At 41.9% G+C, this 114,654-nt stretch overlaps 3 protein-coding genes, 1 long non-coding RNA gene and 1 other non-coding gene across 10 annotated transcripts; 4 read left to right on the top strand and 1 right to left on the bottom strand.

Annotated features, from left to right (window-relative positions):
• Positions 1-660: 660 nt before the first annotated feature.
• LOC125173125 (uncharacterized) lies at positions 661-6,310 on the bottom strand. The gene is made up of 3 exons (XR_007154934.1): positions 5,811-6,310; positions 2,901-3,758; positions 661-1,155 (listed from the first exon to the last, which is right to left on the bottom strand). It is a non-coding gene; the product is annotated as an uncharacterized LOC125173125 (long non-coding RNA).
• A 656-nt stretch (positions 6,311-6,966) lies between these two features.
• On the top strand, positions 6,967-32,440 carry FAM76A (family with sequence similarity 76 member A). Of its 2 annotated transcripts, XM_047871992.1 has the most exons (10): positions 6,967-7,418; positions 8,704-8,768; positions 11,830-11,884; positions 12,629-12,781; positions 15,488-15,645; positions 19,858-19,944; positions 25,486-25,621; positions 28,999-29,100; positions 30,094-30,224; positions 31,583-32,440. In XM_047871992.1, the coding sequence occupies exons 1-9, from the start codon at positions 7,338-7,340 to the stop codon at positions 30,178-30,180; spliced, it is 924 nt and encodes a 307-aa protein (XP_047727948.1). In that variant the 5' UTR covers positions 6,967-7,337; the 3' UTR covers positions 30,181-30,224; positions 31,583-32,440. The 2 variants fall into 2 exon arrangements, with proteins under 2 accessions (XP_047727948.1, XP_047727947.1); XM_047871991.1 differs by having other exon boundaries at positions 30,094-32,440.
• An 8,117-nt stretch (positions 32,441-40,557) lies between these two features.
• Positions 40,558-83,530, top strand: STX12 (syntaxin 12). 3 transcript variants are annotated; one of them, XR_007154959.1, is made up of 9 exons: positions 40,558-40,789; positions 55,530-55,599; positions 57,112-57,211; positions 67,232-67,369; positions 73,112-73,155; positions 74,468-74,573; positions 79,357-79,548; positions 80,108-80,728; positions 82,015-82,080. XR_007154959.1 is itself a non-coding variant. In XM_047872107.1 (9 exons), exons 1-9 carry the CDS (start codon positions 40,672-40,674, stop codon positions 82,105-82,107), a joined length of 825 nt encoding a protein of 274 aa, XP_047728063.1. In that variant the 5' UTR covers positions 40,559-40,671; the 3' UTR covers positions 82,108-83,530. The 3 variants fall into 3 exon arrangements, 1 of the variants encoding a protein (XP_047728063.1); XM_047872107.1 differs by having other exon boundaries at positions 40,559-40,789; positions 79,357-79,429; positions 80,646-80,728; positions 82,015-83,530; XR_007154958.1 differs by lacking the exon at positions 82,015-82,080 and having other exon boundaries at positions 80,108-80,781.
• A 5,930-nt stretch (positions 83,531-89,460) lies between these two features.
• Positions 89,461-111,550, top strand: PPP1R8 (protein phosphatase 1 regulatory subunit 8). 3 transcript variants are annotated; one of them, XM_047872712.1, is made up of 7 exons: positions 89,461-89,530; positions 93,508-93,568; positions 99,151-99,304; positions 100,621-100,841; positions 102,371-102,515; positions 107,791-107,855; positions 110,070-111,550. In XM_047872712.1, exons 4-7 carry the CDS (start codon positions 100,776-100,778, stop codon positions 110,421-110,423), a joined length of 630 nt encoding a protein of 209 aa, XP_047728668.1. In that variant the 5' UTR covers positions 89,461-89,530; positions 93,508-93,568; positions 99,151-99,304; positions 100,621-100,775; the 3' UTR covers positions 110,424-111,550. The 3 variants fall into 3 exon arrangements, with proteins under 3 accessions (XP_047728668.1, XP_047728666.1, XP_047728667.1); XM_047872710.1 differs by lacking the exon at positions 89,461-89,530 and adding an exon at positions 91,451-91,604; XM_047872711.1 differs by lacking the exons at positions 89,461-89,530; positions 99,151-99,304; positions 100,621-100,841 and adding an exon at positions 91,451-91,604.
• On the top strand, positions 95,094-95,259 carry LOC125174290 (small Cajal body-specific RNA 1). Its single transcript, XR_007155402.1, has one exon. It is a non-coding gene; the product is annotated as a small Cajal body-specific RNA 1 (non-coding RNA).
• Positions 111,551-114,654: the final 3,104 nt, after the last annotated feature.

Below are 114,654 nucleotides of genomic sequence, written 5' to 3'. Positions count from 1 at the left end.
CTCCTGGATGTCCCACAGGCATCTAGAACTTAATACAGGAATACCTTGGAGATATTGCCAGTTTGATTCCAGACCTCCACAGTAAAGTGACTATCACAATAAACTGAGTCAAATGAATTTTTTGGTTTCCTAGTTCATGTAAAAGTTATATTTGCACTATGCTGTAGTCTATTAAGTGTGCAATAGCATTGTATCTAAAAATACAATGTACATATCTTAATACAAATATTTTATTGAGGGGCGCCTGGGTGGCTTAGTCAGGTAAGTGTCAGACTTCGACTCAGGTCACGATCTTGCTGTTCATGAGTTTGAGCCCCGCAATGGGCTCTGTGCTGACAGCTCGGAGCCTGGAGCCTGCTTCAGATTCTGTGTCTCCCTCTCTCTCTCTGCCGCTCCCCTGCTCACACTCTGTCTCTCTCTCAGAAATAAACATTAAAAAATATTTTATTGATAAAACATGCTAACCATTGTCTGAGGTTGCAGTGAGTTGTAATCTTTTTGCTGGTGGAAGGTCTTGACTTTTGTTTTAGTTTCTTACAATTTATTAAATTTCTTCTGTTTCAATAGTTACTTACCCCTTCTCACTTCTTTTTTTTAATTGAAGTATACGTGACAATGTTATATTAGTTTCAGGTGTACAACATGATTTGACAATTCTATACATTATGCTCTGCTCACTACAATAAATGTAGTTACCATCTGTCAACATATAATGTTATTACAATATTATTGACTATACTCCTTATGCTGTATCTTTCACCCCTTGACTTATTTATAACTGGAAGTTTGTACCTCTTAATTCCCTTCACCTATTTTGCCCATTCCCTCAAACCCCTCCCCTCTGGCAACCACGAATTTGTTCTCTGCGTTTATGATTTTGTTGTTGCTTTTTTGTTTGTTCATTTGTTTTGTTTTCTTTTTAGATTCCACATATAGGTGAAATCACATGACATTTGTCTTTCTCTTAACTTATTTTTCTTAGCTCAATACCCCTGGTCCATCCATAGAGTCACAAATGGTCTCACCTTGATGTTAACAGTTGCTGACTGATCAGGATGGCGGGTACTGAAGGTCAGGGTGGCTGTGGCAATTTCTAAGACAATGAAGTCTGCTGCATTGATTGCCTCTTCCTTTCACAAATGATTTCTCTGGAACCTGCAATGATATTTGCTAGCATGTTACCCCCAGTAGAACTTCTTTCAAATTGGAGTCGAGCGTCTCAAACCTTGCTGCTGCTTTATCAGCTCAGTTTATATAATGTTCTAAAGCCTTTGTGTCATTTCGACAGTCTTCACGTGAGGAGGAGATTCCATCTCAAGAAACCACTCTCCTTGCTCATCCATAAGAAGCAATTCCTCATCTGTTCAAGTTGTATCAATGGGATCACAGCCATTCGGTCCCCTCTTCAGGCTCCACTTCTCATTCTGGTTCTCCTGCTGTTTCCACCCCATCTGCAGGTACTTCTTCCATTGAAGTCTTGACCCCCTCACAGTCATCCATGAGGGTGGGAACCAACTTTTTCTAAACTATCAACGTTGGTATTTTGACTTCTTCCCGTGAATCATTAATGTTGTGAATGGCATGTAGAACGGTGAATGGATACTTTCCCGAAGATTTTCAATGTACTTTTCCCAGATCCACCAGAGGAATCACTCTCTAGGGGAGCTATAGCCTTAAGAAATGTATTTCTTGAAGCGCCTGGGTGACACAGTCAGTTGAGCATCCGACCTCAGCTCATGTCATGATCTCATGGTCTGTATGTTCAAGCCCAGCATTGGGCTCTCTGCTGTCAGTACAGAGCCTGCTTTAGATCCCCTGTCTTCCCTCTCTCCCCCCGTTCTGCACTCATGCTCTCTTTCAAAATAAATAAACTTAAAAAAAGTTTTTTATGTATTTATTTGTCTATTTATTTATTTTTGAGAGAGAGAGAGGTCGAGACAGAGAGGCTGAGAGAGAGGGAGAGAGAGGATCCCAAGCAAGGCTCTACAGCACAGAGCCCAAAGCAGGGCTCAAACCCACCAACCGTGAGATCGTGACATGAGCCAAAACCAAGGGTCAGAGGCTTAACCGACTGAGCCACCCAAGTTCCCCAAGAAATGTACGTCTTTTAAATTTTTATTTATTTGTTTGTTTATTTGTTTATTTATTTTTACTTATTTATGTATTTATAAATTAAATAAATAAAATTTATTTACTCATTTAATTTTAATTTAATAAAAAAATGTTTTTAAGTTTATTTTTGAGAGAGAGACAGAGCACGAGTGGGGGAGGGGCAGAGAGAGAGAGGGAGACACAGAATCCAAAACAAGCTCCAGGCTCTGAGCTGTCAGCACAGAGCCCGACACAGGGCTCAAACTCACAAACTGTGAGATCATCACCTGAGCTGAAGTCGGACGCCTAACCAACTGAGCCACCCAGGCGCCCCTCGAGAAATGTATTTCTTAAATAATAACACTTCAGAGTTGAAATTACTCCTTGATCCATGGGCTTCAGCACGGATGGTGTATTAGCAAAACAACGTGAATCTCATTGTATATCTGCATCAGAGCTCTTGGGTGACCAGGTACATTGTTAATGAACAGTAATATTTTGAAAGGAATCTTTTTTCTGAGTAGTAGGTCTCAACAGTGGGCTTAACATATTCAGTAAACAGGGGTGGCTGGGTGGCTCAGTCAGTTAAGTGTCCAAACTTGGCTTAGGTCCTGATCTCCTAGTTTGTGGGTTCTTATGGACTCAAGCCCTACATCGGGCTCGCTGCTGTCACCACAGAGCCCACTTCGGATCCCCTGTCTCCCTCTCTTTCTGCCCCTCCCCCACTTGTGGTCACTCTCTCGCTCTCTCTCTCTCTAAAAAATAAGCATTAAAAAATCTATATTCAGTAAACCACATTGTAAACTTACGTGCTTTCATCCAGGCTTTGTTTTTCCATTTATAGAGCACAGGCAGAGTAGATTTGGCATAGTTTTTAAGGATTTTTGGAACAAAAATGAGCATTGGCTTCAACTTCAAGTCACCAGCTGCATTAGCCCCTAACAAGAGAGTCAGCCTGTCCTTTGAAGCTTCAAAGCTGATCATTGACTTGTCCTCTCTAGCTATGAAAGTCCTAGATGCCATCTTCTTCCAATAGGAGGCTGTTTCATCTACGTTGAAAATCCGTTGTTCAGCGGAGCCACCTTCATCAGTTACCATAGCTAGATCTTCTGGAAGGCTTGCTGCAGCTTCTACATCAGCACTTGCTGCCTCACCTTGCACTTCAATGCTATGGAGATGGCGTCTTTCCCTAAACCTCATAAACCAACCTTTACCAGCTTCAGACTTTCCTTCTGCAGCTTCCTCCCCTCTCTCAGCCTTCATAGAAATGAAGAGAGCCAGGGCCTTGCTCTGGATTAGGCTCTGGCTTAAGGGAATGTCGCGGTGGGTTTGATCTCCTCTCCAGACCACTCAAACTTTCTCCATATCCGCAATAAGGCTATTTTGCCTTCTTATTACTCATGTGCTCACTGGAGTAGCACTTTTCAATTTCCTTCAACAACTTTTCCTTTGCATTCACGACTTGGCTAACTGGCACAACAGGCCTAGCTTTCGGCCCATCTCAGCTGTTGGCAAGCCTTCCTCACTGAGCTCAATCATTTCTAGCTTTTGATTTAAAGCGAGAGACATTTGGCTCTTCCTTTCACTTGGACACTTAGAGGCCATTGTAGGGTTATAAATTGGCCTCGTTCCAATATTGTTTCCTGTGTCTCAGGGAATAGCAGAGCCTGAGGAGAAAGAGAGGAAGCAGCTGGTTCATAGAGCAGTCAGAACACACACATTTTTCAATCAAGTTTGCTGTCTTATATGAGCGTGGTTCGTGACACCTCAAAACAATTACAATAACAACATCAAAGATCATCGATCACACATCACCATAACAAATATAATAATAGTGAAAAGACTCGAGCTCTTGCAAGAATTACCAAAATGGGACACAGAGACCAGAAGTAAACAAATGTTGGAAAAATGGTGCGGACAGGCTTGCTTGACGCGGTGCTGCCCCAACTTTTCAACCTGTAAAAATTCAATCTCTGCAAAGTGCAATAGAGCCAAGTTCAATAAAATGATGCGTGCCTGTATGTCAAAAATAAAACTCTTGGTTTTCTGAAATCTGTCTTTCTAATCTTCCTTTTTGCTGGAAATGATACCACTATCCACATAGCTGGGTACATTTCTTCCTTTCCCTTTCCACCTTCTAAATCCAATCCATCCCTAAATCCTGTTGACTCTCTCTCTAAAACATGTCCTGAATCTATCTGTCCACTTCTCTCACTGCAACATTTTGATTTATTTTTTAAAGCTTATTTATTTGGAGAGAGAGAGAGTATGTGTGTGAGCAGGGGAGGGGGCCGGGGAGGGGCAGGGAGAGGGAGAGAATCACAGATTCCACGCTGTCAGTGCAGAGCCCAATGTGGAGACTCGAACCCACAAACCGTGAGACCATGACCTGAGCCAAAACCAGGCGCTTAACCAACTGAGCCACCCAGGCACCCCTCCCTCACTGTAACATTTTAATGGTCACCTCTTACCTGGAGGACTGAAATAGCCTTCTCACCGCTCTATGCATTTATGCTGCCCCCCTACGGTCTATTGTCCTCATAGCACCCAGACAAATCTTAAAAATACAAACCTGACACTCGTCTGCTTAAAAACTGCCAATGGCCTCTTCCCCATTATACTACATACATTGTCCTTTGGAAAAAGAAACCCATGTCCATACCAGGGTCTATACATCTGGCCCCAGCCACCTCCGGCTGACCTCTCTCCTTGCCTCCATCTTGCTAAGCTCCAACTATAGTAGCTTCTTCTTCATTCTTAAACATGCCAAGCTCTATTCTACTTCAGGCTGTTCAGCTTTCCCTCTGCCCAGAACATTCTTGGCTAAGTCATATGGCTAAGTTCTTCTTGACCTTGACATCTTGGCACCTCCTCAGAAAATTGTCCCTCGGCCTTCTCTACCCAGGTGACTCCCCTTACCTTCTCCTGTACCCCAACATTGTTCTCTATCCCTGCAGTATGTCTCATCATTCATAGTCCTTGCTATTTGACTATCTTTGTTACTAGACTTTTGGCTTCACGAGCTCAGGATTCACATCAGTTTTACGCACCTAGTGCCTAAGCCAGAACCTGGTACATAGTGAATACCCAGTAAGGATCTGTTGAAAGAATGGATCAATTCACCCTGAACTGGGTAACGAGGATACAGAGACAACCAAGATATGGTCCTTCTATTCCATAATGCTATATAGTCTCATGGATGAAAAATGTGTAAATAGGCAATTACAAAACTGGTAAGTAATACATTGGAGATCAGAACCGGAACACAGAGAGGCCCAAAGCCCAGGGTGGGGTTATGTATGTGAGTAGAAAGGATGCTGTGTTTACATGAAGCTGTGTTTACAAATCCACCAGCATTTCCCTAATAAGAAACACAGTTTTTCTTTCTAATAATGAACATTTACCTAGTGTACCAACCTCCATGTACTGTTCCTGGTCTGTTTATTTTGTTGTTAATGTGACCAAAGTAGTACAGCTTCTAAGCGATAGAGCTGGGATTCAAAACCATGTGGTCTAGCTCCTGAGCCTACAAAGGCTACATTTTTTAAAAATGATTTAAGGTGAAATTCACATCATATAAAATTAAACATTTTAAAGTGAACAATTCAGTGGCAATTAGTACATTCACAATGTTATACAATCACTCCCTCTATCTAGTTCCAAAACATTTCCATCACTCCAAACTAAAACACCAAACTTATTAAGTAGCTTCCCGTTACCTTCCAGGTACTGTTTTTGATCCTCACAATGATCTGGTCGTACAATTGAGGAAAGTGAGGCCCTGAGAAGTTCAGTGGTAAGTCCAACGTTATATAACTAGTAAATGTGGGACAGGGATTTTGAACCATACTTAGTTTTCTGACCCCAGAGCCTAAACCTTTGATTAACACGCATCTTTGGGCAGCCCGCCCCCCCCCCCCCAAGAAAGGGGCTGGATTTGGGTTTCAGAGACAGTAAATTTTGTTGGGCCAGGGATTTAGAAACTATAAGTGCGTCCTCAATTGTTAAAAAATGCACGTTGAAGGGAAATTGCAATTAGTACTGTATAGGTGGTTGGCAGAACCAAAAATAATCTAAGCCCAGGAGCATCTACGGGGCAGGCACTTGGAAAGGTCAGTATTGCAGGAAGTTTTGCCAAAGTCTCAAGAACAAGAAGTTCATAATTCCTTGGGCAGCCCCTATGTGTGCCAAGCTGAAAGCTGAAGAGAGGCAGAGTAGCCAGGAGGGTGTGGCTTGCCTTGGGGGGTGGGGTGGGGGTGGGGAGGGGGCAGGGGCAGCCGGGAAAGCCCAGCTGGTTGTCTGCAAGAGAAGCTGGGGTTGCAACTGGGAACACAAAGTAGGAAGCAGGCCTTGGGCCAATTGCATCGCACTCTGAGGGAGGCCACCAGAGCGGAGAGACTGTAAGGGGTGGAGAGCCTCGCCTTAGTATTCTTCTACTTCGTCCCGGAGCGGCTGTCATCACTCTAGCATCCCTCTTTCTCAACACAGGGATCCTGTTTCTGGGGCTTCCCCCTTTCTCTCTGGAGGTCAACGATCCTACAGTCCCCCTTTTTAGGGATCTCAGACAGAGGGCACCCCTTTTACGTTGTTTCTCATGGTTTCCTCTTCTCCCTCCCTAGTGCGGGCCCCTCCTGTCCAGATGATGGTGGAGTTCTCTCACAAGCCCCCCACCTTTCTCAGGCTCGGGATCTTGCTCGAGTTCTAGTTCAACAATGCGCAGCTCTTGGCGCAACCGCACCCCTCCTACTCCCAGACGGCAGCTCCATGGAAACCAAAACATCACAACTCCGCTAAGGTATCGCGAGAGGTGCAGTTGCGATCGCATCAGGGGAGAGGCGGAGCGAGGGCGGGAACAAAGAGCGAAGTGGGAGGAGCCTGGGAGCTTCCGAGGTCCCGGGCGGGGAAGGTACCTCCTAGTGGCGCCCCCGCGTGACTGCGCTTTACATAATCGAGGCCGCGCGCGTCATAAGTGGCGTACTCCAGTTCAGGCCGAATCAGAATTGTCCCAAGCTCCGTGTTCTGCCTCTTTGTGCTTGATGGACGTCGAAATGAACCAGTGAAGGGGCGACCAGCGCCGTCGCGCCCGCCTAGATCCGCCCGCACTCGCCGGCCCGCCCGCCTGCCGCAGCCCGCAGCCTGCTGCTGCCGCCGCCGCTGCCGCCGCCGCCGCCGCCAGCTTGTCCCTTAGACTGTCAGATAAAGCGGTGGGCCGGTCGGCTGGGCGGTGAGCGCGGCCCGGGCCGGACATGGCGGCGCTCTACGCCTGCACCAAGTGCCACCAGCGCTTCCCCTTCGAGGCGCTGTCTCAGGGGCAGCAGCTGTGCAAGGTGCGCGGGCTGGGGCGGCGGCCGGGAGCTGGGACGCTAGAGGCTCGGCCCGGAGTCCCCTGTTCTGCGGGGCCGCCCGGCGGGGTCCCCCGGGCAGGGCGTGGCAGGCCCGCCTAGCTGAGGCGCCGCACCCGCTCCGCTGGGGGCCAGCGGGGCACGTGGGGGAGTCCCGGGCGCCGTCCAGGCCCCCGCGGCAGGCGTGTCCGGGTGCTTAGCAACCGCGAGGGATTGTTCTCGGACCCCGTAAGGTCTGGGGAGGGGACAGCGGGTCCCCGGCCTGACCCGGACCAGCCGTACCGAGCTCCCTCTTGGGCTGACTTCCCCGCCGCTGGTTGCACACTGAGGGACCGCCTGCCTTGCCTGGGGACTGAACTCCAGAGTTGGGTGCTGCCTAGGACGAGAGTCTCCAACTCGGGCGCCTCACGGGCACTTTCCGGCCAGTCTGAGAGACGGAGGTAGCGAGGCTTTATAGAAAAGCCCCCAAATTAAGCGCACGAAGCAAAAGGATTTTTCAGCATCCAGTTGGTGACCTTCGATCCTGGCCCTAATCAGCTACTATTCAGTTTTTACCCTTGAAGGCCCAAGTTCTTTTTTTTTTTTTTTTTTTCGTTTGAGTTGTTTGCATCCTGCTTTGCCTTTTTAAATTAATAGAAGTGCTGTGAGGTGACAGTTAAAAGTCACGAAGCCGTCCTGCGAGTGATTTGAGATATTCTCAGATAATCCAGAGTTTGTCTCTGGTATGGGTAACTCGTAATTGTATGTCACCGTTGCCTCAAATGGCTATGACTTTGTCACTCTGTTTACTGGGTAGGAGAGAACGCAAGTGTTTGGGTGCCTTTATTTTTTTGGTCTTTATATAAATAAAAAAATATATATACATATGAGATATATATATACTGACTTTAAGGAAGTTTCATATAGGTCAGCAATAATGATTTTAACTTAGCATTTCATTTCACAAGTGAACCTGGTCAAAAATCAAACAGTGGAAGTGGCAGAACCGGAACTAGAATCCAGGACTTCTGATTCCCAGTCTGAGACTTATTCATACATACTTTGGTTTTACAATTTATGACTAGTTCCATATAAATTCTTTCTTAACTTCCACATCAGTGCAGGGCAGTGATGCCAGTATTACAGAAGAGAAAAATAAGGCACAGAAAGTTCAAGTGACTCACTCAAGCACAGTGGCTATGCTGGGAATAGTACCCAGGTCTTCTGCCTCCTACTGAAGGCTGTTTCCATTTCTGACTGCCTTTTAAATTATATCCTCATTTCATTTCAGGAATGTCGGATTGCACACCCTGTTGTGAAGTGCACCTACTGTAGGACTGAGTACCAGCAGGAGAGGTACAGTTTTTATTGACCACGAAAGATGTTTGCAGGCTTTTTCCTCTTAATTAGTTGCTGTTCAATGTACAGATCTGTAATTGATTGCATTATACCCGGATTCTGCAGGGTTTTTATTTTATTATAACACATTGATGAATATAAAACACACATATTGTTCCCTAGTTATTCATGGATTGCTTAAAATTTTTTTCATGACTTTTTAAAGTAATCTCTGCACCCAACAGGGGCTCGAACTCACAACCCCAAGACTGAGTCGAACGCTCCACTGACTGAGCCAGCCAGGTGCCCCTTGCTTAAGTTTTTAAAGTTACTTTTCCGATCCTTGATCATTTTATATTGTGGTTATGATCTTTATGACACTAAGAAGCCACAATTGTAAAACATGAGCCTTAGGTTTCAGTATGCTTATACTCAAAGCTTGAAGAATTTATAAGCCAAAAGAAGACACTTTTGGAAATGTGCCTATTCTGATAAAGGGTTTGTTAGCCTTAGCCACATTTGAAATTTACTTGCCTTATGTAAATCTCATTTTTAAAAATGTGAAAAACATTTAGTTGTAAGTGAACACATATCTTTGGGAGACTTTTTTAACAGCAGCAGAGTGGTTTATTGGTTTTCAATAGCAGCAAAGTTGTTTATGGGTATAGTTTAAGTTCTGTGGGCCTGCAACTGTAGGTCATAGTTCCTTAAAGCAGGGTGGGGTCTATTTGTTAGCTCACACATAGACCTAGAAACCTAATTTTAACCAGCCTTATTTCAATTCTGGGAACATTTTCCCCAACATTTTATTATGGATATTTTCAAACCAGAAAAAGTTGAAAGAATTAAACAGTAAACACTCATATACCTACCACTTCGATTCTACAGTTTACATTTACTTTATGTGCATCATCTATCATCAATGTATTTTTTTTAATTTGAGAGAGAGAGAGAGCGGGGGAGAGGGGCAGAGGGAGAGAGAGAATTCCAAGCGGGCTCTATGTGCAGTGCGGATCCCTATGCAGGGCTTGATCTCAAGACCCTGGGACTGTGATCTGAGCTGAAATCAAGATTTGGGTGCTCAACCAATTGAACCACCCAGGTGCCCCTTCAGTGTATTAATCCATCTTATTTATGATTCATTTTAAAGTTGTGGACATCAGTATACTTGATCCTAAATACTTAAGCATGCATTTCGTTAACAAAGTTTGATATTTGTTTACGGTCCTTTATTTTTTTAGAGGTAAAATTTGTGCACAGTGAAATGCTCAAATCTTAAGTACATCATTCGATGAGTTTCACAAACAGTATATGGATCTGTAACCCTCAACCCTTTAAAATATAGAACATTACCGTCAGCGCAGAGTCCTCTCATGCTTCATCCCACTCAATCTCCACTCTTCATGCTTTCCCCGTGCAACTACTGTTCTGATTTTCCTTCCCACCGTAGATCAGTTTTACCTGTTTTAGCCCTTCATAGATACGGAAACATATAAAACATAATCTAGAAGCTTTATGTTTCAGCTTTTATATTTGGGTCCATGATCCACCTTGAATTAATTTTGGGTGTAGGGTGAGATATGAATTTACACCATACATAAAAATTGATTCAAGATGGAGGCACCTGGCTGGTTCGGTTATTGGAGCACGCAACTCTTGATCTTGGGGTTGTAAATTCAAGCTGCAGGTTGGGTGTAGACGTGACTTAAAAAAATAAAATCTTAAAAAAAAATGATTCAAGATGGATCATAGGAGTGGTTTTCCTTTTTTTCTTTTTTTCTAAAGTTTATTTATTTATCTTGAGAGAGAGAGCACAAGTCGAAGAGGGGCAGAGAGAGGGAGAGAGAGAATCCGAAGCAGGCTGTGGCGCAGTCGGTGTGCAGAGTCCGACGTGGGGCTTGAATCCAGGAAACCGCGCGATTATGACGTGAGCTGAAATCAAGAGCCAGACACGTGACTGAGCCACCTGCGTGCTCCGAAATGACTTTTCTTTGTTTTCCAAGACGTCAGGAGCATTTGTATATATTGATACATATAAATCCCACTTCTTCAGTAATAAATATAAGTATAAACTAAAAGTTCAACATTCCAGAATCACCGACGTGAATCCTTTTTCTAGAGGTTTCTTTCGATACGCCTCACATCTTGTCCTGTCTCTTTAAAATGGCAGAAAATGGAAAATATTTTACTTGAATATCTCACTTTAATTTAAATGTTTTGTACTCTGAGGTCTTTCTTTGTTTTAACTTTATGGTCACTTTTATAGGACTTTATGGGAAAATAATCACAAAATAGCTAATAAGACTGCATTTTTATGTGATTTTATGTTCAGCCCCAGAATATTGTTTCAACTATTCTTGCACATCAAGCATTTATTGTACCTGTCTTTGTGAAGAATTAGACTTTATTTGAAGATGATTTTTTTCCCCTAAGGCAGTTTATCAGCTCAGATATTTAGATAATACAGGTCTCTGGACCTTCACAAGACCGAAGACGTTTTTATTTTCATCAGTGCTTAGTTCTTAGAGAAATTGGAAATATTGACAAAATATTTAGTCCTAGCATCCATTTCCCCACATCTGGGATTTTCATATGCTTTTACTTACAGAGGAGGGTGTAGACAGAGTAAAGTCAACATGAATAGAATCTCTGAGTTAGTATTCCAAACGCATATACTTCATTCCTCACCTCAAGTTTCTCAGCTGTTCATCTAAATTGAGAATTAACTGCTAGTCCATTTCTGTCTAACATAATATTCTTTTGAGGGTCCTGTCCATATTTGCTAGTTTTGTTTAGTGATACTTAGAGATGTGATACTCCGAAATAACTCACTGTCCACTTTAACCAAAACCTCATTTTATCTGAGCTAATAAAATTAATAACCATAAAATAATTAATAAATAAAAGAGTTAGTGGCCAAATACTTAACTTTCTGTTAACCAGGTGTCCAGGCCAAATATCACCTTGGCACTTAGCAATAAGCAAATTCTGTGGGCTTAAGGAGGAATCAGTTTTCAGATATTGTAAGTGAAGCAACTTTTTTCTCATAAAAGCATTGTGTCTCTTTTTTCCTTAACAGTAAAACCAATACAATATGCAAGAAGTGTGCACAGAATGTGCAGTTATATGGAACAGTAAGTAGAGTTTCTCTGTACCTAACAGTGAGTACTTGGGTCTCTTGGAACCTTAACATTCTGTGGATTATTTATATAACTACCATATTTTTATTAGAATATCTTATGTGTAAATACTTTCTCAGAAAAGTTTATCTAGCCCTTGAGCTTTTGAACCTAGCTAATACTTACGGAGAAGTTCTGTGTTTATGTTCATGATGGCGGGATTGTCGTTATAATTTTCCTTGAGAGCTTCGGAAACCAGTATGGAAAGCGGATGGGAAAGATGGATCCTACAATGTGACGTCTTTGTTTGGTAGCAGTTGACTTTCGTTTTGATGACTTTTTTAGGGGGGAGGGGGTCTCTCTGTGCTAGGGTTCTATATTATGTCCTTGCAGGCATTCTCCCAGCCTGTTTATGCGGTGATAATGGCAAAGAGGCCTTTCCAGAAATTTGGAAGCACTTACCGGTTTCTCCAAAGAACTGGTTCTGTTGAATTTCTTACAAAAGTCCCAGCATATACTCTAGTGGGGTTTTGGTATTTGTTAATTTATTTGTTTTAAAATCAATAGTCCTGTGCAGAAAATCACTTGACATAGTATTAGGAATTGGGCTTCATTTGCTCAGTGTAGAAGGAAATTTATGAAGTTGGGAATACATTTTTACAATGACTGATGAACTGTATAATAGGAATTATTGCTTTAAAAAATGCAGTGGTATTTTATAATATACTTAGTTGACCCTTTTTTTCCCCTCTCTTTCAGCCCAAACCTTGTCAGTATTGCAACATAATTGCAGCATTTATCGGCAACAAATGCCAGCGCTGCACAAATTCAGAGAAGAAGTATGGACCACCCTATTCATGTGAACAGTGTAAGCAGCAATGTGCATTTGACAGGAAGGATGATCGAAAGAAGGTAAATCTCTGTGTTTTGTTTTGTTGATTTTTTTTTTTTTTTTTTCCTTTCTGAGAAATTAAGTTTGGTCAATTGTGTCAAAAAGAAATCACAACAGGGCCACTGGCTGGCTCAGTCAGTAGAGCATGCGACTCTGGATCTCACGGTTGTGGGTTTCGGCCCCATGTTGGGTGTAGAAATCACTTAAAATCTTTAAAAAAAAAAAAAAAAAAGGACGTATAACAAAGAAATCTCCGTTCCTGTCCTAGTTGTTCTTGAACTTGAAGATTTTCAGCCTTTGTTTTCATTTAGCAAATGTGGACCATTATATTCTTTAAAAAAAAAAAAAAAAATATATATATATATATATACATGTATGTGTATATATATAATAAATATATATAAATATATATAAATAAAATATAATAATATAATAAAATATAAATAAAAATATATATAAATTTAAAATATATATATATATATATATATTTTTTTTAAGTAATGTCTACACCCAACGTGGGGCTTAAACTTCTGACCCTGAGCTCAAGAGTCACATGTTCTGACTGAGCCAGCCAGGCATCCCTGGACTATTATATTCTAATATTACATGAGCTGGTATTTCATGAGAATCTTAATTAACAGTGATCTGTACCCTGTATAAGTAAAGCGATGATTGGCAAAATTCTATAGAACTCTGTAAAGGAGAGACTGTGACTTAGGATACACTTGTATTACCAGTTTCACTATCTGACTGTTTCAAGTGTTTCTATCTGTTGAAGTTAAAAATTCCAAGATGACATAGAGGAGAGCTCTGGGTGGAGTGATGGTACCTTAGTAAACTAAAAATGGTTTAGATTTGTTCTGTTTAAAACCCTCCAGTGGCTTCCAGCTGCACTTAGAACAAATCCCAACCCCCTTCTCTGATGTACATTGCCCATACCTGCCTCTCAGTCTCTCCTGACGTTAACGCCTCCCGCCTGTCACCTTGTTTCAGCCACACTGACCACCTTTTAGCCCTTCAAATGTGCCAGTTTCATTCCTACCTTTGCACTGGCTATCATTTTGCCTGATAACACCCACCAGTCTTAATTGGTTCCTCATGCTCAGATGCTACTTCCTCACAGAGCCCCTTTACTAACTCACTCACCCCCTATCATATTACCCTGTTTTGTTGTCTTCACAGCATAACATTGTGAGAAATTATCTTGTTTATTTTCTTATGTTTGTCCACCTTCACTAGAACGTGAGCTCCTTGTCCATCTTGTTCTCTGCCGCATTTCCAGTGGCCTGGCACATAGTAAGTGCCCAAAACAAACAAACATACATATATTCATACACATATACACACACACAGGTGCACACAACACACACACACATACATATATATGTATATATATATATATTTACTTGTTTTGATAAGAGTCATACTTTATCGAGAACTATTTCTTCCCCCTCTTTTAGTCGTCTTACCTGACACTGTCAAAATATTAATCTGAAATATATCTCCAGCTTACTGTTTTTTACTGAGAAAAATTGTGCTTCTCATTTTCTACTTTTTAAAAAGTAAGTGAAGTGGGGCACCTAGGTTACTCAGTCGGTTAAACATCCGACTTCGGCTCAGGTCATGATCTCATGATCTCATTGTTCATGAGTTCAAGTCCTATGTCGGGTGAGCTCGAGCCCCGCTTTGGGCTCTGCACTGACAGTGTGGAGCCTGCGTGGAATTCTCTCTCTCTTGCTCTCTCTCTCTCTGCCCCTTGTAGGATACTCTTTCTTCCTCTCTGCGTCTCGCTCACTCATACTCTCTCTCTTTCTAAAATAAATAAATAATTAATTTTAAAAAGTGAAGTGATTATGTATTTTTTAAATTGAGGTATAATCAACATATATCAGTTTCAAATGTACAGCATAATGATTTGATATTTGTATATATTGGAAAGTGATCACCACAATAAGTCCAGTAAATATCTGTCACCATACACAGTTATGGGATTTTTTTTCTTGTGATGAGAACTTTTAAGATCTACTCTCTTAGCAACTTTCAAATATGCAATATAGTATTACTAACTATAGTCACCATACTGTACATTACATCCCCATGACTTATTTATCCTTTAACTAGAAGTTTATACCTTTTGACTACTTTCACCCATTTCACCTACCCACCCCTCCCCACCTCTGGCAACTAGCAATCTCTTCAGTAAATATTTTTTTTAATGAAGGAATGCAGTACAGAAACTTTTTCAGTGTCCAGAGGTACTTTTCAGAGATGCTTACGCTCATGAGAACTGACTCCTGTGAACCAAATTCATTAATTTATCATGGGAGGATATTAACTCTCCAGTGACCAGAATACTCCTGTCTGCCAACCAGAGCACCTTTTCCCTGAATTAAGATACTGGAGAAGCTGAATTAGGAATCACGAGGTAGCATATGATGATGGTCGGAGTATAAGCTCTGCAGTCCTACTGACCTGGGCTAGCTGAATGGTCCTGGACGAGTTACTTACTCTTATTAGGCATCAATGTCATCACCTTTCCAGTGGGAATCACAGTAGCTGCTGAATTCACAAGGACATAGGAGGATTTAATTGAGGTTGAGGACTTGCCTAAGTTCACACACCTCCTAAGTGGCAGAATCGGGACTTAACCCAGAGGTCCGGAGCTCCCAGTAGCTCCATTCTGTACTACATTCTCTCTTCTTCATGTTTGTCTCCTTGTCTTTCAGGTAGATGGGAAATTGCTGTGCTGGCTGTGCACACTGTCCTACAAACGGGTCCTTCAGAAGACCAAAGAGCAGAGGAAACACCTGAGCAGCTCTTCCCGTGCCAGCCACCAAGAGAAGGAACAGTATAGTCGACTGAGTGGTGGCAGCCATTATAACAGGTATCCCCAAGGTGCATGAGATAGGACTAGAGGTACCTATTGGTCAGACGGAATACACAATTAGCCATGGAAGAAACCATTTGGTATCAATTTTCCTCTTCTTTTCTCTCTAGTTACTAGCCTTAGGAGGAATCTCCTTTGTCACATTGGACAGTTCATGTATCTTCCAAGTGCCAGAGAGATTTCCATAAGGTATTAGGATTTACTGACTTGGTTTGTCTTGTGTCTGGAAAGTTTGTGAAATTGTTCTGCTTTGACTATAATGCTCCCCTCACCCTTGGAGTGGATTATCTCCTTAGAAGACTGGGCATGTCACTTTCTGAGGGATGCAGCTTTTTTTAATGCATAGTTGGCCAGGAGGTTGGTAGCTGTTCTAGGTTTGTCCTGGTGGGAATCCAGTCAAAAAGATGTCCTTTCATTGTTGTCTTAAGCTTCCTTTCAGAGTATCTGTAATGTTGTTAAGAGTTCTGGCTTTCGATTGAATCCTGACTCTGCCAGGTTCTCTGTGTGGGATCTTGGGCAAGCTTGTTCATCTTTAAAATAGGGAAATAATAATATTACCTCATAGAATTGTGGAGATAAATTATATAGTGCATGAATAGTGGTTTGCTTTATAACTGGCATATAGGAAGCATTCAATATATTTTAATTACTGTTTGTTATTGTTACCATTATGATTTTGTTTGTTCATTATTATTAAGTACTCTCATGGGCCAGTGACTCTGCTAGGAAGGCAGAGATGAATAAAAGAATCATGCTGCTCACCAAGAGTATGCAGTCTGGTAGGGAAGACAGACCTGTAATCAAATCATTGCATTATAATTCGATGAGCACCACAGTGGAAACATCAAGATGCAGGCATGAGAGGCAGTAGTAATTAACTGCCTTGGGGAGTCAGGCAAGAGAGGCTCAGAGAAGAGCTGGGTTGGGGCTGGATTTTAGGATGAGTTGGAATCATCAGATCACGGATGGGCAGAAGCATCCTAGGCTGAGGGAATAGTGTGTGCAGAGAAATGGAGGACGTAAGACCACACGGCCCTGAGGAGTTGCAGGTCCTTTTATGTTTCTGGAGCTTATGTTTGGGAGCCAGGGAGTGGGAGAGAAAGGGATTCTGAAAACGTTAAGGAGCATGAACCTGACCCGATGATTGTGGAGAAAACATTGGAAGAAAAAGAGACCGGAGGCTAGTTAAGAACCTGTTTTGTAAGAGTCCACAGTAAGAGGTATTAATATTAGACTCTCAACTGAGGCCATGGCACCAGAGATCAAAGAGGCAGATTCATGGGGTGCCTGGGTGGCTTAGTTGGTTAAGCATCCGATTTCGGCTCAAGTCATGATCTCCCGGTCCATGAGTTTGAGCCCCACGTCGGGCTCTGTGCTGACAGCTCAGAAGCCTGGAGCCTGCTTCAGATTCTGTGTCTTCCTCTCTCCCTGCCCCCTTCCCTGCTCGTACTCTCTCAAAAATAAAAATAAAAAAAGAGGCAGATTCAGGAAGATACTTTAGAGGGAGAATTATGAGAAACTTAGATAATTTAATGAACAGGTAGATGGGCAGGAGTTGGGTGAGTAAAGAATCATTCTCAGGTTTCTTACTTGGATGAATAGGTATATTCTTTAACTGAAAGAGAATACAGGAAGAAAAGAGAAGTTCAGTTTGTTTTTTTTTTTAAAGTTGAGGTTGGAGCATCAAGAACAATTTTGTGGGAGCTTTAGCCGAAAACTCAGAAGAAAGGTTTGGAGCACATAAGAGTCAGTAGGAATAGAAGTTATTATAAAGTACAGATTCCTGCAACTTCATCCCAGAGTTTAATTCAGTAGGACCTAGGATAGAGTCCATGAATCTACATTGTTTTACAAACATCCTGGATGATTATGGTACAGGTGATCTGGGGAACACCATCTCCAGTCCATATGATAAGTAGTTGTTTAAACCATGCTCTTTGATGATAGAATTCAAGTTGGAGGCTGAGAACAGAATTCTAGAAGCACTCAAGAAGGATGGAGTGAATATTTGCAAACCATATACCTAATAAGCGGTTAATATCAAAAATATATGAAGAATTCATACAACGGAATAACAAAAAAAGCGCAAATAATCCAATTAAAAAAATGGGCAAAGGACCCGAATAGACATTTTTCCAAAGAATATATACAATAGATACATACAGAGTTGCTAAACATTGCTAATCATCAGGGAGATGCAAACCAAAACCACAATGAAATATTACCCCACATCTGTTAAGATGGCTGTTATCAAAAAGTCAGGAGGGGTGCCCAGCTGGCTCAGTTGGTGGAGCATGAGATTCTTGATCTCAGGGTTGTGAATTGGAGCCCCACTTTGGGTGCAGAGATTGTGAAAGGAAGGAAGGCAGACAGACAGACAAAAGATAACAAATGTTGGCAAGGTTGTGGAGAAAGGGAACCCTATACACCATTAGTGGGAAGGTAAATTGGTGCAACCATTGTGGAAAACAGGATGGTGGTTCCTCAAAAAATTGAAAACAGCTACTATATATTTGATCTAGCAATCATTTATGAGTATATATATCCCAAGGAAATGAAATCAGTATCTTGAAGAGCTATCTGCACCCCCAGGTTCATTGCAGCTTTATTCATAATAGCCAAGATATGGAAACAATATAAATGCCCTACAATGAATGAACGGATAAAGAAAATGTGATACACACACACACACACACACACACATACACACACACACATATACACATACAGTTTGTGGTATCACTTTTACAAGGAATCTTTTTAAAAAGCCAATTTCATAGAAACAGAGACTAGAATGATGGTCGCCAGGGGCTGGGGAAGGAGGAAATGGGGAGATTTAGGTCAAGGGGTATAAACTTTAAGTTATAAGAAGAGTAAGTTCTAAGGATCTGATATACAGCAGAGTGGCTATTCTTAATATGATACTATATACTTGAAAATTGCTGGGGCGCCTGGGTGACTCAGTCGGTTAAGCATCCGACTTCAGCTCAGGTCATGATCTCACGGTTCGTGAGTTCGAGCCCCGTGTCGGGCTCTGTGCTGACGGCTCGGAGCCTGGAGCCTGCTTCAGATTCTGTGTCTCCCTCTCTCTCTGTTCCCCCCCCCCCCCCCCCGCTCATGCTCTGTCTCTGTCTCAAAAATAAATAAAAACATTAAAAAAAAATTGCTGAGAGTAGATTGTAAGCATTCTTGCCATTAAAAAAAAAAGTTATGTGAGGTGATGGATGTGGTAATTATCTTAATCTTGGTGATTATTCCATAACATACACGTTTATCAAAATGTTATGTTGTACACTTTACATGTATACAATTTGTCAGTTATTTCTCAGTAAAGTTGGAAGGGGGGTTAAGGATGGCATGATCAGTGGTATCAAATATTGAAAAGAGATCAAGAAAGAAAGGGTCTTACTCGAGGGTGAACTCATTGAGTCTATAACTGATTTTTAGTGGTTTGTGGGACTCAGATATCAGTAGATTCACAGAACTATCCTGAAGAAGAACTGGATTAGGGGTTCAACCTGGTATCTAGTCCTCGCTTCACTATCGACTAGCTATATATCCTTGGGAAGGTCACTTAAACTTGATGAGCCTCAGTTTCTGCAGAGTAGAAATAGTGCCTTGTATATACCTCACAGACTTGGAAGATGTACATGAAACATTAAATGTGAAAGTACTTTCTTAAACTGTAAGGTAGGTTTTACTTCTTATTAAAAATTTAAAGAACATTTTTTTTTAACGTTTATTTATTTTCAAGAGACAGAGCATGAGCAGAGGAGGGGGAGAGAGAGAGGGAGACACAGAATCTGAAGCAGGCTCCAGGCTCTGAGCCGTCAGCACAGAGCCCGATGCGGGGCTCGAAATCACAAACCATGAGATCATGACCTGAGCTGAAGTCTGACTCTTAACCGACTGAGCCACCCAGGCACCCCACGTCTTATTAAAATTTTATTGACTCTGTTCCCATAGTTGTTAATAAAGCAGATAATATTTAATTAAAGGTAAGAATTTTGGAGGTCTCTGGAAGTGAGCTACCCATGCATCCAGGACCTATGAAATCAACACCTCAGTGGATTTTAATAGTCAAGAATAATTAGCTCTTTCATGGAGGAGCTGTGATATTACATTGGTCCTGTTTGAACAAACTTTTGTTGTGATGTTTTATAAATCTTTGATTTCTAATTTGTGTTTCTCTGTTTTTGCCATTAAAAGCCAGAAAACACTTTCTACATCTTCAATTCAAAATGAAATCCCAAAGAAAAAATCCAAGTTTGAATCAATCACAACCAACGGAGACAGGTAAGCCAATTGGTATGTGTGCATGCTTCCATTTGAGTTACTGCATATACAGTTCCTGAAACAGGAATACATTCCAGGGTGTGCCTTGGACCTAGTCTAGGGTTGTTATTGAGCCTCCGAGGGTCACTCCATTAGCCACTTGATATCTTATGAATAAGCAAGCAGTGCTGCTATTTGTTTATAACTCTAATCTTGTCATTAAAAGACAAGCACATATAACGATTTAATAGCAACTGAATTCTGCGATCAACATATAACTCTCCCACACTAATTCTAAGAAGTCAGGAGCTATATGCTTTTCATTGTGTTCTGTGCCTGTGGCCTCCTCCATGCAGGGCCAGAGTTGGTATTGAGAGGTGGAGCAGAGACAAGTTGGGAGTTAAGGCAGTGTTCTTAGTCTAATTCATGCTTCCTTAGCATGCAGAAAGCCCAGGGCAGCTACTGAATCAGCAGAGAATGAGATGCATTTGAATATTTTTACTGCATTTTAAGCCTGTCTTAAAAGCATATATTTACTCCTTGCCTTCCTCTCTCCATCTGAATGATGCTTCCTCTTGCAAGCTGCTCTGTCCTAATATCCAGAGTGTCCCGTCTGTGTTGGTACAGTGGGCTACTTCCCAGCTGAGTCTTGGGGCCAACCATTTTCCTGTTTCTCCAGGCCCAGGCATCCTGCAGTGAGACACTGGCACACTCTTCCTCCAAAGCCTTGAAATCCTCTCCATTCTGAAAACTCCCAGTGTCAGTTCTCCCTCCCAGCAGGTGGTGGGAATGGGAGTAGACTTAGCACATAGGCTTGCCAGGACCAAATTTCATCTCGGGGTACACAAAGCATCTATGAAGTTTATTCTTTACCGTTACCTTTTTTATTAAGTTGATTTCAGATTCTACAGTGGATTTTTATCCACTAGTATCATTGATTTTATACTTGTTAAATGGAACCTTCTGGAAATGTTTAACTTGGATGTTCAAATTATATGGAGAAAGGAACCATAAAGACCATCAGCTTCACTGTTACTTGAGCAGATATCCTGACCATCATGAAGATTGTCCCATCACCCCTGCCAGCATGCCTGATCCTACAAAAACCATGTCAAGGAGTGAACCTTTCTGAATTCCCTGCCTTTATAAAGGTCTAAGCCAAGAGGTGCCTGGGTGGCTCAGTCAGTTGGGCTTCCGACTTCAGCTTAGGTCATGATCTCATGGTCCGTGAGTTCGAGCCCCGCATTGGCCTCTGTGCTGACAGCTCAGAACCTGGAGCCTGCTTCAGATTCTGTGTCTCCCTCTCTCTGCCCCTCCCCCACTCATGTTCTGTCTCTCTCTGTCAAAACTAAATAAACTTTAAATAAATAAATAAATAAATAAATAAATAAATAAATAAAATAAAGGTCTAAACCAAGACCCACAGCCTTTAGATTCATCATTTCTGTTTTGTGCTCACTTATGACCCAGGCTGTATTTGAATGACCTGGAAAAAGTGCATTCTTGACTTTAGTTTAACCAGCCAGTCCTTAAAGCTTACCTTCTTTTAGATTATTTGTTCTTAAGATACTGCCATTATTCTTGCTGTCCATTGCTATGGATATACAAAGCTAAAAACTTAAGTTTTCTGTTCAGAGTGATATTTTAAAAATGTTTATTTTGGGAGAGAGAGAGAGGATGAGTGGGGGAGGAGCAAAGAGAGAGGGAGAGAGAGAATCCCAAGCAGGCTCCTTACTGTCGGTGCAGAGCCTGACGTAAGGCTCAGTCCCATGACTGGGAGATCATGACCTGGGCCAGAATCAAGAGCCAAATGCTTACCCAATTGAACCACCCAGGTGCCCCTGTTGAGAGTGTTTTATCACTTCTAATCACCAGCAATGATTGTTTTCCTCAAGTAGGAAATACTGATCCTTACCATGGTCTTTAACAATCTCATCTGGAAAAGATCTAAAAGATCATTTTTTTTCTTGAAATGTAGATGCTAGTTTGTTAAAATAACTTGCCCTGATAACTTGAAAATTTGGAAAACTTTTCTGTTTCTACAAAAGTTTTTTTCATATACATACAAGTTCCATTTGAATGTTCCTGCATTAGCAGTCTTAACTTACCAATTCCACTTGTTTGCATTTCTTTTAAAAGTTCATAGCAAAAGTTAAGTGACATTTTTCCTTTATTTTTACTTCTGTGTAGTTTTTTCTTTCTTTTCCCTCACTTTGAAAACATTCTGACAAGCTGTTTTTTGATGGTCCTTTTGTAATGTTATGCAAACCCCCTTTTTTTTTTTTTTTTTTTTTTTTTTTTTTTTTTACTGAATATCTATCTTGAATTCAGTTCTGTACCAAAGGTTACCGGTCTTGTTTCTGAACTATCTATTGTAGCCGCCCCTTAGCTTTCAGTTGATCGTAGTCCACTTTCCTGACCCCACTTTGAAAATAGCCATATAGGCTCTTGTCCTTTCATTGTTATCCCCTTTTCTGCAAGCTGCTCTCTAACAGCTTTCCATTCTCCTTTCTATTCTACCATTCTCCACTCTTATTATTATTTTTTAATGTTTATTTATTTGAGAGAGAGAGAGAGACAGAGCATGAGCAGGGAACGGGCAGAGAGAGAGGGAGACACAGAATCTGAAGCAGACTCCAGACTCTGAGCTGTCAGCATAGAGCCCAACGCGGGGTTCAAACCTACAAAACTGCAAGATCATGACCTGAGCCGAAGTCGGAGACTTAACCAACTGAGCCACCCAGGCGCCCCTCCACTCCTATTTTTTAAATATTGAGACATATTTGATTTTTTTTTTCCTCTCTTTCTTTCTCCATTAGTCTTCCATATTGTACTGAGAGAATGCATCACTTTAGGTTTTTTATAAAACCTTTTCTCGAATAGTTTTATACTTCTACAATGCCTCTGGGGGCGCCTGGGTGGCTCAGTTGGTTAAGTGGCCAACTTTGGCTCAGATCATGATCTCACAGTTCATGGGTTTGAGGCCCACATCAGGCTCTGTGCTGACAGGATGGAGTCTGCTTGGGATTCTCTCTCTCTGCCTGCCTGTCTGCCCCTCCCCAGCTTGTGTGCACACATGCACGTGCGGGTGCATGCTTTCTCTCTCTCTCTCTCTCTCTCTCTCTCTCTCTCTCAAAATAAATACATAAACTGAAAAAAAAATTTTAAATGCCTTGGTCATTTTTTTTTTTTTTTAGTATCCCGCAAAATTCATAGCCTCCCTCTCATATTTTCTAGTTTGCTGAAATCGTAGCAAAAACTTTTTTTTAAGTTTATGTATTTTGAGAGAGAGAAAGAGTGCACACGTGCAAGAGAGGCAGAGAGAGGAGAGAGAGAGAGAGAGAGAGAGAGAGAGAGAGAGAGAGACACAATCCCAAGCAGGCTCCATGCTGTCAGTGCAGAGCCTGACATAGGGCTCTCTCTCACGAAGTGTAAGATTTTTTTTTTTAATGTTTATTTTTGAGAGACAGAGGCAGAGAACGAGCAGGGGAAGGGCAGAGAGAGAGGGAGACACAGATGAAGCGGACTCCAGGCTCTGAGTTGTAGACACAGAGCCCGACGTGGGGCTCGAACCCAAGAACCATGAGATCGTGACCTGAGTCGAAGTCATATGCTTAACCGACCGAGACACCCAGGTGCCCCTCGAACTGTAAGATCTTGACCTGAGCCGGGTTCGAGAGTTGGATGCTTAACTGGCTGAGTCACCCGGGTGCTCCATAGCAAGAACTTTTCACTTTGAGAAAGATCTGAGTTCATTTCTAGCTTTCCGTCCCTGAGAAAACGTACCAGCTACTTTTTGATCTATTTGTTTGTTGTTCCATTGGCGATAAGGCATACCTGTTGATTGTTTCTAAAGGATATTCCTTTCCTTTCTTTGTAGTTGTTTTTTTTTTAAGAGTTTTTAAGTAATCTCTACACCCAATGTGGGGCTCAAGCCTACCACCCCGAGAACAAGGGTCACATGCTCCGTGAACTGAGCTAGCCAAGTGCCCCTCCTCATAAAACCCTAGTTTTATTTTATTCTCCATTTGAAATATGCCTGAAAAATTAGACGTACTTTGTGTGGCCTCACCCTTTTGTTGGAGATGCTTGGAAAGAGACTGGATCTGATTTTCTGCCTTGCTAACCGAGCCATCTGTTTTCATTTGATTTCCAACAGTTCTTATTAGTCAGAAGTTAGAGAGTTAGAAAGGTCAGGCCCTGACAGGACAGACATGACTGGTTTTGTCAACAATAGTGGTATGGGAAAAATCCTCTCTTGAGAAGCAGGTGGGCAGAGCATTAGAAGCTTTCGGGAGCACAAGATTTATACTAGCCCATTACACTGTTTCATTTGTCACTCTAGTTATGGGTTTAAAGAAAATCTTTTGGATTGAGGGAAGACAGTCCCTTGGCAGGTATTGAAACTGGTAGAGGAGACTTTGATGGGTCCTTTCAGCATTTTCTCCTGCTTACCTTGTTTTATTATATTGCTTTTACTTTTCGTCACCCAGAAATTCTGCATATTCATCAGTTAAGAAAGCACCGGTTCATTCTTCTTCTGATGTTCTTCTTACATGCCTCATGTAGATGAAGAGAGAATATTCTTAGCAGTCAACCATGTCTTCTAGCCATAGAAATGTTTGACTTGGTAACTGAGGATGTTCAGTGATTCCACTTGCTATTTGGAGTTTCTACCCATGTAGAGAAGTGCTGGTTATTAGCTGTAATTCAAGATGAACTAGAGTCATTGCTGTATTGATCTAGGGAGTAGTGAATCAATATTCCACTGACTGCTTAGGAAAAACAGGTTTGTGTTTTACTTTAAAGGTTGCCCTGGGAAGGGTAAGGAGGTTTCTTTGGGCAGTCTCTAGAGAAGGGCAGGACTTGACTCTTATGGCAGTGATTCCTTAACTTGTTTTGGGCCTAAGACATCTCTGACCAACCAGGGAACGCTGTGGATCCTCACCCTAGAAACCATCCATTGTATGTATACACCGAATTCTATATGCAACTTCAGGCGTTCACAGATTCCCTGGAACTAGGCCTGGTTACAAAACTCTCCGAAAAAGACAGAGTTCACCTGGCACTTTAACAAAATGAAGTGCTCAGGTACTGTTACTGAGAAGAATCTGTTGAAACCGCAGGTTATGGTGTGACTCTGGATTTTATCACCTGTTTCTTTCCTGATTATCACTGGATTCTTGATATTGGAAGTGGTAGTCAACAGGCCAGTTGCAGTGTAGGGGAAGTTGGCTTCCTTCCTATTAATTTCATCTTTTTCTAATTTTTAAAAGGGACTGACTGCTCCTGGAATGGGATGCAGCAGCTTCTTAACAGCTGCACCATACATGGTGCTTTGGAGCAGAACATAAAGAACCAAGATCTGATGATCGCCTCGCCTGTGCAGTTTAGCAAATGCTATTGAGTGTGGCGTGTGTGGAGCACTGTACTTCCTGCTGGGAATTCAAATGGTTGCTCCTACTCTGGAGCTTGTAGTCAAGTGGTCCATGGTGTGTCCTCAAGTGAAAAAAGGTTTATCCCTCCAAGTTATGATTTTTCCTTCTCCATTTTTCTACTCAGCTTTTCCCCAGACCTGGCCCTGGACTCACCAGGCACTGACCACTTTGTCATCATCGCCCAACTGAAGGAAGAAGTGGCCACTCTGAAGAAGATGCTGCATCAAAAGGATCAAATGATTTTAGAGAAAGAGAAGAAGGTACAGTTTTGTTAATGCCTCTCAGGCCAGAATGGTGCAAGGGTAAGCATGTGGTACCATAGGGCATGGTGCTAACTCTGTTTAACTGATACTTATTTGGTACTGACCACTGAAGCTTTGAGGGATCCAGTGTCAAGGTTGGGGTATTGTGGGAGAGGCTTACTGTCTGCCAAGGTGACTCGTGATCTGCTGTTACCGTGAGAGAGAACCCTCACTCTGCCTTGGTCAGGTGCATTTAGAAAGTTGACTTTTCTCAACATTTGGAGGAAGTTTCACTCATGTTTGCCAGGCTTACAGAGGTGATGTGTAAAACTACAGTGCCCCCCTTGATTCACAGGGGGCATAACTGACTGCTACATTTCTCAGCATGAACTGCCTTGGAAAGTTGTAATCAGAAGGTGCTGAATGAACATGGAGTTGGGACAAGAGGAGGTGGTTATGTAATTGGAATTTTTAATGCTCTCAGGCTGAGAACCTGATACCTCCGTCTCTGGTATTGGGATGGCCATGCCCGTGAGACAGTAATGCTTAAAATATGTGGGCCAGGTCTCCCTCCTTCCTGGACAATGGTCAGGTAGGCCTTCCTCCATGACTCTTACATCACTTTGCTTCCATTACTGACAACTCCCTGAGTGACCCATTCTTTAAACACATTAACATCTTCAGTTAAGTCTTACCCTGGTGTAACAGTCATCCTCCTTCTTTAAGGGAACTTTTTACATCCTTCTTGAGATTCAGGTCTATTTCTCTTATTTTTAGGTTATATTTTTCTTTTCTTTTTTATTTTAGAGAGACAGAGAGTGGGGGAGAGTGGCAGAGGGGGAGAGAGAGAGAGAGGGAGAGGCAGAGGGAGAGAGAATCCCAAGCAGGCTCCATGCTCAATGTGGAGCCCAACATGGGGCTCGATCCCAAGACCCTGGGATCATTGCCTGAGCCCAAATTAAGAGTTGGACGCCCAGCTGAGCCACCCAGGTGCCCCTCTTACTTTTAGGTTCCCAAAGAGTATCTTCTTTTTTTTTTTTTTAAATTTTTTTTTTTTTTCAACGTTTATTTATTTTTGGGACAGAGAGAGACAGAGCACGAACTGGGGAGGGGCAGAGAGAGAGGGAGACACAGAATCGGAAACAGGCTCCAGGCTCTGAGCCATCAGCCCAGAGCCTGACGCGGGGCTCGAACTCACGGACCGCGAGATCGTGACCTGGCTGAAGTCGGACGCTCAACCGACTGCGCCACCCAGGCGCCCCTCCAAAGAGTATCTTCTTTTTGTCTTAATATATTAGTAACAATAATAGCTAAACTTTTACTGGATACTTAAGTATGTGCCTGACTCTGTTCTAAGTGCCTTCTATGTATTAATCCATTTATCCTCATAACAGACCTTTGAGATAGGAATTACTATTGTCATCATTTTGTAGATGAAAAGTATCCTCCCATATTTTTTCTCTTAGAGTTCCAATCCTTCTCTTGGTTTTCTTTTTTTTCTCTGAGGCTGTATGTTTTCTTGTGCCAAGTTTGGAGTGCTAGGATTCATTCTGAGTGGCTAACAAAGGCATTTATATTGTTAAAATGTTTGCATGCATTCCGTCCATCTAATTTCGACCTCATTTTATAGATGAGGAAACGGACCCAAAGATATTAAATGACACATCACATCACACAATTAGTAAATGGCAAGTCTTCCTGACTCTACCATTCTTTCTACTAGGCTATGCTTTCTTCTGCCAGTAAGATAGAGATTCATGGGAAGTTCGAGACCAGTATACTTTCCACTTTACAACATGACTGTCAGATGAAGGCAGACCCAAGTATGTTTTCTTCATAGACAAGATCAGAATAGCACATAATAAAAGGGTTTTTGCAAAAGAGACAAAATGAACAACTTGTTTCTACTGATTTGCAAAGTGAGGGATTTAAAAGGAGCAAAAACAAATAGATTGTTTCTCAGCACTTTCAGGATCAAGGTCACACTCCTTGGCTTGGAACACAGGCCCTTCTACAACATACCTGCCTATCTACAGCATCAAGGTCACTCTCCATGCTCATCAGTCATTTGAACAAGCTGTCAGTTACCTCACACTCTCTGGCTGTGCCTGTACAGTTTCCTGTGCTTGGATGTCGTTCTCCTTCCCTTGTGTGCCAGCTGTACCTCATGTACCTCGAAACTCAGCTCACACATCACTTCCCTGACTTAGATATCTCCTCCCTGCTCCTTGAATAGCATAGTCAATAGAAGAAGGCCTGGGGTTTGAATTCTAGCTCGTCTCTTGCTAACATGTATGAGCATGGCCATGTTACTTAAGCCATTCTTTTTTTTTTTTTTTAATGTTTTTTATTTATTTTTGAGAGACGGCGACAGTGTGTGAGCGGGGGCAGGAGCAGAGAGAGGGAGACACAGAATCTGAAGAAGTCTCCAGGCTCCGAGCTGTCAGCACAGAGCCCAACACGGGGCTCAAACTCACGAACTGTGAGATCATGACCTGAGCCGAAGTCAGACGCTTAACCGACTGAGCCACCCAGGCACCCCAACTTAAAGCCATTCTAAGCCATTGTTTTCCCATCTGTAAAATGGGAAAAATAATATTGCCCGCCACAGACAGGTTTATCATAGGATTGAATGAAATAATATAATCAAACAGTTTGGGGTACCTGGCTAGCTCAGAAGAGCATGCAACTCTTGATCTTGGGGTCGTGAGTTCAAGCCCCATCTTAGGTGTAGAGATTACTCAAAAAAAAAAAAATTGTGAGGGGCGCCTGGGTGGCGCAGTTGGTTAAGCGTCCGACTTCAGCCAGGTCACGATCTCGCGGTCTGTGAGTTCGAGACCCGCAACAGGCTCTGGGCTGATGGCTCAGAGCCTGAAGCCTGTTTCAGATTCTGTGTCTCCCTCTCTCTCTGCCCCTCCCCCATTCATGCTCTGTCTCTCTCTGTCCCAAAAATAAATAAATGTTGAAAAAAAAAAAATTTAAAAAAAAAATTGTGTGTGTGTGTATAAATATCAAACAGTTTACCTAGAACAGGGTTAAAAAATTAGTAAATGGCGATAGCTATTATTCTGGCTTCTCACAGTCAGTCATATTGTGTTGTATTGTAATCACTGATTTATTTGGAGGATTATTGGCAGGTATTAAATACATAAAATCTTTAAAACCTGTCAGTGATGAGGTATCAGAAATGGCTATGTCAGGATTTTGTGTAATTTTTAAGAACTCTTTAGGATAAATAGGATACAGAATTCCCTGGCTTTGGCTTAGTTAGGGATCTTCCAAAGAGCCCTGGATTTCATTAATTTGAGGAACCATTTAGCTCTCTGCTGCCAGAACATTCATCATTGTACTGCACAGAGATTTCTTCAGTCAGTCTGCCTTTTCCCCCCTCTCAGATCACAGAGTTGAAGGCTGATTTTCAATACCAAGAATCTCAGATGAGAGCCAAAATGAACCAGATGGAGAAGACCCACAAAGAAGTCACAGAGCAGTTACAGGTGAGTCTGCCTGTTTGTTTGTTTTAATGTTTATTTATTTTTGAGAGAGAGAGAGAAACAGAACATGAGCAGGGGAGGGGCAGAGGGAGAGAGAGACATAGAATCTGAAGCAGGCTCCAGGGTCCAAGCTGTCAGCACAGAGCCTGACATGGGGCTCGAACTCATGAACTACGAGATCATGACTTGAGCCAAAGTCGGACACTTAACCAACTGAGCCAGCTGGGTGCCCCGAGTCTGCTTGTTTTATGTGATAACCCTGGTGTATTTAGCTGATTGTATTTTAAGTGATTTATCTCTTAGATTTTTTTTTTGTTTTCAAAATATTGACAAAATCATATTTAATCTACCTTATTAGCTGTCTTTTACTATTTCTTTTTTAAAAAAAAATTTTTTTTTTTCAACGTTTATTTATTTTTGGGACAGAGAGAGACAGAGCATGAACGGGGGAGGGGCAGAGAGAGAGGGAGACACAGAATCGGAAACAGGCTCCAGGCTCCGAGCCATCAGCCCAGAGCCCGATGCGGGGCTCGAACTCCCGGACCGCGAGATCGTGACCTGGCTGAAGTCGGACGCCTAACCGACTGCGCCACCCAGGCGCCCCATGTCTTTTACTATTTCATTGTTAGGTGTGTTCTGATCTCTTTCCCTCAAAAACTGGAATTAATAAATGTGCGTTTTGAGTTTTGGATAAGCCAGATGTGATTCCAGATGTCTGGATTATAAATTCTGCTTATCCAACACGTTAAGGCACTCCACGGTTTGTTTGTGTTGCACAAAGCACCCTTTTGTAACAGTGGATCCCAGGAGATTGAAGTGTGCTGATTAACCTCTAGCAAATACTTCCTTCCCCTGAACCAAGCCCTAGAGCTTTCTGTTGATTTCTGCCTCTAGAATTTGTTCTCTTGCTGACCCTTTACGTTGTCTGCCTTAGCATCTGCATGAAAAACATGTCCTGTCCTGTTAAAATATCCTTGCACTGATTTTTTTGTTTAGGCCAAAAACCGAGAGCTCCTGAAGCAGGCAGCTGCCTTGTCCAAGAGCAAGAAGTCTGAGAAGTCAGGAGCTATCACCTCTCCGTGAGAGACCATAAGGAGGCTCCCAGCCAACAGCGAAGGGGTTCCTGGGTGAGGGTTGGTGACCTGGCTGTTCTCTGTGAATTGCAAGCTTTCTTAAGAAATCTCTATTTTATTACAGTTATCCTTCTTTGTGGGATTGTGGTGGGCTGAATGGAAACACCTGGTTTATGCTGTGTCATGACTGCATGCTTGGATGTTTGGGGTTCCAAGCTCTCTGTCTCATACTCTCACTCCCCCCAACCCCACCCCGAGTACTACTCTCTGTCTCTCTCTCTCTTTTGGCACTACTCTGTGTGTGTGTGTGTGTGTGTGTGTGTGTGTGTGTGTGTGTGTGGCAGTCACTGTTCAGTGTTATGTGCAGAATTTTTTTTTTTTTTTTTTTTTTTTTTTGGTCCATCACATCCTGCCATACCCATGAGCAAATAGTTTGGCATTAATTACATACATATCACTGCCACCCTCTGAACTTTGAAAACTGCCACCTTAAGACTTGGTACAACGGAAGAGGCTTTCTCTCTCCAATAAACCTTTTGCTTCAGGGTATACTCTTGGGTTTTTTTCCAGGTATATTATGTATGACTTTGTACTATGTATAGCCAGAGTTTTATTTATTTTTTAAAAAAAAGAAACTTTTTCTTGATAAAGGAATAATGGTAGCCTAGCTTGTTCTTGTAAAAGTGAAGCCTCTTAAAAAGAAAAAAAAAAAGCCCTTCTCTCTACCTTTTAGTAAAGGAATAAGACCTTTTCTTGTTACCTTGGAGTCTTAAAAACTGATTGCTACGGTGCAACAATTCAGTGCATCAGTGTGGAGTTAAGTGCCTTTTGGAGGAATTCTTGGAAGAGCATTTAAGGAGATGCTTAGGGGAGGTAGCAAAGATTTGAACAGTCTGTCTTTTTAAGTAAGGGCAGAAAGAAAGGTTGTCCAGGTTTTACTGGACGTTTCCCTCCCCTACCCCTTTCTAGATTGTTTTATGTGACTGATTTTAAATTCTCACACTGCCACTTCTTTTTAAAGAAAAAAAATACCCTTTACTTATATCGGTCATTACATTGGGCCATTGTCAGAGAGCTTTTTTTTTTTTTTTAATGAGCAGATTCAAAATGGATAATATTTGAACTACAGAGCATTTTGGGGGTTAGTACGAGCTGCTCAAGTGTGGACTCTGAGTCTGAGTGGGAGAAATGTTGTCACTGTACCTTCTCCCCCTTCCTCCTCATCCATCCCAGCCTGCACACTCCCTGCTTTTAGTGGGAAAAGGGCGTTTCTTGAAGACAGGTGCTTGTCAGAAGCAGCTTGGCCTCAGCCAGAATTGTTTGTGTCCGCCTTTCCCTTCCTGACTGAGCAGGCACATGGGTTTACTTTTCCGGGAGAGGAGATAGATTTGCACTTCTCGCCATTCTCTCAGGTCCTCCATGGGATGTTTGTGAAAGAAATGAGAGGTGTGTGATGTGCCGTGAAACACAGTAAAATCAACTACCTTGGAATCATTAATGCAGAGGGGTCCTGAGGCTCAAGGTAACCATGAGGACAGATGAACTTTGTACCTCAGTGCACCAAAATTGTAAGCAGTCAGTTTAACTTGCTAGGCATTTCCTAAAAGCCAGTGCTTGTAATCTGTGATAACATTCTCACAAGTGGAGCCATGCACAGAATTGGACAGAAATGTGGAATTGGGTGGCTTCTTTCTGATAAAAGAAACAATGGACCACGTTGCTCATCTATCACTCTAGTAGGGGAGGTCATTTTCCCTTCCAAGCAAGGGAGACGACAGTGCTAAACACTTTTGTAACTTTTTGAATGAGAAACTTTTAGGTAAAGATAAACTGTCAGATAATATTTTTCAGATGCATTTACGTTTGACTCTGGGGAAAAGATTATGAAAAAAAGTTACAGTCATGGTTTGGGTTTTTTTTTTTTTTTTTTAATTTGGAAGACTTGAGAATTTCTGTTTCATGAAGTGACAATATAAAAACACATACTTAGTTTTATACTAAATCTTTTTTTAAGGTGTTGGCATTTAATACAAAGCAGATTCACACATTTTCTAACTTTCCACAAGTTCCAAAAAGTGAAGGAAGAAACCTCAGTCTTGAAGTTTTGGTTTTTAAAAATCATGACACTGTTTTACCATGAAATTGAGTAGCTAACTTTTGGTAACACCTTTTGTTTATTTGTATGTTTGTATAATGGACACTTTGAAACACAGGAATGTTTTGGTTTGTACAAACTTTGAAAAATGTGTGTTAATAAAAATTCAAATTGAGTCAAGTATTGTTGGGTGATTGATTGATTGACTGATTGATTGCCGGTTTACCAGTAGGCATATCCCATTATGCCCTTTAGCCGAGAAAACAGTTTGTTTTGCTTGTAGACTTAAACAATTAAAAGCCTAACTGTGGTAATAGGGAGCTTCATATCCATCAGAGAATAAACCCATTCTCTTTTTTTCTTCTGTGATTTTATTTTCCAGTGTAAGTGCTTGCTTTGTTATAAACGCTATGCTAGGCAATGAGAATACAGCAGTGAAGAAAATTTATTTCCTCATGGGGCTTCTATTTGGTGAAATATTGGACACCACCACTGTTCCTTGATTTTATATTCACCATTATGAGTCAAAATACAACACAGGATGAATCTTCATAAGGTATGAGTGAGAAGATTTTGAGATACCATCTCAAGGAGAGGAATGTATTAGTTTGAATCTTTGGTGCTGGTAATTTTTAAAATTAATAACAGGTGCCTCTCAGACATTGTCACTGCCACATCCTGGTCATTCTGTAGACTCAGCGACAACTTATTTTCTCTCAATAAATTAAAGGAAGTTTTATTTTGTAGGTACTATGGCCTGAATTTGGGGGGGTTCTCCCCCCAAATTGATGTGTTGAAATCCTAACCCCCAAAGACGATAGTATTAAGAGGTGGAGCCTGTCTTTGGAAGGTGCTTGGGCCCTGCCTTCACAAATGGAATTAGATACCTTATCTCTACCACCATGTGAGGACCCAGCCAGAAGGCACTGACTGTGGACCAGAAAGAGGGCCATCACTAGAGCGTAACCTTGCTGGCCCCTTGATCTTGAACTTCTCAGCCTCCAGAACTCTTGAGAAATGAATTTCTGTTGTTTACAAGCTATGCAGTCTGTGAAACTTTGTTACAGCAGCCCGAAAAAGAAAAGGCGGTAGGCTATGTTTATGACCATCTTCATTGTGTAAATCCATTTATCCATTTTCTCAGCCTTAAAAATCACTGTAGGGGAAGTATAGAGTATAAACAGAGAAGGATATTTAGTTCTTCAGGAAGGTCTTCAGCCACTCAACCCTCAAAGTTTAGGGCTTTAGTTCCATTCTTTCGGTTTGAGATCATAAGTTACCTGCAGTATAGCTGTCTTCGACTAACGGCCAGCTCAAAGGTCTTGGAGGAGGGGCCGTTTTTGGGAAGGCCCAAACTTTCAGGAGTTGCAAGATATCCTGCTTATTGTTTCTGTATAACAAACTACCCCAAAATTTAGTGGCTTAAAGCAAGCATTTAAATATGCCCACACTCTGTTGATCAAGAATTTGGACAGGGCACTGTGGGGCTGACTGGTCTTTATTCTACAATGTCTGGGTCCTCAGTTGGGAAGATTCAAAAGCTGAGGGATACTTCCTGGGGCTGGAATCGTCTCTAAAGGTTGTTTATTTGTATATTTAGTGCTCGGGCTGGGATTCTGGAAGTCCAGTAATGCTGACTGGAGCACTGACCTGGAACCCCTCCATATATAGCTTGGCCTTCCCCAGCATGGTGGGTCAAGGTAATCAGACTTCTTCCGTGGTGGCTCCAGACTCCCAAACACAAGTGAAGGGATCCAGTAAACAAAGCTGCAGATGCATACATTTTCTGACCTGTCCTCAGAAGTCACATTAACTTACTTCTGCAGTACTCTATTGGTCGAACAGAAGTCCATCCAGACTTGAGGGGAGCGGACATAAATCCCTTCTCTTAATGAGAAGATGACAAAGTAGAAGAGCACGTTGAATAGCTATTGTGGTGACTATCTTAAAAAACATAATCAGCCAAGAAAGGGAGTAGATTTTGGAACCAGACTAAAACCAAGAGAGCAAGGTAGAAGCTGCAATGTCTTTCATGATCTGCCTTCAGATGTCACTCTCCATCATTTCTACAATAGCTTACTGGTTACAGAGGTCAAATTATTGACACTATTCAATGTGGGACGGTGTCATCCATGTGGGTACATACCAGGAGGTAAGAATCATTGGGGTCCATCTTGTAGGCTGGCTACCACATTGCCCTTTGGCCTATACGATTGAGTAAAACCTCTAGATTTTGAAGCCAAAAATGAAAGTTATCAATTTGGGGAAAGCAATTCGTATTCCTTAGCTTTTCCTGGAATCAATGACTACTTTGCCTACTCCCGTTTGCCAGGTTGTCTCTGCAACAGGGTTATCAATTCTACTTGAAAAGTGACATCGTGTCAGGCTATGGTTAGCTCTGAAGTCAGGCTGCCTGGGTTTGAGTTCTGTCTCTACTTAGGGTTGTGAGGATTAAATAATATAAGAAGTCTTTAGGACAGTACTTGGCACATAGCATGCGCTAGATTTTGCAAGCGATTATTTTGGATGGCTTCTACAGAATCTACATTTTCTGTCTCCTGAGAGGGAAAGTAATAGAGTCACACATTGGAATAAACATGGATGTTCACTTGTTTTTTGCTTCCATTGTTACCCTATCCCAAGATCACTTTTAGGCCCTCAGAACATTCGTGCAACCCACAACTTGTATATCCTTTTTGCAACTCCACACTACCCATCTCATGAATGCCACTTCATTGCGCTGGCTCTTCTCACCGCACTGCCTTTTTTTTTTTTTAAGTTTAATAAGATATAATTTGCATACAATAAAATTTACCCATCTTAGTATATAGATTAAGGAGTTTTGATGGATGTATACAGTTGTGTAATCACCACAATCAAGACATAAAACATTTCTGTCAACCTCAAAACTGCCCTTATGCCCCTTGGCAGTTAATCCCCTGCCCCCAACTCCATCCCACCCCGTAACCGTTAATTTGATTTCTATCCCTACAGTTTTGCCTTTTCCGGAATGTCTCATAAGTGGAGTCACACAATATGATTGTGTGCCTGACTTCTTTCATTTAGCATATGCTTTTGAGATTCGTCCGTGTTGGGCATGTCTCACTAATCCATTCCATGTTTCAGTAGTCTGATCCTTTTTATAGCTGAATAGTGTTCCATTGTATGAATGTACCACAATTTGTTTACCTATTCAGTAGCTGATGGAAATTTGAGTTATTTCCAGCTTTGGTTTATTATGAATAAAGCTGTTTTACACATTTATGTACAGATCTTTATATAAAAATGTGTTTTCATTTCTCTTGGGTAAAATACCTAGGAATGGGATTGCTGGATCATATGGTAAATTTGTTTTCATCTAAAAAACTACCAAACTGTTTCCCAAAGTGGCTGTAAGATTTTGCATTTCCACTAGCAATGTATGATGAGTCCTAATTTGAATCCAGCCTTCACTGCAACCTAAGTGAATACTGTATCTCCATTGACCCTTCCCATTCCCTAGAAAGATTACCATATTGGTCATAATGACACTCTATTTTAAAAAATTTTTTTTCAACGTTTATTTATTTTTGGGACAGAGAGAGACAGAGCATGAACAGAGGAGGGGCAGAGAGAGAGGGAGACACAGACTTGGAAACAGGCTCCAGGCTCTGAGCCATCAGCCCAGAGCCCGACGCGGGGCTCAAACTCACGGACCGCAAGATCGTGACCTGGCTGAAGTCGGACGCTTAACCGACTGCGCCACCCAGGCGCCCCGACACTCTATTTTTAAAATATGAAACTTATTTACTGAAGCATAGCATACTTCAGAAGAGGACACATCACATGTATATGACTTGATGAATTTTCACAAAGTAAACACATACATATAATCACCACCCAAATCAAGAAAGACTGCTACCAGCATCTTAGAAGCTCACCTCATGTGCCCATTCCTAGTACTCCCTCTCTTTCTTTTTTTAAAAAAAAAATTTTTTTTAACGTTTATTTATTTTTGAGACAGAGAGAGACAGAGCATGAATGGGGGAGGGTCAGAGAGAGGGAGACACAGAATCCGAAACAGGCTCCAGGCTCTGAGCTGTCAGCACAGAGCCGGACGTGGGGCTCCAACTCACAGACCATGAGATCATGACCTGAGCCGAAGTCGGCCGCCTAACCGACTGAGCCACCCAGGCGCTTCCTCCCTCTCTTTCTTAAAACTAACTACATACTATCCTGACTTTTAATAAAATGATTTTGCTCATTTTGAATCTAAGAAAAATGGATTGATACAGAATGTACTCATTTTTGTCTGGCTTCTTTGGCTATGCATTATGTTATTTATTTATTTTTTTTTTTAAAGTAGGCTCCACACCCAACGTGGGGATTGAACTCACAACCCAGAGACCAAGCGTTGCATGCTCCACTGACTGAGCCAGCCAGGCGTCCCACTATGTATTATGTTTGCATGAGTTCACCCACGTTGCTTACATAGCAGTAGGACATTTATTTTTGTGTTCTCTAATACTACTACAATTTATCTATCCTGTTGATGGACACTCAGGTTATTTCCAGGTGGGAATTAGTAAAAATAAATGCTCCTCTGGCCTTCTTCATAATAGCCTCAAACTGGAAACAGTCCATACGTCCATGAATAAGAGAATGGATGATCAAATTGTAGTATATTTGTATGATAAAATAGTACCCAGCAATAAAAAAGACCAAACAACTGATATATGCAATATCGTGGATAAGTCTCAAAAATCTTATGTTAATTGAAATAAGCCTAACACTAAACAATACATAAAATATGACTCCATCTCTACGAAGTCCAAGAATAGGGAAAACAAATCTGTAGTGATAAAAATTAGAAAGTTATTTCTGGGGATGAGGGAAATTCATTAGAAAGGAGCACAACTTGATAGAGTAATATGCACAAACCTGCAGTTTTTGATGTTTTTGTTTTTGTACAACTCTGACCCATTTGCTACATTCCTTCCCCCCCCCCCCCATAAAATATGTGATAGAAAGGAGCACAGCTCAAGGAAACTTCCCTGGATTATGAGAAAATATTCTATATCTTCATATGGGTGCTAGTTCCATGGATGCATACAAATGTCAAAATTCACTGATTTGAACACTTAACATCTGTACATGACATTGTATTGTATGTCAATTATAACTCAATAAAAATAAATCCATAAAAATGCTTAGTCCTAAAAAATGCTGTTATGAACATTCCTATACTTGGTTTTTGGAACACATAGGTATTCATATCTGTTGAGTATTTAGTTAGGGGTAGAATTGTTGTGTCATAGAATATGTATGAATCACAGCTCTGAACTTAATAGCTGTATAGCATTGAGCAAGTACCCAGAACCTCTAGAGAACAGCAGATTCCTTATCTGTTACCAAGGAGTTAATCTCACATTGATGGGTGCAAACCATGAGAATTGTTTTTGTCAATTAACAAAAGGACATAATGCAGAAAAATCACAGATTTTCAGAATATTTGCCATTTAAAAGATCAGTAAGAATGGAATATTCCACTCCTGCCTGGAGGATTTGAGTTACTTTGACACAGAGGAGCAGCCTCGATTTCCAACCCAGGTGCAGAGCTTCAGATAAGGGGTTTCCAGATACAACATTCCACATTTATCCTCACGTTGTAGTTTCCAAGGAAACAAGATCCCGAGTCCTCTTGTTAGCTCAGGCCTGATGATAATCCCCTTACATGTAGCCTGCTGTGCTTTGAGGCTATCAAAACACTGCTTCTTTTAAATTTTACCTACACTCCATCTTTCCCCCAAATCCTAGAATAACTCTATCTCCTCCTGTGCTAGGTGAGATGCCCCGTGATTTCTCTGGTGTGCAGTCTCCCTTGCAGCATTAAGTTGATAAGCCTAAGTTTGTCAGACCACAGGTGGTCTTTATCAGATAGGCTTTATCTTGGGGGTTACCGATAAGAATTGTAAAAGGTGTTCACATTGCCTGGATAGGTATTTAAAAAATGGTAGTTATTTTTTATTATTTATGTATAAATATAATAAATGTGCATTTGACATCTAGTATTTGCAAGACATAAATGTATTGCTTTGGCAGATAGCACACAATAGCACAAGACACAGATAGAAAACCACTTTTTATTGAGATGGAGAAAATACAGGCACCTGGGTGGCTCAATCAGTTGAGTGTCCAACTTCGGCTCAGGTCATGATGTCACAGTTTGTGAGCTTGAGCCCTGCACTGGACTGGCTGCTGTCAGTACAGAGCCCGCTTCTGATCCTCTGCCCCCGCCCCCTGCTCCTCCCCCCCTAGCACTCTCTCTCTCTCTCTCAAAAATAAAACATTAGAAAAACACAAACAAAAAAACAACAATAACAAAACCCTATGTCTTCAGTTCCTAGGATTAAAAATACCTTTACTGAAGTTCACCTTAGAGTCAAATGTAAATTAAAAATACTCAAGACTATTTTATAGGTAAAAAAGTACAATTGACATGATTTGCTATAAGATTTGACATATGGATCTAAGAAATGGTAGCGTTTTACTAACCAGAATCAGAGCCCCCAAATGTCATCTGTCCCTTTCTGTACAGAAAGAAATGCTCTTATAAATGCTGCACAGAAACAGCTTCGCTTACAAAATCTCTAAGGCTGAACGCAGGCTTATTCCCTCATTTGGGGTCTCCTCCCAAACAGGCAAACAGCTTCCTCTCTTTGACCTTTCCCAGACATTTCAAAATAGGCTGGGGTGGGGATGGGTGGAGAACTCAGGAAATAAACACCGCCAGTTCCCCCTTCACTTCTCCCTATCTTGATCTCTTCCCAAACCAAAATCCTACCGACGTCTGCCCATTTACAATAAGCTCACAAAATGCAGTCTTCTGTGGGAACATTGAGGTCATACATTCCAAATAACTTACAGAATGATTTTTAAAATTTGAGAGTCTAGTTCTCCCCAAAATCCTGGTTTGAGATACATAGTAAATTAAGAGGCTATTTGGGAAAGATTTAGATGGACAATGAGTTTAGGAATATGAGAATGCATTTTAGGGAAGAACCAACATGAGGATGGAGTTGTCTTAGTGTTTGGGTTTTGCAGTCAAATCTCAGAAAAGCAAATTGACTGCTGTGGTCTTAATTTTCTAAGTTTTGCAAAAGAAAAGAACTTACTTTGTCGAAATACTTTGCTTCTGAAACGCCCAGAGTCTAAGGGACCCCCAAAAACGAACCACCAGAGTCCAGAGTCAAAGCTAAGCAGCAAGGGTCATTTATTGCAGGTTCGAACCTGGACCTCCGCGCACTCGTTGCCGGTGACGACGAGAGGTCCTGAGAGAAGTTTTTACACCCCTTTTATAGACAGGTACAAACAAGTCATGGGGGAAATCAGGAATACACGGATGTGCCAAGCAACAATGATTGATCAGAAATACACGGATGTGCCAAGTCACAATGGTTGATCAAGAATATACGGTTGTGCCAGGCAACTATGATTGATCAGAAATACACGGATGTGCCAAGTAACAATGGTTGATCAGAAATACACAGTTGTGCCAGGCAACTATGATTGATCAGAAATACATGGGCGCGCCAAGCAATTGTACAGAAGCGGAACAAGCTGGTTAAGCTTGGTTAGGTTTCAGTTTTCCCGTAACTTAAGCTTTTAAGTTTTAATTTTCTCAGGCCTTTCACTTCGACATTAAAAAAAAAATTGTCTATTATTTATCCCGAAGGTAAAAATATAGTTAGAACATTGTCCCTTGCTATGATAGAGCTTATAAACAGCGAATTGCAGTGAAGATTCATACATAGTATGTTCTCAATAAAAAATATTATCATCGCTTTATTGTTTAGGTTAGAAGAGGGGTGGAGGAAGAAATAAAAGCCGTCTGTAAACCATAAAAGTGCTCCGCAAATACTATGAAAGCCCTAGAGGATGGAAGTAGAGTGAGGGATTTCAGGAGTTTGGTTACGGATCTGAGGGTCAAGGTTGTCGAATTCTCCCATATTTGGGCCTGAATTCTCAGACTAGGATGTTAGGGCTGAGATCATCGGTGCAATTTTATGCTAATCGAAAATTCTTGCCTCCTGTCACCGTGCTCTGGCGAGCAACAACACTGTCACACCAGCTCCTCCAATCCGAGCCCCAACCGTATGACGTCATCGCCCCGCCCCATTTCTCCAAAGCGGATGCGTCCTGTCTCTAAGCTACTGTCCCGGGCACCAGATCCAGCGCCGCCTGCGCAGTGGCCCGGGGCGGGACGGACGCATGCGCGCTGCGTGGAGGTGGGGCTAGTGCGCACGCAGCCCTAGCCCCCTCCCCCGCCCTTTCTCTTCTCGGTTTCCCCGTCTGGGTGCGGGTCCAGTCTGGTGGCTGCTTCCGGTAGGAAAGGGCTGCAGGGCGAGTCGGCCTCAGTTCCTCATCATGTCTTACGGTCCCTTAGACATGTATCGGACCCCGGGGTCCTCTGGGCCCCAGCTCCGGGACTTCAACAGCATCATCCAGACGTGCAGCGGCAACATCCAGCGGATCAGCCAAGCCAGTGAGCCGCGGTACAGGGCTGGGGGGCAGGGGCCGTCCCGGGGACAGGCCTGGGTGAGGGTGCCGGGACGCGGAGCCCGGCCGAGGCTACGGCCAAGGCCACACCTGAGGCCATCTCGGGCTCTCTCCTGTGGGGGCGGCGGGTTGCCATCCCCGAGTCTATCAGGCCCAGCCTCCCCGAGGGTCCCGAGCCCCAGCTGAAGCTTGAGTTTCTTCTCTGGTGTTCTCCTCTCACGGTCTTGGGGCCGAAACAGCAGTCCTGACAGCCCTAGGGTGGGAGGGGTGTGTGTGTCACCTCGGGAATAGTGAGTGAGTTGACTAGGCGCAGTGATCAGCCGAGTTTTTCCTGTCATCTGCCTTCCCCCCACCCACCTCTCTTTCCTCTTTGGCCAGTTTGGATCAGGAGTTGTTTACTGATGTAGATTTTAGGTTTACATTCCGCTCAGCTTCTTGCTCCTTGGAAATTAGCAGCTTTCAATTAAGGGAAGTGGAGAGGGCATGTGTTTGGGTGACTTAATACCCAGCTCTCCCTGTGATGAATTTGGAAATCAGATACAATAACTTGTATTTGAGGGACGAGGTGACTTCTGTTTTAATAAAGAGAATTCACCGAAAACATTTGGATTTACATGATTTTGTCTTTTGTAGCAAAAGATGTGCACGTATTTTTGGATTTCAAGCCGATGAAGTTTTTGCATTCCTTCCCTATTTAGCCGCTTTTTTGAACAAATCTCGTACACAGAGAAGCTCAGGGACTTGGCCACATTCACACAGCAAGTAAGACATGACAGAGTTAGTGGCGGATTTCAGAATGCCATTGCTTGTCTTAAAACCACCTCCCCATCATTAGGTTCTGAGTAGGACTGATTGAATTGATTGAGTCAAATACAGCCTGTTTCTTGTGCTTGAAAATCATCTCAGAACCTTATAAACAGGTCAGCAGCACAACTTGACTTGGAAAGAATCCTCATTTATTATTGTGTTTTTGTGAGCTTGGCTGTACTCTTTTAATAGGTAGAACTCAGCTGGTCCTGAATTATAATTACGTTCTATATAAAGAGGGGGGAAAGTTTCTGATGAAGAGTGTGAGACTGGGTGATATGGAAGTGGAAGGAAGAATAAATATGTGGCCTGTATGTTGTAGAAATTAAAAAAAAATTAATATGACCACTGGTTAGAAAGTATAGTATTTTGTGTTGTAATTCCTCCTTTTGTGAGGGAGCTGTAATACCAGTTAGGTCACAAGAGTCTACTTCAAGGCTGAAAGTTTATTGTTGAGGCTAAATGTAATCTTAATGTCTGAAATATTCATCCTATGTGGGTTTTTTTTTTGTTTGTTTTGTTTTGTTTTTTGAGTATTAGGCATGTGGTAAGTGTAGGAACTGGCATGGATTCTTTCAACAGGGAGCCTGTGGAGTTGTAACAACTGAAATACAAAGTTGCAAGTGATCAGTACTACAGAAGAGGTATATAATAACATTGTGCAGGTGTTCAGGGGAGAATGATACCATTTTCATTTGGGAGGAACCTGGGAAGGCATTATGGCATTTGAGCTAGGTCCAGAAAGTGGTGGGAAGGATTCGAATTTTAGACAGTAGAGAAGGGAATAAAATGCACACGGCATGCTGGTGGGAAAGTATGGGGTATACATAGGAAAGTAGAGTGATTTAATTTGGCTGCGGGAGTGGACTCCAGAAAGTAGTGGAGAATTGGGTTGGAAAAGTTAATTTGGGGCCCAAACCTGAAAGGCTTTAAGTGTTAAACTAAGGGGGCTTGGATTTAATTCTTTAGGAGTATATATATTGAATTGGAAGGGAGAGACTGGAATTAGAGACACCAATTAGGAGCTGTGAAAATGAAAAGGAAGGAAAGGATAGGCTTCTTTGGTAATAGACTTGACAGGATTTAGCTGTTGGTTGGGTGTTGGGCTCAAGGGATCATTGGAGTCAACTGTTCATAACATTAATAGGTTATTTTTGAGTACATACTGTGTGCCAGGCAATGCAAAAAGTGCTTTAAATGCATTATCTTTTTTTTTTTTTTTAACTACTCTGTGAAGTAGCTACCAATATTATTTCTTTGTATGGGTTAGGAAGCAGACTGAGAAAGTTTAAATAATTACCGAGCTAATAAATGGCAATACCTGAATTTGAAACCACATCTGTCTCTTATGACCAGTAATTAGCTTTTTTATAATTTTTAATTAATATTACAGTTTGTAGCAGCCCTTCAACTTACAAGTGACCCCCCCTTTTTTTTTTTAACTCTCCATAGGAAAGTGGGGAATACCTGAGGCCATAGAACTTTCTCATGTGGTGTCTAACCTCCCTTGCTAGATTGTTAGCTCCTTTGAAGAAGCATGGGGCATGACTTATTCATCTTTATATTTCTAGTACTTATCTCAGTCCCAAATATATGATAGATTCATACATGTACTGCTCAACAAATATTCTTTGAGCACCCTCTGTGCGCTGGGATTGGAGTGATGAACAAGACAGACAGAATTGCTGCCCTGAGAATGTGTGTGTACCTATGTGTGTATATATACGTATATAAATATCCAGTATTGATTAAATGCCATGAAGAAAATAGGGTAAGGGGATGGAGAATAGAGAGAGAAAGAGGGTGGGTGTTCTGTATTTTAGATCAGATGGTTAAGGAAGGGCTCTGTGAGGAGGTGATATTTGAATAGACACCTGAATGAAGTGAGGGAGAGAGCCATGTGAGTAGCTGGGGGAAGGCATTCTAGGCAGAGGTTATAGTAAGAGCAAAGACCTTAGTGTGTTCAAAGAAGAGCAAGGAAGCTAGTGTGGCTGGACTGCAGTTAAAGAAGGGGAGCATAGTAAGAAAAGAAGTCAGGGATGTAGCCAAACATCTTATCATGTAGGGTCTTGATGCTTTTTTTATTTTTTTTAATGTTTATTTATTTTTGACACAGAGAGAGAGACAGAGCATGAGCGGGGGAGGGGACAGAGAGAAAGAGGGAGACACAGAATCAGAAGCAGGCTCTAGGCTCTGTGCTGTCAGCACAGAGTCCGACGCGAGGCTTGAACTCACAGACCATGGGATCGTGACCTGAGCTGAAGTTGGACGCTCAACTGACTGAGCCACCCAGGCACCCCTAGGGTTTTGATGCTTAATAAATAGTATATTTAAAGTGAATGAGGTTTTTCTGCCATCTTTGAACTCTTACTGCCTCAGTTTCCTTGTACTGGGTGGTACCTACCACATCTTATGACCCTAGGCAGCGTGAGTTGGAATTCTTCCCTTAGGGTTGTTAGATGAGGAATGGGGAATTTGAAATTAGTAGGGTGACATTGCTTCTACCCTGTTATGAGGTTGGTGACTTTCCCTAAACCTCTCCCAGACATGGCAGACATACTAAGTATACACTCTCAAATTGAGCTCACAGACATATACCCATGTCCAGAGAGCCCTGCAAGCACTCTACCCATTGAAAATTTGAGAGAATAGCTATTCTTTTTTCTCAGCTGTCCAGCCACAGATGTAGGTTTGGAATTACTGAGCATATCAGCTGAAATATGGCAGGCCACCATGTGAGTTGATATAGATACAGCTAAGGCTGACTGCCTGGTACAACAAGGGTTGTTATCAGTATGTGTGGGGTACAGAAGAAATATACTTAACTCTGCCTATTATGGAGTGAAGGGTCTGGGCAAGTATTGCTGTGTCAGATATAGGAAAAGACCTAATAGCCTCCAAGTTAGCTTTGCTTCCAAGAGCAGCATTGCTGTTCTTTAATATTGCTTATTTATTGATAACAGTTTTTTTAACTAAAAATAAATAAATAAAAGGCAGTTGAATTTTTAAAACTGATTACTGTGAAATCCCATGGGTGGTCTTTCAAAGTTATTTTTGCATTTGCCATTTGCTTTTTATTTCATTGCCATCTCGTAAATCTTCATGATGTCAGCATGTGTATCGCAGAGCAAACTCTCAGTGTCTCTGTTTCCATTCTTTTTTTTTTTTATTTTTTATTAAAAAAAAATTTTTTTTTCAACGTTTATTTATTTTTTGGACAGAGAGAGACAGAGCATGAACGGGGTAGGGGCAGAGAGAGAGGGAGACACAGAATCGGAAACAGGCCCCAGGCTCTGAGCAGTCAGCACAGAGCCCGACGCGGGGCTCAAACTCACGGACCGCGAGATTGTGACCTGGCTGAAGTCGGACGCTTAACTGACTGCGCCACCCAGGCGCCCCTGTTTCCATTCTTATTCATCCTGATAATGTATCAGCAGTATGTCTAAAATCCTGGCTTGTTTTTTTAAGTATATTTACTTATTTTGAGAGAAAGAGAGACAGCGTGAGTGAGGGAGGGGCAGAGAGAGAGGGAGACAGAGGATCCCAAGCAAGCTCTGCACTGTCAGCGCAGAGCCCGATTCAGGTCTCAAACTCATGAACTGCAGGATCATGACTTGAGCCGAAATCACTGACCAAGCCAGCCAGGCGCCCCTAAAATCCTGTTTTGATTATACCACTCACCTCCTCAAGAGCCTGTGGTGGCTCTCTGTTGTCTGCTGCATCATATCTTAACTTTCTTTGTTTTCACTCTTTGTCATCATTTTTTTTTTTTAAGATTTTATATTTCAGCCATCTCTACACCCAAGGTGGAGCTTGAGCCTACCACCCCAAGATTAAGAGGCATTTGCTCTAGGGGCGCCCAGTTGGCTCAGTAGGTTAAGCGTCCAACTTTGGCTCAGGTCATGATCTCACAGTTCGTGAGTTCAAGCGCTGCATCAGGCTCTGTGCTGACAGCTCAGAGTCTGGAGCCTGCTTGGGCTTCTGTGTGTGTGTGTGTGTGTGTGTGTGTGTGTGTCTGTCTGTCTGTCTCTGCCCCTCCCTCACTCACGCTCTCTCTCTCCTTCAGAAATAAACATTAAAAAAATTTAAAAAGAAAAAAAAGAGTCATTTGCTCTACCGACTCAGTCTCTGTCATCTTAACCCAAATTAGCCATATTTTCTACTTATCTTCACTCTTTGCTATAAGCAGGTTATTTTTCTTAACATCCTTAAACACTGGTTTTTGCTTCAAGTTTTTGCACCTTCTGTTCCTCCTTTCTTTAATATCTTTCCCTACCTCACTATCTAAATTATACAAATCCTCTGAGTTGTGCTTAAATCCTACCCCTTGCAACTAAGCCTTCCTTTGCTTTTGAAAGAAAGTGAAGTCAGAAGGGGCATGAGCTTTCAGGTCAGCCCTTCGGTGACTGAGTCCTCGCCCCTCTGTGCACTGTTAACCTTGGGCAGCTTATTTCCCTTTTTTGTTGCAACCCCAGGTGTGAAATGAATAGAATTGTTAAAATGGGGCATTTGAAAGTAGAGTGCTTGGCACATAGTAGACATTCAGTAAATGGTGATATTATTGGTCGAATCTCCTGCCCCACTATGCTTTAGTAGCTAGGTGAGCAGTTTCAGGAGTCACACTGCCCGGGTTTGAATCCAAGATCTGCTTCTTACTTACCTGTGTAGACATACTGCTTTACCGCTCTATTTCTCAATTTCCTCATCTTTAAAGTAGAGTAAAAAATAATCTGCTTCATAGGGCTTTGAGACTTGAATGAGGTAATTATGAAAATTGCTTAAAACAGCACCTGCAACATAGTAAATGTTTAAGAAATGTTAACTATCCTTTTATGTTGTTGTTTTTCTTTAAATTTACAGGCACTTTTCTTTCACAGTTTAGCATTTATTTATATTCAGTATTCTTTAATTCGTGTTTTTTTGTTTGTTTTTTTTTTACCTTGTCATTCTAATTAGAGAGATTACTTTTAGTTTTCTGGGGATAGAGACAGCATGCATTGTATAGTTCTCTTTAGCTCCGGTGTCTGGCACAGCAATGGTTATGTCGTTGGCATTCAGTATGTACTTAATTGACGTTATCATTGCTGAGTATGTTGTTCTTGGTCTTGAGTCTGATAATAATAGCTATCCTTCATTGAGTTCTTTTCTGTGCCAGACACTGTTCTAAATTTAGCCCCGTATTATCTTATTTTATTCTCTCAAAAACTGTATGAGAGTTCTCTTGTTATTCCCATTTTTTAGGTGAGGAAACTGAGGCACAGAGGAGTGGAGTGTTCTGCTCAAGATAGGAAAGCTGAGTCGGGGCGCCTGGCTGGCTCCGTCAGTGGAGCATGTGACTCTCGATCTTGGCATCATGAGTTCAGGCTCCACGTTGGGCATAGAGCTAACTTAAAAAACAAAGAAAGAAAAGAAAAGATCATAACACTAAGGAGTAGTGGAGCCAGGAGTAACACATAGGCAGTCTTAATTCAGAGCCTGTGCTCTTAATTAACCATTACATATTTTGACCTTTGATATTTAGTGCTCATGTTCAGTTTGGTTTAGAGCTTTCCTATTGTAATAGAGTGGCTACTTTTTTTAAAGTCAGGTCATTTTCGTTGTATGAAAACAGAATATAAACCTAATTTTCAGAGTAACACACTGAGATGACTTTATTGTCTTAATCACCACATAGGCCTTCATTTTCCCATTTGGTGTAAATAATGTTTTTTCTTTGAATTTATATTTGTTTTTTTTAATATACTATGACAGTAGTTGCTTTGATATGACTAGACCTTGGTTTGGATTTAGGTTCATTCGGAGATTCAGATTCTGCTTAAAACTGATATCAGCTGAAAGTACATAAAGAGTGTTCAGTATAGAGTAGTTTGCAGTGTGGATATCAACTGTGATGTATAATAAGTTGATTTGTTTTGTAGTCTTCATAAAAGTTTTAGCCAGGACATGCTTTTAAAAATAGGATATCGGTGATGGAACTTGAGGTCTAGTTTTAAAAATAACAAAATTGCTTACACAGAACTGAAGGACTTGTCTTTCCATTTGGCCTAGTCATCTGGTTTCCAGGATTATGCAGCATTTCATAGAGGATTCTTTTCATCCAAAAGGTTGTAGCAAATCAGTCTAAGGTAAAACTTTTATTTACTAGAATGCTTAGAAAAAGGGTTTTCTCATTAGTCAAGATGACCAGAAAACCCTTTTAGATTCAACCCATTTAATAAAAATCTTTCCAAAAATATCACTTTACTTTTTGATATTTTATGTACACTCCAGTGAAAATAACTATATATGTGAACATTCTATTCCTTTTTGTGCCTTAAGCTCATTAAGGGGTGAAATTCTTCAATGGAAACTAGATGGCTCATTGAGTCATTATTTGTGTTTTAATGTTTATTTATTTATTTTTGAGAGAGAGAGAGAGAGAGAGAGAGAGAGAGAGAGAGAGAGAATTCCAAGCAGGCTCCCCAAAGCCGAGAGCCTGACCCAGGGCTCGAACTCACAAACTGAGATCATGACCTGAGCCGAAACCAAGAGTCAGATGCTCAACTGACTGAGCCACCCTGTCGCCCCTCATTGAGTCATTAGTTTTTAGTAACCCCCTGGTGTTGGTGGTTATGGAGGGCAGTATACAAAAAATTCTGTTTCTTTGGATTCTAGTAAAGTAAGACACTACTCCCCTTATGATTTGAGTTTTGGGGTATCTGATACCTGAGTCTTGCTGGAAACTTTTAGGAAAATGCTTTAATATTCAGGAATTTAGAAAGAATTGATGGAGGCATAGATTGATTTTGGTGCTTAGCTAGCAAATGGCCTTATAAGTCCCCCTCTCCTGCACTTTCATAACCCTCCCCCAACAAATTCAGGTAACCTCAACAAACAAGAGAAGTCAGGAGAATCTAGATGAAAAAGTTCTCAGCTGAGAATACACAAAGAACAACTGATTTTAATTGATTTTCCCCCCATGTGCTAGAAAATTCCCACTGCTCTCTAGGGTATTTAATAAAGCTTAAAAAAATTTTTTTTTACATTTACTTATTTTTTTTAAAATTTTTTTTTTCAACGTTTATTTATTTTTGGGACACAGAGAGACAGAGCATGAACGGGGGAGGGGCAGAGAGAGAGGGAGACACAGAATCGGAAACAGGCTCCAGGCTCCGAGCCATCAGCCTGACGCGGGGCTCGAACTCCCGGACCGCGAGATCGTGACCTGGCTGAAGTCCGACGCTTAACCGACTGCGCCACCCAGGTGCCCCTACATTTACTTATTTTTGAGAAACAGAGTGAGACAAAGCATGAGCGGGGGAGGGGCAGAGAGCAAAGGAGACACAGAATCTGAAGCAGGCTCCAGGCTCTGAGCAAGTGGTCAGCACAGAGCCTGATGCAGGGCTCGAACCCACGAACTGGGAGATCATGACCTGAGCCGAAGTCGGGCGGTCAACCGACTGAGCCACCCAGGCGCCCCTATTTAATAAAGTTTTTAAAGTTTATTTTATTTTTTAGTGATCACTGCACCTAACGTGGTGCTCTAACTCACGACCCTGAGATCAAGAGTTGCATGCTTGTCTGACTGAGCCAGCCAGGTGCCCTGGGTATTTAATAAGTTTTGATAGATGATTAATAACTTGATACTTTGACATATCTCTAGTGTCTCTAAGGAGAGTGCTCCACTTTATAAAGACAGTCAATGATAGGAGCTCTGTTTCCTTGAACTTTTTAAAGATCTACCGTAACGTGTCATCATATATTCAACCAACTATTTTCTGGAGGGGGGAGTGTGTGGGGTGTGTGTGTGTGCGCGCGTGTGTGCGCGCGCGCGTGGTTACACAAATACAAAAATGAGTAGAATGTGGTCCCTGCCCTCCAGAGGCACAAACTCAGTCCAGTCTCATCTGTACACACGTGGAACCTCTCTAAACCAAACTCTGGCTTGCCAAAAACACTCCTTGGTTACATAGCATCGTTCTGGGACTATGCTTATTCGTATTGTTGAATTTTAGCATTGAGGAGTGATGGGAATACTCAGAGATCATTTCATCCTCACATAGTTGTAAATATTTTATGAGGAGGGGCGCCCAGGTGGCTCTGTTGGTTAAGTGACTGACTCTTGGTTTCGGCTCAGGTCAAGATCTCACAGTTCTTGGGTTTGAGCCCCACATCAGACTGTGCTGACAGCACACAGCCTGCTTGGATTCTCTATCTCTCCCTCTCTCTGTGCCTCCCCCACTAATGCTGTCTCTCTCAAAATAAATAAACTTAAAAAAAAAGGGGGGGGGTGCCTGGGTGGCTCAGTTGATTAAGCATCTGACTTCAGCTCTGGTCATGGTTCGTGAGTTTGAGCCCTGTGTCGGGCTCTGTGCTGACAGCTCAGAGCCTGGAGCCTCCTTCAGATTCTGTCTCCCTCTCTGTCTGCCCCTCCCCCACTCACACACACTCTCTCTCTCTCTCTCTCTCTCTCTCTCTCTCTCTCTCTCTCTCTCAAAAATAAATACTACAAAATGTTTAAAGAAAAAAGAAAGAAAAAACGAGATTTTATAATGAGAAAACACTTCACCCCCACAACTAGTATTATAACGATAGTTAGTACTCAATATATGCAAGTTAAACCTGAATGCCACAGACATTTGGTGAAAAGAAACCCAACTACATGAAATGAACTTGGTTGGTGCCATACATCTAGTTAGTGGTCAAATCTGGCTTAGAGGTCAGGTCTCAATTATTCCTCGCTCATGTTCATTCATAGCTTTTGTCTTAAATAAAGTGTCATGATATAAAAGGGAGGTTAACTCAGTCAACAATGACTTATGTACCCACTGGGTGCCTGGCACTCTGCTGGACTCCGGTGAGTACACAGGAGTGTTCCCAAAGGTGGGAGGGAGTTGGGAAGAGAACAGGTTAGAGCAAGGGCATCAGCCTACCTGGAGCAGAGAGCTGTTCAGTTGGGGAGTTATCAGATAAGCAGGGTGGGGCTAAGTGGAACACTGGAATTGAGACCTGCCCTGTGTTACTTCATTCTGTTTCCATTTAGCGTCAGCCTTTTGAGAAAACATAATGTGGCACGAAGAATATAGCCGTTGGAATTTGCCCTGGGCTTGAGTTCTGGTTATTATGATACTCCGTGGCTTCCCATTTCATTACAAGCTGAAGTCCTTGCTCTAGTTTACAAGGCCCTATATGATCTGGCCTCTGCCTCTTTGTCCACTTTTCCTCTCTCTTGCTTGCTCTATTTAGTTAGCCACAATGGTCTCCTCACTGTTCCTCCTTCACAGGAAGCACTCTTGCCTTGGGACTTTGCCTTAATACTCTCTTTGTTAGAAAGCTTCTCCCCCATATATTTGGATAACTTGATCTTTCACTTCCTTTAGATCTCTTCTCTGTGTCACCTTCTCAGAGAGGTTTTCTCTAACCACCCTATGTAAAACGAGCACTCTCTCCTTGCCCTGTCTTTCCAGCCCTTACCTGAATTTATTTTTCTTTATAGTACTTATCACCACCAGATATATACTTATTGTCTCTTTAAAGTGTTAGCTTCTCTTTCTAAAAAATGTTTATTTATTTTGAGAGAGATCGAGAGCGAGCTTGGGGGAAAGGCAGAGAGAGAGAGACAGACAGAGAGACAGAGAGACAGAGAGACAGAAAGGGAGAGAGAGAAATCCCAAGCAGGCTCACGCTATCAGCACAGAGCCTGATGTGGGGCTTGATCTCACAAACAGTGAGATCGTGACCTGAGCCAAAATTAAGAGTTGGAGGCTTAACAGACTGAGCCACCCAGGTGCTCCTAAAATGTTACCTTCTTGAGAGCAGATTCTTCTAGAGCATAGGACAGTGTAAAGTAGGTATCCTGAATGAATGGAGAGACGGATGGATGGATGAATAAATCAGTGTTGTTGTGCTTGTGAGCCTCAGTGAGCCCATCTATAATATTGAGAGCATAATGCTTATTCAAAGGGTTTTTGGAATCAAATAAGATAATGCTTATCAAGTGTAAAGGAAAAATACTCCTGTGTTTCCTCCACTTTAAATACTTCTGACATCAGATGTGTGGGTTTTCCATACACCAGACAATTCTGAGATTCTTCAAACACCAGTTGGATTTCCTACAATTTAACTCAATTCTGACACTTCTACCTGGAGTTAATATCAGATCCCACAGGTTAAGGACTGGGTCCCATGTGACTATCCCTTTTCAGATATCAGTTACAAGTTCGGTTGTCACATGTGCTTCTGACCAGTGGGCTGTAAAATCAGAGGTTCCCATGAGTCCCTCCTTGAGTTTGATTAATTTGTTAGAGCACCTCACATAATTCAGGAAAACATTTGCTTACTAGATTACCAGTGTATTATAAGAGAGCATAATTCGGGAACAGCCAGGTAGAAGAGATGCCCATTCAAGGAAGGGGCTTGGACACCCTCTGACACCGTCTGTGTATCTTCAGCTGTTGACCAACCCAGAAGTTCATCAAGTATACTTGAAGAGTTTTTATAGAGCTTAATCTGTAGTGCCTATCACCCTCCCACCCCCCATTTCCCTAAAGTCTGTGGGTGGGGCTGAAAGTTCTAACCTTCTAATCACTTGGTCATTCTTCTGACTAGCCCCACCCAGCGTAAGGCTATCTAACTTTAAGTCACCCCAGGAGCATAAACTCAGTGTGCTCAGAAGGGGGCCTTTATGAATAACAAAAGACACTCCCATTGTGCACAAAATTCCAAGGGTTTTAGGTGCTTTGTGCCAGGATCTGGGGACAAAGACCCAATATATTTTCTATTATATCACATCAAGTACTTAACCAATTGTCTGGCACAGAAGAAATGCTCAATTAATGCTAATGCCCTCTTATAAATTATTTATATGGATAGCCAGTTGATAGCTCTAGTGGTATCCTAATTCCTATTTGACTGAGATAAGGGGAAATTCCATATGTTAGTGATGAAAAATTTTATCTTGTAGGATGCTGTCTTAGCAAAATTATGGTGTTTACATTTTCCTGTGGAACCATTAAGCTAAAAGGAACCCTCATTTAATAGAATAAATATATTTTATGAAGTTGGTCAAAAGGCACAATTTTAATCACTTGAACACTATATTTGTTATAAAATTGGAGTTACGTTTTTGCTAAAAAAAAAAAACAAAAAACAGTCCCAAAATAAGATAAAATCATAATTTGAAGTGCTACAAGTTTATATATTCTTGACTTTGGAATTTTTTGTTTTATAACACGTATGATACAGCGATTTTGGCTAGAGAGAAGTAACTTGTACATATTGCTAAGGATGAGTTTGTTCAGTTTCTACTTGGGAGTAGAGTCACCCAACAATCAGATTTGGCTTAATCATTGTTTCTAATCAGACTTGGAAGCTATTAGTTTATCAGTGTTTTTGTAAGGTAACTGGTACTTAATAAACCTCAGCTTGCATTTTTACTATTCTTGGTGACCAAATTAGGGGCACGATTAAGACCTAGCCCCACTATCAACAATAGCCAAAGTATGGAAAGAGCCCAAATGTCCATCGATGGATGAATGGATAAAGAAGATGTGGTATATATATACAATGGAGTATTGCTCGGCAATCAAAAAAGAATGAAATCTTGCCGTTGGCAACTATGTGGATGGAACTGGAGGGTATTATGCTAAGTGAAATTAGTCAGAGAAAGACAAATATCATATGACTTCACTCATATGAGGACTTTAAGAGACAAAACAAATGAACATAAGGGAAGGGAAACAAAAATAATATAAAAACATGGAGGGGGACAAAACAGAAGAGACTCATAAATATGGAGAACAAACTGAGGGTTACTGGAGGGGTTGCAGGAGGGGGGATGGGCTAAATGGGTAAGGGGCACTAAGGAATCTACTCCTGAAATCGTTGTTGCACTATATGCTAACTAAGATTGTAAATTTTAAAAAATAAAAAATAAAATGAAAAAAAAAAAGACCAAACCCCAAATTTTGTTATTTTAAGGAGCACCCTATCATGAGAAAACAGTAATTTTTTAAATTTTTAAATTCTTCTGTCTTCTAATCTTTTTTATTTTTTATTTAAAAAAAAATTTTTTTTTTCCAACGTTTATTTATTTTTGGGACAGAGAGAGACAGAGCATGAACAGGGGAGGGGCAGAGAGAGAAGGAGACACAGAATCGGAAACAGGCTCCAGGCTCTGAGCCATCAGCCCAGAGCCTGACGCGGGGCTCGAACTCACGGACCGCGAGATCGTGACCTGGCTGAAGTCGGACGCTTAACCGACTGCGCCACCCAGGCGCCCCAAAAATAAATAAATGTTTAAAAAAAAAAATTAAAAAAAAAATATACTTCCTCCTCATCTTCCACTAAGCCAGTCATTTAGCAGTCTGATATCTCACAAGTGAAACTTTGGCATTAATACTGAGAGAATAGGAAAGCCCCTCACAAAGGAAACTGTGTTTTGGTTGGAGGAGTCATACCTATTGTGTTATATTATCTCTTAAAGTTCTGGTGAAACTTGAATATAACCACGATTCCTCTGGTAAAAGAATACACTGTTATTATGTTCTATACCCCAGCAACTTGGAATAGAAGATAATGAATGCTCTTAAGCAAGCAAGCAAGCAAGGGGCGCCTGGGTGGCTCAGTCGGTTAGGCGTCCAACTTCGGCTCAGGTCATGATCTCACAGTTTGTGGTTTCGAGCCCAGTGTTGGGCTCTGTGCTGACAGCTCAGAGCCTGGAGCCTACTTCAGATTCTGTCTCCCTCTCTCTCTGCCTCTCCCCCCGACTTGTGCTCTGTGTGTGTGTCTCTCTCTCAAAAATAAACATTAAAAGAAAAAAACAACAAGCAAGCAAACAACAGAAAATAAATAAAACAAAATCCCAATCTCTTCAAGCGAATGAATGAATGAATCTATTTTCTTTATCCTCCCTGCCAACCAGCAAAAGAACAGAGAGCAGGATAAAAAGGAAATCAAAGGGTCAACTACACTTCAAAAAAACCCACAAAACCCAAAAATATTTAGAATAAGAAAAAAAGAAAAGAAATCAGCGCTCTACTTCTGTTACACAAATCAGTAAGGTATACGGGGCCATTCACATTCCCAGGCAGGCTGGTGTTAGAGTCTTTCTTCTTATTGATAGATGATCACTTCCTCTGGACCTCTGCTTTCGTAGTCCAGGGTTAGAGGCCTAAATATCTAGAATTTAAACATGAGCTAGTGTTAGCAAAATATCTAGGAAAAGATAGAGAACATTATGTGAACAAAAACACATATTTGACTATAAGACAACATAGGTAAAAGAACATAGGCCTTAGAGTTTGATGTACCTGTGAGTGAATTTTTTGCCTTAACACTTATTGTGTATCTTGACATAATTAACTTCTGTAAATTTAACTGATATAACTTTTCTAAATGTATTTCCTCATCTGCAAAATGAAGATATATCTACTTCGGATTGTTGCTATGAAAATTAATAAAATAACGCCCACAAAGCTCCTGATATAGTGCCTGGCACATAGAGGTGCTCAGTTGATAGTAATTTATTATTGATAACAAATGTACATTGTCTTTCCCAAAATGTTTGCTATAGAAAAATTATTGTTTTATGAATTTAAATTTTCATTGTTAGGAGTTGATATTTGGTATTAAGGCCCCTTCCAAAGGTATTGAAATATTAAACCAGCACCATGGGAAATCTAGAAAATTTTGGAAGTTCTTTGAGAATGATGAACGAAACTGCCACCCCCTACTTGGTGACATAGTTACTCTATAGGAGAAAGGTGAACCTCGGTTAGTTTCAGAAGGGAATGTATATGCCAAAGTTTTGATCACAGCATGCTTTTTGTTAGTTGCATGAACTTATTCAGGATGTGGAGAGAGACCAGCGATCTAAGAAGTAGGGTGCTCATGATGAATGTATTTTTCTTTTAAATAAATCTTTTTCCCCCTTTCCCTAGCTGCTCAGATAAAGAATTTGATGAGCCAACTAGGAACTAAGCAGGACTCAAGCAAACTACAGGAAAATCTGTGAGTAGCTTCCTAACGAGGTTGGGTTTGGTGAGGGCCCTCTAGGATGCACTTACTGTCCTTGCTGCATAGCAGCTCACTTAGGTTTCAGGCCTATGGAGTCAGAATGACAGGCAGTGGGACATGAAGTAATAGTTGGATCTAGAAGAGGGGCACCAAAATATATTCATGGTTTGTGATCTCCATTGCCTTTCAAAATCCTTGAACTCCGATTCTTTCTTCCTTGGGCAGTTTAGGAATTTGAGGAAGTAGAGAAGGGAACTCCTACCACTGTTAAACTATATTCTGCCTAAATGAGCCTCCTTGTTGGCACAGGACTCCTGATGATCTGCAGAGGTCAGCTAGTCTAGTGGGATTTCCAACCATAAACACTAGAAAAATGTATTCCGAATGACCGGAGGGGCGTCTGAGGGAGAGGAGAATGGACTGGTAGTAGGGATTCATGAATCTTTTTATTACATCCTCCTTGACCCCATTTCTGCTTTCGGAAGTTTTATTCTTCATCTTTAAGATATATTGAAGGATATTCTGTGTTTCCTGTCCTTGATGGTGTGAATTGAGAGACTGACTTACTACTCTGAGCTTTTTCTAGGGAGATGTGAAAAATCTTTGTGTTGGTCATGTGTTAGTCATGTCTGGGAGGTTCAGGCCCTTAATTGACTGCCTCTTGTTTTGACTCCCTTGTCTTTTAATCTTGGAGGCCCCTTTGCAGTGAAAAAACACTAACGATTAGTAGTGTGGTTTCTTTGTCCTCCCTTAAAACCTTTGTAGAAATGGCGAGAGAGTAGAGGAAACCATGACTAAAAGGAGCTCTTTTAGGGTTTCCACTACTTTCCAATCCCACTTAATATAATGTATATTCTTTCCTCTTTAATTTCCCTTCTCTTATACTCCGTATGTGTTTTTACACAGTACAGGGCTTCTTTGTTTTGGAGGGAAGAGCCAGAAAGTCAAGCATGAAGGACAGTAGGGAGCCAAGTTTAAAGCTGAAAAAGCACCAGCTTTAAGCAAGAACGTGGGTGTAGATCTTTGGAGGTTGTTCCCTAGGGTGGATACTGTGCTTTTAGTGCATATTTCCTCCAACCCCCAGTGTCTGGATTTTGTCTCCAGTCAGTGGCCTGTGACAGGCAGCAGCTGTGCAGAACTGCCGGGCAGTTCAACGTAAGTTTTGTGAGAACTCAGTGTGTTCCAACTATTCGAGTTAGGTGTGGGGGCAGCTGCTCTTAAATTTCTATCAGAACTGCTGATAGGCTTTTCTTGTCTCCGTGAGGAGTTAAAATACCTGATCCGCAGGTTTCACTGAGGCAGGTTCTTTCTACTGAGTAACATGGTTTTGACTGAGTCGTATTTGTGGAATTTTGTGTGTGTGGGGGGACCTGGGCCTCTGGGAACCCATTCCTTCAAGTACTGTTTCATTCCCTGCATCGCAAGGCACTGTGAGCACAAGCTGGCACAAAGTGTGACAGCTCTTGAGCGGTGGGAATACCCTGAATCATGTCTTTTCTCTCTCAGGCAGCAGTTACAGCACTCCACAAATCAGCTTGCCAAGGAAACAAATGAGTTACTGAAGGAGTTAGGGGCCTTGCCTCTTCCCTTATCTGCTTCGGAACAGGTAGGTATTTTCTGGGGTGTATATGTGTGTATGTTTGTTTAATAGGAAAGGAGTTCATGAGAGAGAAAAAGTTTTCCAGACAAACAAAAATTAAAGGAGTTTGTGACCACTAAACCAGCCCTGCAAGAAATTTTAAGGGGGACCTTCTGAGGGGAGAAAAGATGAAAATATATATACATATATATAAATACCAAAAGCAACAAAAGATTAGAAAGGACCAGAGAACACCACCAGAAACTCCAACTCTACAAGCATCATAATGGCAATAAATTCATATCTTTCAGTACTCACTCTAAATGTCAATGGACTCAATGCTCCAATCAAAAGACATAGGGTAACAGAATGGCTAAGGAAACAAGATCCATCTATATGCTGTTTACAAGAGACCCACTTTAGACCTAAAGACACCTTCAGATTGAAAATAAGGGGACGGAGAACCATCTATCATGCTAATGGTCAACAAAAGAAAGCCAGAGTAGCCATACTTATATCAGACAGTCCAGACTTTAAAATAAAGACTGTATCAAGAGATGCAGAAGGGCATTATAATCAAGGGGTCTATAGACCAAGAAGACCTAACAATTGTAAACATTTATGTGCCAAATGTGGAAGCGCCCAAATATATAAATCAGTTAATCACAAACATAAAGAAACTCATCGATAGTAATACCATAATAGTAGGAGACTTTACCCCACTCACAGCAATGGACAGATCATCTAATCAAAAAATCAACAAGGAAACAATGGCTTTGAATGACACACTGGACCAGATGGACTTAACAGATATATTCAGAACATTTCATCCTAAAGCAGCAGAATATACATTCTTCTCCAGTGCACATGGAACATTCTCCAGAATAGACCACATACTGGGACACAAATCAGCCCTCAGCAAGTACAAAAAGGTCAAGATCATACTGTGCATATTTTCAGACCACAACGCTATGAAACTTGAGATCAGTCACAAGAAAAAATTTGGGAAGGTAACAAATACTTGGAGACTGAAGAACATCCTACTAAAGAATGAATGGGCTAACCAAGCAGTTAAAGAGGAAATTAAAAAGTATATGGAAGTCAATGAAAATGATAACACCACAACCCAAAACCTCTGGGATGCAGTAAAGGTGGTCATAAGAGGAAAGTATATGGCAATCCAGGCCTTCCTAAAGAAGGAAGAAAGATCTCAGATACACAACCTAACCTTACGCCTTAAGGAGCTGGAAAAAGAACAGCAAATAAAACCCAAAACCAGCAGAAGACAGGAAATAATAAAGATTAGAGCAGGAATTAATGCTATCGAAACTAAAAAAACCAGTCTAACAATGAAACCAGAAGCTGATTCTTCGAAAGAATTAACAAAATTGATAAACCACTAGCCAGTTTGATCAAGAAGAAAAAGGAAAGGACCCAAATAAAATCAAGAATGAAAGAGGAGAGATCACAACCAATACAACAGAAATAAAAATAATAAGAGAATATTATGAGCAATTATATGCCAATAAAATGGGTAATCTGGAAGAAATGAAAAAATTCCTAGAAACATATACACTACCAAAACTGAAACAGGAAGAAATAGAAAATTTGAACAGACCCATAACCAGTAAGGAAATCGAATTAGTAATCAAAAACCTGCCAAAAAACAAGAGTCCAGGGCCAGATGGCTTTCCAGGGGAATTCTACCAAACATTTAAGAAAGAGTTAACACCTATTCTCTTGAAACTGTTCCAAAAAAATAGAAATGGAAGGAAAACTTCCAAACTCTTCCTATGAAGCTAGCATTACCTTGATTCCAAAACCAGACAGAGACCATGCTAAAAGGAGAACTGTAGACCAATTTCCGTGATGAATATGGATGCAGAAATTCTCAACAAGATATTAGCCAACTGGATCCAACAATACATTAAAAAAGTTATTCACTGTGACCAAGTGAGATTTATACCTGGGATGCAGGGCTGGTTCAATATCCACAAAACAATTAATGTGGTTCATCACATCAATAAAAGAAAGGACAAGAACCGTATGATCCTCTCAATAGATGCAGAGAAAGCATTTGACAAAATACAGCATCCTTTCTTGATAAAAACCCTCAAGAAAGTAGGGATAGAAGGAGCATACCTCGAGATCATAAAAGCCATATATGAACGACCCAACACTAATATCATCCTCAATGGGGAAAAACTGAGAGCTTTCCCCCTAAGGTCAGGAACAAGACAGGGATGTCCACTCTCGCCACTGTTATTCAACATAGTATTGGAAGTCTTAGCCTCTGCAACAGACAACACAAAGAAATAAAAGGCATCCAAATTGGCCAGGAGGAGGTCAAACTTTCACTCTTCACAGATGACATGATACTCTATATGGAAAACCCAAAAGATTCCACCAAAAAGCTGCTAGAATTGATTCATAAATTCAGCAAAGTTGCAGGATATAAAATCAATGCACAGAAATTGGTTGCATTCCTATACACCAACAATGAAGCGACAGAGAAATCAAGGAATCGATCCCATTTACAGTTGCACAAAAAACCATAAAATACCTAGGAATAAATCTAAAAGGTGAAAAAGCTATACACTGAAAACTATAGAAGGCTTCTGAAAGAAATTGAAGAAAACACAAAAAAATGGAAAAAGATTCCATGCTCCTGGATAGGAAGAACAAATATTGTTAAAATGTCGATACCACTCAAAGCAATCTACATATTCAATGCAATCCCTATCAAAGTAACACCAGCATTCTTCACAGAGCTAGAACAAATAATCCTAAAATTTGTATGGAACCAGAAAAGACCCCGGATAGCCAAAGCAATCTTGAAAAAGAAAACCAAGGGGTACCTGGGTGGCGCAGTCGGTTAAGTGTCCGACTTCAGCCAGGTCACGATCTCGCGGTCCGGGAGTTCGAGCCCCGCGTCAGGCTCTGGGCTGATGGCTCAGAGCCTGGAGCCAGTTTCCGATTCTGTGTCTCCCTCTCTCTCTGCCCCTCCCCCGTTCATGCTCTGTCTCTCTCTGTCCCAAAAATAAATAAACGTTGAAAAAAAATTAAAAAAAAAAAAAAAGAGAGAAAACCAAAGCAGGAGGCATTACAATCCCAGACTTCAAGCTATACTACAAAGCTGTAATCATCAAGACAGTATGGTACTGCCACAAGAACAGACACTCAGATCAATGGAACGGAATAGAGAACCCAGAAATGGACCCACAAACGTATGGCCAACTAATCTTTGACAAAGCAGGAAAGAATATCCAATGGAATAAAGATAGTCTCTTCAGCAAGTGGTGCTGGGAAAACTGGACAGCAACATGCAGAAGAACCTGGACCCACTTTCTTACACCATACACAAAAATAAACTCAAAATGGATGAAAGACCTCAATGTAAGACAGGAAGCCATCAAAATCCTCGAGAGAAAGCAGGCAAAAACCTCTTTGATCTTGCCCACAGCAACTTCTTACTCAACATGTCTCCAGAGCCAAGGGAAACAAAAGCAAAAATGAACTGGGACTTCATCAAAATAAAAAGCTTCTGCACAGTGAAGGAAACAATCAGCAAAACTAAGAGGCAACCAACAGAATGGGAGAAGATATTTGCAAATGACATATCAGATAAAGGGTTAGTATCCAAAATCTATAAAGAACTTATCAAACTTAACACCCAAAAAACAAATAATCCAGTGAAGAAATGGGCAAAAGACATGAATAGACACTTCTCCGAGGAAGACATCCAGATGGCCAACCGACACATGAAAAAATGCTCAACGTCACTCATCATCAGGGAAATACAAATCAAAACCACAATGAGATACCACCTTACACCTGTCAGAATGGCTAACATGAACAACTCAGGCAACAACAGATGTTGGCGAGGATGCAGAGAAAGAGGATCTCTTTTGCATTGTTGGTGGCAATGCAAGCTGGTGCAGCCACTCTGGAAAACAGTATGGAGGTTCCTCAAAAAGCTAAAAATAGAACTACCCTATGACCCAGCAATTGCACCACTAGGCATTTATCCACGGGATATAGGTGTGCTGTTTCGAAAGGACACATGCACTCCCATGTTTATAGCAGCACTATCAACAATAGCCAAAGTATGGAAAGAGCCCAAATGTCCATCGATGGATGAATGGATAAAGAAGATGTGGGATATATATACAATGGAGTATTACTCGGCAGTCAAAAAGAATGAAATCTTGCCATTTGCAACTACATGGATGGAACTGGAGGGTATTATGCTAAGTGAAATTAGTCAGAGAAAGACAAAAATCATATGACTTCACTCACATGAGGACTTTAAGAGACAAAACAGATGAACATAAGGGAAGGGAAACAAAATATAAAAACAGGGAGGGGGACAAAACATACTCATAAGTATGGGGAACGAACAGAGGGTTACTGGAAGAGTTGTGGGAGGGGGGATGGGCTAAATGGGGAAGGAGCATTAAGGAGTCTACTCCAGAAATCACTGTTGCACTATATGCTTACTAACTTGGATGTAAATTTAAAAATAATTTAAAAAAATAGGAAAGGACTTCGTTTTAATGGGAAGGCAGTGTGTGAAACTAAAGTGACTTGGCCTTTGGTGCTAGGTAGACCTTCTCTGACCCTCAGTTTCCTTATCTGTAAAACGGGGTTATGTGACTGTTGTGACGATAGGAAGAATGTATGCACCAGATCTTGCAGAGTGCCTGGCAATTAGTAGCTACTCAATATCTGTGGCTATTTTTAATAATATTGTTGAATATATTAATAAAATGAGCTTAACTGGAAAGGAATCTCAGCGTTTGCATCTCTGGGGTTTGGCTAGCAGCTTTATGTTTGGTCCTGCTTTGTTTTGCATGCAGTCTCTGTAAATAATTTCCATCAGATGTTTTTCCTTTCTATTTTGCAGTTACTTTCACGTCCCATCATGAGTCACTGATAGGCCTCAGGTTGAAGAAATGCTCAGGGGAAAAGATGTCTCTTTTCAAGTTATTTTATTCAGTGGTCATTGAAATCCTTTAAAAACACACACTTTTTACTGGAGTTCATTGTTCCCTTGATGTGCCAGGCCTTTTCTTCACACGTTCCTGAAGTCAGCGTGCCTCCTTCTTTATTGTGGTTTGACCTGTTATTCCCTATCATTCATGGTCTACCTCAAATCCTCTCCTCCTAGAAAAAAACCTTCTCCATCTACCTTAGCCTACTGTGATTCCATCTGGCTTTTTATTATTGAATTTTTTTTATGATGTTTTATCTCTGATGGCTCTAAAGACAAGGCCTACAACTTCCCTATTCTGGTTGTTTTTCATCTTGTGAGTTGTAGCTAGGTGGAACGTGAAATAATGCTAGTGTGCTGTGATCATTTAAAAAAATGAAATAGAGGCACCTGGGTGGCTCAGTCAGTTGAGCGTCTGACTTCGGCTCAAGTCATGATCTCTCAGTTTGTGAGTTTGAGCCCCACATCAGGCTCTGTGCTGATAGCTCAGAGCCTGGAGTCTGCTTCGGGTTCTGTGTCTCCCTCTCTCTCTGCCCCTCCCTGACTCGCACCTCTGTCTCTGTCTCTTTCTCTCTCAAAAGCAAATAAACATTAAAAATGTTTTTAAAAATGAAATAGAGTAGAAATATCAGAATGTATACCATGTATGGGTATCTGGGTGGCTCACTTGGTTAAGCATCCGACTATGGCTTAGGTCATGACTTCACGGTTCGTGAGTTCAAGCCCCGCATCAGGCTCTCTGCTATCAGCACAGAGCCTGCTTCAGATCCTCTGTCCCCCTCACTCTCTACCCCTCCTCAACTAGAGCACATGTATGCATGCTCTTTCTCTCTCTCTCTCAAAAATAGGAGCACCTGGTGGCTTGGTTGGTTAAGTGTCTGACTTCAGCTCAGGTCATGATTGCATGGTTCATGAGTTCAAGCCCTGTGTTGGGCTCTCTGCTGTCAACGCAGAGCCTGCTTCAGATTCTGTGTCTCCCTCTCTATCTGCTCCTCCCCCGTGCTCCCTCTCTCAAAAATAAACATTTAAAAATAAATTAATTAATTACTTAAAACATGAAAAAACATGTGTGCCATGTAATAAAGGGAAATATATATTACAGAAAGCTTCCATTTCATACATATATGTATATATGGTAGTAGGTCAAGATGTCACATTCTTCTTCTTTTTTTTTTTTTTTTCAACATTTTTTTATTTGTTTTTGGGACAGAGAAAGACAGAGCATGAACGGGGGAGGGGCAGAGAGAGAGGGAGACACAGAATCGGAAACAGGCGCCCGACGCGGGGCCCGAACTCACGGACCACGAGATCGTGGCCTGGCTGAAGTCGGATGCTTAACCGACTGCGCCACCCAGGCGCCCCTCTTCTTTTTTTTTTTTTATGTTTATTTTTGAGAGAGAGAGCTGGTAGTGGGGGGTGGGGTGCACGCATGAGCTGGGGAGGGACAGAGGCGAGAATCCCAAGCAGGCTCTGCATTGTCATTGCAGAGCCAAGATAGGGGGTTTGAACTCATGAACCATGAGATCAGGACCAGAGCGGAAATCAAGAGTCAGATGTTCAACCAACTGAGCCACCCAGGTGCCCCCCCAAGATGTCTCATTCTTACTGCATGTCTCCATCAAAAAGTTTGAAAATGTTAGTTTAACCCATACCTGAAGCCTATGTTTAGTCTTTGGAGTTTTGGCGCCCCCTTGCACAAGAGAGGAGCCAAGACTAGATGCTTTGTCGTGCTACAAAGTAGCTAGGATAAAAAGTGATCTTAATGTAATCAGCTTTGGTTATCCTTGTGTGTGCTGCTCAGTTGTTACTCATACTGATATTTCACTTAGGGACCAGTTCCCCTTGCCGTCCAATATCCCCATATTGTTCCCAAATTACCCCTTTCCTCTTCCCAGCTGGGTACTTACGGAAAACACACTTGTAGATGGTTTTAGTAGTAATGAAAAAGGAGTCTGAGGGTTTGATGAAAGCTGAGTGTTGAAAGTACTGAAGAGTTAAATAGTAGCCTAAACAAAAATAGTTAAATCCACTACCCCCCCCCAAAAAAAAAAAAGGATTAAGTGTATTTCAAAATCAAAAAGAAGTTATTTTTGGATCATGCATGCTGTTGTTCCCTTCCATTATCTTGGATCATTAGGAACACAAAATAGATCTACAATTGTAATTCCTTGATTCCCTTCCCCTGTTGTGCTGAATACCCTTTTCCCTTTCGATTCTTTTTTCATCTCATCAATCTTAGCCTTACCACCATCTTTTTGCTGCAGTTCTGTGTATCAGACCATATATCCTGCTTTCGGTCTTTTTTCACCCTCATGTGCTATCAGCAGTGATCTTCTATTTGCCAAATATAGTGGCCTTTTTTGAGTTTTGGGTTTTTTTTTTTTTTAATTTTAGAGACAGAAGAGGGAGCACGAGCAGGGGAGAGGGGCAGGGGGAGAGAGAGAGAGAGAGAGAGAGAGAGAGAGAGAGAGAGAGAATATCTTAAACAGGCTCTGTGCTCAGTATGGAGCCTGATAACGGAGCTCGATCCCACGACCCTGGGATCATGATCTGAGCTGAAATCAAGAGTTGGACACTCAACCGACTAAGCCACCCAGGTGCCTACCCCCTTTTTTCTTTTATTTTTGTTTTAATGTTTATTAATTATTGAGAGAAAGAGAGAGAACATGAGCATGGAGGGACAGAGAGAGGGAGAAACACAGACTGTGAAGCAAGCTTCAGGCTCTGAGCTGTCGGCACAGAGCCCAATGTGGGGCTTGAACTTGCAAACCGAGAGATCATGATCTGAGCCGAAGTTGGACGCTTAACCGATTGAGCCACCCAGGCACCCCCCCCACCACTTTTTTTGGAGTGTTTAGTCACTCTTCTGTTTCATTTGAAACAGCCCATCTTGCCTATACTGAAACTTTCTTCTTCTTTCCATGATCCCCTTTCAGTCTGTCCCCCAACTCTGGTATCCCTTGCGGGCTTCTTTTCTCTTTCCCTAGATGGAGTCTCAGCCTCCTTCTCTGACTCTTGGTCTTCCTAGAAGTGGGCATGTCCCAAGGCTCTGCCATTGACCCTCTAATTTTCTCAGCCTCTGCTTTCTCCTTCAAGAGGCTTGTCTGCTTTTATGAGCTCTCTGTGACCTTTATGAACTTGACCCCCAGATCTTTTCCCAGCCCTAGCCCCTAACCTCTAAGGACTAGGCCCATATTGCCAATTCCTGTTCTAATATCCCACTTTAATCTGCTTTTATCAAAAATTATGTGTTGTCTTATACTGAATTCCTCCCATTTGACCCAAACCCCTTAACTAAGCTGATTGATAATACTTATTGTCATAAAGAAGTTTGTGCCTTTTCACCTAATATTCCCATTCTTGCAAATTTATCCTAAGGAAAAAAGTTTGAAGAAAAAAAAAACTATAGTCTGGAGACGGAGTTTTTGGATTTGAGTCTACCCCTTCCACTTACTGACTGTGTGATCCTAGGCAAATTGTTAACTTCTCTGTGCCTTGGTTTTCTGATCTGTAAAAAATATATAGTACCTAATTTATAGGTTGTTGTATGAGTTAAGTGAGTTATTATGTAAAGTACTTATAACCATACTGATACCTTGTAAACACTGTATTAATATTAGCACTTACAGCAGGGCTCACATTAACTTTATTCATAATAGTTAAAAACTGGGAACAGTCTAGAAGGAATGTTTACATAAAATTTACTAGATCAACGTGGTAGAATATTATGTAACGAAGACCATAATTGTGAAGAGTATGGTAACATGGAAAATGTTTATGATATACTTAAAGATAGTATTTTTATGGGGCACCTTGGCTGGCTCAGTTGGTGGAGCATGCAACTCGTGATCTCAGGGTTGTGAATTCAGGTGCCACGTTGGGCATGGAGCCTACTCAAAAAAGAAAAAAAATTAGTTTTGGATAATGAGATTAGGGAATTACGGCTTTTCCCACTTATTGTTATAATGTTTATGTGAAAATAAAAAATCGCAGAAAAGGAGAAACTTTCTTCATCTAAATTTGCTTTCAGTATTTCCATGTGTGATATTTGAGTCATTCTTGACTTTAACCCCTTGCTGCACAGCCAGTCACTAACTCATAAAATTTATTAAACTCATGTCTTTGCGTTCCCATTACTGATACAATGTCCTCCTAACCTTTAACCTAGAATATTGCAATACTCTTTGACTTGTTTCTTTTTTCCATCCCATCTTGTACACCGTGGCAGACTACGTTTTCTTCTAAATTATCATTTTGTACCATCACGTTTCTTGCTCAGACATTTTTGTTGCTCTGTGTTCTTCAGAAGTTGAATCCCAAACTGATTAGCTTGGCATTTATCTTTGACCACTTGAGTTCTTACTGATTATACCTGCCTCTGAACTCCTATAGTATTAATTGATTATAGCAGTTATTTATAATGAGTTGTGACTTGTGTGTCTGTATCCTTTATCTGTAAGTAGATGGTAAGCCGTTTGAGGTCAGGGATGAGTTTTTACTTCTGTGTTCTCAGCACATAGCAAGTCCTTTCAGTATGTGTTTTTTGAGACATAGAATCAGTAAGCTTAGCAAAGAGAGCCTGTAATAAAGTAGTTTTCAGGTTCTCAAAGATTTTAAGCCTCATTACAGTATAAAGGAAAATGATTATCATAGTTTGGGGGGGGGAAGCTATGTACTCCATATAGATGAATAGTTTTAACATAAAACAATCTCTTTGGGGTTCATTCTGGGCCTAAAGTTATTTATTCCGCTTTTAGATTCTCCAGGGAACCAAAATTCTCAATTGCAATTCTCTCTGAAATTACCTTACAAGGTAAATGACACACAGTTTCCAGGTTTGTCAGAGGAAAGAAGGAAAATTCAAACTTGGCCTATGGTATTAATGAGGGATTTAAATTAGCAAAGAACAAATGTATTCATTTAAGGAAGACCTTATTTTATAGTAATTTTTTTGGTTAGAAATCTTGAGGGGGACTAGTTTTGCTTTTAATGGGAATTAAAACCAAATAATTCAGGGTTAATGTGAAATCTCAAGTCCTTATTTATTTCCTTAGCGCCAGCAGAAACTTCAGAAAGAACGCCTCATGAATGACTTCTCTGCAGCCTTAAATAATTTCCAGGCTGTGCAGAGAAGGGTATCTGAAAAAGAAAAGGAGAGTATTGCCAGAGCAAGAGCTGGATCTCGTCTCTCGGTAAGTTTATTCCCAAAAGAAGACCTCTGCAATTTCGTGATGTTCTTTTCCATGTTGTTGGGTTTTTTTTTTCCTCCTGACTCTGACCATTTTGACCATTAGCTTTTGTTTATTATCCCCATCCCCCCCCCCACACACCTCAATGATAATAAACAGAGACATTAGCTGCTATGAAAATGCCAGGTTGGTACAACCTATATAAAAAATATGTATGCAGGGTGCCTGGCTGGCTCAGTCAGTAGAGCATGTGATTCTCAATCTCAGGGTCATAAGTTCAAGCCCCACGTTGGGTGAAGAGCCTACTTAAAATAAAAACTAAAATAAAATATGTATGCATATGGTCAAAGGCCAGAAAGGAATATGCACAAAGTTTTGAAAAAGTGACAGGTAGAATTGCATGTAACTTCTTTGCTATTATATTTGTCTTAAAGACTTAAAAAAAGAAAAAAATGAATCTATTTTCTAGACTATAGCAGGCAAGGTTATTTGGACTAGACCTCTCTTTGAAATGAACTAATACTAAATTTTATCAGAAGTATAAAAGAGTCATGAAAATATTAAGGTCAAAATCTAAGAGAAGGTGAGATCCATAGAGAGAGGTAAGCTGAGCACTAAAACCGCTTTTGCATGGAGTACATTTATGGACGACAAACTTGAACTTCAATTTTGATGTTTTTATGGCATGAGGAGGAACAAAAGTCAAAACCCAGAGTACACACAAGGTGGGGAATCTAAAAGAAGGTGCTGTTCCAATTAAACTGGACCCTAAAAGGCTATATTCTTTTAGGGATGGGTATGCCAAAAGTAAGCCCTTCTTTCCCACAAAAAGATTGTATTAGCACTGAGCTGAGCCCAGGTGGTGGAGGACAGCAGGGGAGAGGGGACATTCAGACAATAAGTTGTAGCACAAAGGAACCTTGAAGCAAATTTACTGCCCAAATTCATACTACATGAATGGCCCCAAAGCCTCAAGCTTCAAGTAGTTCTGCAATGTAGAGTACTTAGGTGCCAGGCAGAAGCGAGTACACATCCTTTCTTGTTGGATAAGCCTAGCCCTGAAAGAATACCCTCAAACAATTTTTGTAGCATAATGATCAGCACTGGGTTAAAAATAACCAAGTACACAAAGAAGTAACTCTGAACAAGAACTAGTAGGAACAACAGTGAGGTGAAATAGACCTACAGAGACTTCATATATTAGAATTAGAAGATAACTGTAACTTACTGTGTTTAAAGAAATAAAAGAAAAAATTTTTAAGTCATTATTTTTTTCCTAGTGTTTTTCTTTTTGAGAGAGAGACAGAGCACGAGTGAGGGAGGGGCAGAGAGAGAGGGAGACACAGATTCCGAAGCAGGTTCCAGGCTCTGAGCTGTCAACACAGAACCCAATGGCGGGGCTCGAACCCACAAACCGTGAGATCATGACCTGAGCCCAAGTCGGACACTTAACTGACTAAGACACCCAGGCGCCCCAAAGTAAAAGAATTTTGAAAACATCTACAGGAAGCAGGAAACTATACAAAACTTTGGAAAAGAGTCAGAATATTTTCTAGAATTGAAAAATATGGAAACTAAAAACTTGATTGATGATTTAACTAGAAAATAGAAGATATTTTCTTTTTTTTTAAATTTTTTTTAACGTTTATTCACATTTTGAGAGACAGAGTATGAGCAGGGCAGTGGGAGAGAGGGAGGGAGACACAGAATCCGAAGCAGGCTCCAGGCTCTGAGCCATCAGCCCAGAGCCCGACGCGGGGCTCGAACTCACGGACCGCGAGATCGTGACCTGGCTGAAGTCGGACGCTTAACCGACTGCGCCACCCAGGCGCCCCGGTTCTTTTTTGTTTTTAATGTTTATTCATTTTTGAGAGACAGAGACAGAAGGTGGGGGGGACAGAGAGAGAGGGAGACACAGAATCCGAAGCAGGCTCCAGGCTCTGAGCTGTCAGCACAGCACAGATGCGGGGCTTGAACTCACGAACTGTGATCATGACCTGAGCCGAAGTTGGACTCTCTACCAATTGAGTTACCCAGGTGCCCTGATATTTTCTATCTTATGATATTATGTATCAGCACGTAGCACGGGGTTAAGAAGTTACATAGGAAGAAAGATTATGAGAAATGGAGAATGAAGTGAAGGATCTAACCTAGTTTTAATTGGAGTTTCAGAATAAGAGCGGAGCAAACTTAGAACAGAGGTGATATTTGAAGAGATAATGGCTGGTAATATTTTACAACTTATGAGAGGCCCTAATCTTCAGTTTCAAAAAGGCAAACAAATCTCAAAACGAATAAATAAAAGACTTGCATGTAGATACATCAGAGAGAAACTTCAGAACTCCGAAGAAAAAGGAAAATTGTAAAAATAGCCAGGGAAACTATAGAATACCTTCAAAGATGCAGTAGTTGGATTGGCAGTTGATTTCTCAATATCAACAGTGGAAGCCAGTCAAAGACTGTCTTTAATGTCCTAAAGGACAATAACTGCCTATGTAGGATTCTAAACCCAGTGAAAATAGATATCCAGAATGAGGGCTAATTAAAGACATTTTCAGTCAAAAGTGAGTTTACTCTCAGCACACCTTACTTAACATTCTAAAAAATGTACTTTAGGGAAAAGGACAGTGAGCTCAGATGGAAAGTCTGAAAAGCAGAAAGGAATGAAGAGCAAAGAAAGTGGTAAATATGTGAAAAGACAAACCACAAACAGAGAGAAGATATTAGTATATGTATACCTGACAAGGGATTAGTAGTAACCAGAATATAAAAAGAGTTCCCATGAATCAATATGAAAAAGATACAACCCAATAGAGCAGTAGTTTCTCAGACTTTTTGATCTCAGGACCCTATATTACACTTAAAATTATTAGGGACGCCAGAGAGCTGTTATTTGTATGAATGGTATCTACTGATAAATACTAGAAATTAAAACTGTGAAGTTTTAAAAATGTTTATTCATTTACAAATAATAAACCCATTACATATTAACATAAATATAAATTAGATTTTCATTAAAAATAACTGCTTTTGGATGTACTCTGGTACATCCAAATCTGTTGGTCTGTTTTGTATTTTGATTGGATCTTTTATCCACATATGATTTTTATATCATGTATTTATCATTTGGAAGATATTGATTCCCCAAGTTATGCAGGTCTTCCAAATGTTGATATACTTCAGTATACAATATCAAAAGGTAATATAGTTATCTTCAGTTTTATCAGAAAAATCTTTAAGAGACTTTGAGAGAGTTGTGAAACTCTTAAGTTCACAAGTGGTAGATACAAATTTTCCAGCATTCTGGTTTTTTTATTTGAAAGCTAGATTTTTTTTAAGTTTATTATTTATTTTGAGAGAGAGAGAGAGCGAGCGAGCATAAGTTGGGTAGGGCCAGAGAGAGGGAGAAAGAATTCCAAGCAGGCTCCTCCGCGCTATCAGCTCAGAGCCCGATCAGGGGCTGGAATTCACAAACTATGAGATCGTGACCTGAGCTGTGATCAAGAGTTGGAGGCTTAACTGACTGAGCCACCCAGGTGCCCCTGGAAGCTAGATTTTTTTATCACTGGCAACACACACTGTCCGTTGTTGTCCTTGAGGTGACAAGCCTACATTGTTCATCTTCAAGAACTTATCTGCCAGGGGCGCCCGGATGGCTCAGTTGGTTAAGCATCCAACTTCAGGTCAGGTCATGATCTCACAGTCTGGGAGTTCAAGCCCCGCATCGGGCTCTGTGCTGACAGCTCAGAGCCTGGAGCCTGCTTCGGATTCTGTGTCTCCCTTTCTCTAACCCTCCCCCGCTCATGCTCTGTCTCAAAAGTAAATAAACATAAAAAAAGAAAAAAAGAACTTACCTGCCAAATACCCATGTGAATAACCATAGGTTGTTATACATATATCACACATACAGAAGTTTGTAATTATATATATAGACAAATTTTATTAAAAGTTTACATATTTTTTAAAGTTTGTAACAGTTTTATATATAAATTATATTAAATATGTAAAATGATGTCCCCTAAAAGGAAGTAGCTAGTTCAGCCAGCAGCTCAATTACACATGTGCTTTTCCTGGAGACAAGCATTGGATTTCTGTACAGCACAGAAGTGCTTTGTGTGTACGTCAGGTCTCATACGGAATGTTTTAAAGACCTGTATCGAGGTCTTGAGATATACTTAGTTTATAATTTCAATGGCTTCATTAAGGACGAACTGGCTTTTTTGTGTATAGTGATGAAGAATACAATAACAGTAGTGCAGTTTGGTGCCACTGCCTTGCATTTGCATTAAAATGCCAGCAGTTTTATCCACCATTGTTTTTGTTCCATGAGTGTAAACATCAACACAGTGAAAACGGCAAATAACATCTTAGTATTATTTTAAATAATGGTCAAGTGGAGAGGTACTCAACTTCTTCAGTAGTTATGAAACTGCAAATTAAAACCACAATGAGGTACTATTTCATGTCCAAAAGTAGGGCAAAAATTTTAAATTCTGTGAACACTGAGGGTAGTTGTTACAGATACGATACAACAGGAACTTTGTTGGCCAGTTATAGTCTGAAGTGGCCAGTTATAGTCTGAAGTGAAGCAGACTGGCCAGTTATAGTCTGAAGTGGCCAGTTATAGTCTGAAGTGAAGCAACCCCTGGAAAACATTTTGCCTGTAACTTCAGAACACATCAGTTCTATCCTAGAGAAAACTGTAAATTTTTATATCAGGATATATGTATTAGAATGTTTACAGCAGCATTTTTTGTAGCAGTCAAAAATTGGAAACCTCCAAATGTCCATCTGTTGTAGAACAGATAAATGCATTATGGTGTGTTCACATACTATATAGCTAAGTAAGGAGATGCATGAACCACAGTTATATTCAGCATCAGGAATGGATCTGGCACAATCTGGTTGTGATCCAATCAAAGCATGAAAGAATACAAACAGTGTGTAACTCCATGTGAAGTTCAAAATCAGGTAAAATGGTATTAAATACGGATACATATCACTGTATTAAAAATACAAGAAAGTGATCACCATAAAGTCAGGGTAGTATTACTTTAAGGGCAAGGGAGGGGGTTTGTAATTGGAGAAGGGCACATAGGTAGGCTTGAGGACACTAGCAAGGTTTTTGTTTCTTTCTTGATCTGGGGAAAGAATAAAAATTAAAAAAAACAACCAAAAAAACCTCACAGTGTTCCTCTGGATGGGTTGAATTTTGAAATTTTCTCCATTTTGTTTGCTCTTTTAATTATTGCTATTATAAAAAGGCAATTTTTCTAATTGGAATAGATTGCTCTTTTAAAATCTTTTCTTGTTTTTAATATATGCATTAGACAGATTTTTGAACTGAGTCTGCCACTTTAGTGCCTGATATGCCATAAATGTCCATTTAAAAAAATCTTCACATGTTGTGAAAGTTTGTTTCCTTGCAAGTTTTCAACTCTTTCCCTTATTCTGCCTCCAGATAGATTGTAAAATAGGTTATCATGATTACTGTTTACTCCTCTCTCCTACCCATGTTCTCTCTGTCCTGTTCAGTAGGGGTGCCGTTCTGAGCCCAGATATGCTTTTAGCTACTTCACACCCATTTCCTAGTCGAGACAGATTGCCAGAGGCCTGTGTCATCTTACAGATCCTGTTGGAGCCAAGGAATGTTGCTTCTTTATACTGTAGCGAAAGGGAGCATTGTTTTGTGTGTCTGTGACGTATTTCTGGATAACAGCAGCAATAATGCCATCTGCTTTCTAGGCGGAAGAGAGGCAAAGAGAGGAGCAGCTCGTCTCATTTGATGGGTAAGGAATTATCCATACAGCCTGCTGGCTGGTAGAGATGGGATTCTGTACGTTTTACTCACCTCTAATTTTAAAAAACAATACAGAAAAGAAGGAAAAATAAAGGGAGATGTGGGGTGAGTATAATCCACCAAATAAAGTTAAAAAGTCAAAACCGTGGGCTTTTCTAAGATCTTTGAATTAGGGAAGGAATAATTTCAAGGTGAATAAAAAAGCCAAAGGAATCCCTGATGCCTTTGTGTTGGGAAGAGAGCTTGGCTCCCTAGGAGTGAGTTTTAACACATGAATCTACAGATTAGGATTTTACCTCTAATTCAGATTTAAGTTTTTCAAAGTCCTTGGGTCTCTGTTTACCCATCTCTAAAACGGAAGCAACTCATTCTTTTAGGAGCAGTACAAGGAAAAAAGCAAACAATTTGCACCTGAAAGACATCTTCTTTTTTCACTTCTCCAAACTGAATTAACCAATTGCATAGAAATGTATTTGTGGTATTCAGAACTTAAAATGCTTTATCATAGGTACGTATCTGTCTCTCCCCACTACACTGTGAGCACCTCAAAGGTGTGTCTGGTGGGATCTATTTTATTCAGTTTTGTATCTCTAGCGCATGGAGGAAACCCTTTAAATACCGTGGAGATGATGTCTGACTTATGCCTACTATTGGGAAAATGCTTAATACTGGATTTCCAAAGTGTTTTATGTCTAGTATAATATGTAGTGTGCCTTTTTTCTAAATATGGTACCTGAAAAGAAGAGTTAAAACATTTCACTAGCTTTTTATTTTAGTTTTCTTTTGAGAGGCGTTTAACCCAAAGCATAACCTCAAGGAATTTTCTGAAAACCAGAGGATGTGATTCTGTTAGACAAATTGGAAAAGCACTGACAGATCACTTAGCCTGCTCTCCTCCACCCATTTAGTACCCGGGAGACCAACACAGCTGGCACTTTGAGAGGGGATGGGCCAGTATGCTTCATTGACTTCAAGTCTCTGTCCGCTTTCCTTGTCTAGTAAGCCCTGGCAAGATTGCAGAATGTGTACCCCCAGCTGGAAAACAGCAAGGAGTCCCGTCCCTTATAATCCTGCTTCATCTCTGTTTTGCCCATGGGAGCTGAGACTTTGTTTTCTTGGTGTTATCAGCTCTTCGCCTCCAGATAGGAAGAACATGGCCCTCAAGGACTTTGTATTGATACCAGAGGCGTTCGAGCCCTAGTAGTGTCCTTGGATAGGCTCTGCTGGTAGTCGAGGTGTTGTAGGCGTCTCGTGTACACCTTAGAGAGGAGGAATCAACTAATGTGCTTGTCTCCTTGCAGCCATGAGGAGTGGAACCAGATGCAGAGCCAGGAGGATGAGGTGGCCATCACTGAACAGGATCTGGAACTTATTAAAGAGAGAGAAACAGCAATTCGGCAGCTGGAGGTGAGAGCCAGGTTGTGTTGTTTGTTTGACTCCGTGTATCTGCACTCTAACCCACCTGGATTTTCTCTCAGTGATTATGAAAAAGCATGAAATGAGTCCTTATGTGATTTGTATATTATATCTCAGTGTAATCATGGCGAATTTGAACTACTCTTAACGACAGTACCGGCCACGGTGCCCAAAAAGACTCAAATCCTTTCTTCAATTACCATATCTTACATGGTGTCCACGAGAATGACAGAGCAAGGCATGAAGAACAGAGCAAGGAAAACATATATTTTATTGCTCGTTAATACTTTGCCCCTAGACCTCTGTGTCAACTTCTAGATCGGGTAGGAGTCTATGGAGAGAGCCTCTTTGCTTAATCTGAGTACCTCAGAATAAAGGCAGACCAAAAAGTTTGCTTAATTTTTGTGCCTCCCAAAGTCCAGTCCCAGGTTGTGGATATGAGTTCAGTGCAGAGAAACAGGAACAGTTTTTGAGGTGGGGGTTGAGGGAAAGGTCTCGAGGCCTTTCTTACCTGATTTTCAGGTTAACCTTAACTTATGTAGTGACCAGCATATTCTTTTTTTTTTTTTTAATGTTTATTTATTTTTGAGAGAGAGAGAGCATGAGCACACACAAGTGGGGGAAGGGCAGAGAGAAAGGGGGACAGAAGATCTGAAGCAGGCTCTGCACTGACAGCAGAGAACCAGTGTGGGGTTCGAACTCACAAACTGGGAGATCATGACCAGAGCCAAAGTCGGATGCTCAACCAACTGAGCCACCCACAGCAACCCCATGACCAGTATATTCTTAAACTTAAGGAGTTTTCTCCTCCACGCAGCTAGAAGACTGCCATCCCTGGGGGCAGTGGGGAGAGGGGGGCTGTAGAGAGGAGAAACTTGGAGCGCCTCTATGACCTTCAGCTGTGGCAGTGGCTCTGAACTCTGACTGTACCTTAGTGTCACTTGGAGATTTTTTTTCCAAATGCTCAGCTGTCCTCCCTTACCCACCAACTATTAGTTTCGATTTTGTGAAATTCCTATTTTTTGTATGTTAAAAATGGGCAGATATCCACAAGAAGCCCTGGGCATGGATTTTTTTTTTTTTTTTTTTTAACAAACCTACCAGGTGATTATAATGGACATTCAGGGTAGAGACTCACTGCCCTAGAGACCATTGGTGTTTGTGTTTATTTTTTTTTAATGTTTATTTATTTTTGAGAGAGAAAGCATGAGCAGGGAAAGGGCAGAGAGAGAGAGAAAAAGAGGATCCGAAGCAGACTCTGGGCTGACAGCAGAGAACCCAATATGGGGCACGAACTCACAAACTGAGAGATCATGACCTGACCCAAAATTGGACACCCAACCAGGCGCTCCTGTGTTTTATATATATATAAAATAAAATATTTATATATATATAAAATAAAATATTTATATATATATAAAATAAAATATTTATATATATTTTATATATATTTATATATACATATTTAAAATAAAAATATATGTGTGTATATATATATATTAAATATTTATTTATTTTTGAGAGAGAGACAGAGTATAAGTGGGGAAGGGGCAGAGAGAGAGCAAAACACAGGATCCAAAGCAGGCTCCAGGCTCTGAGCTGTCAGCACAAAGCCTGACATGGGGCTTGAACTCATGACTGGTGAGATTGTGACCTGAACTGAAGTTGGAAGCTTAAGTGACTGAGCCACACACATACACACACACACACACACACACACACACACACACACACACGTATATAATTTTTACTAATTTTTATTTGTAATTTTTTTCACTTTTTTATTTTCTTTTTTAATTTTTTTTAAGTGTCTGTGTTGAGATGGAACAATTCATCCTCAACTGTGATGATTTTATTGTCTTCAAAGATGTCTTATTTTTTCTCTTTTTCACCTACTGCAACTAATCATCAACTTGGTTCTCTGACATTAGAAATACTGTTCTAGCAGAGAGTCGAGTGAGACATGGAGCTAAGGAAAGGAGTGTAAGGTGGTGGATGTCAGGAGCATAGTGGGCACTTGACAGATTCAAGAACATTAAGTCCAAATGCCTTAACTGGGGCTGGATTTTCCTCTCCAGTCATTTCCTACATCTACTGTACAAACCCTATTCTTTTTTCTTTTTTTAAGTTTATTTATTTTGAGAGAGAGCGTGCGCGCACACGCACACAGACACGCACACACGCATGCACACAAGTGGGGGAGGGGCAGAGAGAGAGGGGGAGAGAGAGAATCCCAAGCAGGCTCTGCACCATCAGTGCTGAGCCCAATGCAGGACTCAAACCCACGAACCGTGAGATTGTGACCTGAGCCGAAGTTGGACACCTAACAGGCTGAACCACCAGGTGCCCCACAAACCCTATTCAAATGGAAAAACAACACAGTGTTGTGTCTCCTCGACTCTCACACTGCACTTCTAACATTTCTGGCCACCAAACGTGGGCTTTATCCACATGAAACAATTCTGTAACACCAGCTGGGTGTTTTACAATTTAACCCAATTCTGACACTGTCTACCTGGAGTTAGCATCAGATCCCACAGGTTAAGGGCTCAATCCCACAAGACTGCATCCTCTCCACAACTTGGGGAGCCAGTTGTAAGTCTAGGTTGTTACCTGTGCTTCTGACAGGCTGTCAATTGGAGGTTCTCATGGCCTTGGCTTTGATTAATTTGCTAGAGCAGCTTAGAGCTTAGGAAAACAGTAGGTTACTGCTTTATCATAAAAGGTTACAGCTCAGGAGCAGCCAGATGAAGAGATGCACAGGGGAATGTGTGTGGAGCTTCCATGCCATCTCCACGTGCACCACTCTACCAGGACCTCTGTGCTCACCAACCCAGCAGTGTTCTCAGTCCTGCCATTTAGTATTTTTGTGGAGGCTTCTTTATGTAGGCATGGTTGATTAAATCATTGGCTATTGGTGGTTGAGTCAACCTCCAGCCCCTCTGATGAGAAGATTGGTTCCCCTGGCAACCAGCCCCCATCCTGAGGGGCTTTCCAAAAGCCTTGTTCTTTTTTTTTTTTTTTTTTTTTTTTAATTTTTTTTTTTTTTTAATTTTTTTTTTTTTTAATTTTTTTTTTTTTTAATTTTTTTTTTTTAACGTTTATTTATTTTTGAGACAGAGAGAGACAGAGCATGAACGAGGAGGGTCAGAGAGAGAAAGAGGGAGACACAGAATCCGAAGCAGGCTCCAGGCTCTGAGTTGTCAGCACAGAGCCCGACGCGGGGCTCGAACTCACGGACCGCGAGATCATGACCTGAGCCGAAGTCGGCCGCCTAACTGACTGAGCCACCCAGGCACCCCCAAAAGCCTTGTTCTTAACATAAGCTCAGGTGTGGTTGAAAGGGGTTTCTTATGAATAACGAGAGATAATTTTATCTCTCTTATCACTCAGGAAATTTCAAGGGTTTTAACAGCTCTGCTCCAGGAACAGGATGAAGACTAAATATATACTTCTTATTATAAATCACAATTGCATACCTGTGTTGTAACCAAACTGGGCTCTTTGCTCTTTAACTCTGTTAACTTTTTGTTTATATGGCTTCTCCTTTGCTTTAAGGTACAACTCAAGTCCTACTTCTTCTGCAAGCCTTTCTCTACACTCCTTACTGTACTATTTACTAGTCACTTCCTATATAATGACTTATAAAGAAAAGTACTGATCCCACCCTCTTCCATCCCACCCTAGTAGCTAGTCAGTCTTTCTGTATCTACAGCAACTAGCAGACTGTGCCAACTACAGTAGACTCTTAGCAAGTAATTGAGGCTTTGAGGTGCTGGTAAGAACTAGTCTTGCTAAGCTATGATTAGGAAGTCATGGCTTTCAAGGCATTGTTTTTTATTGTGCCATTCCGAGAAGCAGTATATTGCAATTGAAAGAGCCTGGACTTGGGGCACCTGGATGGCTCAGTCAGGTAGGCATCTGACACTCGATCCCAGCTTAGGTCTTGATCTCAGAGTCATGAGTTCGAGCCTCGTGATAGGCTCCATACTGGGCTCCGCGGAGCCTACTTATAAGGAAAAAAAAAAAAAGAGCGTAGGCTGTAGAGATATTCTGGCCCCAACGCTTAGTTTCCTCACTGACCAGCTTTGTGACCAGTTATATAACCTCTCTGAGCCTTATTATCCTCAGAGATACTTGACTTCATACAGTTACTGAATAGTTAATGTAAATATCATAGAGGCATAGTAACATAATGAAAATATCATGAACTTTTCGTTCTCAGCTCTGCCACTAGCTATCTTTGAGACCTCGGGACAAGTCATAAACCTCTCTGAGCCCCAGTTTTCTGTACAATGGGGATAATATATGTTTCAATTTGTTGTCATGGGTACCAACTAAGTAATGATTAATAATAGCTAACACTTATGAAATGCTTATCACACAGTTCTGAGAACTTTATATCAATTTATTTAGTACTTCTGTGCTTTAGTATGAGATGGATACCGTCATTACCCACATTTTAGAGGGGCTGGCCCAAAATGGTACAAGACTGTGGAGGATTAAATTCACACAGCAAGACTGTGGGTCCTCTCTAGCTGACATTCAGACTCTAAGAGTCTGTGCTGAATTATCTACCTGGTATAGTTCTTGGCACTTAGTAGGCATTTAGTAAATGTTAATTAACATTATTTTTCATTTTCAGTTTGTGGAGAAAGCATGATTTATGAGCCTTAGAAACACATGTTATGTTTATAGCCAAAATTTTAGCTAAGTAGAGGAACTGAATTGTCTAACATGTTGCCTAATATTAACTATTTTTTGTGTTCCTTAGGCTGACATTTTGGATGTCAATCAGATATTTAAAGATTTGGCCATGATGATCCATGATCAGGGTGATCTAATTGGTATGTATCATTGATACCTTTACCATAAGGTGAGTTAATAGTAGTATTTGTGTATGAGGAAGTCAGTAAGATGTGTCTTAGGAATTTAGGAATGCCATTTAAAAATTATTAAATTTGGGGCACCTGGGTGGCTCAGTCGGTTGGGCATCCGACTTCAGCTCAGGTCATGATCTCATGGTTCATGAGTTTGAGCCCTGCATTGGGCTCTGTGCTGACAGCTCAGAGCCTGGAGCCTGCTTCAGATTCTGTGTCTCCCTCTCTTTCTCTGCCCCTCCCCTGCTCGCACTCTGTCTCTGTCTCTCAAATATGAATAAATGTTTAAAAAAATTTTTTTAATAAATAAAAATTAAAATTATTAAATTCATTTTCTTAGCCCTTTTCTTATAGTGTCAAATGTAGATGCAAAAGTGAGACCCCCATGAGAACTCAGCTCACTTGCCATAGCCTCTTTATTTATTTATTTATTTATTTATTTATTTATTTATTTTTTAATGTTTGCTTATTTTTGAGAGAGAGAGAGACAGAATGTGATCAGGAGAGGAGCAGAGAGAGAAGGAGACACAGAATCTGAAACAGGCTCCAGGCTCTGAGCTGTCAGCACAGAGCCCGACTCGGGCCTCGAACTCACAAACCGTGAGATCATGACCTGAGCCAAAGCCTGACGCTCAACCGACTGAGCCACCCAGGCACCCCTCTATAGCCTCTTTTTAAGTCTTTGGCTGTTTAGGAAAATAGCTGTTGGCTTCCTAGCTTTTATCTCCAGAAACTTGCACAATTTTGGGATTAGTAACTCTTTTTTTAAGCTTTTTTATTTGGAAATAATTTCAAGTTTAGAAAAGTTGCAAAAATAAAAATACTACAGGAACTCTTTTGTAACCTTTACCCGGATTTACCTCTTAATAACGTTCTACCCCATTTGCTTTATATTTGCTCTAAGTCTTTTTCTCTAAATATATATGTGTATACATGATTTTTTCTGAAGCATTTGTGGGTCAGTTGCATACTTCATAACCCTTTACCACAAAAAGAGTTCAGTATTTATTTCCAAAGAATAGAGCTTATTCTCTTACCCAGTTAGTAACTTTTGATTTCATGGCTGGATAGCTGGATAGATGGTGGTCAAACCAGAACCCACAATATCAGGAGTGTGTTTAATTTGCCATCTTGAAACATCGAGTGTGGTAAAATCATCCACTACCCTTCTTTTTCTTTGCAGACAGCATAGAAGCCAATGTGGAAAGCTCAGAGGTACATGTAGAAAGAGCCACTGATCAGTTACAGCGAGCTGCCTACTATCAGGTAAAAGCAGGTACCAAAGAAAGTCACTGTGCTGCAGATTTATGGGCCATCACAGCTCATTGACACGTTCAGAACAGCTGCAGCCTTTTGCCTGTTAGGTTTGAGCTGGAGGCAAGTGGTCATAATTGCTGTCCCAGTTCTGTTTTTAGTATTTTCCTCCACAGAGAAATCTACAAAAAGACATCAAACCTTGAATAAACTTACACAGGAGCGTCACTGCTACGAGGCTAACCCCATAAGGTAGCATGATACCTAAATCTGGCATAAGGCTAATTTTATATTCTGAGCAGCTAAAGTTTGTTTCGATTAGTATAGTAATAGGTACAAAGTAGGACTTTGCAGATACTTTATGTTGACTGTTGCCACAGAGGATGGACATAAAATCAATTCCAGCTGCTATTTGTGAATCATTAGGGGTTTATCATTTGGGGGTTCTTTTTCTATGAATAAGTAGAAGTTAATTGTTGTACTTGGTATGAAATGATACTCTTTTACATATTAGCTGAAACTCCGGATTTGTGACCTTTATCTGGATCTTTGTCTCAAACACGCTGAAGGAGCTACTGTTCATTTCCTCTCTGTTTGGTGCTATATTGCTTTTAGAAATAGACAGCATTTCAGCCATTTTCCATGTTCCTGGGTTAGTTATATTTTACCCAGAAATGTTCTTAAAGAAATCTGTATTTAATAATAGTGTTTCCTTTTAAAAACTGAGTGATGGCAACTTTAGTGTCAAACAGTAAAGGAATTATGAAGTAAATTACACACATCCACTCAATATTATATTGTGTGGGAATTAAATTTTTATGCTAAAATGTTAAGTGAGAAAAACATCATACAGTATGATCCCAATTCTGTCAAATAACGATATGCATCGATAAAAAAGATCATAAGGAAATAGAATCAAAATGTCAGCAGTTTTATCCGTAGGTGATTATTTTCTTTCTGCTTGTCTGTATTTTTTACAACAAACATAAAATTTTATAACAGGCATAAAACGTTTATTAAAATACACATGCACAAGTGACTTACTTTATTACAACTAATGCCTAGCAGCAGAGGTATAAACAATCCCTTTGCAAAAATGTGTTAGGAACTAGAACTCATACTGTTGCCTCTTGCTGCTGATAACTGTCGAGATTTGGGGCATGCCTCTCTCCGTATTCATGCATGGATAGAATTCATTTTGAATTACAAGGAGGCAGATTTATGAAACACCTTGGAGTCTTAGATAAGAAGAATTTTACTTGTTTCACGAGTGTCTCCTTACCTATTTTTCTCCTCAGAAAAAATCTCGGAAGAAGATCTGTATCCTGGTGCTTGTCCTGTCAGTGATTATTGTAATCTTGGTACTTATTATCTGGCAAATTTATAAATGAAGTCATTGCCTCAGAGCCGCCTTCTGCTGAGCTGTTTTCAAGGGCACGTGCTTCATGGAGTCTTGCCAGAACAAACTGATCACAAGAAGAGAGCATACACCAGAATGTCCTGTAATAATTTAGTTAGAAAATAACTACTAACTAGTCCTTGGAATTAGTGACCTATGGAGACAGTATTTATCAATTTACATATACATTTTATTGATTTCTCAAATTCAGAATTAATTTATGTGGATTTTGCTTTCTCTTGTGTTCTGATCACCCTTCATCCCAAGTGTTTACTGAAAATTCCATTCTAGATGTTCTTGTTTTGACAGGTGACACTACAGTCTTGTAATACTGTCATTTTGTGTGTATACTAGATTCACTTTTTTACTAGCAACTGAGACAGAATTTCTTTCTGACACCCAGCGCAGCGGAGTCTGTGAGAAACTATATTATAAGCCAGTACTTTTTATAATTTAACATTTTAATTTGAATTCCCAAGAAGCCTATTCTCTTTCTGCTTGGAAAGATTAGGACAGTGTATTTAACTGGAAAGTGAAACACTGCACATTTGATCCAGATTAAAAGTGTCTATGTGAGCTGGCCACTTATGGGGGTTCCTGTTAGTGGGGCTTAAAGTTTACTTTATTATTTCCTAATGTCATCCGCAGCAGTTCATCTGTACACACACTAAACCATCTTGTTCACTTTGATAAGAGGTTAATTTAATTAACATTACTGTGCTCTCTGGGGTCCCTCTCCCCATGTCTGTATAGAAAGGGAGAATTAGACAAAGCATGCTTTTGGAAAGCAAATAGGAATTGTTTGGAATGATTTAAACTTTTTGTTGTTGTTCACTTGTGGTTCTACATTCCTGGCGAATGATGAATGTTGCTGTCAAAAGGCTGCCCCTTACCCATGAGGGTTGCTGGCCGTTTGATGGCAGGAAGATTTTTAAAGGCTAGACTGAAGTTGGTTTAAAATTTATTTCCATGAACCTGGTGATACAGAAAAGGTTCATTTTTGTAAATAATACTGGTTTGGAATAGTGATGTTAGACTTACCCTAATTTATGAACAAGAGATTAATCTCCATGTGTAGTTTTAGACAAAAAAAAAAAAAAAAGTTTCAATAAAAGATTGCTGTCTTGTAATATAAATGTTGTCCACTTCCCTTTTCCACACAGGTCTAGAGAAGTTAAAGGGAATGTAATTTCTGTAGACTCACACACAAATGTGTTTTGGGCCAATTTCAGTTCATCCTTCAGTGAATTAGAGGATTGGGCTACCCTGGATATATTTATATTCATTTCTTCCACTCCCTTTAATGTTAATCTCCTTTTACCAAACTAATGTGAATAGTAGGGAAACAAGGGCCCAGATGCCTAAGTTTCTTTGTACTCTTGCACTCCTTAATACAAATAAACATTTTAAAAACTTTTGTAGTAAGTTTTTATGAGTTAACGTCCTGATGCGGTAGCTATGAGGTTATGTGCTGTCCTGAGAAACGTTGAGACCCGCAAGAAGCTGGAGATCGGGTGAGGGCTGGTTTGGAGGTGGAATAAGGGCCGCCGCTGCCCATTCCTTGAAAAACAGAATGGAGCTACTGCGGTGTCAGTGGCCCAAGCGGCAGCTTCAGGGCTAATTGCTTGGTTCTACAATCATGGGCCCTTCAGCTCCAGATTAAAGCTGGACTCGGATGCATCATTTGTAACATTTCAGGCAAGAAAACATTCTTGATTGTGAAAAACAATTTCAGTTTGGGTTAAATGAAGCTATCATAGTTCTGTTCTATAATACTATGTAATCTAGTGGTCGTGGTACCTAGTGGTCACGGGTAGCAAATATGACCTTGGCTAGAATTCAAATGGCCTGGAGTTTGTGGTAGTTGCCAAGAGGTTGTGGTAGGTGGTCTTAATAAACGTGTTCACAGAATCCTTATCTGTGCCTTGTTTGTCTTTTGGGGGGGGGGGGGGGAAGGGGGCATCATGGTCTAGGATGGTGGTTCTTAACCGTGGCTTCCCATCAGAAACTAAAAAATACTGATACCTAGGTGCCCCTGCCACGAGATTCTAATTCAGTTAGCTTGGAGTATATATAGCCTGGGCATTTAAAAGCTCTAGATAATTCTCATGTGTAACCATGGTTGAGAACCATTAGTTTGGAGGTCGAAAACTAGACGAGTGGGGTGCCCGGGTGGCTCAGTCGGTTAAGTGTCCGACTCTTGATTCCTGCTCAGGTCATGATCTCACAGTTCATGGGTTTGAGCCCCATGTCAGGCTCTGCACTGGTAGGGCAGAGCCTGCTTGGGATCTTCTCTCTTTCTCTGCTCCTCCCTTGTTCTCTCTCTCTCTCTCTCTCAAAATAAATAAACTTAACAAACGGGGGCACCTGGGTGGCTCAGTCAGTTAAGCCTCTGACTTCAGCTCAGGTCATGATCTCACAGTTTGTGAGTTTGAGCCCCACATCGGGCTCTGCACTGACAGCTCGGAGCCTGGAGCCTGCTTCCGATTCTGTGTCTCCCTCTCTGCTCCTCCCCTGCACATGCTCTGCCTCTCTCTGTCTCTCAAAAACAAACATTAAAAACAAACAAACAAAAACCCTTAGACCGGAGTACAGAAAAACTGAAGAATCTTGGCCCTGCCATTAAATCGCTGTAGTTATTTGGACAAGTCTTTCAATGTATGAGCCCCAAGTTTTCTCAGTACCTCTCTTCTAGCTGTAAAATTTTCTGATTATAAGGATCACGGGTTTGGCCTGAACATAACAAATTGCTTGCCCCTGTATTATTTTCATTTTCTCTTCCCCTTTCTCCTTCCTTTATGGAATGTTGTAGAAACACTAAGCAGACCTACCATTCTCTCAAGTGAATTAAAACTGTAGTACTATATAGGGTAAAGTAGAAATGTCATTCTGGGCCCTTCATCTGGGAATGCTCCAGAACAAGAACTTGGTAGCAGCTAGACTCCTGCTTTCAGAGAATGTTTTGTCTTGTCTTGTTTTGCTAAGGGGTGGTGATACACTGCCTTCTACCATTGGACAAAAATATCAAATTGGAATTACCATTGCGTCAGTGCAAAGTAAAACACCCTAAGTGTCCTCCATTCATTTTTTAAATTGAAGCATAATTGACCTACAATATTCTTTTTTTTTAAATTTTTTTTTAACGTTTATTTATTTTTGAGACAGAGAGAGACAGAGATGAACGGGGGAGGGTCAGGGAGAGGGAGACACAGAATCTGAAACAGGCTCCAGGCTCTGAGCTGTCAGCACAGAGCCCGACGCGGGACTCGAACTCACGGACCGCGAGATCGTGACCTGGCTGAAGTCGGACGCTTAACCGACTGCGCCACCCAGGCGCCCCGACCTACAATATTCTAAGTTTCAGGTATATAACATAGTGATTTGATATCTATGTACATTATGAAATGGTCACCACAAAGGTACCGTTACCACCTGTCACCAAAGGTTTTTTTTAATGTTTATTTTAGAGAGTGTGTGTGTGTGTGTGTGTGTGTGAGAGAGAGAGAGAGAGAGAGAGGGAGACAGAGGATCTGAAGCAGGCACTGTGCTGACAGCAGAGGGCCTGATGGGGCGCTTGAACTCACCAAGTAGAGATCATGACCTAAGCCAAAGTTGGACACTTAACCGTCTGAGCCACCCTGGTGACCCAAACAAAGTTTTTACGTTATCAACAATATTATCTGTGCTATGTATTATATCCCCATGATTTATTTTATAACTGGCAGGTAATAAAAATTACCTCTTAATCCCCTTCACCCATTATGCATACCCACAACCCCTCCCCACTCTGGTAACCTGCAGTTTGTTTCCTGTATATAGGAGTCTGTTTCTATTTTGTTTTCTTTGTTCATTTTTTTTGTTTTGTTTTCTAGATTCCATATAAGTGAAATCCTATAGTATTTATCTTTCTCTGACTTATTTAATTTAGCATAATACCCTCCACATCTGTGTTGTTGCAAATAGCAAGCTTTCATGTTTTGTGTGTGGCTGAGTAATATTCGTGTGTGTGTGTGTGTGTGTGTGTGTGTGTGTGTGTGTGTGTGTTCGTGTGTGTGTACACATACCCCATCTTTATTCATTTATCAATGGACACTTGGGTTGCTTCCATATCTTGGCCATTGTAAATAATGTGATTAACATAGGCGTACATATGTGTTTTTGAATTAGTGTTTTCATTTTTTTCAGATAAATACCTAGAAGTGAATTGCTGGATCATATGGTAGTTCTATTTTTTTTTCCTATTTTTAATTTTTTTTGAGGAACCTCCATACTGTTTTCCATAGAGGCTATACCAATGTGTGTCCCCACCAACAGTGCATAAGGGTTCACTTTTCTCCACATTTTCACCAACATTTGCTATTTCTTGTCTTTTGGGGACTAGCCATTCTGACAGGCGTGAGGTGATATCTCATTGTGGTATTGTTTTGTATTTCCCTGATGATTAGTGATGTTGAGCATCTTTTCATGTTGACCAGCTGCATGTGTTCTTAGAAAAATGTCTAGTCATGGGGCACCTGGGTGGCTCAGTCAGTTACGCGTCCGACTTCGACTCAGGTCATGATCTCATGGTCCATGAGTTTGAGCCCCGTATCAGGCTCTGTGCTGACCGCTTGCTCAGAGCCTGGAGCCTGCTTCAGATTCTGTCTCCTTCTCTCTCGGCCCCTCCCCCACTCACACTTTGTCTCACTCTGTTTCTCAAAAATAAATAAATGTAAAAAAAAATTTTTTTTAAATGTCTAGTCAGGTCCTCTGCCCATTTTTTAATTGAAAAAAATTTATATTGCATTGCATGAGTTCTTTATATATTTTGGATGTTAACCCCATATTGGATATATCATTAGCAAATATCTTCTCTCATTCAGTAGGTTGCCTTTCATTGTATTGATGATTTCCTTCACTGTATGAAAACTTTTTAGTTTGATATAGTGACATTTGTTTATTTTGCTTTTGTTGTCCTTGCCTGAGGAAACAGGCTAAAGTCAATGTCAAAGAGCTTACTGCCTGTTTTCTTCTAGTTTTATGTTTCAAGTCTTACATTTAAGTCTTTAACCCACTTTGAGTTTATTTTAATATATAAGAGAGTCTGGTTTTGCCGATACCACTAATTGAAAAGACTGTCTTTTTCTCCAGTATATATTCTTGCTTCCTTTGTTATCGACTAATTGACCGTGTAAGAAGTAGTTTTTCTTTGGACTCTCTATTCTGTTACATTGATCTGTGTGTCTATTTTTGTGCCAGTACCATACTGTTTTGATTACTATAGCTTTGTAGAGTTTGACATCCAGAAGAATGATACTTCCAGCTTTGTTCTTTTTGTTCTTCTTTTTAAAAATTCCATTCTTGGGGCGCCTGGGTGGCTTGGTCGGTTAAGCGTCCGACTTTGGGACTTCGGCTCAGGTCATGATCTCACGGCCCGTGAGTTCGAGCCCCGCGTCGGGCTCTGTGCTGACCGCTCAGAGCCTGCAGCCTGTTTCAGATTCTGTGTCTCCCTCTGTCTCTGCCCTTCCCCTGTTCATGCTGTGTCTCTGTCTGTCTCAAAAATAAATAAACGTTTAAAAAAAATTTTTTTTTTAAAAACTCCATTCTTTTTTAGGGGCGCTTGGCTGGCTCAGTTGGTGAAGCATGTGACTCTTGATCTCAGGGTGGTGAACTTGAGTTCCACATTGAGTGTAGAGATTACTAAAAAATAAAATTAAAAGGGGCACCCCGGTGGCTCAGTTGGTTGAGCATTTGACTTCAGCTCAGGTCATGATCTCACGGTTTGGTTCATGAGTTCAAACCCTGCACTGGGCTCACTGCTGTCAGCATGGAGCCCGCTTCAGATCCTCTGTCCCCTGCTTGTGTTCTCTCTCTCAAAAATAAATAAAACATTTGAAAAAATAATAAAATCTTTTTAAAAATCTATTCTTTTTTCTTCTTATCCAGAGGCTATCTTTAATCATGGGCATGAAGCTTTTGCTTGTGATCACTAAATGCAGACCAAAACCCAACTCAGATTTCAGTCTATCCTGTTTCCTAAGGCTAAGACTCACCTGCTTCTCCCTGCTTTTTCTAAGTATGTTAAGGGTATCCCTAGGTTTCACAGGATTTTTCAGTATTGCTTTACAGTGCTATGAAATATGACTACTTTATAGATTCTCCATTTAATCAGGATAGAGTTTGAAAGGTGTTGATACCCAACCTCTGAACCTACTTTTAGGCCAAATGAGTTCATTTTAGTACTTCTCCAAGATGAAATTTGATTAACAATGTAGCACCTAATTTTTAAGGGATAAACTTGAAATGATAGGATTTTTAATGTTGGACTGTGATTATGGACCAAGTTTTTACCAGTCCACGGAGAAATGAGAAAAATGATGTAGTGGGCTTTTTCAAGTACCATCTTTGAGTCTGAAATGATCTTTCCCACTTTTTAAAAAGGATATTTCAAGATTATAAAAATGAAAAGGTGATGTCAGAAGTCTTAATTTTAAATCTCCTTAATTGGCAAAATAAAAGTTGACACCTGGTATTATTCCCCGCCCCTGGTCCATGACACCTCTGATGTCTGTGAGACATTCATCTAGACCAGCCCCATCACTTTATAGTTGAAGGAAGTTGGGCCAGGAATGGCAGTCTAATACAGGAATTTAAAAGCTTGAAGAAGTGCTCTACATGTGCGTGGTCATTTGTGGCATAATGTTTGAGCCCTTACTACTAGTAATTTCCTATGCTAAATATAAATTTGGTATGCTTCTTGTCTGTTTTTTATGGATTCGGAAATGGAGGCATAGTAAGTAACCTGCCCAGAGGCACACAGTTTAGGAATGATGGAGCCAGGATTTGATCCCAAGCACTCAGGCTTTGAAACCACACCTTGAGACACTCCACTGTGTCTGTGTATCACTGATACAACTATCCTGCTCACCTCTTTCATGAAGCATTCTCTGGAAGTATGGAGTAGTGGCAATTTCTGTCCAACTTTTCAAGAACATCTTTTCTTCGGTCAGGACCCTGTGAACTTTTCATTCACCACTCTGCGAAATGAAGCCTCCTGTCTGTATTATCTATACACCAACACAATTTTTTTTCAATGTCCCCATTTGATCACTCACAAAGATGTTTTAAGAAAGTTTTCTGACCTGAATATCCTCCTAATTGTCTTTAGGTTCTATTCTAAGGAGGTCTCAGAGTCTAAGAAATTAATCTTAGTTGAGATACCAAAATCCTAAGGCAGCTGGCCCATCAGTCTTTCCATTTCAGTGACTGCTGCCCTTCAGTTTGCTGATCTATGCTGACATCATTGGTGCCCAAACAAAGAGCATTTTGCTTTATAAGACCTAGGTAAATGTAAGGCGCCATTACATCAGAAGCCAGTGTGATTGTCAGCTGTGCTGGAAACAGGAAACATGGCCAAGGAGTAAAGAATTATATGGGTAAGAATATAGCTTTAGGTTTCTTGGGTGTATTGTCAGCACTAGAAGGGATTAAATAATGGACCACACACAGAAGCTGAGAAATTGAAAAGCAAAGCTGACATAAGATATCAGGTCACTGTTAGCTGGAAATTGCTTCAACACCACCTTATGCCTGAAAAGGGGCATGGAACCTCAAAGGCATGGACGATCTCTGTAGATAAAAGTACCTTGTTCTTTTCTGTTACACTCAAAACACTTGAGAATAATTCCTTCTCAAGAATCATGTACTTGTGCTCAAAGGAGGAGCTGTAGCCTGTTTTCTTGAAATTAAGTTTAGAATTTGTATTTTTCTCATCAGCCTGGTCTTTGGAATCACAAGTCTGGAAAGGAGGATATTAACAGGTCATTTGGTAAGTGATGTGATCAAGTTAGCTTGCTAGATGAGTTTACTGTGTTTTTGAAGGCCAGAGGAAAAGGTGATTCTCGTACACCCATAAGAGTTGATAATTTAAAAACCAAAGTTAATATTAGGCTGCAGTTAAATTTTGATGCCTGGAGATGTCAAAAGAGCAAACACCAGGCTGATGTTTGGTTTAAAAATCTAAAGGACCAGTAGCAGGAAAAGAAATAACCCCATCATAGAGCTAGCTTGCTGTGCAGTGTCTCTTTTTGGGTGAACAGTAATTTTGCCATTGGTTTCTTTTAAAAAGGCCAGATAATCCTCTCATGTTTTCTACGAAAATGGAAAAATGTTAGGCATCAGTTGTGTGCTAATAAATGTAATTGTACCAACATCTAAGTGTGATGGACAGTGGTGATTTAAGAGCACAGCCTTGGGGCGCCTGGGTGGCTCAGTCGGTTAAACGTCCGACTTCGGCTCAGGTCATGATCTTGAGGTTTGTGGGTTCAAGCCCCGCGTCGGGCTCTGTGCTGACAGCTCAGAGCCTGGAGCCTGCTTCGGATTCTGTGTTTCCTTCTCTCTCTGCCCCTCCCCTGCTCATGCTCTGTCTCTCTCTGTCTCAAAAATAAATTTTAAAAAAAAAAACATATAAAAAAAAAAGCACAGCCTTTAGCATCATACAGATTTAGGTTGGAAACCCACTCACCACTTGTTCTAGGGTGAGACTGGGTAACTCAACCTCTCTGAACCTCCCCTCAGGGATCATTATACCTATCTCAAGTGTTGTGAGGATTAAATGGATGATCCATATAAAACATATACTTGCCCAGTTAAATAATCGTTCAATAAAGCCATTACAGGCACAGGCTCTGCTATTGGTCTCTTTCAGCCTTTACACCTAGGGCAGGCCTGAATCCTAATGCTTCCTTGCACTACCTAATCACTGTGACCAAAAATTTAAAATCCAAAGGGGCCACAGCTTGATTAACCATTTCATTCGTGTACACCTAAGATGTGGACGCCTGCCTTCTAATTGGATCCGCTCCTTGCTGCAGTTTGTCCGGTTTTCATAAACAGATTAGATGATCCCCTAAGGCAGTCTCCCAGAATCTACACAAATCCTCAAGACCCAGGTTTGGATTAGAAAGGGGAAGTAAGTAGGGTGCGTGCAGCTCTGTGCAGAAGGGCCAGGAGAAACTGAACACTCCACTCTCTTTTGAGTTCTGCCCTCAAGCTTCACGCTAGATAGGGGTGGAAAGGCTGATGGTGCAAGCCCAGGGCAAGGATAGAGTCCCAAGATTTTAGAGCCCAGAAGCGTCGTCTGGAAGAGGACATTAAGGGAGACCGACACCCCTCCTTACGAGCCCCTTTTCCTCAGGCACTTCCTGGGCAAGGAAAGCCGTACCCTCCCGAGGATCTTCCGGAGAAGGGCGGCAGTCTCAAAACACCGAAAGAGAACTTGAGAAACCAGACCCCAGGCTCCACCACCACTAGAAACGCCCTATGCATGCGTAGGTGTGCGTGCGCGCGCGCGCGAGTGCGTACGCACAGACTGCTGGGATGCTGCCTCTCCCCTCTGGGTCTTCCAGTTTCCCGGCGTGCTTAGGGCCCGCCAAATGGGAGGGGGAGACGCAAGATGGCGGCAGCCGCGAACTCCGGCTCCAGCCTCCCGCTGTTCGACTGCCCGACCTGGTGAGTGGCGGGGCGGCCAGGGCTGAAGTGGCCTGGCCCGGCCTGGCTTGGCCCGGACTGGCAGGGCGGCTCATTTTTCGCAGCAAGCCGGACGGCTCAGAGACCCTGGAACTGATTGAGGGAGAACTGTCCGTCGGGCCGGGCGGCGTGTGGAGGAACCGGGAGCCTGGAGCCCGGGCCCAGAAACTGAGGAAACCCAGACTTGGGGGCTCTGAGGTGCTCGTTTAGGCAGTCCCTTGGGCGATCAGCCGGTTGCCGGGGGCGTTTCGGGGCCTTGGCCCCGAACTTACCCCAACTAGTGACTGAGTGCCTGGTGTTCTTGTGGAGCACCGTACCTGCCCCCCTGCTCTCTGTCCCGAGCGCGCACGAGCCAGCTTCCCGGCCCCAGCCCAAGCTCAGCGCCCAGCATCCCTCTGTCGTTGCTGCATCTCCCGTGCAGTACTTTTCTGTCTCCCGCAGACTGGAAGCGCCCTGAGGGTAGGGACGGCTTTGACCCACCTCAAAGTAGGCATCAGTAATTTTTGGAATGAACCCCTTTCAGCCCTTCTCAAGCTCTTGGGAATAATGGAATAATTTAGTTTAGTCTTTGAGTAGGTTACAAGATGAATAAATATGCATTGCCTTGCAAGGAGACCCATCCGAGTTAGAGCTATTTCTGCTGTAGCTCATCCCAGTTTAGGTGTTATTCATCTCTTTCCCGTTATATTGAGATCCTCAAGGGCAAGGGCTGTCTGATTCACCTTTGTGTTCCCAGCCCCTAGGCCTAAGCCAGGCACACAGTAGGAGTTCAGAAAGCATGTTTTGGATGTAACATTTAACATTTCTTTCCCTGTTTTCCGGACAAAATGGGCTTTTGCTCAGTGCACTGCCCTTTCAGCAACTGCCATAGAAGAGTTGAGGCAGGATTGTGAGATGACTACGGGTGTGTGTGTGTGTGTGTGTGTGTGTGTGTGTGTGTGTACACGTACGTGTGTATGCGTGCGTGTGTGCGCGCATGCGCATGCAAATGTAGGGGCTCTGGCAAGATTGTTCTTTCTTCAAACTTAAAAGGAGCAAAGGCCTGAAGCAAATGTGTGGCTGTTTTCTGGGTCCCTCTGCACTTTTGTAACACCCAGTTGCTTCAGTCTACAAATTGTATGTCCATTTTGGTCCCTTGCTGCATGGGTTTCAGAAGTTGGACCAGGACTGTAAGCTTATAGTTACAAGAGACTATTTGCAATCACCAGCCATTTCCTCAGTCTGGTAAGTACCAGCCACTGTTAGCTGCTTTGACATATGTGTATCCTCCTTGAATGGTGTTATAGGAGTATAGGTTATAGGAGTATAGGGAACAGTTCCCTTAAACATACCACTGTAGACAGACCTGGTCAAGGGTAACAAACACCTCTTGTATTGATTGGTACCTCATTTTACGGACATGCTTTTGGATTGCCCTAGCTCCCTAATTATGCACCTCTGATTTGGTCTCAGAGCCCAGGACAGTAGCCTCTGTTTATTCTGTGATGAGACTAATCTTGATCAGCCCCAAACACCACTGATTCATTCTGCCTTTATATGGTATTAGTGGTAGTGGCACATCTTAGATTCCAACTTCAAGTGACCAGACTGCCCCAGCTATAGTAGTACTTGGACTCTCTGTGCTGCTTTTTCTCCAAGGTAGATATAGGTTTCTTTGGTGCTGCTCTAAATACAGATCCACTAAAGTCTGTTTTAGAGCAATTGAATCACTGGGGAAGTGTCAAATGTAGAAAGGAGCTGTAATAACAGTGAAGTAGATGACATTTCTGCTGAACATGAACTAATTATAGACTGGTAAAAGAGCCGCAGTGTTGAATGGGACAATAATTGTAAATGGCATTTGTAAACTCATCCTGAAAATACTTTTCTCACTCTTATTTTTCAGGGCAGGTAAACCCCCACCTGGTTTACATCTGGATGTAGTCAAAGGAGACAAGCTAATTGAGGTATGGAAACACATGTCTTTTTCTTTTTTTTTTCCCCTCATCACACTAAGCATTTTTGCCAGTGACTCACTTTTCCGCCCCCTCTCCTGTGCTTTGTTTTCCAGCAATGCTACTTTCGTTCATCCTGATTTTTTTTTTTTTCTATTAAAAGCACATGGTGATATAACACATTCAAAACTGGTATCTCCCACAGACACTCAGTTTTTTGTGACTTCTCTCACCTGCCAGATGAAGGGTTTTAATTGATCATAGGCTTATGGGTCCCCATCAAACTGGAAGCCCTGTAACTTGGCGAATTCTTTCTCTCTGAGTATGTGGAATTGTGTTGAAGTTGCAAGATATGCAGTAACCGAAGAAGAAAGTGAATGATGTAGATTTTCACTTTTTTAAGTTGCATTTATGCAATTCAGGCCCAAGCCCTTCAAAGAAATATAGTAAGCTAAAATGCTTGTTCAGAAAGAGACTGGATTGAAGATAAAACTCATTCATTCGTTCAAGACATTTACTGAATGCTTACTATGTGCCAGTCATGGTACTCAGCATACAGACTACAACAGTGAACACAACAAAGGTGATTCCTATTCTTAAATTATCTGGTGGGAAAGACAGTCACACAAAAATTAGATGATTATAATTTAAATAAGTACTAAAAAGGAAAAGAGCAGAATTCCAGCTTTTATACAAGTCTTTAGAATGAACACCATACAGAACCTCAAGAGAACATGAATTTTGATTAGCTATTAGTCTGTATAAGTTTCTAAGTTTTTTAAAATCCTTAGGGTACCATTTATTTACCAAGAAATGGAGATTAAGATTAAACATGGAGTTGTGAGTCTCCATGTTTCAAGCAGTTTTATGTTTGCTCACTCAGACGGAATTAAGGTTCAAAGCCCTATTCTTGAAAGCAGTTGTTTTCCTTTGGCCTATAGTAAAAATCAAGGTATGCCATGGTTGAAAAGCCATCTGTGAAATCTCCTGAAGGAGACCCAGGTGTTTTGCAAAGTATTAAGGCATGAGTTGTGTTGAATTTTGTGAATTCATCATGCCTTAGCCAGTCACTTAGAGACTTTTTGTTATGGGTTCTTCTATTTTCAAGGTTACAAAACATCAAGATTATTCAAGGAAATAATTTAGCTAAAATGTCTGTAAACTCTTTCTACTGTAGGCTGTTTGATAGATACAAAAAATATTTTTGCTACATGGTATGAAGCTTTGAAGACATACAGGAATTTATTTTGTTACTAGAATTTAGTAAATATTTAGTTTGTAGTAGGAAGAAACAGACAAGGAGGCCTAGTTTTAATGCTAATATCATATTCCTTTGTGAAATAATACATATTTTCAAGGCACTCTAATTTCTCAAACATCCCTCCGATAACTGGTTTCCATTAACTGATCGTGTTCTCTGTCCTTCAGTGCTCTTAGGTATGCTGAGTTGCCACACGATTGTCAAGTTACAGTCCTTAGACATCACTACATTGTTTCTGAGAGGAATAGACCTGAGATGTGCCTATTTTTAAGGATTTAGCACTTGATACTAACCGAGCTATCTATATCCTAGCCTTGTGTCAAAGGCTTGTGATGTGTTGTGATAGCTGGGTTTAAGAAGTGCAATATTAAAACAAAAGCCATGAGTCATTTAAGCCCAGTGTGTAAAGACACACTCTGAGTTATAACTCAGAGGCACAACTGAATAGTGGTATTAGCCATAGCTAGTCAAGAAATTGTGTTAGGGGCACCTGGCTGGCTCAGTCAGTAGAGCATGCCACTCTTGATCTCGGGGTTGTGAGAGCCCGATGGTGGGCATAGGGAGAGAGGGAGAGAGAAAAGAAATTGTGTGTTAATGACTGTTGAAAGACCAATGAATTAATTTCATATACTTGGACATTGTCCAAGAATTAACACATTTCCTTGATTCTAAGACATACTGTTATCCTCAGTATATTTGAACGTTTCTGTAATTGAGGTCCCTTTAATAATGAATGTATATATTTAATTTGGAGGCCCTTTCTCTTTTTTTTTTTTTTTTAAGTGTTTATTTTTGAGAGAGAGAGAGAGCGAGAGACAGTGTGAGCAGGGGAGGGGCAGAGAGAGAGAGAGAGAGAGAATGAATCTGAAGCAGGCTCCAGACTCGGAGCTATCAGCACAGAGCCCAATGCTCGACCTCACAGAGACCTGAGCTGAAGTCAGATGCTCAGCCAACTGAGCCCACCCAGGTGCCCCTCTTTTTCCCCCCTCTGAACACATACTCTAGTATATCTTTGGCACCTTAGAATCATAGAAGGTTGGTCAGTGTTGTATTAGAACCCAGGAGCCGGTAACCTTGTGCGTTGCTTCCTTGAGACCAGTCTGTGAGCACTGTAGTTAGCAAATTTAAGTTTGTGTGGACATAATCTGTGTGCATATAAATATGAATGAGAAATGCCGTGAGATTCAGCATGCATGGAGAGTACTTGGAGAGAACAAGATGTTGAAATTTCAGGGCTCTCTCAGTTCTAAATCAATGTCTTATTTTCAACCCAAATCTTAAAGCTTGGGGATGACATGGGGATGATTGATTGAGCTGTCAGGGCTGTTGTTAAATCTTGGTGCTCCGTAGTGGTCCAGGTCTGGGACAAGCTCTGCCAGCAGCAGATGGGCACTGTTGGACAGAGTTTCCCAGAGGTGAACCATGTACCTAGCTAGATTGAACTAATTGAGCCTTAAGGCTAAGCTTGAAAGACACTGGGTAAGTAATAGTTAAAAGAAAAATTAAGAAAGTGACCCATAGTACTTGTTCACTTCTGAAAATGTTCCTTGCCTCATGGTACATTTTTTAAGGGAGGCAGGGTGAAGAAAATCTATCATGTGGTGGTTAAAAGAGTCAGAGTCTGAAGTAAGACAGACCTGAATTTCTAATCCAGCTTTACAAATACAGTAGTGTCCCCCCGTATCCACAGTTTTGCTTTCCATGGGTTCAGTTACTGGCACAGATGATCCTCCTGACATGGTGTCAGAAGGTCAGTAGTAGCCTAATGCATCACGGTGCTTGTGCCATTCACCTCACTTCATCTCATCACATAGGCATTTGATCATCTCACATCATCGTAAGAAGGGTAAGTACAGGACAGTAAGATATTTTGAGAGAGAGAGACCACATTCACATAACTTTTATTGCAGGATATTAGAATTTTTCTTATTACTGCTGTTAATCTCTTACTGTCCCTAGTTTACAAGTTAAACTTTATCATAAGGGTGTATGTGTAAGAAGAGACATAGTAGATACATATATATATATATATTTGGTATTATCAGAGGTTTCAGGCATCAGCTGAATCAATATATCCCCCACGGATAAGGGGGTGGCTTCTGTGTTTAGCTGTGTAAACTGGAATAGGTTAATTATTTTCCTTGTGCCTCAATTTTGTCATCATAAAAATAAGAATAAAAGTACCTACCTACCCCACAGAGTGCTGTGAAGATGAAGTGACCCAGCATAAAACGCAGCACAGTATATGGCGCATAAGTGCTCAGCAGTTGTTCCTTATCAGTATGAGGTATATTTCTGGTTTTGTAGGGGGAACACTAAAGCACAGGGTAGAATAGTGGCCCGCTGTGCATTCAGTGACAGCCAGGAATGAAATCTAAACCTCTTGAGAGCTAGCCTGGTACCATACTGACATGACTGTTTCTCTACTCAGCTTTGTGCTATCTTCTCTTGGGGATTTTAGGAGCAGCATAGTGTGAAATGTCAACTAGAGCTTAAGGAGACTTTGTGTTTAAAGGAAAAACATAGGGGTGCCTGAGTGGCTCAGTTGGTTAAGTGTCCAACTCTTGATTTTGGCCCAGGTTACAGTTTGTGAGATCGAGACCCATGTTAGGCTCTGTGCTGACAGCAGAATCTGCTTGGGATTCTCTCTCCCTCTCACTCTCTGCCCTTTCCTGTGCATGCACGTGCTCTCTCGTGTGCTCACTCTCTCAAAATAAATAAATAAACATTTTAAAAAATAAAGGAAAAACATCATGTTCTTGAGCGGTCAAGTTGTAGACCTCTAGAACTGAGAGAAGTGTTAGCAGTAATTCATCTAGAGTCCTTCATCTACAACAGTTCAGTCTACAACCAATCAGCAAAGGCTTTACTGATTCTGGATTAAAGGAAAATAAGGACAGTGTTGTGAATGTTCTGTAAAGCTAAATTCAGCTCGGGGAATGTCCTTTACCCTTACCCTTCCTATTTATTTGGTGTTGAAATGACCTTTCTTTTATACAAATTGTTATACTAATTGGTGACAATTTTTTTAGTGTCCTTTTTTGGCAAAATAAAAAGTTAACACTGCTCTGTCAGCTCCTTCTCCCCTCACACTTACTTATTCATGAGAGACAGAGAGAGAGAGAGAGAGAGAGAGAGAGAAAGAGAATTCCAAGCAGGCTCCATACCCAGCGCGGAGCCCTACTCGGGGCTTGATCTCATCACCCTGAGATCAGGACCTGAGCCGAAATCAAGAGTCAGATGCTTAACTGACTAAGCCACCCAGGTGTCCTTCCCCTCATAAATTTTTAATAACACTTCGCTGGTCTGTGAAATATCCTTTTCTGCTATTATATTGGGGTATTCTATTATATATTGGGTTCTGTTTAGTGCCATACCAGTGTCTACAAACATTTGAACTCTTCTCTTGGAATTGTTTCGGACCCACAGCACATTATTTAGAATGTTGGCGTTGTAAGTCATTCACACCTGAGTTCATACCCCAGCTCTGCTACTTAACCAGCTGGGCCACCTTAGATTTGTGGCTTCATCTCTCTCAATCTGTTTTCTTGTCTTTATATAGAGGTGATACTTATTTCACAGAGTTTTGAGGATTTGATGAGATCATGTTTAAAATGCCTCGCAGTAGTAGTCCTTTAATAAATGTTAATCCATTCCCCCAAACCTAGAAAATCTTTGCCCCATGAAGTAGTTCCATGTTTGGACACAGCAAATACCCATTTAGAGTTAACTTGGAGTAATACTTTTCTGTGGCCAGAGTGAAGTGACAATAAAGTTAGATTCAGATGCTCATACAGTGGTATCTAATGTAATTGCACTGCCTATAGAAGATTCCAAAAACCCTCTGGGGCTATGGCAGCATAATTAGAATGTACATATAGGTGTTTATACCCCTGTCCTTTCCTAACCAATTGTTAATCTTCATTTGAATGTAGATTTTCTGAATAGCAGTCTTATTACTTTGTAGACATGCTTTGTATTTCTGGTTTCCTGGTTGACCTAAAATTAAGATCTGGTGAAATCTTAAATTTCCAATGGACAGAAGACAGCCACTCCCACAAGCCACTGTCATCTACTAGAATTAAGAAAAGTTCTTTTCATACTAACACAAGACCTTTAACCACTGTATTTGAGGAGATTAATTGCCATCCACCCCCCCAAAATGTTCGTAAATTATTCTGAGCTCTTTATCTTGAAGGATAGTGGGAAATAATTTTGTTTTCGCCTCAGCAAGGAATTCCACTCAAGATTCTCAACTTACTAGATTGGAAGAGTTTTTGCTAAACCCTGTTGAAACGAGATTTAAGTAATATTTAATTTAATATTTATTTAGAAACTGATTATTGATGAGAAGAAGTATTACTTATTTGGGAGAAACCCTGATTTGTGTGACTTTACCATTGACCACCAGTCTTGCTCTCGGGTCCACGCTGCCTTGGTCTACCACAAGCATCTGAAGAGAGTTTTCCTAATAGATCTCAACAGTAGTAAGTAACTCATGCCCACCCTGTTTGACACATTCTCTTTGGGGCAATGTGAAAATGCTCTTTGGGTTCTTCCATTTTGAAATCATGTTTTATTGCTCATCAAGGAAGAAGTTTTTGTTTGGTTTTTAAATCAGCCCTTCTCTATTTCTGTTGTATCTCCTGTTTTCCTGAAATAATTGATGACTGGAGAGAGAAGAGGGTTTTGGGGAGGCATGTTCTGGATGAGGTAATAGGAATATATAGAGAACAAAAAAAAGTTACTCAGGAGCCAGGGGCTATGGGTATTCAGGTGTTGATAGGACCATGATAAAATTGTGGTCCAATTTAAGCAGAAGCTGTGATAAACTCCATTAATGTATTAGAGTAGTGGTGCAGGACATTAAAAAAATACTTGCTCTGAGCAAAATTTAATTTTTTATAATAGGTTCAAAGCATTTTGCTTTGACTACTAATAATACCAATTTTAATTGCATAAGCACACTCCAAGTAAGATTTTCAACTCTGCCAAAGATGATCCCAGAAATGTAATTGAGACTTCATGGGGCTCTGAAGTTTGTTCATTTGTCCATGTATAAATATAGTGTAAAATGTAAAGGCTCCTGCTTCTAGGCTGGTCGTGTTCTATCCTTTCTCCCCTCCTCTAACACACACACACACACACACACACACACACACACACACACACAGACACAATATGCTTATATAATGGCTTTGGAGAAACTTGCCTCACCAGTACTTAACTTGCAAATTTATCTCATTTTTTCTCTCCATTTTATAACATGCAGAATGCAGACATGGAAAAATATTCAAACTCTCCAGTAGGATTTTGGCTTGACTTGGCATTCATATTGTACCTGTTTCAGCCAGCCTCCTTTATTGTCCTGGGGAAAACCCAAATATAACTGCCACCAGGCCAGAAGTTCTTATGTTCCTTACACTTGGGGCTGGAGAGGTCAGACCACAGTGATGCCTGTCTTCTGCCTTGGGGGGCATGGCTCTTGCTGGGTTGGAGCCATTCCTGCTGAACCCAGAATGAAGCCAAACTTGTCTGGCAGCAGAGAGCAAGCAGTGGTCTTTGTTACATGGGGTAATGTCAGGTCTGAAGATGTATAAGAGATCCACTGAAGAGATTCAAGACCCAATGAAGAGTTTCCTTTTCATTTTGACACATGACAAGGGATGCAGAGCGGACCCAGTGCTGTTTTCATTTTAAAAAACAAAACTGATGTTCTGGGAGGAGCTGTTCTCCCTCCTACAACTCAGGTTGGTTTTTGTTTCTGTTTTCTCTCTTATATTTCTGATTTGGTTATTCCCAGCACACGGCACTTTCTTGGGTCACATTCGGTTGGAGCCTCACAAGCCTCAGCAAATTCCCATCGATTCCACAGTCTCGTTTGGTGCATCCACAAGGGCATATACTCTACGTGAGAAGCCTCAGACACTGCCGTCAGCTGTGAAAGGAGATGAGAAGATGGGTGGAGAGGATGATGAACTCAAGGGCTTACTGGGGCTTCCAGAGGAGGAGACCGAGCTTGATGTAATTTCACGTCTGTCTATGACACTGTTTTGTCTTTTGGGACTGTAGTTTTCAGTATGTAGCTTGAAATGCCAGTGACCTAGCATCAGGAGGTTCTCTTGAGCCCAGTAGTGGGCCTTTGCCACTTTGCCAGGCAGTGTGGCCACATGTGACATGCCTGGGAAAGCTGCACTGTGTTGGGTTTGTTGTGTACAGCCAGTAGACTTCATGGTTGTCTGCCCACCTTCACCAGATGTTAGAAGCCAAGGCTGCGAGTTAAACTTTTCTAGAGCTGCACTGTCTAATGCTATAGCTACTAACCACATTTCAGGTACTCGGTAGTCACATGTGGCAAGTGACCATATTGAGTGGCAAAGATATAGAACATTTCCGTCACCTAGAAACATAAGCTCAGAGAGACTGAAGTTTTCATTCATTTACATTGCTTTTTTTTGATATTGTTAGAATAGCCCAAGAAACTTCTGAGTAGAACTAGGCTGCGTTTGTTCTTTTGGGCCCGGCTGCCCTGAAGGCCATGAATTTTACAAGATTTAATGTAAAGTGCTGAAGTTTTCCTTTTCTAGAGGCTGACCCCAGTGGCTTGTGATGTGGCTGTTCCGTTTACATGTCTGTCGCTGCACTGGTGTGACTGGTCTATTCAGGTAGACCAGCATGTCCTTAACCACCCTCATTCGTATACCTCTTGTTCACCAGGGCAGTTTCCCAGCCCTTAGGAAGAAAAGCACAGGGGAAATCTTACAGTTTCAAAGTTATTTTGTTCTAAAGAAGTAGCCTCAGTGACTTGCTGACAGTCACTCCTGTGACTGTGCTGCTTCCGTGCTTCCCTGTTTTTTAAGTTCAGTTTGTTAGGTCCTCTCTGGGTCTTCAAGACATTTGTTCTCAAGACATTTGGAATGTCTCAGACTGCAGTGCAGATTGGAATAAGTCCAGAGGATTGGGAAGAGGCAGGCAGCAGTGCTGAGGCCAAGTTAATCATTGAAATAGATGGGCGGTTATGAATAGAAATGGGGCCATATGCAGGGACGGGAAGTGACAAACTATTAATGCCAAATATTAAGTGCCCTGGCCCTGTCCTTCTGAGCTTCAGTGGGCAGGGCCTGCTGGGAAAGAAGCTATCAATTGCCCACTCTGTTTCGTTAATTCAGAGTGGTTCATGGGGTTCCTCCCAGCCACATTCTTTCATTCCCAGCTTGAAGACATGATAGTCTTTCTTCCGCCCCACAAAACACAAAACCTCAACTCAAGGATACTTGCACAGATGATCTGTTCTCAACTCAGGGTTGTTCACCTTCTTTTGACCATCAGTGCCCCGCTGGTCAGTGAGGATGTTCCACATTCTGTCAAAAGAGGTTTGTTAATAGTAGCAGTCCAAGGGTGGTAATGAATTTTTTTGGAATACAGAAGAGAATGCTGTTTGCCTGCAGAGGTTAAGGTTCACTTCTAAAGCCTTCTTGCTCTTTGTTTAGCTCTATGTTCTTCAAATTCCCTGTGTACTGACTCCTGTCTGTCTTGTGTGAACCCTGGCCTAGAACCTGACAGAGTTCAACACTGCCCACAACAAGCGGATTTCCACCCTGACCATTGAGGAGGGGAATCTCGACATTCAGAGACCAAAGAGAAAGAGGAAGAACTCACGGGTGACTTTCAGTGAGGATGACGAGATCATCAATCCAGGTGAGGTATCTTCCTGGTTTCTTCTGATGAAAAAGCTGGATCTCAGAGAGTATTGTACACAGTGTGTAGGTTAGTTGTAATGTTTCTCAGCAAGGTTTAGAACAACCGGCACTGTATTAAGGGGAGAGGTTTCTTACGGTGCCTTGGTGAAGTACCCTCAAACACTCAAGCATTATCCAGTTGCATTGTGAAAGAAATAGCCAAAGGAAGGGCCCATGTCATTCAGTAGACAGAGCCAGGCTGTGATTCTCCCCTGCTGATCTGCAGGGGAGACGCTAAGTCTGCGTCATAGCGGAAGTTTAGGTAAAGTAGGGTTGTTTGCTATCTTTACCTCAGAGTAGAACATTATTGTCTTTGTGGAGTTCTGAGTATGAATGGTACCTCTCTCTAAGATTGGAAAACCTTTTGCTGTCACCATTAACTGCACTGAAGACTTGCCTCTCTGTAAGGAAGTAATCTCTAGAAAATTTGTATGGAAATGTCAGCAAGGTGAGAGCATCAGTTTATGGGAAGGCCACCAAGTTCACTAATTTGTTCCGTCCTTCAACAACCACTTACTGGGTATACACAGTATGACAGGTACTCTGGTAGGTGAGGTGGATGACATAGAGACCCAAGGTATAGTTTGTATGATGAAGATGGAATTGAGATTCAGAAAACCTTGTTTGAAATCAGTCTCAGTGGATGGAAACGAGGATCCCAAACTTTTACTTCCCAAATGAAATACAGTGAGAATAACTTTCAAGTCCTGCGTTTAGGTTCAAAATACCAATTATTTAAATGGAGAAGATCTGTTCCAGTGACAGCTCATGAAAAAAAAAAGATGTGGGGATTTTAGTTAATTGAATGAGTCATCAGGGTGATGTGGCAACTAGTCAGGTGCAGTTAAAAATTGCATGATGACTAGGGGACAGCAACCCCACTCATTTGTGTTCCCAGCAGAACTCACCCGAATGGGTTACCAAATGCAAGCGTGACCTCAGCCACCAGATGTGTTATGTAGTCCTGAGGGAGGAGGAGACTTGCAGCTATGGAAAACCTCCTCCAAATGCTGGGTAGGGGGACCATGCTTGAGGAGGCACAGCCACTGCGGTTGGGTATTTGCAGGGCTGACCTTCGAGAGGAAGGAGTAGGCAAAGCCAGAGCCAGTGAGTAGCAAGTATTTGGCTCAGCATAAAAAGCAACGAGATTCTCTCTCTCTCTCTCTCTCTCTCTCTCTCTGTCTCCCTCTCTCCCTCTCTCCCTCCCTCCCTCCCTCCCTCTCCTTCTCTCTCTCCCTCCCTCTCCCTCCCTCCCTCTCCCTCCCTCTCCCTCCCTCCCTCTCCCTCCCTCTCCCTCTCTCTCTCTCTCTCTCTCCCTCTCTCTCCCTCTCCCTCCCTCTCCCTCTCCCTCTCCCTCTCTCCCTCCCTCCATCTCTGTCTCTCTGTCTCTCTCTCTCTCACTCTCACTGTCCCACCCCACCCCACCCCCCCACCTCTCCGTCTCCTTCTCCCTCCCCCTCCTGGCTTGCATATGCACGTGTTCTCTCTCTCAAAATAAATAAGCATTTTTTAAATAATGTTTTATTTACTGTGGAGAGAGGGAGGGAGGGAGGGAGGGAGGGAGGGAGGGGCAGAGAGTGAGGGAGACACAGAATTCAAAGCAGGCTCCAGGCTCTGAGCTGTCAGCACAGAGCCCAACACAGGGTTCAAACCTGTGAACCACGAGATCATAACCTGAGCTGAAGTCGGACGCTTAACCAATTGAGCCACCCAAGTGCCCCAATAGATAAACATTTTTAAAGGGGCAGGGCAGCACCTGGGTGGCTCAGTCAGTTAAGTGTCAACTCTGGATTTCAGCTCAGGTCATGATCTCACGGTTCATGCTCATGCGCTTGCTCTCTGTCTCGCTGTCTCTCAAAATAAGTAAACATTAACAAAAAAATGAATCCTTACGTTTATTTATTTTTTTAGTTTATTTATTTGTTTTGAGAGAGAAAGAGAACAAACAGGAGTGGCAGAAGGAGAATCCCAAGCAGGCTCCATGTTGTCAGCACAGAGCCTGACATGGGGCTCTGTCTCACAAAATGGGATCATGACCTGAGCTAAGATCAAGAGTCCAACACTTAGCCAACTGAGTTACCCAGGCACCCCAAATCCCTCTTATATTTAGAGGAAGAATTAACAGGATTCCTGTGAAAGATTGGGCATTTGTTTGGTATGTGGAGTGGAGGAGATTACTCTCCAAAGCAGTGAATACCCAGTGGAAATGTTCAGGCAGGGGCCAAGTGACCAATTAGGGAGACTTATTTCTGGGCCCCAGAACCTATTGAATAAGAGTTCCTAGGAGTTGGACCTAGAAATCTATAGTTTGAAACAAGCTCTTTTTTTGTACTGATGAACAGCCATCAAATTGGGAATCCCTGAACTAGTCAATCTTTTAAATCTCTTTCAGAACTCAGGGTCTGGTCTGCTCTGTTTTTCTCCTTAAAAATTATTGCCCTGGAGCAGAATTTGTACTCGGCCAGAGCATAGCATGGGTGTTAAGAGGACTTAGGTTTGAAATCGACCTCCACATTTAGTAGCTGTGTGAGCTTGACCAAGTGACTTAACAGATACTGGCCTCATAGGATTGGTGGGGAGGCTAAATGTTTAGTATATGTAAAAGTACTTCAGATCAGTGCTTGGCACTCAGTGTTAACCATTATCCCTCGCCATCATCATCGACCACTGCTTTTGCCTTTTATCCGTGCAACCTTTCCTGTACCAGAAGTAGACTTAGCAAGGAATTTGTTGGTAGATCTTCGAGGAACAGAGATCTCGTGGAACGGGTACATCCTTTCAGGGTGGAATGGCTAGAGATGAGGAGAGCACAGGAGTGCCATTGAGCCAGCACAGCGCAAGACAGGGTCCCCAGAGAGTTAGCCCCGGCCCTCTGCAGGCGTGTTGCACACGTGGAGTGTGTACCCCATTAGCCACTCCTCTTGGGCTCCAGGTGCTCTTGTGCTTTGTTTGGCTTTCCTTGCTGAAGGGATGATTGGAACAGGACTCCTGTGGGGCTGAGAAAAAAGGTGAGGACGCCTTTTTTACAGCCCTCATCTCCTTCCTAATGAGCCTGGATATCTTTTCCTCTTCTTCCCTATAGAAGTCATTCGTTTGTTCACTCACTGAACAAAGATTGGTTGTGAATGTAATGCCAGGGTGTATTGTTTAGAGGCATCCTAGTCTGTGAAAAGCCAGACCAGGGGTTAATTACTCAAATAGGGAATCTTTGTTTTCCAAAGGGATTCATAGGAGTCTTTCTTTTCTTTCTTCCTTCCTTCCCTTCCTCCCTTCCCTTCCTCCCTTCCTTTCCTCCCTCCCTTTCCTTCCTTTCCTTCCTCCCTCACTCTCTTCCTCCCCCAAATTGGTTTCCATGTAACACCCAGTGCTCATCCCAACAGGTGCCCGCCTCAATGCCCATCACCCACTTTCCCCTCTCTCCCACCCCCCATCAACCCTAGGAGTGTTTCTTTTAATAACAGTCACCCTCTATGCATTTAAAATAAGATAAACAACACCTATTAGGGAAACTTCCTTCCCACCACTATATTAAGACAAAGAGGTCGTGGAGTAGGTTTTTAGTAATAATAGTAAGTCTCCCTTCCTGTTTCCACACACTTAGCCTTCAGCAAGAAAGCTCCTGTTCATCCCAGGCAGTCCAGCCCAGTGGTCCCCTCTGTGCTCCAGGAACACTGTTTTGCACCCCTCCGTTGTGCTGTAGCCTGTCTGGCTTTTCATCTGTCACCTCCTTAAAGACAGGACAGTGTCTTGCTCTTTACTTCCATCCTTGATGTCCAGTAAATGAGGCATGAGTGAGTGACCAGCTGCAAGCACATCACTTACTTGGTCTTAGCGCTTTCTTTCTGCAGCGAATGAAGCTAGAAACTTTATAGGGCACAATAATGTGTGTGTACCCTGTGAAAAGGGGGCTGCTCTCCATGCTCCCTCGACAGGGGGCTTCAAATCCTTCAGTAAAATTCTTGATTGTATACAGTTGTTCAGGTCAAAGGCCAGGTTAAGTCGGAAGCCCTGGGCCTAAATCCTAATTTCCGTTATTTGCTAATTAGCAGACATTGGCAAGGTATGTGGTATGTGGCCACGTCACATGTCTCACGTGTCATCGTTTTATCACTGGCTTGGGGTTGATAATATCTGCTTTTTGGTTTCTCTCTTCAAAAGGACATATGTGGGGGCACGTGAGTGGCTCAGTCGGTTAAGCGTCCAACTTTGGCTCAGGTCATGATCTCACAGTTCGTGAGTTCAAGCCCCATGTCGGGCTCTGTGCTGACAGCCCAGAGCCTGGAGCCCGCTTCAAATTCTGTGTCTCCCTCTGTCTGCCCCTTGGCCGCTTGCATTCTGTCTCTTGCATTGTCTCAAAAATAAACATTTAAAAAAAATTTTAGGGGGCGCCTGGGTGGCGCAGTCGGCTAAGCGTCCGACTTCAGCCAGGTCACGATCTCGCGGTCCGGGAGTTCAAGCCCCGCGTCGGGCTCTGGGCTGACAGCTCAGAGCCTGGAGCCTGTTTCCGATTCTGTGTCTCCCTCTCTCTCTGCCCCTCCCCTGTTCATGTTCTGTCTCTCTCTGTCCCAAAAATAAATAAACGTTGAAAAAAAAATTAAAAAAAAAAATTTTTAGGGGCGCCTGGGTGGCTCGGTTGGTTAAGCGTCTGACTTCGGCTCAGGTCATGATCTCGCGGCCTGTGAGTTTGAGCCCCGGGTCGGGCTCTGTGCTGACAGTTCAGAGCCTGGAGCCTGTTTCAGATTGTGTCTCCCTCTCTCTCTCTGCCCCTGCCCTGTTCACGCTCTATCTCTCTCTGTCTCAAAAATAAATAAACGTTAAAAAAAAAATTTTTTTTTTAAATAAAACAATAAAAAATAATTAAAAAAAAAAAGACATATGTGGAATGGAAAAAAACTTGGGGAGGGTAGGTACAGTGCAGTCGTCCAGGGCCCAGGCCTATTTCTGGCTGCTTGAACACAAATCCTGGTCCCACCACTGTCCAGCAGGGTGACTGGGCCAGGCAGCTCACTCATTGATGCCTGAGTGTGTCTGTTAGATGTTGATTGTAGCAGTACCTGCCTCATAGAGTTGTGAGGATTTAACACGGTGCCAGCACTCAGTAAACACTCAGAATTGCTAGCTGTATTCTACTGTTTGAATATGAGTTGTTGTGGTTACTTTGTTTGCAGTGAGCCCTGTTCCCTTAATCCTCCCAGCAGAGTATCAAACTAATTACCCTCTGGTGTCTTCTGCAGAGGATGTGGATCCCTCAGTTGGTCGCTTCCGGAACATGGTGCAGACTGCAGTGGTCCCAGTCAAGGTAGGAAGCACATTGTAACACTGTTTGGAATGCCATACAGTCTTGTTTAAAAACCCACTCTTTTGGGGTGCCTGGTAGGCTCAGTCAGTCAGCATGCAACTCTTGATCTTGGGGTTGTAGGTTTGAGCCCCACGTTGGGTATAGAGATTACTTTAAAATCTTTAAAGAAAAAAATGAAAATAAAAAATAAAACCCCACTCTTTTATGTGTAGGTAAGTGTTAAATGTGTGCTTAATTAAAATTGCTTTTTAATGTTCATGTATTTTGAGAGAGAGACTGTGCGTGTGTAAGCAGGGGAGGGGCAGAGGGAGGGGGAGAGAGAGAATCACAAGCAGTCTCCATGCTGTCAGCACAGAGACTGATGCGAGGCTCGATCCCACAACCATGAGATCATGACCTGAGCTGAAACCAAGAGCCGGACACTTAACCCACTGAGCCACTCAGGCACCCTGTGTGTGCTTAATTTTAAAACACATTCTTTGTTCTTCTGTTTTTTCATGCTGTAGAAAGACTTTCACCCCACCTGAATCTAGGGGATCCTGGAGTGCCATAGAAAGGCTGTAGGCGACTGGCCAGCTGGATGCTGTATATAAATTCTGATGTGATGGGAGCCTATAAATTTACCTCCAGCAGGGTACAGAGAGGCCCACTTTTCTTTAGCCTTGCTCTTCTGGCTTGAAGTCAGCTATTAGGGGAGGAAGAACATTGTCACGTTTCTGCATGGCACCTCCAGCTTGGCCGTGCCTTTGTCTCGTGATTGAGAATGGTGCAGATAGGAAAGCTAGCCCAGATCAGGATTAGGTTGAAAGATCAGGTATGTTGATGAACCAAGAGGTGGAAGTTACAGAGATGTTCTAATTGCTCAACATGTGGAGGAACTACGTGGCAGTTGGGACTGTCCATAGGGGCAAGTGACCCCTTGAAATAGTGAGACCTGTCAACAGGGATATTCAAAAAGTGATTGGAAGATGCTGGTCACAGATGCTATAGAAAGTTTTATTTAAAAAACAAAACAAAAAATTAAACTTTAGATTGATAATGTCTGTCAAATTTCTGGTTAGTCTTTTTTAATCCAAAAGGGTCAGAGGGTTGAGGGGGATCTTTCATGAGCATTCATAAGCCAGTGTGAAAAAGTACAAGATGACGTGTTTCTCTGTTGTCTCCATAGCATTCAGGTCACGTTTCTCCTTGAGCTCACTCCTTCCTTCCTTCCTTCCTTCCTTCCTCCCTCCCTCCCTCCCTCCCTCCCTGCCTCCCTCCCTTCCTTCCTCCCTCCCTCCCTCCCTCCCTTCTTTCCTTCCTTCCTTCCTTCCTTCCTCCCTCCCTCCTTCCCTCCCTTCCTTCTTTCCTTCCTTCCTTCCTTCCTTCCTTCCTTCCTTCCAAATGTTCTGTTGTCATTAAAGTATAAAACCAGCAAGAGGAGCCTGGCTGGTTCAGTCGGTAGAGCATGATCTCGGGGTTGTAAGTTCAAGCCCCTCGTTGGGTATAGAGATTACTTTAAAAAATAAAATATAAAACCAGATGTTTTTACTTCTTTGTCAATTTTATTACGGTATAATTTACATATGATAAAATACATTTAAGTGTACAGTTTGAGTTTGACAAATGTATACACCTGGGTTACCACCACCATACTCCATGTATAGCTTTGTATCACCCCAGAAAGTTTACTTATGTACTCTTGCTGTCAGTTCCCCACCCCCCCCAGCCCCAGGCACCCAGTGAACTGCTTTCTGTCACCACAGATTTGTTCTGCTCTCAGATTAATGTTTAAAAGTCGTGTGGTCAACATGAAGATACTAACTTTTTACTTAAATACTTGTATTACCTATTATCACCACTGTTTCCTAAAAGGGCATTTTTAAAATCAAAAAAGAGAGGGAGGGGTATGACCTTATGACAAAGAGTAGTCACTTAAACTGGGTAAGTTTTACTTTATGAAAAGCTCACACGTCCTCATTTTTCCCAGTGCATTGTAGGATGGTGAACACTTTGTGTGGAGCAGTATTTGGGAACCATCAACGTTAGACAACCACTGTCAGGTGGTCTCTTCAAACCCTGAGATTTCAGGAGAGTGAAATAGGTTGTCTAGGAAACAAAACAAGCTAGAGGGTTAGGGGCCTTCTTCAAGTTTTCTAGGGTTGGAATAGAAAAGGCTAACTGACACCCTCTCGTGTCTTACCTCTTGTCTCCTCTGTCTCTTGTGAACCACAGAAGAAGCGGGTGGAAGGCCCTGGCTCCCTGGGCCTGGAGGAATCAGGGAGCAGGCGCATGCAGAACTTTGCATTCAGTGGAGGACTCTACGGGGGCCTGCCCCCCACGCACAGTGAAGCCGGCTCTCAGCCACACGGCATCCATGGGACAGCACTCATCGGTGGCTTGCCCATGCCATACCCGAACCTCGCCCCTGACGTGGACTTGACTCCCGTCGTGCCGTCAGCAGTGAACATGAACCCTGCACCAAATCCTGCAGTCTATAACCCCGAAGCTGTCAATGAACCCAAGAAGAAGAAATATGCAAAAGAGGCTTGGCCGGGCAAGAAGCCTACACCTTCCTTACTGATTTGATATTTTTGGTCATGGAGAAGGGTGGGATTGGGTGGGAATTGGGTGGAAGGGTGACAGGGGAGCTAATGAACTAGGGAGAAAAACTTTCCATGTGTGCGGTCTCGTCTTTCAGAATGTCTCCTGGGGCCCTAACCATGTAATGTTAAAGCTGGGGTGGGGTTGGAATATCCCATAAAGACCTGTCTTCAGAACACTATGAGTGTAGAACAGTGTTTCATATTTTTCCCACTAGGTAGGCTGCCCTGGCCCTTTCCCAGGCCTCTTCCGTCACCACCTTTTTCTTTTCTTCCTCGTTCTGGGGTCAGTTTGATTTAAAGTCATGTGTACCCTGGGGAGAGACTCCAGGCCCTCCGGTGGCATCTAGAGCTGTGCTGATGGCAGCAGCATCACCAGCCTGTGGGTCCAGCAGCCTGGTTTCTGCTTACTGTCCCTGCAAGTCCCAGGTAGCAAAGGGTTCGCCACGGATCCCAGGTCTATCAGAAGAGGGTTTAGAATTCTTCAGTTAAGCTAAGGTTTCAACTCAGAAGTGTTTGCCTGGGTCACTGGTTTTGAGGTCCAATAGTTAGGCTTTTTTCTCTTTTGTCCTTTCTGTTGGAATGAGAACATTTTGATTTTCTTCATCTGTGACCAGTGCTGTAGATACAGGTGGGTAGTTTGAAACTTACGGTATTGTTTGAACTTCACTTGTTTCTCTTGTCACACCTGAGTACTCTACTTGCTGAAGTTTTTCGTTTGATTCCAGAGTACTGTCCTCTACTCTTTAAGGCATTGCTTTCCTATTCAAGTGTGTTATGAAGGCAATTTTTAAAGGATATGACCAGTTAGAGCAGCAATTCCAATTGAAAAAATTTTACTTTGCAAGTAACTGATGTCTCTAAGAGGACATTTTTAGGTGTTGGTTCAGAGGCTCTTCCCCGCCCCCCCCCCCACCCCCTCTACTGAGAGCTCTCATAACCCAGAGCTCCAGGACTCGGCCCAGTAACAAACACAGGAGACGAAGGTAGCAAACAGTGATATGAGCTTTGTACAGAGATTTGTACATTTGTGTAATAGGCCTTTTCACGCTTTATGTGTAGCTTTTTACCTGTAACCTTTATTACATTGTAAATTAAACGTAACTTTTGTCATTCGTGCAGTCTGTGATTCGGTCGCCATCACGGATTCCCGCTGCCATCAGGGAATGTTTTGTCGGAGGTGCAGGTAGGCTTGGGAGGCGATGCTCTGGCCCCGTTTTATTACCACAAATAAAGATGCCCCCTGCCGAATGTGGAAATTCTAATTAGAGATTCCAGTCCCCAGACTGAAGCCTCACTGAGCAAAGTGGGTTAAGAGGTGCCTGCTGCCCTTCATCGGGAGGCAGAACCGCAGAACTGACACCGGGAGGCTGGGCTTCGGGACACTGGTCCCCGGCTGGTGTTGCCAAAGCCTGGCCGTCCTCCTGCTCTCTGGTTATAGCTGCTCACGTCGGTGCCACAGCTCAGGAAGCTAAAGTTGCATAGTTTTATAGGGGATTTCAGCCAGAGTTAGGATTGAACATACGTGTCTCGCATGCCAGGACCTCATATGCGGGGAGTGGCTTTGTGATGGAAATGCCAGCTAGCTTCCAAATCCCTTGGGTTGAGAGGCTGGCCTTGGAGCAGGAGCAGCTTGCTGAAGAACAGGGATCCATAAAGTCACAGCTGGACAAAAAGTTGACCTCTTAGCTTCTTGTAAAAATGAGGGTCCTTATTTTAAAAGGACACCTTCCTCTTACTGTAGTGAAGGTGACTGTTAGGGCTGGTTAATAGTCCCTCACTGAACACCTGTCTACCCTGCCCACCATTACAGCAAGTTTTATTTACATAGCCCTAAGGAGAGGCCTGTTTTTATTCCCCATTTTACAGATGAGAAAACAGACAAAATCAGCTTCCCTGTGATCCCACTGCAGTGAAGTCAGGATTGAAACTCTAGTCTGAATCCGGAGCCTGAGCCTTATACAGCCTCCAGGATGAGCTAAGCTGAAGCAGGTGCTTGGCCTGTGGGGGGCACACCATTGTGCTCAGTGGGCTGTAGCTCTGTGGCTAGGTTTCGTTGAAATTTAAGGTTTATTTTTTTACTTATTTTTGAGAGAGAGAGAGCAAGCAGGGGAGGGGCAGAGAGAGGGAGACAGAATCTCAAGCAGGCTCCGAGCTACCAGCACAGAGCCTGATGCGGGACTTGAACCCACAAACCATGAGATCATGACCTGAGCTGAAATCAAGAGGCAGAGTCTGCTCAACTGACTGAGCCACCCAGTCACTCCATGTTTAGACATTTAAAGAAGAAAAGTGTTCCAAACTGAACAACTTACTGGAAGGTGTGTTAAAGGGCTTCGATCTAGTTTAGATGATAAAGTAAATCCTTCCTGATGAGAGGTTATACTATGTATTATTTGGTTTCAGAATTTGAGTTACAGAGTGAAACTTGCAGTGGGTCTCAAAGAAGGCCCGCAGAGAACATCCAAGCCTGTCAAGTAACATCTTCCCCTTCAAGGGCCCATTTGACTTCAGTGGAAGCAGGACTGGCTTCGTTTGGTGGTTCCAGGACACAAGGAGGCTTTGTGTGGACACCTGGCTCACCTGGCACCATATTTCTGGTTTATTTCTGTCATGCTGTAGTGCCTCTCAGAGGTGAGCTCCACAGGGAGCGGCCTCGCTGCTCACCCTTAACTTGGCTCAAGACACAACCACAGATGGATAAGCCCTTCCTGCTTCCCACAAGGACCGGCAGATGGCTATTGCTCTAGTAAGTGTGACGCTGCTGTGGGACACAGCCTCTCCCCAGCCTGAGACACGGACCCACTCTGGAGGGGAAGCGACCACAGGTTTCCCCAGAGTCCTGTGCCCACTGATGGGCCATCTGCTTAAGAGGGAGGAGAAGACCTTTGTTCCCTCCCCAGGGGGGAGAGGCGGCAAATCCCATGGAGGACACCTGTTGACAGGAACCAGCCCATTCTCCGGGTGTTCCCGGCTCAAGATCGGCTGTTTGGAGACAGCCTGCCTAAAATATGCCCATTATCTGCAAATCATAGAATTCTAGAGTCTGAAGCATTTATGAGATCCTGTCTGGATCCTTCATTTTGCTTGTGAGCAAACCATGGCTGTGGGGGACCTACTTCTTTCAACTAACAGGGATGGAAATGTGTGAGCTGGGCACACCAAAATGTGCCACCTGGCCTGCAAGACGCCTGCCTGCTTTAGTGGAAGGATGGACAGGGTGAAGACAGCAGAGACAGGTGGGGTCAGGGAGCCCTCTAGGGAGATGGCATTTGGGCAGAGCACTGAACAACAAGTGGGGAATTGCCACACGGAGGGGTGTAGATCAAGCCTCTCCAGGCAGAGGAAACCAGCAGGAGAGGCACGGAAAGATGGAAGAATGGAAGGATGGAAGAACGTGGGGATGGTCGGTAGGGGGAGGAGGGAATCAGAAAGGCAGAGGCCAGATCCCACCCCGTAAGCTTTGCTGGGGAATTTGAAAGTTTCAAATTACTGGGGGCCACTGAAACTGTTTTTTTCTCTTTAAAAAAGAAAGAAAAGAGGGAAAGAAGGAAAGGTAGGCAAGTCAAGGCAAGAGAAGGAAGGGAGGGAGAGAGGGAGGGAAAGAAAGGAAGGAAGGAAGAAAAGAAGGGAGAGAGAGAGAGGAAAAGGGAAGGGAAACACGGCTCAGGGAGAAGGTCATGAAAAACCAGAGGGTCGACCTTTTATGTTTCCAAGTGGCAGCGGGAAGGGCACGCCAAGCAGGGGCAGCTGCAGGAGCAAAGGGGGTGGGTGAATGAAAGTCCCCCAGCGTATGATAGAGGGCGGGGGTGGGAAGGCTCTGAGTTTGGACGACCTCTGTCTCCGTGGAATAAAATCATCGCCTGTTCCTCTGGGGAAATTGGATTGGGAGGCAACCACCCCTGAACACGGGCCCAGGTGCAGCTCTGGAGTCGGCCGGCAGGCGGGGCCCTGCTCCCATTCTTGAGCCACTGTGGCTGTCCTGTGACCTCCCAGGGCTGTGGGGCTGGGAGCTGAGGGGAAGAGGAAGGAAACCCATCTGGCTCATTGTCCCGCACCCTGCTGGCACATTGTGCATGTTATTCCCCTTAAATTTCCCAACATCCCTGAGAGGAGGTCGGTGGTGCCCCATTTCACAGCTGGGGGACCTCGAGGCTCAGGGAGAGTACACAGACCGAGGTCACATGGCTGGCAAGTGGTAGAGCAGGGATTCAAAT

Source organism: Prionailurus viverrinus, chromosome C1 (assembly GCF_022837055.1).
Source record: "Prionailurus viverrinus isolate Anna chromosome C1, UM_Priviv_1.0, whole genome shotgun sequence".
Lineage (NCBI taxonomy): Eukaryota > Metazoa > Chordata > Mammalia > Carnivora > Felidae > Prionailurus > Prionailurus viverrinus.
The sequence above is the reverse complement of the archived record's forward strand: the minus strand, read 5'-3'. Positions and strand labels throughout refer to the sequence as shown.

Excerpts from the sequence above, each read along its gene's own strand:
- FAM76A (XM_047871992.1), top strand. The coding sequence starts at position 7,338 with ATGGCGGCGCTCTACGCCTGCACCAAGTGCCACCAGCGCTTCCCCTTC. Across the intron at positions 25,622-28,998 it reads TTTTAGAGAAAGAGAAGAAG|ATCACAGAGTTGAAGGCTGA; the intron begins GTACAGTTTTGT and ends CCCCCCTCTCAG. Across the intron at positions 29,101-30,093 it reads AAGTCACAGAGCAGTTACAG|GCCAAAAACCGAGAGCTCCT; the intron begins GTGAGTCTGCCT and ends TTTTTTGTTTAG.
- STX12 (XM_047872107.1), top strand. The coding sequence starts at position 40,672 with ATGTCTTACGGTCCCTTAGACATGTATCGGACCCCGGGGTCCTCTGGG. Across the intron at positions 67,370-73,111 it reads GAGCTGGATCTCGTCTCTCG|GCGGAAGAGAGGCAAAGAGA; the intron begins GTAAGTTTATTC and ends TCTGCTTTCTAG. Across the intron at positions 74,574-79,356 it reads CAGCAATTCGGCAGCTGGAG|GCTGACATTTTGGATGTCAA; the intron begins GTGAGAGCCAGG and ends TGTGTTCCTTAG.
- PPP1R8 (XM_047872710.1), top strand. The coding sequence starts at position 91,549 with ATGGCGGCAGCCGCGAACTCCGGCTCCAGCCTCCCGCTGTTCGACTGC. Across the intron at positions 91,605-93,507 it reads CTGTTCGACTGCCCGACCTG|GGCAGGTAAACCCCCACCTG; the intron begins GTGAGTGGCGGG and ends CTTATTTTTCAG. Across the intron at positions 93,569-99,150 it reads AAGGAGACAAGCTAATTGAG|AAACTGATTATTGATGAGAA; the intron begins GTATGGAAACAC and ends ATATTTATTTAG.